Source organism: Camellia sinensis, chromosome 12 (genome assembly GCF_055761805.1).
Source record: "Camellia sinensis isolate YWXY chromosome 12, ASM5576180v1, whole genome shotgun sequence".
NCBI lineage: Eukaryota > Viridiplantae > Streptophyta > Magnoliopsida > Ericales > Theaceae > Camellia > Camellia sinensis.
Genome location: NC_138972.1, coordinates 111,000,979 through 111,145,157, shown reverse-complemented (window position 1 = coordinate 111,145,157; position 144,179 = coordinate 111,000,979). Strand labels below are relative to the sequence as shown.

The following is a 144,179-nucleotide window of genomic DNA, read 5'->3' as shown; positions in this document are numbered from 1 at the left end:
TACACTTCTATCAATGTGAATGTTAACATGTTAATGTGAATATTCACATTGTCAACGGACCGGGCCCGCCCCGGCCCGAGGGCGATCTTCGGACCGCCTACGGGCCACCAGCCAATTTTACATTCTTACCAATGTGAATGTTAAAATATGAATATTTACATCATAAAATTGCTAACTGTTCAAGAAATATTTGTAACGGTATCAAAATTAAATATAAGGGCATAAGAGTCTAAAAAAAGAGTGTAAATAAATAAAAAAAAAAAAGACTTTATGGAATAAAACTATACATACATTGGACTAAATGGGTTAATAAATTTCTTCATGGACTTTTTGGGTTAAAACACTTCTAAATGAGGTTTATCAATAAAAATCTCTTTAAGTAAGCATCCAAATTTGAAATTTTATTTTAAAAATATATAATTAATTTATAGACCAATCATATTATAACACGTATTAACAAAAAATTAAACAAAATAAAAAAAAAAAGAGAGAGAAACGAATTACAACTTCCAACCTTAATGAAATGATAATATTTTGCAATTATAATAGTATATAGATATATAAATAAATCATGGAATAGATCAGTATTTAAAACTTATATATTATGGGATAAATCATTATAATTATAAATTTAAATTAATGGAATGCTTTCCATATTTAGTGCCCCTCAAATTTGAATTTTGAAATGGATTGGTATACTTTTTATTTTTTATTTTATATATTTGATATACTTTTTATTTGAAAGTCATAAATTAAGAGATATTAATTAATTAATTTTTTTTTATTTTTTTGCTTAAATGAGAGCTATAGAGGATTTTTTTAGTTATTTAAAATCAAAAAAATTGAAATTTTAGATTGAAATATTGGAACTCCCACAAAATTTATGATTAGAAACCCCCTTTATTTATATAATATATATATATATATAGATAGAGAGATAGATAGATAGATAGATTTAATAAGAATTTATATTTGTTTTAGATATGTTTTAATATAGAATTATTTTTTTTAGATTTTTTATAAAAATAATTTAACAATTCCATTACTAACCATAGCGTATGAGAGAAGTTGAAAAGGGTATAGTAGTAAGTATGAAAGAAGTCAAAAAGACTTGTAAGTTGGGATAAATCAATAAATGCTTAATTTTTTTTTTAAATTAAAAAAATTAAGATTGAGATATTGGAACTTCCGTAAAATTTGTGAGTTAGAAATCCTTTTTTTTTTTTATATAATATATAGATGTTGATATATCTTTTTTAAAATGACTTGACTAATGAAATCAAGGACACATCTAAAATTTACTAAAAATTTTTTAGCAAATTTTTTGTTGAATTTTTTTTTTATTATTGAACTTTTTAAAAAATATCAGATTTTTTTTTAATATTTATTTAGATCATACGTAAACCCAGATTTTTTTTATGTATTTATAGTGATACAACTTAGGTTTCTAGGTCCAACAGACCGGCCCAAATTCTCCATTCCAATGTCCATGTTTGTTAGATTGGGCATTAAAGTAATCGTAGGTTTAACAGACCGGCCAAGGTCCATCTTTGTTGGTTGGATCCTTATAGGGGAATTATATTTACACCAAAAAAATGATTAAGTAAGTCTAATTTTTCAGTATACCTTATTAAATTTTTTAGAATTATAATTTATTCTCAATACATTCTATTTTTTTTTTCCTAAATTACCTTTTTGAGGTACATCCAAATAAAACAAATTAAAAAATTCAAATTATTTTTGAAAACCCTTTCTTTTATTCACATAAATACAGGAAACGACATGACGAAAGAGAAGGTAAACTTCGTGTTCGCATTCACTCACTACCATCCACCATCATTCGCCGGAGCTTGCTCACACCATAAAGTGAATCAAGTTCTTTTCGCAATCTTGAAATTGAATGAAAATAGATTATCTAAATGTGGGTTTTTCATGACTTTTCATATGTTCATGCCCATGTAAAGGAATTGAAGAAGAGAAACAAATTAACATATTTTTTAATTAAAATATTACATTGATAACGTGAACACATCAAGTCTTAATGTTACAAAAAAACAACTAAATAAAAATTCTGGAGTTAAAAACAACTAAATAAAAATTTTAAAATTGGAGAAAGAGAGCAAAAATTCTAGATTTTTTATTCATTTATTTATTTGTTTGTTTTGTTTGGTGGGGTAGTACGGTCACTGAAATCACAGAAATCAATAATAGTGAATAATTGAAACTTGGGTTTCGTGTAAAAAAATAAGGGTGACGATTGAGACCCCTCTAATCACCACCCTACTCCTCCCCTTCCTACAGATACGTGGTGGATGGTGATTAGAGGAGAAGAAATAAAAAAAAGAAAAAAGAAAAAATAACCAATCAAGTGAAGAGGGGGTCAAGAGGGTAGGAAAAAAAGGAGATCCAAGTCATTATTCAAAAAACAATTCCGAACAAAAGGAGTCATAAATTTGAGCAATCACAAAAATCAATAATAGTGAATAATTGAGTCAAAGAAACTTATTTTTTGTGTTGATGATAATGGTGAGTTTTGATGAGGTGGATTTGAGTTTTGAAGTAAGAAAGAAGAAGAAAATAAAATAATTAAAACTTAGAGAAGAAGATGCAGATATTTAAATAGAAAGAACACATATAATTTATTAGGGTGTACTATGAAAAAAATATATATTTTATTTTAAGATTTAATATGCTGTCCTTGTTAATAAATTTACATTAAGGTATAATATAAATTTAAATTTTAAAATTCAAATTGAACGCACTAAAATATTTTTTAGATTCAAATAGAATAACGCATTCTTATATTTTTCATGTGTGTGTAATTTGGACTAAATTTTAACTTAATTGAACCGAATCAAATAGGACCAAAATACAAGCAAATTGTCAACTTTGGTCCTCATCGGACTTTACGTTATTTGCTGCCTTAAAAATCACTTGTAATAAAAAATAAAAAATCCTTAAAATTTATAGACCATTAAGATTAAGTATGAAAATAGTTTGATGTTAGCATAATCCAATATACGAAGTTACAAAAATACACTTATATGCTAAAATACTCTACAAAATCAAGGCTATTCTGTCAATAAAATATTAGTTAAATAACAGTATCTAATTTTTGTCTTTAGCTGAGTATACCCAACTGCTATTTTGTCATATTTGGCCATGGAAAAAACTATTCTTGCAAATTACAATTTTGTTATAGTCATATGTATTTTTATAGTTAACAGTAGTATTTGGTGAGTTCTTCACCTCATGACCTCACCTTTTCCTGTCCCCAACAATTCCAACTCCCAGTCGTTGATACCCAATCTCTCTCTCAATAAATATATATATATATATATATAGGAAAATGCTAGAGGTCCCAAATTTTCTACCAAATAAATGACCAAATGTCTCACATGGGTGTGGGGCCCACAAAATTGCGGACCCCACACCCATGTGAGACATTTGGTCATTTGTTTGGTAGAAAATTTGGTATCCCTAGCATTACCCATATATATATATATATATAAAATAAGGCACAAAGGTTTTAAAAATCAAAAATGCTTTAGACCACTAATTAGTGGTGGCTCTAATGATGTGGCAATGGATGGGACCCACTGCCACATGTGTTTTGTGCCTTGTTTTTTGTTTTTTTGTTTTTTTTTTAATTGCCACCTCACTAGTGGTGGAGTTAGTGATGATAAATTAGTGGTCTATAGCATTGCTCAGGGACAATTGTCTTACTAGGACATTTTAATGGTCTTGATTCATTTTTATATTTAGATGGAAAGCTGAGATGAAAACCTTCTCTCTCACACTACCTGAATTTTCCGCCCAAGAGCCACAAACTTTGCAACCACCCATCCTTATCTTATCTGTCGCACCTCATCTTTCTATATTTTAAATTTCAAAACACACCCATCCACTCCCTACAAAAAAGGAATTTTGGATTAAGAGAAACAAAAAATGTCGTTTTCAAAACTCTCACCCTTTCTTGCTCTATTCATTCTTTTCTTTCTTTTCTTCCAAACGCCGGCTTTTGCAGCCAAACTGATGATTTGGCTTCCTCTAAATTTTGAAACCCAGTATGGTTGAAAAATTTTACCTCGTAATTCAATGTATATCCCATAATTATATTTTTTATTCTTTCATTTAATATCCAATTTATGGACAATTTTTTTTTTCCCATTTAATTGATGCTTATTAACATATCAAATACAGTCATATATAGTGTACATGGGAGTGCATTCACATGGACTAGAAGATGCAGAGGCTACTGTTATTAAGGTGAATGATTCATATTGTCAGTTTCTTGCATCCTTCTTGGGAAGGTATGGAATTTGGTATATTATATCTCTACTTCTGTATATGGGAACAACTATACAAGTCACATTTTTTCTTTCAAATTTAAAAATAATAAAAAAAACAATAATGACTTAGACCCCTTTTTTTTTTCCCACTCCCTTGACCCCTTTTCACTTGATTTGTCACTCTTTTTTTTTTTTTTTTTTTCTTCTCATCCAATTACCACCCGCCATGTGTATGTGCGAGTGGGGGGTGGTGATTGGAGGGGGTCTCAATCATCACCCTAAAAAAAACTTACTATTTTTTTTTTGAATTCTTTATTTTTATTTTTAATGAATTCTTAATTACGAAATTTTTTTTAAAAATATTTTTGGTCAATCTTGTGTAGATGAATTTTTAAATAAAAAAAAATGAAAATGCCAAAATAATTAACTGTATTTTCTTTTAAAAATTCAGTTAATCTCATCAAGTAAAATCTAAAAATTTAAAACTTTTTAAAAAATATGACCAAAAAAAATTCACTAAAAACAAAAATAAATAATTTTTTTTTAAAAAAAAAGCCAAAAAAAAAAAACTAAATTAAACATCCCCTTATAATGTTGGTGCAGTAGTGAGAAGGCCTAAGAGACAATAATTTACTCTTACTCTCGAGATATCAACGATTTTGCTGTAACTCTTGAGGACGAGGAAGCAGCAGCAATTGCAAGTACATACAAACATTATAAACACTTGATGATGATGACGAGGCATATGTAGTTGGGGTTTTTTTTTGATGATGATGATGGCGTTTGGTGAGAGAGAATGAGAGGCATAAGAGGCTTTTTGGACTGTGTGTTTCTAATCTTAAGACGTGTTTGTTTGTTTTTTTTTTTTTTTTTTTAAGTTCTGTTTGTTCTTTATTTATATAGATAGTTTTTTGGATTTAATTTTAAAAAAGTTTTGGATCTGAAATAATATTTGATCTTCATAAAATGGGTTTTGATTTTAGTTTGATTTATAAAATGGATTTAATTCCTTAATGGAAAATGAGTGTTGATTTTTTATGATTTTGAAATAGTTTTTGAAATGGGTGTTGAAAATATATTTGTTTGGTCTAATTTTTTAGAAATTATTTTTGGACTGGTTTTCGTTTGTTATTACTCAACTTTTTTTTTTCCTCCATATTTTAGTCTTTTTTTTTGGTACTTTTTAGATATATCAAAATTAGATGCATTTAAAAAGTAAAATACGAAAAAAAATTCATTAAAAAAAACAAAAATCCAAATAAAAATGCACAGATTTTTGTTTGAATTTTTTTTATTGTTAGAAATTTTCAACATTTTAGTTAATTTGTTTTACTTTTCAAATATATTTAGATTATGCGCATTTAAAAAGTACAAAAAAATGAGAAAAATACAAAAAAAAATCCAATAAAATAAATGAGAATACCTTTAAAACAATTTTTGAAAAATCAAACCAAACAATTTATTTTTGTCAAATTAATTTCTATTTTTTCAAAAAAATCAAAAAATAATTTAAAAAATCAAACCAAACGGCTATATCATGTATTATTTTTAATATAAATTCAATAAAATTAATAATTTTAATAAAAAATATTAACTTTGATATTAGAATAATTTGAAGACATTTCATCATAAAATACTAACATTTAATTTTTTAATTTTTTAATAAAAATTTAAATAAATTTAATGAGCTGAATTTTTAATACATATAATAGTATTATAGTAGAAATTAAAATTTACTCACAAAACTTAAGAAAATTTGAAAAAGTTTTTGAAATGGGTGTTGAACTAAGGGACTCATCGTCACCTCCGCTCTGTGACTGTCCACCACCATTGAAAAGGAAAATCTTAACATTATGTTTTAATAAATTTATTTTGATTTATATTTTAATCTCATTATTAATTGCACTGTGCCTTCAGGCACGGACATAGACTAGTATATATATATAAGACATGGGTAATAGATTAAACGGTGTTGTTCGGGCCCATAAGATTCATCACAGGTCTTGTTTAGGTCATTCGATTCATTTATTTCTTAGGTCATTTTGTGTAATTTATTCACATAAAAAATCAAGTTAATCCGATATAACTAGCTATTTATCACATTAGTCCTTGGAAAAAAAAAATGGAGAAGAATGATTTTGAAAATAGACCATACATTTTTTCAGAGACAAATGTAATAAACTTATGCAGCTAGGGATATTTGATCAATCTAATTTTTTATATGAATAATCTACACAGTAACTTAAAACATAAACTGTTAGACTTATTTATTTTGATGATTTATTTAATTATATTTTTAATTTATTTGGAAGAGAAAAATAGAATCAAAATTTATTTTGATGATTTATTTGAAAGAAAAAAATAGAATTAACATTTATTTTGATGATTTTATGTTTTAATTTATTTGAAAGAGAAACATAGAATTAAAATTTATTTTGTCCCATTATTTCTTACCTAAAACTTTTATCCTAAATGTTGTTAGAATGTATTTAAAATTTGATTAAATCAGACGTTCAAACAGCCCAAAACAAAGATTAAAACAATCCAGCACAGCAGTAGGCCAAAAGGTTCAAACAGCTCAGCACAGCAGCAGGCCAAAAGGTTCAAGTGGAAGATATTCAAATTAGTAATGATGGAGTGAAAGATATTTAAATTAGTAATGATAGAGTACAACGGCTATAAACGGTTATAAATTTAAATAAATACAACGGCTATGAACGGCTATAAACCGCTATAAGTTTCATTATATATACCAAAGTCTTTAATGTAAACAAGTTACAACAAAAAATCAGAAAATATTTTTTGATGTATAATCACTTACATCTATTCTCTGAAAAATTCTCTGAGAAGTGTTTTTCAATTTTTGTTTACATCCTCGTTCAGAAATTATACACTGAGACGTATAGCTTTAAGCCTATCTTTCTTGTGTGAGGTTTTTAGAAAAACCAGAGCTTCATTTTGTATATCCATCCGGGAGAGGTATTTATTGTAAACTTTCTTTGAAAGCAAAAATATCATTTCATCTTGTAAAAGTGTAGCAAATACTGTGTTCTTGAAATCCTGAGAGTGATTGTGAATTACCTAAGATTTGCAAGGGTTTGGGCTTGTGAAGTCTGTGTAAAATCTATGGAGGATTGCTCCATGTTTATGAGGTTGCTAGCACCCCTGTGAAGCTAGAAGATAGTGAAAAATCTCAAGTGAAGCTTGAGAAGTGGATGTAAGCTTTGTTGAAACCGAACCACTATAAATCTGTTTGTCTCCTCTTCCCTAATCTCTTTACTTTCCTACTACTGCTATAGCTATCTAATATTCACGTGTTAATCATTTGATTTTCCATGTATGTTAGTTATACTTCATTGTTATTTTTCTTGATCATTTACTGCTGAGAGGGTAATTTTTGGTAAAAATTGGGCCGAGCTATGAGATGGGCTTTGTGGCCCAAAGTGCCAAAGACTTGGTGGAAAGGCCGCAATGTTACTCCGGCCCAGGAAAGGCCGCAATGTTACTCCGGCCCAGGAAAGGCCGTAATGTTACTCCGGCCCAAGAGAGGCAAGGCTACTCCAGCCTAAGAAAGACAAAGTTACTTCGGCACAGTGACTGCAAAAGATACTTCGGTCCGAAGTGTCTTTGGAGTTATACCGGTATTGGGGCTAGACCGGCCGAAAGTCGTTGGTTCGGTCTAAGACCGTACCATGGGTTCTACATGGAAAGCTGAGATAAGAAAGGAAAAAACAAGAACCGAACTAAGGATGAGTTCGGTTTACTCAGTGGCTCTACATAGCCAAGCTTATTTCGGTCATATAGTAGTTCGGCCAAAGTAAAAACCATCCCACTTGGTTTAAGCAGTGGAGGAGGGTGTAAAAGGGTAAGCATTATCCTTAGGAGTATGAATCCTAGGAGGACTCTACATGGAGGAATAAAGTCCTACTAGGATTGTGCCACACGAAACTTATAAAAGCTCACAAGCATCACCTTGGAGGAGGTAACAGAACACAACACAATTTTGCTTTCTGAGAACATAGAGCTTTGTCTATTTGTCAAGTTTTCTGACTTAGACATCGGAGAGGTTTCCGGCACACTCCCGCCAGCTAGCTCACGTTTGTGTTTTCAAGTGACAAAGTGACGTCGTACGGAGGAGCGTGGACTTAGTCAACAGGATTATACGAGGAGAATTATTTCCTCCCCGTACAATTGGCGCCGTCTATGGGAACAAACAGACAAGAACAAAAACCTTTTGACTAAGCTTCTCCTGTTCTCAATCAATGGCACACATTGAAGAACTACCGCAGTCCGTTGTCGACGGGTTAACTCCAGACGGGGGCGCAAGGCGAGAAGGATTACCCTCTGTCCCTCCTATGGCAGATCTGGAGCCCCAACAACATAACTCCAGGAGGAGTGGCAGGGGAAGGCGGAATAACAGCCCTCGTCACTCTCAAAGTCCTGACAGGCAAAGGAGGAGGATTGATCCTCAAGCCCTGGAAAATCGCGTAAAGGAGCAAGATGAACTAATTCGGAAGATGGCGGCGGACATGGAGGCTTTGAAACGCCAGATGAAGACTAAAGATGTGGCGACAGGAGAGGGGCGCAAGCGCAAGACGCCCCCTCGCCACTCAGAGAATCGTAGTAGGAATACTACACCCTCCCAAGGAAAGAGCAGAAGCCTCAGGACAGGCGACACTCATTCCTTATCTTCCAGAACTCGTCGCTCCAGGTCTGAGAGGACGAGATCCGAAAGATCATACACTGAAGGAAGCACGTATTGGCCTTCGCACTCACACCAAACCAGATCTAGACAGACAGAGCTGCCCAGGTCATCCGACTTACGAACCGTGCTCGAAGAAAAAGCACGATGCAAGGAGGATTCCAGGGCGCGCGATCCACACAGAGTCTCTGTCTTACAACGGTTGGCTCCTCGGACGCATGGAAGCGTCGAGGTTGGAATGCCAATACCGCGCCCAGCGTATGAACCAACGGACAAAGCCTTAGCAAGACTACAGACTTCGCCGTTTGTTCCTGCAATTGAAAACGCACCCCTACCATCAGGCTTCCTTCAACCGAAATTCACTACATATGAAGGGAAGACGGACCCGTATTCACACTTGAGCCACTTTCGCCAAGTCATGGCTGTGTACAGGCGAAACGAGGCCTTAATGTGTATACTCTTCCCGTCAAGCCTTGGCGACCTAGGCTTGACTTGGTTCGAAAAACTCCCAGAGGGTAGCATAGCCTCCTGGGCCCAATTGGCAGAAGCGTTCGTAACAAGGTTCCGAACAAACACTAAAACGCCGGTGGAAATAGACCAGTTGCTCTCCATCGACATGGGTGAAAAAGAGACCCTCAGATCTTACAACAGTCGCTACTGGGAGACATTCAACCAGATTGGAGACTGCCCCACCAATTTAGCCATTGCGCAGTATAAAAGAGGCCTTCCAGTCAGAAACAGACTAAGAGACTCTATCACCATGACGCCACCCCTTACCATGGAAGCCCTGATGGAGAGAGTGCATCAGCACATCAGGGTAGAAGAGGATGGCGCACGTGCCAAAGCAAAATCAAGTGCGACCGCAATACCAGAAAAGAAAACCTCAGCGAAGGTCAACACGGTAGACCGAAGTAACAGGAACGGACGTGGCAAACGAGATAGTGGAGAGGACCCAGACAAAAGATGGTTAAGAATCCGCACCGCCATAACTACGGTGTTCAAAAAACCAATATATCGGATCCTGAGCGAAATAAGAGATGAACCTTTTGTCAAGTGGCCAGCCAAGCTGGGAGAAGCTCAGAAAGACTATGACGACAGATCACGATGCACCTTCCACAAAGAAAAGGGGCACCGAACTGAGAATCGCACACCACTAAGACAACACTTGGAAGAATTGGTGGCAGCAGGCCACTTGGACAAATACATTGAAGGAGGGACACAACCAGCCCCCCAGGATCACAATAACCCCAATGGAATGCCAATCGACGCCCCACCTCAAGGAATTATCAATGTAATACATGGAGTCTTTGAACCTGAGCGTGTATGCGAACTCAGGGGATCAATCAAGAAGGCTGAGCACTTTAGAGAGGTGCTAAGTGCCCAACCTGCCATCAAGAAGGGAAAGACAGAGGCAACAAATGTCATGTCCTTTTCAGATAAGGACTTGGATCGAATATACTGTCCTCACAATGACGCTCTGGTCATCACTCTCCGAGTCAAGGATTTTGACGTCAAGCGGATTCTGATTGACCAGGGTAGTTCATGTGAGATTATATACTACGACACATTCAAACAACTGAAGCTACAAGATAAGGACTTGGCGTCTGCAGTTTCTCCCCTAATTGGATTTAACTCCATGCTAGAGTGGCCCGTCGGCAAAATAATCCTTCCAGTCAGAGCAGGAAGCGTAACAAAACAAGTGGAGTTCTGGGTATTGAAGGTCCCCTCCACTTACAATATCATCTTGGGCAGAACATGGCTGCATGCCATCGGTGGCGTCATCTTACCACCAAGTAATAAGGTTCCCCAACGACACCGGTATAATTAAAGAGGTCTATGGAGATCAGATCATGTGAAAGCAATGTTTCGCCACGGTGAATGGCAGCCGCGCTGCCAAAGGATATGTTCATTCGGTGGAAGAACCAGAAAGTAATGAACTATTCGCAGACGTCGGTAAAGAGGCTGATCAGAAAGCGGTGGAGGACTTGGTGGAGGTAAAAATAGATGAGAAGAACCCGGATAAGTTCTTCTTGCTTGGCTTATCGTTGTCCAGCACTGAGAGATTAGAGGTCTTAGAATTCTTGACCTCTAACATCGAAGTGTTTGCCTGGACGCCTTACGACATGCCAGGTATTGATCCAAACTTCATCAGTCACCAACTCAATGTCCACCCATCCGCCAGACCAGTCATTCAACGCACACGCAGATCGGCACTCCACCACGCCGAAATAGTGGCAGAAGAAGTAGGCAACCTGCTGGAGGCAGGAGCAATAAGAGAAGTGCACTACCCAAGATGGATCTCCAACACAGTCGTAGTGCCAAAAAAGAATGGTAAATGGCGTGTCTGCGTCGACTACAAAACTGTCAACAAGGCCTGCCCAAAAGATAGCTTTCCTCTACCAAGGATAGATCAACTGGTGGACCTAACGGCAGGGCATAACCGACTTAGCTTTCTGGATGCATACAGAGGCTACCACCAGATCGCCATGCATGAACCAGACCAGGAGGTCACATCCTTCACAACACCAAGGGGATTATATTGCTACAAGGTCATGCCCTTTGGCCTAAAGAACGCAGAGGCGACATTCCAACGGATGGTCACCAAGATGTTTGAACCATTGTTAGGCAGAACAATGGAGGCTTACATCGACGACATGGTGGTCAAAAGCAAGGATGAGAAAGACCATCTTAAAGACCTAAGCGAGATGTTCCAGATCTTGAAGAAACACAAGTTGCGCCTCAATGCGTCCAAATGCGCATTCGGAGTTGGATCTGGCAAATTCTTGGGCTTCCTTGTGACCAACCAGGGTATAGAAGCAGACCCCTCTCAGATTAAAGCAATCCAGGAGTTGGAGAGACCAAACTCAGTCAAAGAAGTGCAGCATCTCACTGGTATGGCGGCTGCGCTCAACCCATTCATAAGCAGGTCATCAGACAGACTACGACCATTCTTCCAAGCTTTAAAAGCCAAGTTTGAGTGGGATGAAGAATGCGACCAAGCCCTGGAAAGCTTGAAGGAGTACATGTCTTCCCCACCACTACTTGTTACTCCGGTACCTGGTGAAGAACTCTTTTTGTACCTGGCAGTCTCTCAGCACGCAGTTAGCGCAGTGTTGGTTCGTGCAGAAGGAATACAACACTTGCCCATCTTTTATGTCAGCAAGACATTATTGGAAGCCGAAACAAGGTACTTGCCCTTGGAAAAATTAGCATTGGCCTTAATGATGGCCTCTAGGAAATTGGCACACTACCTTCATGCCCACACCATAGTCGTCCTCACAGCCTTTCCACTAAAAGCTCTGTTTGAAAGGGCGAACTTTAGTGGGAGAATTTTGAAGTGGGCAGTAGAGTTGGGACAATTCGACATCAAGTTCCAACCCAAGACCGCAATAAAAGCCCAATCTTTGGCGGACTTCGTCGCAGAGTTTACTCCTGGAAGTCATCATATCTGCCCAGTCGACCTAACTGACACAATCGAACTAGGGATGGAAGTTGACGCCGGAATAGCGCAACCCCTAGCAGAAGACACTCAGTCAGACTCCAAAACAGACCAAACTAAAAACAGCAAGGAAGAGGCAAACCAAGACTCACCAAAAGTCCAAACAGATGGCGAGGGGCAGACTGCAAGCATGGACATTGAAGAAAACACTACTCTTAACCCCACGACATCATCTGATCCTTCCACTTGCTGGAAGTTATTCGTTGGAGAGATGTGGAAGCTCTTTGTGGATGGCGCATCTAATCGGCATGGTGCAGGGCTTGGCATAGTCCTCATCTCTCCAGACGGCCTAGTTGTAGAGCAAGCAATCAACCTTGGCTTCCCAGCATCAAACAATGAAGCGGAGTATGAGGCGCTTCTCGCAGGACTCAAGTCAGCATACTACATGAAGGCCACCGAACTAATGGTATACAGTGACTCTCTGCTGGTGGTAAACCAAATTTCTGGCGAATACGAAGCAAAGGATGACAGAATGACCAAGTACCAAGAATTGGTCAGAACAAAGATCAAGAAGTTTGATGTAGTAAGGATAGAACAAATTGGCAGGGAGGAAAATAGTAGAGCGGACGAACTAGCAGGCTTTGCTTCAATGGCAGATACATCCATCCCTCATCCATTACTCATTGACTTCTTACCAAGACCAAGCATAGAAGACCCCGAAGCAGGAGAAGTATGTTGCACAGAATTAGGCCCCTCATGGATGGATCCCATCATCCAGTTCCTAAAAGACGGCATCCTACCAGAAGAGAAAAAAGAAGCCAACAGAATAAGGGCAAAGTCGCAGCGATTTTGGCTATCTCCATCTTTGGCATTATACAAGAAGTCATTCTCTGGGCCTTACCTCAAGTGCGTTCATCCCAGCAAAGTAGAAGCATTCTTGTTCGAAATACACGAAGGGGTGTGTGGAAGCCATCAAGGAGGAAGGTCACTAGCCTACAGGGCCATTTCGCAAGGATATTGGTGGCCATATATGCAAGCAGACTCAGAGAAATATGTGAAGAAGTGTGAGAAATACCAAAAATTCGCGCACCAAATACATCAACCAACTAGAGAACTCCTACCATTGACCAGCCCATAGCCTTTCGCAATGTGGGGCTTGGACATAGTAGGACCACTTCCAACAGCACCCGGCGGCAGGAAGTTCTTTCTCGCAGCAACAGACTACTTCACAAAGTGGGTGGAAGCAGAAGCATTGGCATCAATCAAAGAAAAAGACGTGAAGAAGTTTGTTTGGCAGAATATCATCACTCGGTTTGGCATACCAAAAGCACTGATCTCAGACAATGGTACTCAGTTCAACGGCAGAATCTTCAGAAGCTTTTGTAAAGAGTATAAGATAGAATTCTACAATTCTACACCGGCATATCCTCAAGCAAATGGGCAAGCAGAAGCATCAAATAAAGTCGTTTTGGATGGACTAAAGAAAAGGCTAGAAAAGGCAAAAGGCGAGTGGGCGGATGAACTTCCTCATGTTTTATGGGCTTACCGCACCACACCTCGGCGATCAACAGGAGAAACACCATTCTCCTTAGCCTACGGAATGGAAGCAGTAATCCCACTAGAAGTTGGCCTCCCAACAATTCGAAGCGAGAATTTTGATCCTGACTTGAATGGAGAAGCTATAACATTAGAGCTTGACCTTGCAGAGGAAAGAAGGGAAAAAGCACTGGTTCACATTGCCGCATACCAACGAGAGTTAATCAAAAAATACAACAAAAAGGTGCATCGAAGACAATTCAAGATAGGCGATTGGGTACTGCGCAAAGTAATGGGAAACACCTCAAACCCAGGAGATGGCAAGTTAGGCCCAAACTGGGAAGGTCCTTATAAAGTGGTTGGGTTAGCAGGCAAAGGGGCATACCACCTAGAAGACAAGGATGGCAAAGCAATCCCTAGGCCATGGAACACGGCCAATCTCAAGTTATTTTACTTTTAGCTTTTCTTTTTTCAAACATGTGTAATTTTTTCTTCCTTCAATAAAACAAGCAATTCTTTTTAGCACAAGTTGTCCTTTGTAAAAGTTAGCTTTAGTAAAGATTAGGTTTATTGCAGACATTCTATTCTGAGTTAGCTGGAAAAACTAACTTAGAGGTTGGCTGGATCAAACCAACACCCTTCCTAAGCCCAGGATAAGGATCCAGGCTGCGGGACGCTTTGGTCGGAATAACCAAACATTGTTCTAAGTTAGCTGGAAAAACTAACTTAGAGGTTGGCTGGATTAAACCAACACCCTTCCTAAGCCCAGGATAAGGATCCAGGCTGCAGGACGTTTTGGTCGGAATAACCAAACATTGTTCTAAGTTAGCTGGAAAAACTAACTTAGAGGTTGGCTGGATTAAACCAACACCCTTCCTAAGCCCAGGATAAGGATCCAGGCTGCAGGACGTTTTGGTCGGAATAACCAAACATTGTTCTAAATTAGCTGGAAAAACTAAGTTAGAGGTTGGCTGGAATAAACCAACACTTGTTACTCTTCAGCCAAAGTAAGGGTATGGCTGAAGAGTGGTTGGCTGGATTAAACCAACTCTTGTTACTCTTTAGCCGAAGTAAGGGTATGGCTGAAGAGTGGTTGGCTGGATTAAACCAACTCTTGTTACTCTTCAGCCGAAGTAAGGGTATGGCTGAAGAGTGGTTGGCTGGATTAAACCAACTCTTGTTACTATTCAGCCGAAGTAAGGGTTTGGCTGAAGAGTGGTTGGCTGGATTAAACCAACTCTTGTTACTCTTCAGCCGAAGTAAGGGTATGGCTGAAGAGTGGTTGGCTGGATTAAACCAACTCTTGTTACTCTTCAGCCGAAGTAAGGGTTTGGCTGAAGAGTGGTTGGCTGGATTAAACCAACTCTGTGTACTCCTCAGCCGAAGTAATTATGTGGGCTAAGGAGTGGTTGGCTGATAAAGCATAGTTTAACAAGTAAAAACCGAAATAGAAGTTGGAGTATTAGAAGGCATTACAAAGTACAGACATACATATTAGAACCGGAATAAGAGCCCAACAAAATTTTCATTCATTGAAGAGCAAGTACAAGAGGAACATAGCCCGGTTACACAAAAGGTAACAAAAAAGGAGAAAAAATAAGGAAAAAAGCTCTTCAATTTCGGCGTCAAAAGCCGCATCACCATCAACTTGGAGACCGGTCTCAAGAGGAAGTTCGCTCTCGGTTGCCAGGATGGTTTCGGCTAGAGCCACGATGTTACTTGGCTGATCAACAAGTGGGTCATCTACCATGGGCTCCAACCGAAGCGATGGGTCTGCACTAACAACCGGAATGTCTTCAGGAGCAGTGGAGTCATCAGAATCAGAGTCTTCCAGAAACTCTTGTTGCAAGGCATCCGCATACTCCGCAACGGACTTCGGTATAAAGTAAGCTGGAGGGTCGAAGACCTCGGTCTGTTGATCATGACCGAGCTTCTCAACAGCCGCCCTCCAGCCGCACTTGAAGAATAGCTCCTTGGCAGCGTCGCACTGTTTGACATAGGCATCTTCTGCCTTCTTGTAACCCTGCTTGTACCCCTCCTTTTCGGCTTCCTCCGCGCTCTTTTTTAGTTGAGTTATTTCGGTGTCTTTTCTCTTCTCAAGCTTCACCAACTCCCGCAGATACTTGTCTTTCATAGCGATGGCGGCTTTCTGCTTCTCCGCTTCAGCCGAATTAACCAGATCGGCAAGTCGGCCGTTCTCTGCTTGCATCTCGGCCAGTTTCTTTTCAGCTTCTTCTAGCTCGACAACCTTTGCCTCCGCTTCCGCCATTGCCTGCCTTGTGGTTTTTCTAAGCTCTTGGACCTTCTTGTACATAATGTTATTTTTTTGTAAGGCCTGACAGAACGAAGACTTTCCTTAAGCTGAAGTAAAAGTTTGAAAATTTAGACAGAAGAAACGGACAGAACTACTTACCAATATCATGGATTTCGATGTAGACCGGATGGACTTCATCTCGGTGTTCAATTGCTTGAGGTGGTGCTCCATGTCCTTGGGGAGGCACACACTTTTGGCCAAATTAAAAGCCAATAGATGATCTTTTTCAACAACAATCGAATCAGAAGTTTTGATGTCTCGGTCGTTGAAGGTTAGTTGCGGAGCCCATTTCGAAGATTCTGCTCGGTCAGTTTGCTCCGGTTGGAGGGTAGGTTGAGGACTTTGGGGGATGGATTCAACCTCATCGACAAGTTGCTGTTCGGTCGATGTAGATCGGGCGCGTTTGGAAGGGCGAGATGAAGAAGGCTGCTGAGAAGGGAGGGCCACAACGGCAGGCTACGTTTCTAAGGATGGTTGCACTTCGGCCCTGGTTGTTGCGGTCAGAAGGGCCCTCACTCTGCTTTTCTTCGCCATCTTCTCTTCCGCTGTTAGTGGGACAAGTCGTATTTCGGGCAAGTTTGGGTCCAGTTCAGGTGCTTCCTCTAGAAGGAAATCGGTCACTCGGGCTTTTCAACGATTGCTATATCTGTAGGTCGGCTCAAAGTTTAGAAGTTTAGTCCAACTTCTTTCCTTAATCCGCAGTGCGGCTCGAAGTATGTTTAGATTTGGATAGCTATAATGGGATGCAAGATGAGCTGAGTCTGCAAAAAAAATATACAACTGTTAGATCGGTCATGACGCCTGAAACCAAAGTAAAAGAAAAACATGCATAAAACCGAAGTAACTTTACCAGGTTCTCCTTTCTTCCAGTTAATACTTCGGCCTGGGATTTGGGCTTGGTGATCCTCAAAATTGCCCGATACCCAGAAGAAGTCATCGTCATTAACATCCTTATCCGGTGTATCTTTTATTATCTTTTCTCTACGTCGGCGTATCCTAAGGTAATAAACCCAGCCATCATCTTTGGAACCTATGGAGTACTGGTGGAAGATTTCGGCTAAACCGAGGTTCAGGCCTGTTTGGCGGTTTAGCTCGGCTATACCCATTATTATCCGATATGTATTGGTGGATAGCTGGGTTGGGCATAGTCTGGTTTGCCTAAGAAATTCACAAATTAAAGGCTGGACCGGGAACCTTAGTCCGGTTTCTATAATGGATAAAACAGTAAAGGGGACAAAGCCTTGGTTATTCCACGGAATGGTTTCCTTCTGGGCTAGGGTAAGGTGTACATCGTCTGGAATGCCATAATCCCTTCGGAATTCGGCCATACCACCAGGGGTCTCTACCAAGTACCTATACTTACCCATTTGTATAAATTAGAAATAAGTTATATCGGTGCAAAAATTGTGCCCAGTAGCTCGGTTGAGCGCACGCAGGAGTGCCTGGGTAACCTAAGTCTGCAAAGTAGAAAACAAAAGGGTTAAGCACAGATCATTGGACTGTGCTACAAATTAAAAGCAAGGTAAATGAGCCCTATTTCGGCTTTGTGGACTGGTTCTGTTTCGGTTCTGCACAATACTCGATAGTTCGGTTTGAACCTATTGTGCGCAAGATCGGTTTTCTTTTAAGGATTTGTTATCTCGGCTTGAACAGTGGGTTTTTTGCTTCGGTTAAGCCACTAGGGGCAGCTTTCTGTGTTTGGTTTAGAAACTAAGAAAGCTGGCTTAGCCCCAAAGGCTTAGCTCGGTTGAAAATCGTGGTTCCTAGCCTGGTTTGTTCAAACTTTGTTCGGTGATTTTATTTCGGCTACAGTGAATCAGGAGTTGGTGATTTGTTAAGACTTCTACAAGTTCTAGTTCGGTTATTGTGTAAAGTGATCTACCAATATTGGACAAACAGTTTTCTAGTTCGGTTGCTATGTGATTTTGGATCTAAGACTAATTTTCCACATAATAGTTCATACACACATGAAGTTTTACTGGTTTTTTCATAAAAATACAGAAGCAAAGCAGAAATGGAAGAGCATGTTTTGCAAAAATACAGTAAACCAAATGCGAAGAACAGATATGGAAGCAAAAACAAAAGAAACAAAATGAGTTTACTTACCAGATTGAAGAAAAGGAGACTGGAGATGGAAAAGTGGCAGCAAAAACAGTCTTCAGAAGCAACGAAAGAACAGCGAGAGCACAGAGAGAGAAGATAAGGAATAGTAAATGTGAAAGGTTCAAAAGGCAGGATGATTGTTTTGTGGAAAGAGACAGAAAGAGCGGGAACTGTTCAAAAATCGCGAAACACGAAGACGGCGTTGACAGCTGCCTTCTACGAATGGGAACGAGCCACGTGTATACGGAAAGGGAAGCGTTACAGTCGCGGCTGAAGAGACGTTTTGACCGGACAAAATGAAGCCCGAAGTAAAAGTAGCTCGGCTTAAAGGCCCAAGAGTTTTTGACTCGGCTGGAGAGGCTAAAGGGTTTTTTTTCAGCTCGGCTGGAGAGGCTAAAGGGTTTTTAGCTCGGCTGGAAAGGCTTAATAACTTCAGCTCGGTTGGACAAGTAATCCCAATCATGTTGTGCAGATGGAATTAAGGGGCAATTGAGAGGGTAATTTTTGGTAAAAATTGGGCCGAGCTATGAGATGGGCTTTGTGGCCCAAAGTGCCAAAGACTTGGTGGAAAGGCCGCAATGTTACTCCGGCCCAGGAAAGGCCGCAATGTTACTCCGGCCCAGGAAAGGCCGTAATGTTACTCCGGCCCAGGAGAGGCAAGGCTACTCCGGCCTAAGAAAGACAAAGTTACTTCGGCACAGTGACTGCAAAAGATACTTCGGTCCGAAGTGTCTTTGGAGTTATACCGGTATTGGGGCTAGACCGGCCGAAAGTCGTTGGTTCGGTCTAAGACCGTACCATGGGTTCTACATGGAAAGCTGAGATAAGAAAGGAAAAAACAAGAACCGAACTAAGGATGAGTTCGGTTTACTCAGTGGCTCTACATAGCCAAGCTTATTTCGGTCATATAGTAGTTCGGCCAAAGTAAAAACCATCCCACTTGGTTTAAGCAGTGGGGGAGGGTGTAAAAGGGTAAGCATTATCCTTAGGAGTATGAATCCTAGGAGGACTCTGCATGGAGGAATAAAAGTCCTACTAGGATTGTGCCACACGAAACTTATAAAAGCTCACAAGCATCACCTTGGAGGAGGCAACAGAACACAACACAATTTTGCTTTCTGAGAACATAGAGCTTTGTCTATTTGTCAAGTTTTCTGACTTAGGCATCGGAGAGGTTTCTGGCACACACCCGCCGGCTAGCTCACGTTTGTGTTTTCAGGTGACAAAGCGACGTCGTACGGAGGAGCGTGGACTTAGTCAACAGGATTATACGAGGAGAATTATTTCCTCCCCGTACAACTGCTAAGTTCATTATTGTACTTGTTAATAATTTGTTGTACTAGTAGTTAATTTTGTTGGAGTATTATTAATTTTAATTTATAGAAACCTAATTCACCCCTCTTAAATTGCTTTTTGAGTAACATAAATGGTTCAAATGATCGTAACAAAACTCATGGTATACTCCACGAGTCCAAACAACACGTCTACTGCAATTAATTGACAGGAGAACACCTATAAATATAATTAGAGAATTGTTATATATATCGCTGAAATATTTGATCAAAATCTTATTTTCTTATAGTGCATAAATATGCATGAGTAATAAAATAAATCTGATAATAAATAATATTTGTTGCATTATAATATGGAGACAAATTCTAAAAAATGACTTGGGTATTATTTAATATTGTCTTTTTGTAAAAAGTATTTCGAAAATGGTGAAAAGTTGAAAAAGAAAAAAAAAATGGAATTCAATGAAAAGTATTTTGGTAATAAAAAGTGTCTCGTGTTCTTTATTTATTTATTTATTTTGTCATTTTCTTATGTCTGAGACATTTGTTAGTTCTCAAAGTATGTGACTTATGTTATTTTGATCACCAATATTTCAATTTAGTCAATTTAATTCTCAATATATAAAAATATTTTGATTTTGGTCTCGACATCTAACTCTGTTTGTAGTCATAACTAATGTGAAAATTTAATTTTTTTTAAAAATATATCATTTTAGTTCTCAAAGTTTGCTCACTTTGGTTCATAATATATAAATGGGCAAATTTCACTTTATCCCCTGTGGTTTAGGTCGCGTGCAGTTTATCTTTCTGACATTTGAAAATCACCACATAACCCCCTATAGTTATTGGATTGAATTGCACAATTAGTATTTCCATCTAACATAACAGTCTGTGTATGACACACGCCTAATATGTAAATGGGCATGGAAAAATGATTTTCCCTCCGAATTAAATGACTAAAATGCCCTCATCTTCATCATCAATTTCCAAACCTACCCTCATCTTCATCATCAATATCCAGATCTATAAACCTCTACCCAGGAGAGAGAGAGAGAGAGAGAGAGAGAGAGAATGTGAAATGACTATTAGATCTATAAAAATCAGGCAAAAAAATACATAATCTTTTTAATCAAATTTTCATATAATTATATTTTATAGATACATACATCCGTGAAATCATAACACAGATCAAGGAAAATAAAATCAACATATTAGCAAACCAAACCAAACCAAACCAAACCAAACACCAAACCAGATCTGATAAAGATATACTTCTTCTTAGAGATCATGAATCCGAAGCATCTAGGAGATACAATTGGCCTTAGGCTCCAAGATCTTATTAATGTTATTTCGATTATAGAGCTCGTAATCGAGCCCTTATGGTACTTTGATCTCCTTATTCAGATCTCCATTCTGGATGATGAGATGGTAGAGATCTTCTTCTTTCAATCTCAAATATATATATATATATATAACCCCACACGTTCTTCTCTCTGATATGCTTGTACAGGTGCATCACGAATTACTTCACCGAGTCTGGCACTTGGAGTAGCCAGCAGTGCCGCCATAGTCGTACACACTGTAAACAAAGCAGCCTATTTTCTTCATTTTTCAAAGCACAAAACAATATTGCCAGAAATATATATATATATATACATATATATATGTATGTGTGTGTGTACACCACTGCATATATATACGCTACAGAAATTTCAGTTTTTTGCTACTCCTAATGCCGTCTAAAAAAACTTTTAGCGACGACAAATGACTTTTAGTGACGGCAAATGAGGGGTTACAACAAAGGGCGTTGCTAAAACCTTTTAGCGACGGCATCATGCTGTAGACACTCCATTTTTGACCGACCTTAAGACTCAGATGTCACCAACTGAGCGCTCGGTGATGTTGCATATTGTGCTCGTTTTGAGGTTGCAGAGTCTCGGCTGCAAGACTTGCCTTCGGACTCCGAGGCTCTTTTGTGCTTTGCCTCGGTTTCCGAACCAGGTCCTGTTTTCTCTGTTTTCTCTTCTCGAAGGGAGGGAGAGGTCTCGTAGACCATCTCTCAGTGGCCGTAGGCTACGTTTCGTGGTTGTAGGCCATTTTTCTCGTTTGGAGCCCAGTTTTCGATTTTCGGAGCCGTCGGCCGTGTGCCTCGGTTCGGAACCGCTTAACTACCTCCGTTTGCTCCAGTTTTTGGCACACACCTTGTTTCCTCTCTTTGGAGGGACACTGTGGCCCGGGAGACCACCTTTGTGGTCATACGCCACTTTCGGTGCTTAACAGCCTGTTTTCGGGGCCTCGAACTGCGCGTTTTGGCCCCCGAACCATCGTTTTGCATCGGTCTTGGTCTATTTTTGGTAGGGACCCTATTTTCATTGTTAGGGAGGTGGTAGTATGGTGGGAGGCCACCTTTTTCCCTTGGAAACCAGTTTTCTCTTTTTCTCTCTCCTAAAGCCGATTTTTCTGACAAAAAACTGGTTTTTCTCACTTTTGAGCCACAATTTCTGGCTTTTCATACCACCATTGTGTTGTGCTCACCTGGGAGGCCACCAATATGGGTAGGCCGACCAGTAATTCTTCTTGACCCTTTTGAACCTTGCTAAAAAGCAAGTTTTCCTCTTTCTTGGGTCACTTTTTCTGGTTTTCCACCATACAGCTGTGTTACACTCATCTGGGAGGTCACCTTTCTGGGGTGGCCGACCAGCATTTCCCCTTGAACCTTTTGACCCCTGGTCGGCCGACCAGGGGGAGTGGCCAGCCGGCCACCTTAGCTGGTCGGCCAACTTTCTGCTTTTTGCTTTTCTCAAATGCAACACAGCTGTACCAGCTGTGAAACATTTGACCCACTATTCGAGACTTTGACCATCTTTTTGATCCTTTTTAGTTGGTTTTGACCCCCTTGCTTAGCTTCTTAAAGAAGTTTGACTCTTTTGTCAAGCTTCTTGAGGAAGCTTGGCCCTTTTGGTCTAGCTTCCTCAAGAAGCTTGACCCTTTTGGTTAAGCTTCTTTGAGAAGCTTTGAACCCCTCTTAAGGCTTCTCCAAGAAGCCTTGGCTCTTCTCCTCTATAAAACCAACTCTCCATCTCCATTTGCAAGGGTTAGAAAGTTTAGCCAAGGCATATACACTCCACCCTCCATAGCCTTCTTCTTCAAAGCTCCAAACCCTAATATTCTTACACCATTTGCACTACACCTCATAGCCTACCACCTCCACCATCCATCCAAGCATCTTGGAGCTGATTTTCAGAAGTTGAAGAACTCGTTCCTTGGTCCAGAAGCTGCTGGAGTCATTGTCTACAAGGGTGAGTCTCTATTTCCCCCATTGTTGCATTATTTTGATCCATTGATTAGCCTTATTTGCAAGCATTTCTGAACTTTGTCATAAATTGAAAAGTGTCTTCTTTTGAGCTCCTCTTGGATTTTGATTAAGGACACTTTTCTGTTTGAGGCCATCTACCTCCTTGTATGCTTTATCCCTCTTTGTAGGCTTATTTTGCATCATATCTTAGCCCTACTTGTGAGCATTTTCGAGATTTTCCATAAACTAGAAAAAGTCTTGTTTTGACCTCCTCTTTAAGGTTGATTGAGGTCAATTTTCTGTTTGGAGTCATCTTCTTCCTTGCATGCTTCATTTCCTCATGCTTTGAGCTATACATTTGAGCATTTGCATTGGCCTTGTTTTGGCCTCTTAGCCACTGAAATCCAGTGGATTTTCAGTGGCTTTGATGTGTCTTTGAGCTCCAAAATCATAGAGGGGTAACCCTCTCACCCCTCATTCTCTTTACTAGCTTTGTTGGCCTTCCAAAGGAGCTCCATTTTGCATGTTGTGAAGTCACACTCCAGGACTTATTTGTGAGTTTTATGGTCTGCATTAGCTCTATCTGGAGTCCATTTTTTCATATTTTATGTCTATGATGCACGTGTAGAGCAATCCTATTCAAGGCCTTTCAAAGGGACCTTTCATTGCATTCTTCCTAGACCAATTCTAGGGCCTATTTGGTGTGTTTTAAGGTTGTCATAACTCATTTCCAGAGGTGATTTTGACCTTTTATGTGTCCATCATATAGGTGTAGAGTAACCCCTTGCATGGCCTTCCAAAGGAGCTCATCATTTTTGCATGCATTGACTGAGTTTTAGTGGTTATTTGGGCATATTTTGGCATGGCATACATCTTTTTTTGGCTGGTTTAATGAGATTTCATATGCTTCATATAGTTGTAGAACAACTCATGGTTCACTAGCTTTCTTTGCATGTTTTGTGGGCCCTTGATTTTAGCACTTTTTGGCCATGTCATAAACTGATATTGTGCTTATTTTGGACTTCCCTAGCTCTGCTTTTGGGTCTCATAATTGAATGATATTTGTTTTGCATGCTTGTAGTTCAATACCCATGCTTAACTTTGAGATTTGAGGTCCATTGCATGCATGTGCTGAGGTGTGTTCATGTTTTGATGCCATTTTACATCACATTTCAGAGCCTATATGAATGCCATATTGCCATGTTTTCATCTCTTTAAATGCGTTTGAGAGTCGGGCTTGTATGCCTCATTTACCGACCATTGAATGCGCTCCATTCCGTTGCGTTCCGAGCCATCATTTTAGGCCATTTCCCCACTGTTTCAGACCTGCCTAGGGTCTGTTTGGGGTTGGTTTTGCCTTTGGTGCATTGCTTTGGGTACCTCTAGTGTAACGCACTTCACTAGTTTCGGTACCCGGGCCCCCTAGCTTGCATTGTGTGCCATATTTGCATGTTTCGGGACCATATTTCATGCTGCTTTAGAGCTGTAATTTATGCTATTCCATGTCATGTTTCATCCTTGCTATGCTTGGGTAGAGTGGCATTCCATGCCTTAGGTTCGGTCCTTGGTATTCGTGTATGTGTGCACACATTTCGGGTGTCTCATTTTCATCTAATGGCCACTGATGTGAGTGTGGCTGAGGTCCACTCATCTTGGTGTAAGTCCATCGTGCATTGTGTATGCCATTTCAGTCCATAGCATTGCGTACGTTAGGTTGCATGTTAGAGCATTGTGTATGCCATTTCATAGCATTGCGTATGCTAGGTTGCATGTTAGTCGCATTGTGTATGCCATCTCATTTGCATTATGTTTGGGATAGGAGTTAGCCTAAGCACGGAAAACGAGGGACGTTTCGTACTCCGAGTGAAGGAACGTGTCTCAATTCCCGGTCGCCGACACTCCGGATTACCCATGATGGAGTTTAGGTCTTGTTGTGTTTATATGTGCATTCATTTTACATCGAGTCGTGCAATTAGACTCCTCGGCCATCATGCATCGAGATGCGTGATTGGTGGCACGAGAATCGAGGGCTACACTACTTGAAGAGTAGTCATGCATACATATGTGAAAATACTGTCATGCCCCTTTCTTGTTCTCTGTTGCAGCAAATCAGAAATCAACAGCCTTCCGGAGCCTCGCACAACATTCCGGGATTAAGTGTAAACAGAGGCGAATCGGGGCATCGCAATGGATTTCCACGCCAAGCAACTCAAGCATGCATCTTTCATCATTCGGAACAGAGCCGAGGCGGTCCATAGCTTGCATGCTAATTTACTTGTTTTCCTAGTTAAACTGTTAATTAATTAGGGTTTTGTACTTATTCGGACTGTAATTATTATTTGGACTGTATTATTTATTTGAACCCTCCGAGCGAGGGCACAATTGTAATAAGTGTGTGTATGTGTGATGTATGTGTTCCAACCCCACGTCTTTCTCCCTTTTATTTACCAGCTTATGATGGTTAGTTTAGGGCATGTTTCAATTAGCATACTTATGCTTGCATGTTTGCATCATTCATCTGTTTTGCATGCACCGGGCTCGGCGCATCATACTAACTACATTTGTATCTCAATTCCAAGTTGAATACATGTTAGCTGTAGTATCTCATATGTCATTCTTAGAATAGCCGAGCCTATTGTAGTTGCATTAGGCATTTCTGTATAGTTAGGATCATGCATGGATTTCTAACATAGCTTTTGTTTTGGCTTGGAGTACTAGGTAAGCTTTTACGCTTTAGCATCTTGCATGCGTGTGAATGTTGCCATGATAGCATGTTTACCATGAGGCTATATGCTTGTATGATATAACTGCCTGAATGCCTGTGGGTGAAGGTTGGATTATCTGAATTGGAATAATGCATTGATTGTGAGTTTTAAGCCAACTAGATAGTGGCAAAACCATGTTCTCTAAGCCCACCTGAGGGTGGCAAATCCACATTTTAGCCTACTTGCGAGTAGCAAACCGTTTTCAAAACAAACATGAGATGTTTCGTTCTAATTCAGGCGATCCAGTCTATACTTGTATGCTGTGCGTATCACATAGTAAATCTAGGCCAATAACCGGAATAAGAACGCATAATGTTTTCAAAACTAGATATCATGGTTAGTAGAGGCCGATCTTTGATCGGGCGAGCGGGGGTGCTCACGAAGTAACCTTCCCCAATCGTACCCAAGTTCCCGAGTCGAGGCAACTTTGGTGATGACAGACACGTGGCCTTAGGCAACGAGTCAGGGTTTTCTAAATTTCCCTAAAAATAAAATATTTAGGTGGCGACTCTATATCTGGCAAAGCAGTCCATGTTTGGCACTTCTTTCAAAAAAATCTGTTTTCAAAAATGATTTGCCGGATTTGGACTCTTTGACGATTCATCGGTCTTGCATTGTACTCTGCGAGATTAGATACAGGACCGTGACAATGAGTCTTGAATTGTAGTGAGCCCCATATGAACAAAACGGGATTCATCCTCCCGGGGTGTTCGGGGACGTCTACACATGCCATTGCCTTTTTTTTGTGACGGGAAATGTTGCCTTTTGCGACAGCGTTTTACTGTCGCTTATAATATGTAAAAAATTGACACCTTTTGCGATGGCACTGTTGTACCGTTGCTAAAAGTTTTATTTGAGACGGTAACAGATGCCGTTACGAAATGCTTTTTGTTGTGACGACATGACCTTTGTCGCCAATTTCTTTTGCGACGACATTACCTATGTTGCCAAAAAAAAATACATTTTAGTTCTAATTTTTTTGCGACAGTGTGGTGCCATCACCCAAAAAAAAAAAAAATATTAAAAATATTAAAATTACCTGTATTAAATGAAAAATAATTTAAAAAGAAACTAATAATTGCATAATAATACAAAAATTCCTTTATAGAAATAAGAATTTCTCCATAATAAAAATATTCTTGCATTCATAACTATATAAGCAAAATTGCCCCACTACATAATATTCCATAATACATATATAATATTTAAATACATAATATTGTTCACAATTCAAAATAACATAAACCAAAAACAAAAATTTTCTTCATCATTCTCCATGGGTAACAAAAACGAAAGTTAGTCGCATTCTTCATAGGTATACATTCCACAAGAAGCAAACTTCTACTCGGGAAATATTTGAAAACAAAAAATAAAAATAATTAATGACAATATAATTATGTGTTAATATGTTAATTACAAAAAAAAGATAAAAATTTAACTACTATATAATTACAAAGATAATTAAGTAAATAATTTTGCTTAGTGTAACAACCAAAAAATTTAAGTTATCACTTAAATTTTATATTAGTATTATTTAATTATAAATGAGAAAAACTTTAAATGTTTAATTAAATATTTTGTAAAAGTAAAATAAAATAAAGTATAATTTATTTACATCAGAGTCATTATAAAAAATAAAAAATAAATAAAACAAAACAATTACTTAAACTTGTCCATTGGAGGATAAGCTTGAGTTTAGGACGTAATAATGGCAGGGCGACGTGGCGTGACTATGTGTCACTCAAAACTTGCAGAGCAAGTAGTGTACCCTAGTATATAAGGAGGGGTGATGCTATGGATAGAACATGGAGAAACAAACAAAGAAGGGGGAAGAAAATGCTGGGAGTAAAGAAGGCCTTTGATAGTGGAAAGAAAGAGAGAGGTATTAAAGTTAAGGTGAGTTATATTATACCTTGAGTCACCATAATATATTTTATGTATGTTTTGAATTACCATAATTTATTTTATACAAGTTATGTTTTATAACTTATATTTAGATTTCAATTACGTTCATTATTTTCTGAACTCCAATTGCTTATATGAAACCCATGGATATATCTGTTTAAATTTTAGAAATTATTTGACAATAATTTTGTAAACAATTATTTTCTGCAAGTACCACCATGGGAGTCTCATGCATTGGGGGACTTAAATAACCATTGATATCTGTTTGGCCACTTTGTGGTCCTTTGTTTGTCATGGATTCATTGATCTTTGTTCTGATTGTCACTCCAATGACCTCTGTTCTGTTCTGTACCGTGGTTATGACTATTTTGTTTATATGATCTATGTATTATATGTTTGTTATTCAAAATGATTTTTGTATTTTATATTCTGTATTTTAATATCAAGTTCTGTTTAGCCCAATAATTATTCATGGTGAATTTTATGCCCTTGTGCTCTTAGTATAATATTTCTCATTATGTCATGTGCTTATAGCTATTTACCAATTTTCAGGAAACAATACAATTCAGAAATAGCTTTTGGAAAATCTTAGACGCGGGGCTGCGGAATCGACACACACAACACTTTTATGATATTTTTCTATGTAAATATCGGCCTTTTTGGTCAATAAATTTTGTAATAAAAATAGAAGCTCCAATGATTATTTTGATACCCTCACATAAATATTATTTCCACTCGCGTTTATTAATTTGTTCAAGAATTGGCCGGATGTAACTTCAGTTACTAGCCATCACGATACTTAACCCTTGGGTACGGGGAGCGGGTCGTGACACCTAGACCGAAATCCGGCTCTAACTCTCAAATCGGGAACCCGATTCGAGTCTCGTTTTCTCCCACAAGTCTTTCGTGCATAGGTGGTCGTGTATGCCAAGTTTCATGCTAATTTGACGCCGTTTGGTGATTTTGGGGCATCAACACCAAAATCAACAACTAGGAGCAAATTTTAGGTGGTATAACAACAAATATATATATATATATATATTGTGCTAATTTGTCCGATTTCATATATCCAGATAGGCGTGCCTTCCTATATTTTGAAACATAGTACACAAACTACTCAACAACTAGGAGCAAATTTTAGGTGGTATAACAACATATATATTTTTTTTGATAAATGGTATGACATATTAAAGAAACAGTAACTCACACCCCAGGCTATGGTTTTCCCATCATATGCAGCACTCATGGCAATCCGGGGGTTAAAAGGATGAACATCCAAAACATAAGTCCGCCAAGGGTTGAGGTTGAAACAGTAAGACACATAGAAAAATCAAAATCGAAGTTTTACTTCAAATGACAAAAAACTGGATGGAGCAGATAGCGTTGATCAAATAACCAAGCATGTCAAGAACAATAAAGTATCAAAAGCAATCACAAGTTCACGACATTCTACAATAAATAAACTTAGTCAAGGGCAACCAAATTTGAGTGTCAAGATTTTCAATAGATAATGAATCAAAAAACAATATCTACCCTAATCAACTTTTGAAAAAAATTGAAAGATCAGTTAACACATACTCTTCAAGCAACAAGAGTTGGACACGGTTAATAAGTGAAAGAGGGTATACAGACAATTGAGCTTGCCTTGCCCTTTTTTTATTCTTCTTCTTTTGGTATAATACACAGATTAGGAAGGAAGATGTCTACGAACCAAGAATTTTTAAATTTTTGTTTGTTATCCTCAGTGAAGGAATCAAGTGATGGAGTTCTTGGAGCCACTACATATAAAAGGCGCTGAAGATGATATGAAATTTTGTCAGGAGACATTTGATTTATTCACCAATACTGACTAACCAGAACTGCACATAATTGACATCATTCTCATGGCCAGCCAATAAATCAATTTCATGGTTTGGTTGCTCTGGGTCATTTGTATTGGACTTACAAGCACCCTAAACCTGCAAGCAGCTAGTTCTTAAGTGAGGTTTTATTACTTGGCTAACACCTTGGTGTATTAAGTGATTAAGATTAGAGTTGCGTGAACATTCTTTCCAAGATGAAATTCACCCTTTGTGCAAAAGCACAGTAAACATCTTTTTGAGTTAGCTATTTCAATTTGTTTAGTCACTTTGAACCCAGGCCTGGTTTTTTATAATTTGTTCATTAGAATGCAAGTGGTAAATATGTTGTGTTCCACCAGTACTCAATGTAGATAAGAAAGCTTCAGTTAGTTAACAAATTTGTATTTACTCGATTGCTACTTATGGACATGGTTATGGTGGAAGGGCTGCATTGTGGTATTGTGGCACATAAGCTTTACTAATTATAACAATTAACTCTTTGTTGCAATTTATATACAGTTAATTGCAATTAAATGGTACCTCTTACCCTTATGAGATAAGGTGTAGAGTCCAATTAGAGCTAGGCATTAGAGAAGTCTCGGAATTCTCAATCCAATCCTACATAGGAAAAGGGCCGCAAAGGTCTCATACTTTGGCTTGCAAGAAGACCGACAAATATATGATTCTACTTATAATTCATCTCGAATATTACGAACATGAGTTCACATTTAAATTTTAACATTATATGCTTCCATTTGGTTTTTGAAACCAACAGACATTTCAAAATCTGCAAAGAGAATATTATGGATAACTCCCTATGTGTAGTGTCAAGCAAGAAGTTGCTTTTTCATCAGTTGTTCAAAATTGGCTAACAAACTTCAACTTTCAACAATTATTAACTACCCAGAATGATTAACCCAAAACCCAAAGTACTTTAATTAAAAGCAAAAAAGAGAGAAAAGAGCCACATACCATAATAATCAATCTCAGTATATGGAAGACTAAGAGGTCTTTTTGACCATCTTTCAATTATACCAATGTATGTTGATCTTCTAGCATCATCTTTAGAAGGGCATGAAATAAAAACTTGAGCTCCGTCATGCACCTGCAATTGATAATAATATAGATTTCGAATTCACCTATACAAATGAGATATTCTGCAAAATTTTATACATCAAATTAATGATGAATATAAGTCTCACACTGCTCATTGCTCGTCGTCGCTCGACGCCGTCGCCTACTGCTGCTGCTCAATGTCGTCTGACGTTGTCGTTGCCATCGCTCGACGCTGTCGTCTACCGCTGCTCATTGTCGCTCGACGTCGTTGTCTGCTGCTGCTCGTTGTCGCTCAATGCCGTCGTCTGCCCTGCTCACAGTCGGGAGAGAGAGAGAGAGAGAGAGAGATGGGGATTTTTGGTTCAAAAGATTAAGGATTTGAGATTTGGGGATTTTTGGTTAAGGGGGGAAAAACAAGTGCGAATCAGATTTTTTTTTTTTTTTTGCGACGTCAAGTATAACCGTCACAAATGAAAATTTAAACAATGAATTAATGGCTCGTTTAGTAATTTTTTTATTTACGACGGGGGTATTGCCGTCGCCGATAACCTGTATTTACGACGAGGGAAGGTTACCGTAGCAAAAAAAAAAAAACTCATTTTTTTGCCAAAAACCTCCTTGTTCATTTTGTTGCGCAATAAAAGCTAGGAAGAGAGAGAAATAGAAATGAGAGAGAAACAAGAGATGATCAGCAAGAGAGAGAGAGAAAAAAAAAGAGAGAGATGAACGAGAGAGATCTAAAGAGAGACATAAAAAAAAGAAAGAGATGAGCAAGAGAGATGAGTGAAAGAGAGAGAAAAAAGATAGATGAGTGAGAGACAAAGAGAGAGAGAGAGAGAGACCCATTTCATTTTTTGACTTTTTCCTTTTTCAATAACAATGGGCTCAGAGAAAGAGATGGGTGTGATTAAGAGAAATGAACGATTGAGAGAGAAGAGAGATGAGTGTGAGAGAGACACACAAAGAGAGAGAGAGAGAGAGAGAGAGAGAGAAAGAAAAAAAGAAAGAGAAACAAGATGAGCGAGAGATAGAGAGAAAGAAAGACAGCAAAAATAGATGAACAATATATATATATAGAGAGAGAGAGAGAGAGAGAGAAAAGAAAGATGAGCAAAAGAGATAGAGAACAAAGAGAGATGGAAGAGCCAGAGAGAAGAGTGATGAGTGTGAGAGAGAAAAAGAAAGAGAGAGAAAGATATCAAAAACAGATGAACAAGAGATATAGAGAGACATAGAGAGAGAGAGAAGAAAAATGAGCAAGAGAGATAGAGAGCGGAGAGAGATGAAAGAGCCAGAGAGAAGAGTGATGAGAGAGAGAGAGAAGAACGATGAACAAGAGAGATAGAGAGCGGAGAGAGATGAAAGAGCCAAAGAGAAGAGTGATGAGTAAGAGAAAGAGAGAGAGAAAAGAGGGATGAGCGAGAGAGAGAGAGAGAGAGAGAGGCCCATTTCATTTTTTGAAATTTTTCTCTTTCAACAAGTGATTAAGAGAAATGAGAGATGAACGATTGAAAGAAGAGAGAGAGAGAGAGAAAGAAAGAGAGAGGGACAAAAAAAGATCGATAAATCGAGAGGGAGATCGGTAAATCGAGAAAAGGGGAGGTAGAGAGTGAGCAACGCAAGCACAATGTGGGAGAGAGAGAGAAAGACACAAACAGACAAACAAAGCGTGATGAGTGAGAGAGAGAAAGAGAAAGAGAAGAGAGATGAGAGAAAGAGAGACAGGAAGATGAAAAAATGGGTGAAACACTACAAAAATTTCAATGTTTTGCGACGGCAGCCGTCGCTAATACTTCTAATGCCGTCTCATCAAAATAGTCTCGCTTTTTTTTTTTTTTTTTTCAACGGCACCTATTACTGTTGCAAAAAATTCTCTTATTTGCGACTGTAGTTCATGCTGTCGCAAAAAACAACTTTATTTGTGACATCATAGGTTACCGTTGCAAAAAATGTGCATTATTTGCGACTGCAGTTGTTATCGTAGAAAAAAGTTTTTTTTTTTTTTTTGTGACAGGAAGGGGTACTGTCGCTAAAAACCCATTTATTGGCGACAGCAAGTGGTGCCGTTGTAACAACCCCTATCCGTAATTAGCCACTAATCCGTATTTAATGATGTTAATGGAAGGATTAAAATAAATTATGTATTTATTCTGTATTTTGTATGATTTTGGCTTTTTATCTGTTACTTATAGAAATATCTGTCTGAAATTCCGCTTTAATATAAAAATTGAAAGTCTTATCGGCATCCGAAACCGAAATTGACTACACCGATATGTTATTTGGAATTTTTAGAACCATATGGCAAGTTTTATTAAAAATTGATTCAGAACGATTAATTAAGTCATGTTTGGTTAGCCTAATATTCTAATTAATGTGTTTTACCACCATAAATATATATATGAGCCTTAACTCCTTTTTGAGCTCAATTATTTGCTCCTCTTAGTGCAAAAATCTGAGGTATTCTTTTAGAGAGAGAGTGTGTGCAATTCTAGAGAGAGAGATGAAGGAATTGAAGGAGAATTGAAGACCTTGGCTTAGATTCATCAAAACTAAGCTAGAGCTAGATTAATTCAAGACTATAGGTATGAATTCAACCCCTAAATTATGAATCTAAGTTATCAACATGAAGATTATGTGTTTAAGGGTGTGTATTGAGCTTAGAAGGAAGATTTGAGTGGCAATTCATGCATGCATGTACATTTTCTTACAAATTGAGCATGATTTCCATGAATCCTCTCTTGCATGTTTGAAATTCATCTTCATTTGGGGAAATCATCCAGTTTCAAGTTGTTTTGTGGTGTTTGATCATGTTTTGGGAAACTCAAGACCAAGAAAACCCATGCATGTTGTGTTTATGAACATTCATCATGTTTTAAGTTGAAATTGTGAACTTTTGGCAAACTCTTGGGCCATAATTTTATGAAATAATCCTTAATCCATCATGTTTTACAAGTTTACTATGTTATCTCAAGTTTTGGGGCCCAAGAGATGTGTTTTGAAAGTTGGAATTCGAGTTTTGAGCTTGAAGGTGCAATTTGGAAATTCCAGAATTTGCATCTACGCTCGAGCGTGAGAGTTCACGCTCGAGCGACCACTCTGAGTGCGTGCACTCTACTCGAGCGACCAAAAGTCCGCTCGAGCGTGAATTGCGAGCTCCCAGAAGTTTCATGTCTTTTATAGATCGCTCGAGCAAAGGAATGTGCGCTCGAGCGACCATTCACATTTTGCATGTCCGCTCGAGCGAGGAAAGCTACGCTCGATCATGGACCTTATTTTCAGAAATTTGCCTAAGTGTTCCAAGGCATGTTTTGGGCATCCTCATTGCATCTTAGGCATTCCTAAGCCTTAATTAAGCCATAGTAATGAGGTTATGGATTAGAAACACACTAAGAAAAGAATGTGCTAAGTTCTGAGACTGCAAGTGTGTGTGTTTTAGGCAATGTGATAAGAAAGAATAAGAACCAATGTAATGAAAGCTAAGCCTTAATGGCCACTTGAATGTGTAATGATAAGACATGCTTGTGTTATGTATTTTGTGATTGTAGGTTAAGACTCGATGATTGATTGACCATTGCTGGAACCACTGCGAGTAACGTTATTGTAAAGATACGTTCATATGAATTACGTTCCAAATGAAATATGCTAAGTTCTGATTTCTGAAATGATATCTGTTTTCGTGAACGAATATTCCAAGTTTGAAATCTATTATGGCATCCATAGATAGCCCCAAGTCATGGGGGACGGCATGAAAATGCGGGTCCATGACATACAAGTAATTACGAGATCTCGTTAGCCACTTCATTGTGGTGATATGTGTTTAATCGGTATCCGGAACCGATTACTCTAGTCGGAAGATGTTCTGTGATGTGTTCTTTGGGATGTACCATTATTATGTTTTGATATGAGAATGATTATGCTCTGGTCTATTTTCTGCTTATGATATATTCGGATTTCGTTCACTAAACCTTTTACCTTAATGTTATTCATTGGGCTTTAGCTCATTGTGTGTATATATATATATATATGTATAGGTGAGCATTCTGGAGCCCGAGCCTGAAGGCTTTTGTCTGGATCTGTGTTCTGTTGTCAACCAACCATTGTGCCTCACGTGGAGGTTCCCGAAGCGTCCTGTGTTTAAGTTATGTGGTTTCTGTTTATTTAAGACTTGATTTGATGTCGTTGACTGTACTTAAAATACTGTAATGTGTGTGGGTATAATGTATGGTTGACTACCGGTTATGTATATAAAATTTTTAAATATTCCGTTTCCTATAAGTCAGCACAGCTCATTAGACAACTATATTTATGTATTAGCTTCCGCTAGCCCTTTAATTTTTTTAATCTGTTCAGAGGCCTTCGGTAATCCAAGGATTACTGGCCGATTACAATGCTAAACCTATAGGGGCGGGTTTGGGTCGTGACAGCCGTCGGAAAAAAATCACTTTTTGCGACGGTTAGTGATACCGTCGCAAATGCTTCCCTATGATAAAGCCCCTTTTCTTGTAGTGAATAAAAAAAAAAGTGAATAATTGGTTTGAACTTTAAACTTGAAGGCAGATTGAACATTAATTAAATTATTTTTTGATAGAAATTATGTTGTTTAAATTAATTTGTTAAATCAAAACCCTAATTTCATATATCGAAACCCTAAGTTCTCTCCCCTGCTTTTCTCAAATGCACAACTGTTGAATGAGAAATGCTAAAAAAAAATTATTTATATGGGCAAAATAATCTTTTTACTTCTGATGCTAACAGTGTTAACTGTGCAATTCAATCGAGTAACCTCATGGGGGTTATGTGGTAATTTCCAAACGCCAGGGAGGTAAACCGCATAAGGCCCAAACCACAGGGGGGTAAAGTGAAGTCTACCCTATGTAAATTACATCAAATTTATCCCTAATGTATGAAAATATTTTAATTTGGTTCTCTAATCTAATTATGTTATCTCTCTATTTGAAATAAGAGTAAATCAAGAAAACTATAAATACATATTAGAAAAAATAAATAAATAAAGAAACAATTTATGGGCAACAATTTTCTTTTAATATTGCAAACAAATCGCTGTGAAAATTATATTTCTTATAGTGACAGAATTATTTCTCACAACAGATGTTGACCCTTTTTAAATTTTTTTTTTATGAGTGTATTTACGATTTCCATGTTTAAACAAATATAAAATTAGGTTAAGGGACCATATTGTAACATTTTTTATACATTAAATGTTAAATTAATACAATTAAAATATTAAGAACTAAAATGATAAAGATTACATACCTTGAGACTTAAAATGTAATTTTTAATTAAATATTTACCTTTATTGTTGCATTTAATTGTATATATAGACCGAGTTATGTTTAAAAAAATAAAAATAAAAAAACACTCAAACTAAATATTCATTTATGAAGCTATTGTGCGAATAGGCCTAAGTTTAAATATTTTTAACTAAAAAGATATTACTTGTCCAAAAAGACATACTGTATGAGGGATTTTTTTTTTTAAGGTCTCTGGTATTAAGATTTTATAGCATAAAGGTCATTCAATATTTTCATAATGTCTAAGGTTCCTCAACATCAATCCAGAAAAAATTTGACCCCAGAGAAATTCTTTCTCTCCTCTGCACTTCCCAGAGAATTTCTCTAGACCTCCCAGAGATTTTCTCTCCAAAGAAATTTTCTTTGGACTCTGTGTTTTTGACCAATTTTCTCTGACTGGACTTTTCAGATAATTTCTCTGTGTTTTTGACCAATTTTTTCTGATTTGCTCATAATTTTCTCTATGTTTTTTTTATCAAACCAGACTGTAAGCCATTTAGACTACAACAAACCAGAGAAAATTGAACAACCACTATTTTGACCAATTTTGTCTGGACTGTAAGACATTTAAATAACAGGTGCACTAATGTCGATCGAAGTGATCTTGCTTCTAGTGTACACATCAAATTTTGCACATACAAATAGAGCAAATGAAAGTTACCTCGTCAAATAAGAGAAATGTACAGAACATTGAACATCATGATCTACCAACGATGGAATTTTTTGGGGTTTTCTGAATCACATGAAATTTTGCCCAACTCCCTACATGAATTGTATGAAATATGTATGAACAATGTAAGAAACATAGTTTTCTACTGAAATTGTATAGCTTAAGTTCATAAGAGTTGATAAAATGTAGGAAACAAATGAGAGAGAAGAGAAAAAAAACAAAACAAATTAAACACCTAAATATAGAAACACTTACCATGTACCGATGAAAAGCACGTAGCAAGGGGCTAATCCAAGAGAGAAAGTTGGATAATCGGCCGAGCACAGCAGGGTCAAGGATTTGCCGTAGCAGAGAGAAAATTACATATGGCAAAGAAAATTAAACATGTCAGAGAAAATTACACACACGAGAGTGTTAAATGGCAGTTCTTCCTTCTCATCCAACTTCATTCCTCATTTTCCCAAATTCTCTGGTTTGCTTATAATTTTCTCTGTGTTTTGATCAAATCAGAGAAAATTGTGTTTTGACTCAATCAGAGAACATTAATCAAAAAGGAACCTCAAGATCAATATATACCCAATCATTATCAAACCAGAGAAAATCCATTCAAAATCACATTTTTCATTGTTTTTCTCTTCTAATATCTGAGCAAGTAAACAAATTAATAGAGAAACTGAAGCAACCAAATATCAAAAAGGAACCAACACATCCCTGAGTTTTCCAGAGAAAATTCACACGATGACTAAATCTAGAGGAAATTCACACAATAGCCAAATCCAAAGAAAATTCACACAGTGACTAAATCTAGAGAAAATTCACATATAATCTGCATAAACCCTAAAGTCTTTGAGTGAACAATCACCATCTCATCATCTCCAAACTTGAACAAAATTGTTAATTTTTGAAACTACAACTTGAACAAAATTGTTAATTTTTGAAATTAGACTTTACAAATACAAAGCAATTCATTGTTCTCCATTTCAAATCAACTCAATAATATGAGAATTAACACTCCATGTAATACAAACACAAACAAAAATGGAGAGTAAAAATCCAAATCATACCAAATTGGCGGTGATGAATAGCGAGGGAGGTACGAAGAGCAACTTCTCTCCCTTCCTAATATTCTTCAAGACAACAAGCCCTCTCTCTCCTACTTCCACTCTCTTTATTGCCATTTTCTATAGCGGAAAACCCGACTTCGACAGCCATTTCTACAACGTCGCCGCGTTCTGTCTCATCACAATAGATATCCGACGTTGCTCTCACCCATCGCTTATCTCTCTCACTCTTTGAGTGGATTCGTCTACTCCGTCTGCGTCGATACAACCTCTTCCATCTCCTCACCCCATTTCCTCAACTCTAAAGAGAGTCAGGTTGAGTTTTGCAGCCATAATGATGGTGTTGCAGGTACTTTGAAACAGTCAAAACCCTAGGCGGCGGCAGTGGCACTGGCGGTAGTAAGTCCGGCGATTACAACGCCAATGTGATCATCGACCTTGAAGATCTTCTTTTGGTGGGAAGGGAGCTCGGATTGCGCCTTGTTGACTGAAGCCAACACCACGTGAGACTTTGATCGGAGACCAATAGCTGAGATGGCAGTAGATCGGTGTAGATTTGAAGACAACGACGGTGGATCGTTGTAGATCTGGAGATGGCAGAGGCGGATTATTGTAGATTGACTTCAATATATGTGTGTAGAGAGAGAGAGAGGGAAAGAGGGGGTTTTGAAAGTTGGGTGGAAGAGAATCAAATTTCTCTGTGATATATGGGGGTCAAGGTTGAGGGATCTTACACATCACAAAAAAATATTGTGGACCTTATCCATTACTAAAAATGAGATAGGGACCTTAGACTAATTTTCTCTACTATATGTTCAAAAACTTAATTGTTTGTCTATTTATCAAATGTTACATATCTATTCAACTAATTCATGGCCACCAAACTGTTGCTGCTAGCCATCACTGATCAACGCCAAATAGTAGGCAAATTTTCTGCCGAATTTTCATTGCTTGTCTTTCTCATTAAATAAGATTAATTCTTGAACCTAATGTAACCTAGATTTATGGGTAATTTATATATATATATATATATAATTAAAAAAAAAGAAGAGGTAAGTTAGAATATTTTTATATATTTAAAATTAAATTAATACACTTTAAACATTATAAATTAAAATAATACAAATAAAAATAAAGTATATTCTGGAGTAAAAAAATAATTAAGCCCAATGTAAGTCCGACCGATTGACCGGCAAGGTAATCCAGAAAATTTGTTTTCTTTGTTTGCTTATTCATAGCCTCAAACAATGGCTTCACAAATAGCACAACCATCGACCCAAGACCCTCCATTCTCTCCCTCATCCTTCAAATACTGTGACGAAAGCGCCCCAATCGCATTGCGATACCAGTCCCTAATCCCCAAATCAGAGTCTTTGAGCCTCTTCACAATGTGGGCAATGATTTTCGTCAAATGTGTCACCATAGAATTGCCATGGGAAGCGCTGAGGACAGTGAGGAGACGGTGAGACTCTTTCTTCACCGTGGGTTTTGGGTCATTGGTGGATTTATAAAGGCAATTGAGGAGCATCAAAACGCCCTCAGAAGAGAGGTTTTGGATGATCTTTTCGAGGTCTTCAATGGCGGTCTGGTGCGTATCTCTGTCGGAGAGCTTAGAGAGAGAAGTGAGGATTCTTTGCTTCAGCTCAACCATGAAGAAGAATATGATCTTAAAGGTTGGTTCTGGGTTTTTGAAGATCTTGAAGATTTAGGTGCTTGTGAACTCATTGTTGTTTGATTTTTTTGTTAAAGAATTAGAAATGGGGGTTGAGAGAGGGGTTGTGAAGATTGAATTTGGGAATATGAGTTCATTGTTGATGAAGATTGATCTTAAAGATTTGGGTGCTTGTGAACTCATTGTTGATGAAAAAACCAAAGACCAATTCAATTTGAATTCATTTAACTACTGTGTTGCCGAAGCCTCTTTCGGAGTTAATTTCGCATTCACTCAAAAAATGGTTTGAACAACCAAATATACGAAATGAATCACCACCCGGCAAAGAACGCATTTCCAGCCGGACACACCTCAATCGGTATCCGGAGCCCATCTCAATTTAGGCTCACTACTACAAAATCATAAATAGATCACACTTTTTATGTGTAATGTATGTTATTTAATCATACGTTTTAAGTTTTGTCGAAGTGTGATCTTTGAGAGTGTGATTAAAAGGGTGATAATCACACATTTTGAGTGTCATTAAAAGATGATTTCATCACACATTTTGCGTGTGATAATAAATATTTAGATCACATCTTTTAAGTGTGATTAATAACTAATAAAACCTATGATAATAAATATTTAAATCACATCTTTTAAGTGTGATTAATAACTAATAAAACCTATGATAATAAATATTTAGATCACAACTTTTAAATGTGATTAATATCTAATAAAACCTGTGATTAATAATGAGATAAGATCATACGTTATATGCATTTCTCATCATAGTTAATGCGTGTGATAAAAAAAGGGTTCGACATATTTGAAGAATAATCAAAATTATTTTTGTACACACATTTGAATAATGCAATACACATTATATACTATCCTTTGAATCACAACCACATATTGAATGGAATAACATCATATATTTCATAAATGAAAGTTTAATGTTCAAAAGTATATACAAAGGAATTAATAAAAAGTTTTTAACTGTGATAACATATATTAAAAAATGAAAAAACTTGAACCACAAAATTCTTGAATTCTTTGACAATATTTTACGTCTCTCCAAGCAATTTCTGACCTAAAAAATGAAAATACAAATTAATTTAGAGACTGCTAGAAGCATATGAATAAACTTACTATTTGTAGAGACTATTCTAGTCTTAGAAAAGATAAAGGAAGAACCACTTTGACTGTTACTAGTACAAAATGTTTGGATTACCATATAGATATGACATATACATAGAATCAACAAATCCAAAATAAAAATCTTCAGTGCATGGCCAGATATTTTAAAGTCATAAAACTAGTGGCTGTGATGTGATCAATCTGGAAACTCAGGAATGAAGTAGTGATCAATGAAATCTTGAAGTGATTGTGTATTCCACACAAACTAAAGAAATTGTTTTTTAGCAATTTAAAGAACGAAAGTTATATCATACTTACATGTTAGATTACAACTCATATTCTTTAGGACGAAATTAATCCATTCAACTCGCACTTCATCAAGTTCAGTTTCCATGTAAGTCTTTGTTCCATTGAACTGCAAGAGGTTATTTAGAAACAATTAACTAATGAAAAAGATGTACAAGTATCATGAATAGAATATAGTAATAAAAGTTAAAATTTATCTCACACTTTGTTTTCTTAGGATGGTTTGATCTATAATGAGGTCTTTAATTTACCTCATTACATAAAACTCACATTCCATATTTGTGGGTTGTTGCGGGAACTACATGAAAGTATTTTTATTATTATTAGAAACTACATATAAAGTGTTATGATCAAGTTGAACAACCATTAGCATAAATATAAGTATGATAAAATTAGAGAAAATAATATTGATTACCTGAACAACTTTTCAAGCTGGATTGGTCCTCCTCAGCAACTTTGTGCATTAGAGTTGATGGAAAGTATGTGAAGGTTCCAATCTAATCTTTGGTTTGCTACTTGTAAGTGAAGTTTGAGTTTGGAGGGATAGGGCAATTAGTGCTCAACACTCCATCTTGCCAAGAATATTCTTCCTCTGCTTAATTCCATTCCTAGAAGTGAAAATTAGTGTCATTAGACCATGTTCTATTATAGATGTCATGTAAATTAACAGAAATTGCACAAAAGGAACATTAAATTAGGTATGTATGAAATGTTAACAACGCTCTTCTCTCAAAATTTAACACTTTTTATATAGCGGTTCTGGTTTTGACCCATTACTTGTTGTACTCCAGACTCGGGATAGTATGGTTTTGAATAGTTATTCATATATTATTTCCCTTGTCTTCTCTCTTATTTTGGTTATCGGGTTGTAATTATGCGTTTGGAACAGATTGGTTGCTTGTTTTTTCCAAACCCGTGATGTCTAGATTTTGGATCTTCCGCTCGAGCGAGCATTCTTGCGCTCGAGCGGGCTTCATAAATTTTTCTCCTCCGCTCGAGCGGCCGTTCTTGCGCTTAAGTGGGATGTGTCAACTCTCAGTATTTTTGCAGACCTGCAAATATCAGGAAAGTGCATTGGACGCTCGAGCATCCAGTCTCACGCTCAAGCGGGGTCCTTCGTTTGCAAAACTTCTAGAAGTGCGTTTCCTATGCTCGAGCGCTACTTTTCATGCTCAAGCAGAACTTTGTGTCTGATGCTCAAGCGTCACTTTCCACACTCGAGCAGACTGCTTGTATATCAGTCCGTGAAAATGACATTTTGAATCACTTTTTCATATCTCTCTCTCTCTAAAACTTTTCAAAAAGCTAGATCTTGAGTTTCTCTCTCTAAAACTCACATTCTCTCTTTGATTTCATCTAGATCTGTTGATCTCTTCACCCTAGTACCTTTGAGAAAAAGGTAGAGTGCTTCAAGGTCTACATCTTGATCCGATTGGAGTTAGATTTCGGCGTGTGTTTGTTTGGAATAATTATTTTGTATAAATAACGAAATTGGTATGAAAAATGTGAAATTGGGAAGATGTATGAATGAATGGTGTAGTCGAATTTGTTTAATCACTCACCTATGGGAATTTGATGAATTATCTGTTATAAAGATTATATATCTGTTTAGAAATATCTGTATTGAGCTATCGGTGGAGGATAGCTATGATTGTTATAGAAATTGTATAATGATTAAGTGAATTGAAACTAATCACTTAAATTGTGTCATTGAATATGACAGTATGATAAGGTATTGAGTATGCATAATTGATAGTCATTGAATATGACGATACTTTTAATACATTGTATATGTATAACATTTTGGGAGGAGAAATGGGATGTACTCCATTGTGTGGGAGGAGATGGGGGATAGAGTCTATTGAGAATTAAGTTGGTCGGAGTGTCCAGGGTGAAAGTCCCGAAATCTTATGTATACATGGGTGTCGATCTCTCGAACGAAATTTTTGTAAAATGGCAAGGTTGAAGTGCTTGTATGATAGTTATGTTGATTAAGAACCACTGAGTTGTAGTCTCAATTGGGTTATTTGGAAAATTATACACTTGGTATATGACCCAGATGAAATGAATTAACTTGAAATGAATAAATGGAAATGGATTGAGGTGTGAGCATCAGTACTGAATAGTCATGGGAAGAATGTAAATTGGCCATAAATATTGAATGCTTGTCTAACACTTATATCTTAGTTAAACCTCATATATTGTGTTAGACTATCTCTACTAGGTTTTGGCTCACCCTACTTGAGAAACCACTTTTCAGGTACCGGTGACATGCTTCCTCCAAGGACGTAGCTTGGGAGGACTTAGTAGCTGGAGGCTCTATTTTGTTGTTTAAATATTTAGATGTTTATTCAAGCCTCGAGCTTAATATGTACAAAGCATATGACTCTCTCTTTTGTTGTAGCCAAGTTATATTTTGGAAAGATGTAGGCCCATAAGGCATTTACTTTGTTGTCTTTAAATGATGTTACATGCTATTCAGGATGGACATTTATGAATGTATATTGCATGTATTATATTTTGTAATACAAACTTTGATAAATGGAAGTATGTCAATTCTATTATGCTCACTTCTCTTATGAGTTGGATTATGTGTAATATTTTGGGGGCGTTACATTTTCCATTCGAAAAAGAAAAACAATGTATATAACAACTTAATGGTATCCTCAAACCAAATCCATTTTGCCTCGAGGGAAAATATTAATGAAGGTCACATTCATTTGAAAAAATTTAGGATCATGAACCACTATAATGAACCTATTGGTATTCTTTTTTTATTTTATTGTGCATCGAATGTTGTAGCTTGGGGGAGGGGGGAAGACATGAACCCTTGACCTCCTAGTGAGGTGCAGAGGTTAATGGGCTAACCCAATTGATTAGTAGACTGTTTCTATGCTCTTATACACATTCCCAAATCATGCTAATTTTTTATCTCTCGTTAACCCTTCATTATCCATTGAATATGATACACATTAGATGAAGCATAACTTATAAGCTTGCCAAACTTGTAGGCATCGGGATAGAAATGTTTAGGTAATTTATTCAATTAGCCAAAATGTTTTCAAAAAAATATATATATATATATTTAAGGTTAAGTAAGGCATCATGTTGGCTTCCCCTGTAGTTTGAAGATCAAATATGTCTAAATTGAGGAATTTAAAATTTCAGTAATATATACACTTATGCCAAAAATAGGTCTAAAACTAAAAGATAGGCCAAGACAATGAACGAGAGGGGGAGAGAGAGAGAGACTCGCCATGTCATGAGAAAAGGGTCATCGAGCTAAAAAATTGACCTTTGATAAGGATGACCTTCAAAATCAAACATTAAAAAATTTAAGAAATCTGAAAACTAAACTGCAATTCATCATCAGTTATTGAAAAAACCAAAATGCATGCAGTATATATAACCAAACCTGTAAAGCGACACCGAGATGAGAAGTTGTTTCATCAGTGACAGTCCATGTGAAGTATCTATAAGCATCCTCTTCTTTCACAACAGAAACACTTAACAGAGCCAAAGCAACAAAAATTGAAAGGAGTAATACTGATCTCCCTATTGTAGCAGAGAAGCAAAGAAACCCATAAAGCTCTCTTGTCTACAAATCAAATGAGAGGCCACAAATCAAAACCCACAACACAAACATATATACAAACACAATGCTTATATTATACACAAACATACAAAGAAATAGATAAATAGAACGTACCAAGTGAAAAGTGAATATTCTACACACCAAAAAAAAGAAAGAAGAGAAGATGTGTCTATCTTTTGCATGCAGAGATCAAGTAGAGTCTGGAATAAAGTGGACAAACAGGGTTGTATTATATATATATATATATAGTGGTTGGCACACGCAATGCCTATGCAAGACAAATAAATAAATAAACAAACAAAACATTTGATATATGTGTTATGCAATTCAAATGATAAGAGCCTTGTTTATCAAGTTTGTGGTCTTAAATTCAAGTCACACCCTCCTTTCTATTTGTTTTTTTCTTTTTTCCTTTCTTTCCTTTTGTGAATAGAAAATTTGACACTTGGATAAAGAGAAAGAAAGTTTCAAGACACCAAAGTAGGTGCTTAATAGATCAATGACTAACAATATCCAATGATATCTACAATTGAACAAGTCACAACTGTAAGCTTAATAGAAACTTCGTACAAACAATGTATAATCCAACCTAAAAAATGTAATGTCTCATAATACTATCTTGACAGGTCATAATAAGTATATACAATTGTTTATTTCTAAACTCAGCAATTATACTCTTAGTGATACCTATGAAATCCTGCCAAATATAAATGAATTAATATGGAATGTTTTCTAATTTAGAGTACATGAATTATTTTGCTTGAGCAACCTTTTCTCAAGGATCTCAAATAAGCAACTCCCCCAAATAAAAATAAGTAGCCAAAATCCTATTTCAATCACACCCAAAAAAAATTTCAATTCCAACGTAATACATTATAATTCTATCAGTTGAATTATTCATGGTTATGTTACCTTTCTATCACGACCTAAACCCGCCCCTATAGGTTTAGCATCGTAACCAGCCAGTAATCCTGGGATTATCGAAGGCCTCTGAGACATATTAACATAATAATAGGGGCTAGTGGAAGTAAATAACAAATATATAATATCCATTGAGCTGTGCAGACTTATATGAGACAGAAAAATTTTAAACTTTTTATACTCCCTCCGTCCCATAATATTAGTCCCTTATTCCATTTTTCATAGTCCCAAAATATTAGTCCCTCTTCAAAAATCAAGTACAAAAATAATATAAATTTCCTATTTTGCCCTTCTTTTAAATTCATAAATAATATAAAAAGTACAATTATGACATTGATATTCCCAAAAAAATGTACTATCAAAGGGTAAATTTGGAAAATCAACTTTTTTAAAGTACAATAATTGTACTACCAAAAAAAGTTGGATTCCCCAAAAGGGACTATTATTTTGGGACGGAGGGAGTATACATATTTACACATCATTCTTACGTCATCATATATATACAGATTAGACAAGAAGGGACTTAGCCCTATTTACAAAATAAACAAAGACTTGTTTAACCCAACAAGAAACAAAACTTGTACTTGTGTACTTAGCCATAACCACTAGACATATCCGGAACCTCCACGGAAGGCACATAGGTTGGCTGACAAAACAGAGTCCAGGAAGAAGCTCTAGGCCTGGTCACGCGGTTGATCACCTACATACATAAATAATACAGTGACCTGGAGCCCAGTGAATAATAACAGAGTAAAGATTTTGCTGAATGATGTCCATACCGAAACAGAGTCTTGTACATAGAATAGATTCATATTCGTATTCTTATTCAATTCACATACAAAAATTAGAGTTCATGCTTAATCTTACATAGTACGTCCGTTAGCGCTACAAATCACATACAAAGCATCAAAGGTCATACTTGTCAGTTCCATAAAGGAACCTTCGGCCGGGTAAGGATAACTTGTCAGTTTCATAAAGAAACCTCCGGACTGGGAACTTGTAAACTTGTTAGTTCCACCTAGGAACCTCCAGTCGAGTACAGCTAGCTTGTCAGTTCCATGAGGAACCTGCGGACTGGGTATGGATAACTTGCCAGTTCCATAAAGGAACCTCCAGCCAAGTACAGATAACGTGCTAGTTCCATTAAGGAACCTCCGGTCCAGGTACAGATAGCATGCTTGAATCATCACATAATGTCACTTGTAACATACTTGAACCATAGCATAATGTCACTTGTAACATACTTAAACCATAGCATAATGTCACTTGTAACATACTTGAATCATAGTATATTGTCATTTGTAACATACTTGAATCATAGCATATTGTCACTTGTAACCTACTTGAATCATAGTTGGACAATCATTCATAGAATAAAGCATGGCAATTCCTTCAATAGATCTTATTTCGTATACAGAAAATACATAAAGTTGAACATAACTTTACTAAGTTATTACTCACAGTGTTCAAATGCCTGGTTCGCCCTTGTAGTTGACCCTACACAATTAATAATACACATAGAAATTGGGTGACAATACAATTTATTCCATTTTTTAACTTGTTTAACATTCTTAGGCTGATTTCATGTTTTTTAATTCATTTACAATGTTTAATGCATGCCTAAGAGTGCTTTGAAATAAAATAGAACGGAAAACGAAGGATAAAACATCTTTTCAAAATTTCTGAAACAGGGCTCTCCGCTTGAGTGTAGCTTCGGCCGCTCAAGCGGACCCCTTTGGTCTGGAAAAGTACTAGTTGCTTACAAATTATGCTCGAGCGAGACTGTAGACGTCCCCGAACGCCCCAGGAGGATGAATCCCGTTCTGTTCATCGGGCTCACTACAGCTCAGGACTCAAATATCACGGTCCTGTATCTAATCTCGCAGAGTGCAATGCAAGACTGATGAATCGTCAAAGAGTCCAAATCCGACAAATCGTTTTTGAAAACAGATTTTTTGAAAAAAGTGCCAAACATGGACTGCTTTGCCAGATACAGAGTCACCACCTAAATATTTTATTTTTGGAGAAATTTAGGAAACCCTGACTCGTTGCCTAAGGCCACGTGTCCGTCATCACCAAAGTTGCCTCGGCTTGGGAACTTGGGTACGATTGGGGAAGGTCACTTCGTGAGCATCCCCGCTCGCCCGATCAAAGATCGGCCTCTACTAACCATGATATCTAGTTTTGGAAACATTATGCGTTCTTATTCCGGTTATTAGCCTAGATTTACTATGTGATGCGCACAGCATACAAGTATAGACTGGATTGCCTGAATTGGAACGAAACATCTCATGTTTGTTTTGAAAACGGTTTGCTACTCGCAAGTAGGCTAAAATGTGGATTTGCCACCCTCAGGTGGGCTTAGAAAACATGGTTTTGCCATTATCTAGTGGGCTTAAAACTCACAGTCGATGAGTTGTCCAATCCAAATAACCCAACCTTCACCCGTAGGCATTCAGGCAGGTATATCACATAAGCACATAGCCTCATGGTAAGCATGCTATCATGGCAGCCACTCACACGTATGCAAGGATGCTAAAGCATGAACACTTACCGAGTACTCCAAGCCAAAACAGAAACTATGTTAGAAATCCATGCATGATCCAAACTATACAGAAATGCCTAATGCAACACATGCAAAAATGCAACTGCAATAGGCTCGGCTATTCTAAACATGGCATATGATGATACTACAGCTAACACGTATTCAATTTGGAATTGAAATACAAATGCAGTTAGTATGATGCGCTGAGCCCGGTGCATGCAATACAGATGAATGAATGCAAACATGCGAGCATAAGTATGCTAATTGAAACGTGCCCTAATCTAACCATCATAAGCTGGTAAATAAAAGGGAGAAAGACGTGGGGTTGGAAGACATACATCACACACACGCACACTTATTACAACATTGCCCTCGCTCGGAGGGTCTGAATAAATAATACAGTCCGAATAATAATTACAATCCGAATAAGTACAAAACCCTAATTAATTAACAGTTTAACTAGGAAAGCAAGTAAATTAGCATGCAAGCTATGGACCGCCTCGGCTCTGTTCCGAATGATGAAAGATGCATGCTTGAGTTGCTTGGCGCGAAAATCCATTGCGATGCCTTGATTCGCCTCTGTTTACACTTAATCCCGGAATGTTGTGCGAGGCTCCGGAAGGCCGTTGATTTCTGATTTGCTGCAACAGAGAGCAAGAAAGGGGCATGGCAAAGTATTTTCACATATGTATGCATAACTACTCTTCAGGGAGTGTAGTCCTCGATCCTCGTGCCACCAATCACGCATCTCGATGCATGATGGCCGAGGGGTCGAATTGCACGACTCGATGTGAAATGAATGCACATATAAACACAACAAGGCCTAGACTCCATCATGATTAATCCGAGTGTCTGCGACCGGAAATTGAGACACGTTCTGTCACTCAGAGTACGAAACATCCCTCATTTCCCGTGCTTGGGCTAACTCTTATCCCAAACACAATGTAAATGAGATGGCATACACAATGCGACTAACATGCAAACTAGCATACGCAATGCTATGAAATGGCATACACAATGTTCTATGTAACATGGCATACACAATGCTCTAACATACAACCTAGCATACGCAATGCTATGGACCGAAATGGCATACACAATGCACGATGAACTTACACCAAAATGAGTGGACCTCAGCCACACTCACATCAGTGGCCATTAGATGAAAATGAGACAACCGAAATGTGTGCACACATGCACGAATACCAAGGACCGAACTTAAGGCATGGAATGCCACTCTACCAAAGCATGGCAAGGGATGAAAGATAGCATGGAATAGCATAAATTACAGCTCTAAAATAGCATGAAATATGATCCCGAAACATGCAAATATGGCACACAATGCAAGCTAGGGGGCCCGGGTACCGAAACTAGTGAAGTGCGTTACACTAGAGGTACCCAAAGCAATACACCAAAGGCAAAACCAACCCCAAACAGACCCTAGGCAGGTCTGAAACAGTGGGCAAATGGCCTAAAATGATGGCTCGGAATGCAACGGAATGGAGCTCATTCAATGGTCGGTAAATGAGACATACGAGCCTGACTCTCAAGCACACTTAAAGAGATGAAAACATGACAATATGGCATTCATATAGGCTCTGAAATGTGATGTAAAATGGCCTCAAAACATGAACACACCTCAGCACATGCATGCAATGGACCTCAAATCTCAAAGTTAAGCATGGGTATTGAACTACAAGCATGCAAACCAAACATCATTCAATCATGAGACCCAAAAAAAGAGCTAGGGCAGTCCACAATAAGCACAATATCAGTTTATGACATGACCAAAAAGTGCTAAAATCAAGGGCCCACAAAGCATGCAAAGAAAGCTAGTGAACCATGAGTTGTTCTACAACTATATGAAGCATATGAAAGCTCACTAAACCAGCCAAAAACAGATGTATGCCATGCCAAAATATGCCCAAATAACCACTGAAATTCAGTCAATGCATGCAAAAATGATGAGCTCCTTTGGAAGGCCATGCAAGGGGTTACTCTACACCTATATGATGGACACATAAAAGGTCAAAACCACATCTGGAAATGAGTTATGACAGCCTTAAAACTCACCAAATAGGCCCTGAAATTGGTCTAGGAAGCATGCAATGAAAGGTCCCTTTGAAAGGCCTTGAATGAGATTGTTCTACACATGCATCATAGACATAAAATATGGCCAAAGGGGCTCCGGACAGAGCTAATGCAGACCATAAAACTCACAAAATAATTCCTGGAATGTGACTTCACAACATGCAAAATGGAGCTCCTTTGGAAGGCCAACAAAGCTAGTAAAGAGAATGAGGGTTGAGAGGGTCACCCTTCTATGATTTTGGAGCTCAAAAACATATCGAAACCACTGAAAATCCACTAGATTTCAGTGGCTAAGAGGCCAAAACAAGGCCAATGGAAATGCTTAAACGTATGGCTCAAAGCATGAGGAATGAAGCATGCAAGGAAGAAGATGACTCCAAACAGAAAAGTTACCTAATCAATCTTAAAGAGGAGGTCAAAACAAGACTTTTTCTAGTTTATGGAAAATCTCAAAAATGCTCACAAGTAGGGCTAATATATGATGCAAAATAAGCCTACAAAGAGGGATAAAGCATACAAGGAGGTAGATGGCCTCAAACAGAAAAGTGTCCTTAATCAAACTCCAAGAGGAGCTCAAAATAAGACACTTTTCAGTTTATGACAAAGTCCAAAAATACTTGCAAATAAGGCTAAGCTATCATGCAAAATAAGGCAAGAAAAGGGAAAACGGAGGCTTACCCTTGTAGCACAGCAAAGCAGCAGCTTCTGGACCAAGTTGGTGAACCTTCAACCCTTGAAAATCAGTCCCAAAGTGCTGGAATGGATGGTGGAGGTGGTAGGCTATGAGGTGTAGTGCAAATGGTGCAAGAAAATTAGGGTTTGGAGCTTGGAATAGTGAGTTATGGAGGGTAGAGTGTATATGCCTTAAAAAAATTTGTTGAACCCTTAAAATGGAAGAGGAGGGCCTCTCTTATAGAGAAGAGAGGCCAAAGCTTCTCTTGAAAGCTTCAAATATCCTCCATATACGTGTATGGAGGATGGTCCAAATGCCTCCCAGCTGGCACAACTATGATGCATTCAGAGAGAGCAAAATGCAAGAAGCAGGCCGACCAGTTCAAGTGGTCGGCCGGCCACTCCCCCTGGTCGGCCGACCAGGGGTAAAAAGTTTCAAGGAGGAATGCTGTCCGGCCACCCCAAAAAGGTGGCCTCCCAGATGAGTGCAACACAGGTGTATGGTGGAAAACCAGAGAAAGTGACCCAGGAGATAGAAAAATCAGCTTTTTAGCAAGGTCCAAAAGGGTCAAGAAGAATTACTAGTCGGCCTACCCATATTGGTGGCCTTCCAGATAAGCACAACACAATGGTGGTATGAGAAACCAGAAATTGTGGCTCAAAAGTGAGAAAAACCAGCTTTCTGTCAGAAAAACCGGCTTTAGGAGAGAGAAAAAGAGAAAACTGGTTTCCAAGGGGAAAAGGTGGCCTCCCACCATGCTACCACCTCCCTAACAATGAAAATAGGGTCCCTACTAAAAATGGACCAAGACGGATGCAAAACAAGGGTTCGGGGGCAAAAAAGCGCAGTCTGGGGATCCGAAAATAGGCTGTTAGGCACCGGAAGTGGCGTATGACCACGACGGTGGTCTCCCAGGCCACAGTGTCCCTCTAAAGGGAGGAAATAAGGTGTGTGCCAAAAACCGGAGCAAACGGAAGTAATTAAGAGGTCCCGAACCGAGGCACACGACCGACAGCTCCGAAAATCGGAAACTGGCCTCCAAACGGGAAAAATGGCCTACGACCACGAAACGTAGCCTACGGCCACTGAGAGATGGTCTACGAGACCTCTCCCTCCCTTTGGAAAGAGAAAACAGAGAAAACAGGACCTGGTTCGCAAACCGAGGCAAAGCACAAAAGAGCCCCGAAGTCCGGAGGCAAGGCTCGTAGCCGAGACTCTGAAACCTCAGAATGAGCACAGTATGCAACATCACCTAGCGCTCAGTTGGTGACGTTTGAGTCTTAAGGTCGGTCAAAAATAGGGTGTCTACAGAGACTTTTGACGCTCGAGCGAGGAGTCTAGTAAAACAGAGTACGCTCGAGTGGGACTCTCCACGCTCGAGCGGACAAGTTGAATTCTGGGTTTTTCCATATTATGTTTGAGCTTCAAAACTTGGTTCCAAGCAATGTAATTAATATCATATGACTCATATTTCCACCATATAACTTTTAACATGAACATAAAGGCCAATTTTACAAGATTTGAATCTCAAATTTACATAAATCCATCTCATAGACTCGAATTATATCAAACTCACTTCTTAACTTCAAAGCTTATACAAATTAATTTCCATATCATTTTGAAATACACATACATGTGAAATATAGGCTTCATTTTCAACTTAAATGGTATAATTGATGATCAACATCGTGGAATTTAACATTATCATGCTTGCATGTGCCAAATAGCCTTCAATTCATTATGAAATGCATGTTTGTACTCAAATATGCAAATTCATGACAATCTTTTACATGTATGTACACAACTTCAAATTCATCAAATTCAACTCAATTCATGTTCTTCATATCAAGCCCAATCCTAAACTCACAAATTCTAAAACTTGAATTGAGTTTTCAAAATAATTTCAAAACTTGGGTTCATACTTGGCTTGTCTAAACAAACAAACTCTTAAATGATCAAGAAAATATGATCAATTTTAAATAATTCACATCAAAACTCCCTTTAATTTATGAATTAAGCTCATTGTTCATAAACCCGTAAATTTCCAAAGCTTAATTCTTATTTCATCAAAACATGAAATCAATTATTAGAAACCCATGATGCATATACAATTAGAATATTAAAACATGTAGAATTTATCCATGCATGTAGAAATTAGACTCAATTCATGCATGATATTCCAAAATCAAACCCAAAATAATTAATTTCTTATTTAACTTCATAAACTTGATCTTGGCTCTAATTCTTCATTTTTTTTGTCAATTCTCCTAGTAAACATTGCATATATGTAATTCCACTAAAACTAACTAATTTAATATATTCAATGACATGTTTAAATTAAATGAAACTCTTAAATTACATTACATGCATGGATTAGAGATTAAAATCAAACCAATTTCCTTCCATAATTTTGAATCCAATTCAATTTCTTCATCATTTTACTAATTCCTCTTGAATCATGAAATTGAAATTATAAACTCTTTTAAGGAATGTAGACACCCCATTTTTGACCGAACTTAAGACTCAGACGTCACTGATTGAATGCTCGGTGATATTACATATTGCGCTCGTTCAGAAGTTTCAGAGTCCCGGCTGCAAGCCTTGCCTCCGGACTTCCGGACTCTTTCGTGTCGTGCCTCGGTTTGCGAACCAGGCTCTGTTTTCTCTGTTTTCTCTTCCCGAAGGGAGGGAGAGGTCTCGTAGACCATCTCTCAGTGGCCGTAGGCTACGTTTCGCGGTCGTAGGCCATTTTTCCCGTTTGGAGCCCCGTTTCTGGTTCTTCGGAGTCGATGGCCGTGTGCCTCGGTTTGGGACCACCTAACCACCTCCGTTTGCTCCGGTTTTTGGTATACACCTTATTTCCTCCCTTTTGAGGAACACTGTGGCCCGAGAGACCAACTTCGTGGTCGAACGCCACCTCCGGTGCTTAACAGCCCATTTTCGGGGCTTCGGGCCGCGCGTTTCAGTCCCCGAACCTCCTTTTTGCATCCGTTTCAGTTCATTTTTGGTGGAGGCCTTATTTTCATTGTTAGGAAGCTTGTAGAAGGGTGGGAGGCCATCAATTGTTCTGAAAATCCAGCTTTATTCCTTCATCGCTCTCCGACGCCCGTTTTCCTCACTTGAAAGCCAATGTTGACCACCCTGGGGCCACTTTCTTGAACCCTAAACCCCATATTTGTGTTATACACACTTGGGAGGCCACCAATATTTGGTGGCCGTCCGGTAATTGTGCCTGACCCTTTTGAACCCCTCTAAAAAATGAGTTTTTCTCTATCCTGGTTTACATTCTCTGGGTTTTGACTACATAGTTGTGTTGTGCACACATGGGAGGCCACCTTTTTGAGGTGGCCAACCAGCAATTGTCCTTGACCCTTTTGACCCTTGGTCGGCTGGCCATGGGAGGTGGCTGGCCGGCCCCCTGAAGCTTCTGAACCTGGCCGGCCATGACCCTCTCACCTGGTTCCTTACAGCTGCGCCCTCTGTTTCCCCCCAGATCCTGTATCCGAGGGGAGGTCTTTTGGGGGGGAAATTTGAATTTCATTTTCCCCCCTTTTCTCCACTCCTCTCCTCTATAAAACCAGCACTTCCAGCTGCATTTGAGGGGGTTACAAAATTGGTTTTGAACTCTTGCATTCAATCTCTCTCTCTCTCTCTCTACTCCAAACACCAAAACCCCTTAAGTTCTACACCATTTACCCTACACCTCATAGCACAAGGCCTCCATCCCTCATTCCAGCACTTTGGGACTGTTTTGGAGAGGTTAAAGGCTCAGAAAACTAGTCCAAGAGCTGCTGGTTCATTGGTCTACAAGGGTGAGTCCCATTTTCCCTCTTTATTGCCTTGTTTTGCTTTCTATCTAAACCATACTTGCAAGCTTTTTTGGGCTCCGACCCAAACTGTAAATAGTTATATTTTGAGCCCCTTTTCATGTTTGATCAAGGACCTCCTGCTGTTTGAGGTCTCCTACTACCACTTGCTTCTTTATCTCTCTTTTAGGCTTATTTTTTCATAGTATTTTAGGCTTATTTTTTATTTGTTTTGGTCTTGGTCATAAACTATTAAATAACTTTTTTTGAGCCCCTATTCAACATTGTTGAAGAGATCTCCTCTGTTTGAGGTCTCCTACTATCACTTGCATCTTTATCTTTCTTTTAGGCCAATTTTTGCATAGTATTTTAGGCTTATTTGCGAGCTATTTTGGACTTTGCCATAAACTGTGAAATATCTTGTTTTGAGCGCCTCTTAAACTTTGTTAAAGGGCTCTCCTCTGTTTGAGAATAGAAGATACCACTTGTCTCTTTATCTCTCTTTTAGGCCTTTTCTTGCTTGATAGTTTGGCCTTATTTGTGATTATTTTCGTGGCCTCATGTAAACTGTAAAGTGCCTTGTTTTGAGCCCCTCTTTAACTTTGTTGAGGGGCTCTTTGCCATTTGGGGCCAGCTGTTGTCCCTTTGTGTTTAATCTCTCTTTTAGGACCATTTTTGCATGATAGATTAGCTCTATTTGTGTTCATTTTTGAGACTTGTTATAAACTGGAAATATGCATGTTTTGGGACTGTCTTGCATCTGTCTTCATGCTTCATGATTAAATAATGCATGCTTTGTATAGCTGTAAGTCATTCCATGTGCCTAGTTTCGAATTTTGGGGTTCATTCCATGCATCGGGTGCCATGTTTCCATGTTTTGGGGTTGTTTTGTATCACATTTCAGCGCTGAAATTTTCATGTTTGCATACCATGTTCCATGCCTTTCCATGCATTGGGTAGAGTGGCATTTGATGCCTTAGGCTTGGTCCTCGATTTGCGTGCATGCGTGCACATATTTCGAGAGTCTCATTTTCATCTCATGGCTACTGATGTGAGTGTGGCTGAGGTCCACTCATGTTGGTGTAAGTCCATTGTGCATTGTGTATGCCATTTCGTTTCATAGCATTGCGTATGCTAGGTTGTAGTTTAGAGCATGGTGTATACCTTGTTACATCGTGCATTGTGTATGCCATCTCATAGCATTGTGCATCGTAGGTTGTATATTGGTTGCATTCATGCATGTCATGCATATTGCATTGTGTTTGGGATAGGAGTTAGCCCGAGCACGGGAAACAAGGGACGTTTCGTACTTCGAGTGACGGAACGTGTCTCAATTCCCAGTCACCGACACTCTAGATTATCCATAATGGAGTTTAGGTCTTGTTGTGTTTATATGTGCATTCATTTTATATTGAGTCGTGCAATTCGACTCCTCGGCCATCATTCATCGATATGCGTGATTGGTGGCACGAGGATCGAGGACTACACTCCCTGAAGAGTAGTCTCTGTTGCAGCAAATTAGAAATCAGCAGCTGTAACACGTCCGCGAGGGACCCCGCTACAGTTCGGACTTGATTTGTGTCACGGTTCTTAATCTGAACCAAAGAGTCCAAATCCGAAAAATCGTTTTGAGAAACAAATTTTTGAAAAGAAGTGCCAAACATGGACTGCTTTGCCAGATACAGAGTCGCCACCTAAATATTTTTTAAGGGGGAATTTAGGAAACCCTGACTCGGTGCCAAAGGCCATGCGTCCGTCATCACCAAAGTTGCCTCGGCTCGGGAGCTAGGGTATGATTGGGGAAGGTCAGCTATGAGCACCCCCTCTCGCCCGATCCGAAGATCGGCCTCTACTAATCGTGATATCCATTTTTGAAAACATTATGTGTTCTTATCCCGATTATTAGCCTAGAATTACTATGTTATGCGCACAGCACAAAAGTATAGACTAGATTGCCTAATTTGGGAATAAGCATTGCATATCCGTTTGTTTTGGAAAAATGTTTTGGAATTTGCTACTCGCAAGTAGGCTAAAACACGGATTTCAAAGAGCTATTCCAACTCAGACAATCCAACCTTCACCCACAGGCATTCAAGCAGTTATATCACATAAGCAGCTAGCCTCATGGTAATCATGCTATCATGGCAACACTCACACGCATGTAAGGATGCTAAAGCATAAATACTTACATCGTACTCTGTGCCAAAACAAAGAACTCGTTAGCAATCAATGCATGATCCAAGTCTATGTTTAAATGTCTAATGCAACGCATACGGGATGTCACTAGAGTAGGCTCGGCTAGTCTATGAATGACATGTGAAAATGCACAAGTAGCATGTATTCAAGTTAGATTTGAAATACTAATGCAGTTAGCATGATGCGCCGAGCCCGGTGCATGCAATACTGATGAATGATGCACGCATGCATAGCATAAGGTATGCTAAATTAAACAAGACCTATTACTAACCATCAAAGCAGGTAAGTAAAAGGGAGAAAGAAGTGGGGGTTGGGAGACATGCACACATTCACCCAAACTTATTACAAATTCGCCCTCACTCGGAGGGACCAAAAGAATAATACAATTCGAATAATGAATTAACTATCCTAGCTAATTAATTACTACAGACCAACTAAATTAATTAATTTAAGAAAGCAAGAAAAAGGGCCTCGGGAAGAGGGCTCAATGCACGCGTGCTCGGGTCTTGCTCGGAAGTCCACTGCCATGCACAAGCTGCCTCTGTTTTCCCTGCTCTGCTTCTCTAAAGACTGCTAAAGTCTCAGGACGTGCTCACTGGATGTTGGGGAATGCCACCGGTTGGAGGGAATCATCATCGGCTGTGATTTGGTGTCGATCGGCCAAAAATGAACCTATCGGCCACATATGGATTGCCGGTCGGCACTCTGTGCAGTCGATCGGCAAAAAGTTCCTGCAGAATCTGTTTGACAGCAGCAGAGGACAGGGCTTTGCATGGCAATGCAATTCAAGCAATGTATGCACCGACCATATCCCTTATCATGTTTATGACTCAAAGGGACATGGTCCTTGGTTCTCGGACCATCAATCGCGCATTTCAATGCGTGATGGCCCAAGAGACCAAGTTATGCATGTTGATTTCAAATGCAATGCACAAAACAAACAATGGGCCCTAACCTCCATCACAATCAATTCAAGAGGCAAGAGATGTATGCTTAATGTTATGCAACCTAGGTATGGAAGCTAAGCATGCAATATGAGCATGTGAACAAGCAATGTAAACATACAAGCATGCAAGTTATGCAAACTAACGAGCATGCAAGATGGATGAGCATACAACGACATGTGGGAATGGTCTTAAACCAAAATGGGCAGCTCTCAAATAGGCCCAAATCAGTGGCCAACAAGCTCAAGAATGGAAGCCAAAACACATACAAATAGGCATGCATGCAAGGTCCAACACTTAGGCACACAGAGACAACTTTTAAGCACACTTAAAAGAGGAACAACATGGGCATATGGCATGCAATGTAAGCTCTGAAAATCATGTTAATGATGGTGCCAAAACAAACAAACAAGACAAGCATAGCATACAACAAATGATCTAAAGCCTAAGGCTCACCAAAGAAGCATTGAACTACACTTAGTGCAACCACACATGGCATGAATTAAGTGACTGAAAATAGAGATGTGACATGCTAAAATGAGCCTCAAAACCCACCTAAATGGCATCTAAACGGCTTAAGTATGGAAGCATGCACAAGGGCCCAAACAAGGAGCATAAGACAACAACCTTTTAACATATTAAAGGGATATCAAATGCAAGCATATAGGCATGCCACAAGGACTGAAATAACATGACAAGTGGTTCCAAACCACTGAAATGATGCAAGGATGGCATGCTAGAGGGGTCAATACTCAAGGTATACAAGAGAGTTTGCATGGTAGCTATACAAAGCAAAGCATGGATGACTCAAATGACCAAAAACAGTCCCTTAGCATACTAAAACAAGCATAAAAGCTTCACAAAGCTAGGCCAAAACACATGAGCATGGTAGTCTAAATGCTAGGCACATGTTGAGGCAAATCATGGCATTACAAGGCATGTATGCTAAGCAAGCATGGTGTACCAAAACCAACTCAAAACAATGCTATTTCATGGAAAAATAAGCATAAATAACAGCTAAGGCATGGTCAACAAGAGTCTAAGCTAGGTGCTCCCTTAAGAGGCAAAAATGGTCCTTTTCAAGGACAACAAGGAGAGGGGGTGGCCCTCTCCTTCTTGGGACCTCAAGGCACCATCCTTACCACTGAAATCCCTCAAGATTTCAGTGGTGAGGAGGCCCAGACACCAAAGTCCCGGAGCTCACACAAAATAGCACAAAACAAGGGCCAAACAAGGCTTAAGAGGGGTCAAACAACCCCAAAGCTTAAAACACTCTTAACAAACTATTTAGAGGCCTTAAAAACAGAACTTTTATGTTTTATATGCAAAGCCAAAAAACAGTTGCAAGATAAGTAAAAGTAGTGTGCAAAAAATGGGGTAAAAAGGGACTAGTTTCTTACCCTTGAAGTCCTTCTTCACAAATGATGATCTTGTTGCCTCCTTGAGCTCAAATCCAGTCAAGAACACCAAGAACAACCCTCTGGTCCCTCAATAACCAAGAGAAGGTGTAACACTATGTGTTTGTGTGCAATAGTATGGACAAACACACACTAGACACACACAAGAGGGAGATATAGAGATAAGAAATATGTATCAACCCTAACCCTAATCCAGAGCTCCCTCTGAAATTTTTGTAACCCTAATGCCAAGAGAGGAGCCCTCTTCTTATAGGCAACTCCCTCTTGTAAGGCTTCCAAAACAAGCCATCCAAGAGGGAAATACCTCCATACACGTGTATGGAGGGGAACAGAGTGGGTGCCAGCTATCACAGCTGGCACAAAATATCTACTAAAAGTAGATGAACAGTGATCGGCCATTCAAAATTGCCATTTTGGCAAAATAAATGGCCGACCGGCAACAAATAGTGCCGACCGGCAATATACATTGCCGATGGCATAAAATCACTGGCCGGTGGCCTCAAGCCATGGCCGGTGATGTGTGGGGATGCCTCACAAGGCATTCCCTGCCCCTCCAAGGCAAAACACAAGTGTTTGGTGCAAAACCAGACACAACACGGTCGAGTCGAGAGATCCTGAGGCAAGGCGCGCAACCGAGACCTCCGGGAACTCAAGACGAACACAAACAAGGGTAATCACCAAGTGTTCCAATGGTGACGTCCAAGTCTTGAGGACGGTCAAAAATGGGGTGTCTACAGTTGCCCCTCTTTGACAGAGCTCGAAAGTCATAGCAATGACGGGAGTGAATGTCAAAGCCCAGAGACGACCCATTTTTGACAAGGCCGAAGACTCAGACAAACATGCAAGACAAACAAGATATGCGCCCGAAGGCAGGGGCAATGTAACAACCCTCATACTATTTACCGATTAAAGACTGATTGATTACCGATAACCATCGATTACCGTTAAACTGAATTGATTATGACCGATAATTGAACTGATTAAAGTACTGAACTGACTGACTGAAAACTGGAACTGGATTGAATGAGTACATCTGTTTGAATTGCATTTTATCTGTTGACTGTTTGTTTGATCTGTTCGTATTTTAGTGTTTAAACTGCTAATTGAAGGCCTTATCAGCGGTCGAATCTGAAATTGATTGATGTTTTATGATCGTCATAATTAATGAGATTTTATGGTATAATTATCCGAAAACTGATTAGGTATGCTTACATTAGATTAAATAAGCTAATTTAAGAGTTGGACTTAATTACCGTTTTGCCCTTGAGTGGGCCACTACCTCTACACCTTGAGCTCACTATACTTGAGCCAAAAACATTTTCCTCAGCCTTCTTCTTGTTCTTGCCGACCTTGAGGGAGAGAGGGAGAGAATAGAATTGGTCTTGGGGGTTTGGCTTAGTCAACTTGAAGAATTGCTTGAAATTGAAGTGTATCTGCCTATTTGAGCTCCCTCACTTCTAATTCTACACCTAAGGTAGATCATTCATCATCTTAATGGTGTCTTTGAGTTATTCTTGCATGATTCATGCTTCATTGTAGAACTAAGTCATGAATTGGTTCATTGTTGTTGAATTGAAACTTAATTATTGCATGCATGTACATATATTGAAGTTTTGAGGTTGTAGTCCATGTTTCCTCACATGCATGTCCATCTTTTGGTCATACTCCATGAGTTCATCTTGTTTTTGAAGGTTTGAGCTCTTTTGAAACAGCATTAAAGCTTTGAAAATGATTTGAGATCATGCATGTTGCATGTTCATATTGTTCTTGAAATTGGTTTGAAATTGGGTTTGAATAAAACACCCTTGGGCTTTGATTTCTCAAATTGAGTTTTGAATCATGTTTAACTATGAGTTTACATGTGTTTTCTGGAAATTTAGCCCAAGAGGTCGAGTTTTGATGCTTTTGAACTTGGTTTTGAGCTTGGAGGTGCAATCTGGGTTTTCCAGATTTCGCACTTCCGCTCGAGCGGGGGAAATGCCGCTCGAGCGTGGAATCCGAGCATCCAGCATCTCTCTGCACTGTTTTACAGTCCGCTCGAGCGGAGTCTTGTCTCAAGCTCGAGCGGGCGTCGAGCGGAGATTTCACCCATCCTGTACTTTTACAGTACGCTCGAGCGGGTAAGTTTACGCTCGAGCGTGTACCTTTGTTGCGTGACCGCTCGAGCGGGGAAACATGCGCTCGAGCGGGACCCTGTTTTTCTGAAAATGCTTTTAATGTACATCTTTGCATCCTCATCCCATTCTAGGCATTCTTAGGCCTAGTTTAAGGCATCTTGTTGAGGATATAGATGTAGAACACACCGAGGCATTAGGAATTAAGTTATTACCGTTCCCAATTGGGTAGCTTAGTGTGTGTTCAATCTGTTAACTGTGTAGGGTTGGCGACTGGGGAGACACGCTCTAGCATACTGTAGCCCAAACTCTGTGAGTAACAATTGTGTAAAGATATGTTCAACTGATATCTTTTGAATACTGAACTGAACTGTTTACTGAACTGGTATTACTGAATGTATGTCCTTTATTTCTGAACTGTACTGTGGCATCCTTAGTACCTACTGTTTACTGTTACTGTTACTGTTACAGAGATCTCTGTCGGTTCCCTCGTGGAACCACTACTGTTTACTGACTGATGGCCATCATTACTGTTCGGTCTTTTAAGACCTACTGTTACTGTTATGCTAATGGATGTACCACATATGACTGTTTACTGTACTGAACAACTGAAATACTGATTGAATTGAACTGTTTTCATTACTGTAAGGACATTCATTCTAAACCCCTTTACGCTTTATGTTATTCACTGGGCTTTAGCTCACTGCTCATAGATATATGTAGGTGTACAGGCACCAGATCGGAGCTAGGAGCGTCAGGATAACTCCAGTTTTGTCAAGCCAGCCTTTGTGCCTCACTGCGAGGTTCCGAGTTGCCATGCTATGGCTTGGGGGTGTTTTGTTTGTTTTCCCCCGCCTGTCTTCATACTGTCTAACTGTTCTGTATAGACTGAATGTTTACCGTACTGTTATCAAGGGATTAGGTCCCTGTACTGTGTGACTGTAAATTCTGTATAGACTGTACTATTTGTGTATGTATGAATGCATGAAAAACCTTTTTGGCATACAGACCGTCGCAGCTCATTGGACATTGTTTAATTACTGTTTTGGCTTCCGCCAGGCCCTGTACTCTGTTTTACTGTATTACTGTTCAGCAGGCCTTCGGTAATCTCGGATTACTGGCCGGTTACGGTGCTAAACCCATAGGGCCGGGTTTGGGTCGTGGCAGGCAAGATGCAAGACAATGCACAGAGCCGGACATAACTTATGATCATGCAAAGAAAGCTGTAATGAAGCACACATGCGACAGTTTTAAGCTAGCATACACCAATGCAACTACATTACAAATGCAGAAAGGATGTAAGAGAATTATGCAATTCTCGATACGTCTCACTCGGAGGATACAATACCTGTGCGGCTCGTCTGGTTGCACCTGCTTCAAACGAACCGTACATACAATATCGTGCCTGTAAAGAAAGCAAACTTAACAAGCACAATGTTATTAGCAACATGCATGACAATGCAAAAATGAATGCAAAATGATATGCAATATATACAAAACTATGTATGAACAATTCAAATGAAAATGCAATGTAATTGAAACAATGCAAACTATATGCAAAGCAATTGAATCATGATCCAATCGTGAGCTGTTCAAAACCACACCTATGTCAACTAGATTGATGGAGGTAACAAGTCCGTCTACCATAGAACGGTCAACAAAACTATGAGTAATGTAGACGAACACAAGAACAAGTATTGGGGGGAATGACAAAGGTGGGGAAACGACCCGCTGGGGAAAGGACTGCGATCCTAATGCTGGATGCAACAATTACACTACAATGTAATATATAATGAAAATGCTGGGGAAATGGCAATGGATATGGCACGCTGGCCAAACCAAATCTTGCCTAGGCAAAGCATGTACGCATACAAGCCGTGTCTAACATAGAACGGTCTACTGAACTATGTTTCGACGTGAAAAGTATGGGCACATACCAGACCAAGCTCAATCATGGAAAGGCGCGAGCCATAGATGGAAGGTGATGCAGTGAATGCATGCAAGCTACAATGCAATATCTACAAATATGCAATGGAATGGAAAAGATACAATGGATATGGCCTGCGGGCCAAACCAATCTTGCCTAGGAAAAGCATGTACACATACAAGCCGTGTCTAACATAGAACGGTCTACTGAACTATGTTTCGACGTGAAAAGTATGGGCACATACCAGACCAAGCTCAATATGGAAAGGCGCGAGCCATAGATGGAAGGTGATGCAGTGAATGCATGCAAGCTACAATGCAATATCTACAAATATGCAATGGAATGGAAAAGATACAATGGATATGGCCTGCGGGCCAAACCAAATCTTGCCTAGGAAAGGCATGTACACATACAAGCCGTGTCTAACATAGAACGGTCTACTGAACTATGTTTCGACGTGAAAAGTATGGGCACATACCAGACCAAGCTCAATATGGAAAGGCGCGAGCCATAGATGGAAGGTGATGCAGTGAATGCATGCAAACTACAATACAATGTACACTATATTACAATGATGCATGACAATGCAACTACTTACGATGGTGCATGACAATGCAACTATTTATGATGGTTCATGACAATGCAATTATATATTTTTTTGTTTGTTTTTTGAAATGCAAATGATGTATGAAATGCATGTTGCATGGAATACGCGACAACACGCGGCTTTTGAGATGCACGTGAACTTGAATATGCGACGACGCGAGTCGCTTGAAATACATATATAATGCAACTTATCAAAAGTCATTCAGGCATGACAAACACCGAAGAACTTGCACCTTCAGAGGATTTAGGGTCTCCTAGACCGTAAAAATTCTCGATATGTCTCACTCGGAGTATACCATACCTGTCCGGTTCGTCAAGTTGCACCAGCCTTAAATGAACCGTACATACAATATCGTGGCTGCAAAGAAAACAAACTTAACAGGTACAATGTGATTAACAACATGCATGTTAATTGTACTTGAAAATACGTGACAACGCGAAGCAAGTGGGAAGCATAACAATGCTGTGAAGGCACAGACATGTAAGTGGAGCACGTGGTCTACGCAGGCAACGAAATTGATCATAAGCATGCGGTCTACGCAAGCAATGGAATTGGTTTCAAACGTGCGGTCTACGCAAGTAGAACATGCGGTCTACGTAAGTAATGAATTTGAACATAAGAATGCGGTCCGTGCAAACAGAACATGCGGTCTACGCAAGTAATGAAATTGATTACAAACATGTGGTCTACGCAAGCAAAACATGCGGTCTACGCAAGTAGTGAAATTGATTATAAACATGCGGTCTACGCAAGTAACGTAATTAATTATAAACATGCGGTCTACGCAAGCAAAACATGCGGTCCACGCAAGTAATGAAATTGATTACAAACATGCGGTCTACGCAAGCAAAACATGCGGTCTACATAGGCAAAACATGCGGTCTACGCAAGCAAAACATGCGGTCTACGCAAGCAAAACATGCGATCTACGTAAGCAAAACATGCGGTCTACGCAAGTAGAACATGCGGTCTACGCAAGCAAAACATGCGGTCTACGCAAGTAATGAAATTGATTGCAAACATGCGGTCTACGCAAGTAGTGCGTATGAGAAGAGTTGAATGTACACATGTAAGTAAAAACATGTTATTCACGATGCTGGAACGTAATGTACTGTAACACAACATAATTGAAACGATTTGTGGAATCCACAAGACATGAAAAGGATACGGGAAGGGACGCTCTTCATACGTACCGAGCATCGCTCATAGAAGACACGGCTTGAGGTCAACTCGAAGGCCAGTTGACCGTCGGAGATGCACGTTTCTTGCACCGTCTTGAGCAATGAAGGCCCTGAACCACACATATAACCCAAAAAGGATGTAGGAGGCTCCCAAACCACTGTAAGAGACCACCAAATACCCACCGGCCATCAAAATGCATCACCGGCCGTCCATCGGTCTTCATACAATTTCCATCGGCACAATATTTTGCCGACCGGCAAAGAGTGTGGCCGACCGGCAAAAAGTCCCTGTATCGGGGCAGTTCAGTCATTTGGCCACGGGTCTTTTAAAATATGGCTTCTAGCCCTATTTTCTTCACTTCCGCTTGCTCGAAATTTCTCCCCCTCTCTCTCTAGATCATTTTCCTCCTTTGATTTCCTCGTTTTCTTGTGTTATAGCCTCCATTTCGTCGTCTGATTCGCGAATACCTTCGCATTTCGAACGTATTGAACCGAACGAAACTTCGTTTCGGTGTCTTGTTTTTGATTTCCGCCACTCGGGGCTTGTTTCCCTCGAGTTTTTCTCAATATCTGTGCCTTTTCCACACTTCAGCTTTTCCAGCCTTTTCCGGCCCTCTCGGGGTTGACTTTTTGTTGACTCTTCACATTCTCGCCCAGTTTTTCGTCTTCCGGCCATTTTCACATTCTCTTCGAGATGGCGGACGACCTTCCACAGGGCGGGACCCCTCCAGAGCACGAGATGGATCCCGAGGCCGAGCCCTTGCCACTTCACATCCGGCCGTTCGATCCGGAGACCTACAGGCCTGCGGTTCATGTGATGCTCCCCGATGGACTACACCAGTTCCGGAGCTTCGAGAGGGGCGTGGCACCCGAGCTTCTCCTGCGTGAGCCTACCTCCCATCTGTCCTTCGGCGCTTCCAAGGTAACATTCTTTCTTCTGTTTTATTATTTTCCGCAATGTAGAACATAACTGCCATTTGCTGGTCATATTCTGTAACTGCTTAGCCCGGATGCACCGATACGCTGTATACTGTAGTTGATTGTAAACAAACTTACAACCGATATCTGTTTGAAACTTACACGTGCACACACACTGCACTGACCCTGAATCACCCAAACACACGGCGCACACTGTATTTTACTGCATACACACTGGTACCCGGTATCTGCTTGAGTTTGAAAACATGCACACATGCTGTATTTGCCCTGAACCACTCAAACACGCTGACACATCACACGTTGTAGTTCACTGTAAGTACACCAGCACCCGATGTTTGTTCGAATTTGAAAACATGCACGCATGCTGTACACCTGTACGCTTCTTAAAACTGCGTTTTGAATATTGCCTCGCAATTGTTGTTTTTTTTATTACAGGGGGATTCCCATACCATCCGCGGGTATGGGAATGTCGTTGCTCGGGATTGGTACCTAGAGTTGCCAGACGCGGTTCGTCATATCGTCGACGAGGCCGGTTTCGGTATCTTCTGCAGGGGGCTCTCCCGGCTTACGACCTGCAGGCCCTTGCTTGCCGCTTTAGTGGAGAGGTGGTGGGATACCACCAACTCCTTCCACTTCTCCATCGCGGGGGACATGACGATGACCCCTTACGATTTCTCCATGCTCATCGGCATCGGGGTAGGGGGTGATCCGATCCCCTTCGATACTGATATGGATGAGTGGGACACCGCCCAGCTGTACCTGCTCGGCACTCAGCCACCCCTTGCCCGAGCAGGGTTTGTCAGGTACTCTTGGTTCGAGAGCCATTTTCGGATTCAGCCAGCCTTAGCGGAGGAGGCGCAGATGACCCCAGAGGAGGTGGATTAGTATGCGCGGGGCTTCATCATGTTTCTGCTCGGGACGACTCTTTTCGCCGACCGGGCGAACACCGTGCCTCTATGCCTGTTGAGCGCACTGGTGGATGTTAGGCGGATCCGCCGTTATGACTGGGGTGGCGCAGGCTTGGCCACATTGTATGGTTACATAAGCTCTCTTCCCGCCTCAGCGGATAGCTTCTCAACGGCTACTGGCGAGCTTGGGAGGTACATCTTCTTCCCATTTTATACTTCTGCTTCACGTTTTCTGTATTCTGTACACTGCACATACCACGATCTACCTCTCACTGACTATATACTGCACACGCGGCACACATATACTCTGCTTTACCTTGACTGTATACTGCACACACTGTATACTCTGTACAATACACTGCACAACACACGGCTCTGCCATTTCTGCTTTATTCTGTATTTTGCTTTATCTGATAGTCATACTTATATCTGTTCTGCAGTTATGGGTGTATGCCTACTTTTCCAGGCTTGCCCCAGTACATGATGTGGAGACCCTACTTGGCGTTCCCTTTTCTCATCGCTTTGATGTGCGATGCGTGCGGAGACCACGGGAGTCTTTTATTTTCTTCCGCCGCTACTTCGACACCATCACCGCCGCAGAGGTATGTTCAACTTTAGAATTTGCTTTGGCTTCGCTTAGCACTGTATGTTTTCAATAACAGTAGTTAACAAACTGCATTTCATTTTCAGATCACCTGGCGGCCTTGGGCACCGTTGCCAGCCGTGGTGAGGGATCACTACGAGGGCGCAGAGGAGACTGCCCGTTGCTGGATTCTGTTGGAGGGCCCGGTCTGTCGGGCTTGGTACCTGGACGAGCGTTTCTTGCGTCAGACCCGGGGTTTACCGGAGCAAATAGTTCCGGGTCCGCCTCCTACACACATGAGGCATACAGAGGGGTTCTCTTTTGAGCACATGAGGGACTACACCGTCGGCTGGGGTGCAAAGTGCCACAGAGGTGAGGGCGACTACGCAGAGTACGTCCGGACCTACATTATGCGACCCTTAAGCGGTGGTCGTCGGGCTGAGAGGGAGAGGCCAGCGGCGCCGGCAGCTAGAGCGGGAGCGGGAGCAGGAGCATCGAGGAGAGCTCGAGTCCGCTGTAGGAGCGGAGTTCAGAGAGGTCGAGGGGTTAGCTGGCCTGCTCTGCCCACCATACTGACATGCCGAGGGCAGAGTGGGGCGACGTACCAAATTCTCTTTGCTCCTCCTCCGGCTGACCATGAGTTGGTCAGGTTCTATGACTTACCTCCGGTATGTACTACTTCCTCTTGCATTTTGCATTGTCATTTTATTTCAGTTTATTTTGATATTCCGCAGAATACTGATGCCTTTGATACTATTGCAAGCGTCCTCCGAGTACACCCGGCAGTCCCTGGAGTTAAATGCCTCCATGATGGGGATGCTACAGCGGACCTTCGACCTCCTGGCTCTTTATAGTATTCCGGTATGTTCTTCTGATCACGGTCTCAAACCATACTCATAAGCTGCTTCACATAATCTGGTGCACAACACAACACTCGATAAGTTGCTCACGTCATTCATACACTGTACTCATATACTGCATTCTGCACTGATAAACTACTCACGGCATTTGCACACTGTACTCATACATTGTATTCTGCACTGGTAAACTGCTCACGGTATTTACACACTGTACTGCATACATTGCATTCTGTACTGATAAACTGCTCACGGCATTCGCACGTTACATTGCATTCTGCACTAATAAACTACTCACGGCATACTGATGCGTTTGCCTCTTATACTTTTCAGCCTCCTTTCCCGATTCCCACTGTGGGAGGTGTTCCAGCTGGGCCCTCTATTCCTGCTCGAAGAGGGCGTGGAGACGCTGTACGTCCCCGTACCAGGGCGGGGCGTGTTTATGTCGAGAGTAGCTCTCGGGCGCCGACCCCTGATGATGACGATGATGATGATGATGAGTCCGAGGCAGAGGCAGAGGCCAGGTCATCTGAGGAGGTTGGAGACGACTCAGACTCAGGCTCAGATGACGATGCTGATGACGATGCCCCTGCACCTTCGTCCAGGAAGAGGGTGAGGACAGATCCCCGGGCCTGAGACTACTGATGATGATCCAGATTGCTACTTTTCTTCTTTTTTGTACTTTTTTTTTCTTTTTCTTTTTTCTTTCTTCTCTTTGCTGGTAGTTAGATTACCTTGTACTGCCGCAGGCAGATTTTTGTTTTCAAAGCTATGTACTTGAAAAAGATAATGAAATGAACAAACTTTTGGTTTAAAAAGTGTTACATTTACATATCTCATGTATTGCATCGCATCACATCATGTTATACCTCAATGTGAATGGAATTGACCTGTTGTCTGAAAAATCGAGCATTTGTACTGTAATGATCAGATAACCAAACGGCCTCATAGCAAAACAGCCCAAGCAACACACTGCTCAAACTGAACGCACAGCTTATACTCTGTTGGGGATTAGTCTGCATACAGCCCCTAACACCACACTCGGTTCATTCTGCACACAGCAAATCCTGAACAAAAAGCCCAAATCTGACAAGACGGACCATGAAGGTTGAATCCACTGAAGTTCAAACACACTCAGATGCGATTTGAAAACCCAGAGGCTTCGAAGAGGCCCGTGTTTTCCTGTTCACACTTATCGGGGGTGGACCCTGCAGTTGGTATGAAAGAACCAAATCATGTTTTTGCACAAATGTGGAGAATGGCACAGCATTCTGAGCACAAAACGATCAATTTTTGAAATTGAAGAAGGGTTTTCCACCGGGTATTGAGCCTACAACTGAACACAGTGGGAAGGACTCAAACAAAGGGGTACACGACCTAAACACAACGAGACACGCTCGGAAAAGACCCAAAACAAAAGTTGAGGTGAACAAAACGGAAGACACGACACGCGGACATGTTCAACGAAAGACCTCAAATCTTGAGGAGCCAGTTCCTCCGGGTATATTTCCCACCCTTTCTGATTTGTGATTCTCACATCACTCGGCCCTCAAGCTCGTTTTTTTCCTCTCAAAACCCTTTTTCTTACTTTTCTCTCAACTTACACCTCTCTATTCTTTATTCTCTCATTTTTTGTCCCTCCCCAAGGTGATTGATGAATGAATAGGAAGTTGTGGGTTCATGCCCAACGCCGTTAGCTCACAGCTATTTCTTCTGGTAGGTAGAGTGCCCTCTTGGCAAGTATGTTGACGACAGGGGAAAGACAGAACGCCTGACTCAACTGTGCCCCTAGTTCATCATTTTGACCATTTTTTGTTTTGGTTTTCTACTAAAACAGTTTTGAGCAAGATGAGAGTCGGATTAACATACTTGTTCGATTTTTGATTTGAAAACCATGCAAGTCAGACTATAAGCACTAAAAATTTTCCTTTTTGGGTCCAAGAAAATGGTCCAGTTTTGGAAAATGAAATAATTTTTGAGAAAATGGTCAACCTCAGTAAAAATTCTCAAAAACTATATTTGCAAACGGCCGCCACCCAACGAGCGCGGAACTCATTCTCGAGATGCACAACCTCGAATCGGAGGCAATGGAAAATTGCCCCTTGTTTGAAGGACGCTGCACGGCAACGGAAAGTTGCCCCTGGTTTGAATGGCGACTCATGGCAACGGAAAGTTGCCCCTTGTCTGGATGATATCGTAGCATATTGTAAATAGTCTTTACCAGTGATGATCACAACCGAACTTTCTCGGATACGGAGAAGACGAAGATGGTCAAAACCAATATATGGACACAGTCACTTTGAAGGTATTGAGGGCTGGACTTCAGGACTAAGTTGCCTATGTATCCGGTTGTCACAACCGAACAATCGGATTCAGAGAAGGCAAGGATGATCGAAACCATTACATGGACTGAGGCGCTATGAAAGCGTTGGGGGCTGGACTTCAGGATGAAGTTGCCTATGTATCCGGTTGTCACAACCGAACTATCGAATTCAGAGAAGGTAAGGATGATCGAAACCATTACATGGACTGAGGGGCTATGAAAGCGTTGGGGGTTGGACTTCATGATGAAGTTGCCTACGTATCCCAAACATGGGAATCAAGCCTTACGTAGTTCCGGCTAAGGTACACTCGGGTATTTTAACCTTCACTTTTTAGGCTCTAACTTTTGCCAAGGTGCCCGATGCGGGTTTTCGACCTTGCGAGCTTCTTTTCATTTTTTTTTCTTTTTTTTTCTTGATTTTTTGTATCTTTTCATTCTCTTTTTTTTCCTTTCTTTTTTTTGATTTTATTTCTCCTCTTTTTTTTTGCATTTTTTGTATTTTTCTCTTGCTCTAACTTTTGCCCAGGTCGCCCTTCCGGGTTTTCGGCCCAGCGAGCCTCTCAAAGGGTAAAAGTGTAACAAGTCCATGCCAAATGGTTTTTGGAGTTGAAGCCTCTCTGTATCTAGGAGAACGGCTGTTGCAATGATTTGCAGAAGAATCCATCATGGCAGCATCCACGAGCTTCTTCTAGTGAGATCTAATCTTTTTTATTCGACTTTGGTGCCTCTTGTTCGAGGGCTGCTTCAAAACTGGCCACACGGGCCTCCTCTGACAGTTGTCCGTCGAACGTTCCGAATGAGTTCGAGATTCAAAACAAACAGGTCGAATCTTGAGGCTGAGAGCGATCCTAGGCTGCACAATCTCAAGAGCGATTCCACACAGGTCTTCACAGGGCCGCACAAAACATTTGTTTTTGAAAGTTTTTAAGAAAGCGACAAATCGCTCGCGCCGAAGATAGTGTGGAACCAATCTGGATCAAGCTAGGGTCCTTCTCAGTACTCACGCTAACAAGCATGGTTTCATTCATTAAAGGCTTAGCATGCCTCTCTTTCTCTCAATTTGATCAAAGTTTTGCAAAACCGGAGGAATTCCTTCCTCTTCGTTTTTATCACAATGTTTCGAAAAAAGCTTTGAAGAACTTAGGTCAATGCAATAATTCTCAAGGCATAGAAGAGCAAGTAGAATGCAGGGCCGTTCCATTCAAAACCTCTGGCACAACTAGCCCAAAACAAATAATAAGCACGGAAACATGATAGCCGCAACTGTTTCATTCAGGTTTCTCGGATGTAACTGGCTCCACAGCAGAGACAGACTCAAAAAGAAAGCAAAAAGGGTAAATACAAAAACGGTGTTCGAGGCAACAACCTCGGAATCACTCGACATCCGATACAACGGGACTGACTCAGTACCACAAGACAGACCCAAAAACAAAAAAACTAACTCAGAGCAAAGAGGCAGACTCAAAAACAAAATAGAGAACTGACTCAAAACCCAAGCCAGAAGCTACAAAACTGCATTTACAAATGCTCAAAAAGTGCGTGCCAGATGCCACATCTGAAATACACCAAGCGCCGCCTGCAGGTGGTCCAACCCCTGATCACATACCTGCAGCATCCTCAAAGTCCAACAGCTCAGTGGTAACAGACTTCGCTAAGGTGGGTGGAAGAATGACCTCATTATCGATCAGATCTTGCACTTCATGGCGAAAGCGGAAACAGTTATCGGTGGCGTGACCGGTCTGTTGGTGGTACGCGCAGTACAAAGCAGCATCATGTGTGAGAGGGAGATTCTTTGGGAGAGGCCGAGGTTCAAGGGGTTTGAGGTGCCCCCTTTCGGCAAGAATCTGAAGTGCCTTAGATAGAGGCATGTAGAGAGCATGAAAGATCTTGCGCCCTCGGGGCAGGTACTTTGAAGTCTGAGTATTCTTACTAGACGCACTAGCAAAAGGGTCGGCAGGCACTGCCTTGGTTTTCTGATCTTTCCCAGGTGCAGGGTTGAGAATAGGAGGAACTGTTCTGGCATGACGAGGCCTATCCCGATTTTCTGACTGACTTGAACTACCCTCAGGTGGAGTGGGGAAAGCATCCTTCACAGTTTTTGCCACAACTGCGGATATCTGTTGCTTGTTCATTCCTCCGGCTTTCAAAGCCTCAACTGCCCGCAGCAGTTGTTCAATGGGATCGGCATCTGCATTCATTTTGTTCTTGCCTCTAGCCTCGGCCTGATCAAGGGTTTGGGTTGCTACATCAGAGCGAAGCCCGGTTGTTGCTGACGCGTCGTTGCTGTAGCTGAAAGCAACCTCCGGTTGGCTGAGCTCTATCACAATCCGCCCCAGTAGCGGGGGCTCCTAGGGTATGAAATTCCCGGCATACGGTGCCGCTGGCGGTGAAGCCGACATTCCATAGGCCAGATCGGCCACGGATCTCTGGAGGTCACCAATCATTCCCATCAGCTCGAATGTAGTGGGCTCGCGAGCCTGATACAACTGGGGGGTCCAGACTGGGTGCGCGACAGGCGACCTGGGCAGATGCGATACATCAACATTGGTTTCATCCCGCAGGGTGATCCCTTGATCTAGCGTAGCTGTCATAACCACAATCTCTTTTGAATTCTGCGTCATCATAAGTCCTGCCTCAGCAAGGGGGAACACTAGCTATTCTGTATCAATTCTCTGGACACTCTGAACTGAAAGGAAAAACAAACAGCATTTCAGCCCAAACAGATCAATCACAGGTGTAACCAAACAACTGTACTCTACTACTGATCACTGTTCCCCAGAATCACTGTTCCCAAAACTGAACTTGATACCCGCAGATAACTGATTTCTCAACAACACTGATACTGGTGCCCTCGGGCCTGATACTCAAATTTGCAAATTGATATGTACGTTCCTGTAGAGATACACTCTAAAGCACATAGCAGATAAGTGAGAGCCAAAACACCCTTATGGAGGGGTAGGGTTTTCCTGTCCTATTTTGTCAGGAGCTAGGATTTCACAATGCACACAGCGATTTTCAAACAACCTAACATCGGGCAAGCAACCTGTCCTAATTTGGAATGGTCACTATGGATTTCGATATGCACTAGGTCGAATGGTCGAAAAGAGTGCCCTAGTAAAACCAGGGTTTGTGTTCCCATACTGTCAGAGCCCACAACCGGTCAGCCTTATGGCGTGCTTTGACAAAGTCAAGCCTCGGGAAAACTGTTCAGGAATGACAGATGGCAAACACGGTGTCCTAGGAGCACCAATGCACATGTAATGCAAAGAAACACATAAATGAAATTAAAACGGGATATCATGAGTTCGAGTCAAGCTTTCTAAAAAAAAAATCGCCAGCAGAGTCGCCAGAAACTGTAACACGTCCGCGGAGGACCCCGCTACAGTTCGGACTCGATTTGTGTCACGGTTCTTAATCTGAACCAAAGAGTCCAAATCCGACAAATCGTTTTGAGAAACAGATTTTTGAAAGAAGTGCCAAACATGGACTGCTTTGCCAGATACAGAGTCGCCACCTAAATATTTTTTGAGGGGGAATTTAGGAAACCCTGACTCGGTGCCAAAGGCCACGCGTCCGTCATCACCAAAGTTGCCTCGGCTCTGGAGCTAGGGTACGATTGGGGAAGGTCAGCTATGAGCACCCCCTCTCGCCCGATCCAAAGATCGGCCTCTACTAACCGTGATATCCATTTTTGAAAACATTATGCGTTCTTATCCCGATTATTAGCCTAGAATTACTATGTTATGCGCACAACACAAAAGTATAGACTAGATTGCCTAATTTGAGAATAAGCATTGCATATCCTTTTGTTTTGGAAAAATGTTTTGGAATTTGCTACTCGCAAGTAGGCTAAAACACGGATTTCAAAGAGCTATTCCAACTCAGACAATCCAACCTTCATCCACAGGCATTCAAGCAGTTATATCACATAAGTAGCTAGCCTCATGGTAATCATGCTATCATGGCAACACTCACACGCATGCAAGGATGCTAAAGCATAAATACTTACATCGTACTCTGTGCCAAAACAAAGAACTCGTTAGCAATCAATACATGATCCAAGTCCATGTTTCAATGTCTAATGCAACGCATACGGGATGTCACTAGAGTAGGCTCGGCTAGTCTATGAATGACATGTGAAAATGCACAAGTAGCATGTATTCAAGTTAGATTTGAAATACTAATGCAGTTAGCATGATGCGCCGAGCCCGGTGCATGCAATACTGATGAATGATGCACGCATGCATAGCATAAGGTATGCTAAATTAAACATGACCTATTACTAACCATCAAAGCAGGTAAGTAAAAGGGAGAAAGAAGTGGGGGTTAGGAGACATGCACACACTCACCCACACTTATTACAAATTTGCCCTCGCTCGGAGGGACCAAAAGAATAATACAATACGAATAATGAATTAACTATCCTAGCTAATTAATTACTACAGACCAACTAAATTAATTAAACAAATTAATTAATTTAAGAAAGCAAGAAAAAGGGCCTCGGGAAGAGGGCTCAATGCACGCGTGCTTGGGTCTTACTCGGAAGTCCACTGCCATGCACAAGCTGCCTCTGTTTTCCCTGCTCTGCTTCTCTGAAGACTGCCAAAGTCTCAGGACGTGCTCACTGGATGTTGGGGAATGCCACCGGCTGGAGGGAATCATCATCGGCTGTGATTTGGTGTCGATCGGCCAAAAATGAACCCATCGGCCACATATGGATTGCCGGTCGGCACTCTGTGCAGTCGATCGGCAAAAAGTTCCTGCAGAATCTGTTTGACAGCAGCAGAGGACAGGGCTTTGCATGGCAATGCAATTCAAGCAATGTATGCACCGACCATATCCCTTATCATGTTTATGACTCAAAGGGACATAGTCCTTGGTTCTCAGACCATCAATCGCGCATTTCAATGCATGATGGCCCAAGAGACCAAGTTATGCATGTTGATTTCAAATGCAATGCACAAAACAAACAATGGGCCCCAACCTCCATCACAATCAATTCAAGAGGCAAGAGATGTATGCTTAATGTTATGCAACCTAGGCATGGAAGCTAAGCATGCAATATGAGCATGTGAACAAGCAATGTAAACATACAAGCATGCAAGTTATGCAAACTAACGAGCATGCAAGATGGACGAGCATACAACGACATGTGGGAATGGTCTTAAACCAAAATGGGCAGCTCTCAAATAGGCCTAAATCAGTGGCCAACATGCTCAAGAATGGAAGTCAAAACACATACAAATAGGCATGCATGCAAGGTCCAACACTTAGGCACATAAAGACAACTTTTAAGCACACTTAAAAGAGGAACAACATGGGCATATAGCATGCAATGTAAGCTCTGAAAATCATGTTAATGATGGTGCCAAAACAAGCAAACAAGACAAGTATAGCATACAACAAATGATCTAAAGCCTAAGGCTCACCAAAGAAGCATTGAACTACACTTAGTGCAACCACACATGGCATGAATTAAGTGACTGAAAATAGAGATGTGACATGCTAAAATGAGCCTCAAAACCCACCTAAATGGCATCTAAACCGCTTAAGTATGGAAGCATGCACAAGGGCCCAAACAAGGAGCATAAGACAACAACCTTTTAACATATTAAAGGGATATCAAATGCAAGCATATAGGCATGCCACAAGGACTGAAATAACATGACAAGTGGTTCCAAACCACTGAAATGATGCAAGGATGGCATGCTAGAGGGGTCAATGCTCAAGGTATATAAGAGAGTTTGCATGGTAGCTATACAAAGCAAAGCATGGATGACTCAAATGACCAAAAACAGTCCCTTAGCATACTAAAACAAGCATAAAAGCTTCACAAAGCTAGGCCAAAACACATGAGCATGGTAGTCTAAATGCTAGGCACATGTTGAGGCAAATCATGGCATTACAAGGCATGTATGCTAAGCAAGCATGGTGTACCAAAACCAACTCAAAACAATGCTATTTCATGGCAAAATAAGCATAAATAACAGCTAAGGCATGGTCAACAAGAGCCTAAGCTAGGTGCTCCCTTAAGAGGCAAAAATGGTCCTTTTCAAGGACAACAAGGAGAGGGGGTGGCCCTCTCCTTCTTGGGACCTCAAGGCACCATCCTTACCACTGAAATCCCTCAAGATTTCAGTGGTAAGGAGGCCCAAACACCAAAGTCCCGGAGCTCACACAAAATAGCACAAAACAAGGGCCAAACAAGGCTTAAGAGGGGTCAAAAAACCCCAAAGCTTAAAACACTCTTAACAAGCTATTTAGAGGCCTTAAAAATAGAACTTTTATGTTTTATATGCAAAGCCAAAAAATAGTTGCAAGATAGGTAAAAGTAGTGTGCAAAAAATGGGGTAAAAAGGGACTAGTTTCTTACCCCTTGAAGTCTTTCTTCACAAATGATGATCTTGTTGCCTCCTTGAGCTCAAATCCAGTCAAGAATACCAAGAACAACCCTCTGGTCCCTCAACAACCAAGAGAAGGTGTAACACTATGTGTTTGTGTGCAATAGTATGGACAAACACACACAAGAGGGAGATATAGAGATAGGAAATATGTATCAACCCTAACCCTAATCCAGAGCTCCCTCTGAAATTTTTGTAACCCTAATGCCAAGAGAGGAGCCCTCTTCTTATAGGCAACTCCCTCTTGTAAGGCTTCCAAAACAAGCCATCCAAGAGGGAAATCCCTCCATACACGTGTATGGAGGGGAACAGAGTAGGTGCCAGCTATCACAGCTGGCACAAAATATCTACTAAAAGTAGATGAACAATGATCGGCCATTCAAAACTGCCATTTTGGCAAAATAAATGGCCGACCGGCAACAAATAGTGCCGACCGGCAATATACATTGCCGATGGCATAAAATCACTGGCCGGTGGCCTGAAGCCATGGCCGGTGATGTGTGGGGATGCCTCACAAGGCATTCCCTGCCCCTCTAAGGCAAACCACAAGTGTTTGGTGCAAAACCAGACACAACACGGTCGATTCGAGAGATCCTGAGGCAAGGCGCGCAACCGAGACCTTCGGGAACTCAAGACGAACACAAACAAGGGTAATCACCAAGTGTTCCAATGGTGACGTCCAAGTCTTAAGGATCGTCAAAAATGGGGTGTCGATATGCGTGATTGGTGGCATGAGGATCGAGGACTACACTCCCTGAAGAGTAGTCATGCATACATATGCGAAAATACTTTGCCATGCCCCTTTGTTGCTCTCTGTTGCAGCAAATCAGAAATCGGCAGCCTTCTGGGGCTTGACACGCATTCCAAGAACAATTGTAAACAGAGGCAAACCGGGGCATCGCGAGGGATTCTCCGCACAAGGCAACCCGAGCATGAATCATTCATCATCCGGAGCAGATTTGAGGCAGTCCCTGGCTTGCATACCAATTTGTTGCTTTCCTAATTTAATTTGTTAATTAATTAGGGTTTTGCACATATTTGGACTATAATTATTCATTTGCGACTGTATATTATTTATTCGGACCCTCTGCGCGAGGGCACAACTGTAATAAGTGTGCGTGTGTGTGATGTATGTCTTCCAACCCCACGTCTTTCTCCTTTTTATTTACCCGCTTATGATGATTAGATTAGGGCATGTTTCAATTAGCATACAGTATGACAACATGTTTCCATTCATTCATCTGTTTTGCATGCACCGGGCTCGGCACATCATACTAACTGCATTGTATTTTCAATTCCAAGTTGAATACATGTTAGCTGTAGCATTTCATATGTCATGTTTAGAATAGCCGAGCCTGCTATAGTTGCACTTTTGCATGTGTTGCATTAGGCATTTCTGTATAATTAGGATCATGTATGGATTTCTAATTGGCTTCTGTTTTGGCTTGGAGTACTCGGTAAGTTTTATGCTTTAGCATCCTTGCATGCGTGTGAGTGACTGCCATGATAGCATGCTTACCATGAGGCTAATTGCTTATGTGATATAACTGCCTAAATGCCTGTGGGTGAAGGTTGGGTTATTTGGATTGGAACAATTCATTCACTGTGAGTTTTAAGCCCACTAGATAGTGGCAAAATCATGTTTTTCTAAGCCCACCCGAGGGTGGCAAATCCACGTCTTAGCCTACTTACGGGTAGCACCATCAAACCATTTTCAAACAAACAAACATGAAATGTTTTGTTCCAATTCAGGCGATCCAGTCTATACTTGTATGCTGTGCGCATCACATAGTAAATTTAGGCTAATAACCGGAATAAGAACGCATAATGTTTTCAAAAATAAATATCATGGTTAGTAGAGGCCGATCTTTGATCGGGCGAGCGGGAGTGCTCACGAAATGACCTTCCCCAATCGTACCCAAGTTCCCGAGCCGAGGCAACTTTGGTGATGACGGACATGTGGCCTTAGGCAAACGAGTCAGGATTTCCTAAATTTTCCCAAAATAAAACATTTAGGTGGCGACTCTGTATCTGGCAAAGCAGTCCATGTTTGGCACTTCTTTCAAAATCTGTTTTCTCAAAACGATTTGCCGGATTTGGACTCTTTGGTTCAGATTTAGAACCGTGACAATTTGAGAGTCCTGAACTATAGTGAGCCCAATATGAACAGAACCGGGGGGGGGGACTCGCCCTCCCGGGGCGTTTGGGGACGTCTACAATTTCTGGCGACTCTGCTGTGGATTTAGAAAACTTGACTCGAACTCATGATATCTTGTTTTGATTACAGTTATGTGTTTATTTGCATTGCATTTGCATTGGTGCGCCTAGGACACCGTGTTTGCCATCTGCTATTCCTGAGCGGTTTGCCAGAGGCTGCGTGCCATAAGGCTTACCGGTTACGGGCTCTGCCAGTATGGGAACACAAACCCCGGTTTTACCGGGGCACCCTTTTGACCATTCGACCTAGTGCATATTCGGAATCCATAGTGACCATTCCAAACTAGGACAGGTTACTTACCCGATAGGTTGTTTGAAGCCGCTGCGTGCGTAGTGAAACCCTAGCTCCTAACAAAATAGGACAGGGAAACCCTACCCCAACATAGGGGTGTTTTGGCTCTCACTTATCTGTTATGTGCTTTTAGAGTGCGTCTCTACAGGAATGCATGTATCAATTTACAAGTCTGGTCATCAGGCCTGCGGGCACCAATTCAGTATTTGGGAATCAGTTTTACCTGAGGGTATCAGTTCACTGGCAGAATTTTGGGCAGAATTCAGTAGAGAGCACACTCATTCAACTATTCTCATATCTGTTCAGGTGAAGTCAGGCTGAGATGCTGCATGTTTTCTCTCTTACTAGGTAGTCTGGGAACCATAGCTTCAGAGGGCTCCAATATCCCCCGGGTACACCGAACTTGTATTGATAGACTTTGTCGGGTCAGAGATTCAGTTCAAAAGCAATCAGTGTTCCTTTACCAGAGGCAGGGTGAAAAGCTCGGTCAGGCATGGACCACCAGTATAGCAGCTACTAGCTCAATGGTCTTTGAACAGCCAGGTTGAGATTTCTGAGCCTACTACAGACACAGGTATACCAGTTGCTCAATTAGATCAGGACAATATGTCAGGGCTGGAAGAGATGGTGCGCCAACTCCAGGATAGTATGAAAGCCATGCAGCAAGATGTTGTCCGTCAAGCAGAATTCACCAAGCAACAGGCCGTGGTCATAGCCCAACAGGCAGAGACAATTGCCAGGTTAGAGCAGCAAACTAGAGTATCTACTTCACACCAGGCTCCTCTCCCACCAAGAGTTCCCATACTCGGGGAGGCAACCCACGTCCAGGATGATACGGACATTCCAAGCGGGCCAACTCTGCCCCCGGTGCTACCCCAGCTGTCTAAAACACCCACCAACCTGCCAGACTCCCCCTTTGAGTTCGAGATGGAGCCCACAGCATTGAAAGTGAGCAAGCTTGAGAAATTGTTCAAAAAGTCTCAGGGGGCCCGCTCTATTCCTGATATAGAGGATGGTTATACCGACTCAGTGGTGACCTTGCCGGAGCGGTTTAAAATGCCGCATATCGATCGATTTGATGGCTCTGAAGACCCAATGGTGCACCTCCAACTGTTTTATGATATCTTGAGGCCAATGGGTTTGACCACAGCCCAGAAATTGTCACTGTTCGGCCGAACCCTGTCTGGGATAGCCGCAATCTGGTATGCAAAATTGGAGAACTCTGTGAAACAGAACTGGGAAGGGCTGGCTGAGGCCTTTATTTCTCAATACTCCTACAACGCACAGATCGAGGTCACGACTCGTGATCTCGAAGTCACCCGCCAAGAGCCAAAGGAGGGTTTCTCAGAGTTCGTGACAAGATGGAGAGCAAAGGCCTCAATGATGACTACAAGCCCTTCCGACAAAGATCAGATCAGGATGATTGTTCGAAATCTGCATGGCAAGTTGCTGCAAAAGATGGTCGTTTTACCTCTGTTTACCTTTCCAGCCCTTCATGAAATGGGGGTTCAAATCGAGGATGCCATCAGACAAGGGATCTTTGCAGAAGATAATGAGCCTTCGAAGAGGAATGTTGCTCGCAATTCCAATGCTACTACTGATGGTAGCACAGTTGCGAAATGCTCAGAAGTAGACACTACCACCACTTCCCTCAATGACCAAAAACTAACCACTTCAACTCGGCCCCAAGCCCGAAAATTCCATCCTCTTTACATGAGTCTCTCCCAAGCTTTGAAAAAGCTGCAAGAAGAAGGGCACCTAGAACTCCTAGAACCCCAACCCCTTCCAAATCCTCTTCCACCAAGATGTGACCCAGCTAAATACTGTGTCTATCATCAACGACACGGTCATGATACGAACCGTTACATCCGCCTCCGTCATAAGATTCAGGATCTTATTGACGAAGAGACCCTAGCTTCACCAAAAGGACCTCAGGTTAGTACTGATTCGTCACCTCCCCATCTCAACCTCATTCATACACTACCATCCACCTTCAACCCCAGCATATACATCACCCCAGCCCATCTACCCAAGCCTGAGGTGTTCATTCCAGAAAGCATGGACTTATGCATGATGGATGCACCTGGACCCCAATCATCTCAAACCCGTGAGCCCACTACATCTGAGCTGAAAAGAATGATCGAAGATCTTCAGAGAACTGTGACAGATTTGGCCTCCGGGACAACGGCTCCGTCATCAACCACATCCCATACCAGGGAGTTCATGTCAAAAGGCTCCCCAGTCTTGGAACGGGCTGTATTTGAGGAATGCCAATCCCTTGGCAAAGTGGAGGCGAGTGGAAAGAACAAGATAGGGGCGGACATAGATCCCCATGAACATCTTCTGTTGGCTGTTGAGGCTTTGAAAGCCGAGGGACTGAACAAAGAGCAAGTGCTCGCAGTTGTTTCAAAAACTGTGGATAATATTTTCGCCACTCAAGTTGGGGGCAGTTTGAATCAAGGGGCAAGCCGGGAGAAGGGTCGTTGTATTAGAAACGTTCATTTCAGCTATAATCCTGCACTCGAAAAAGATCAGCAAACCAGGCCAGCACCTGCTAATCCCTCTGCTAGTGCACCCAGCAAAAATACACAAACCTTGAAGTACCAACCCCGAGGTCGGAGGGTCTTCCATGCCCTCTATATGCCTTTGTCCAAAGCTCTCCAAATCCTTATTGGACAAGGCCATCTCAAACCCCTTGAGCCTCGGCCTCTCCCGAACCCTCTTCCGGCTACACATGATGCTACCCAGTACTGCGCGTACCATCAACAAACTGGCCATACTATCGACAACTGCCTTTGTCTTCGCCACGAAGTATAGGATCTGTTTGACAACGGGGTCATCTCCCGCCGAGCTCAGCAAAGTCTATCGGCACTGGATCGGTGAACTTGGGGGATAATGTGATGTGATCAGGGGATAAACCAGTTGCGTGTGGCGCTCGATTAACTCCAGACGTGGGAATGGCACGCACTGTTCTGAGCAATATGCAAACACCAGTTTTTCTGCTTTCTAACTTGGGTATTGAGTCAGTCTCGTTGTTTTGTATAAAGTCAGTCTTTTTGTTTTGGGTCTGTCTTGGTGTATCGAGTCAGTCCTGTTTTGTTAGAGTCAGGTGATTCTGGGAGTGTTACCTCGGGCATCACTGTTTTGTTTTGTGTTCATATTTTTGCTTTCTTTTGAGTCTATTTCTGTCTTGGAGCCAGTTGTGCCAACAGATTCTAATTGAAATAGCAGTGATTTTCGCACTCTTGTGTTTGTTTCTGCCGTGTGCTAGTTGTGCCAGGATTTGAATGAAACGGCAGTGCATCCCACCTACTCTCTTGTGCCTTGAAATTATTACATTGACCTAAGTTTTTCAAAACTTTTTTTGAGCACTGCGGTGAAAACGAAGAGGAAGGAATTCCTCAGGTTTCGCAAAAATTTGATCAATTGAGAGAAAGAGAGGCATGCTAAGCCCTTAATGAATGAAATCATGCTTGTTAGTGTGAGTACTGGGAAGGATCCTGGCTTGATCCAGATTGGTTCTACATTGTCTTCAGCGCAAGCGACTAGTCGCTTTCTTAAAAGATTTCAAAAAATATTTTGCGCGGTCCTGCGAAGGCCTGTGTGGAATCGCTCTTGAGATTGTGCAGCCTAGGATCGCTCTCAGCCTCGAGACTCGACCCCTTGCTTTCAAACCTCGAACTTGGACTCAGAAAGTTCAAAGGTCAACCATAATGTGAGGCCTGCGTGGCCAGATTCGAAGCAGCCCTCGAACTAGGGGCAAGAAAAGTCAGATCAAGAAGATCAACTGTTTTCAAAGGAAGCTTGCGAAGCAAGATCAAAAGCCCTCAAACTAGGGGTAAAACTGTCAGATGTGCTCGAAGAGTCAAAAAAATTGGGATGTTTCTCAAGCTAACAAAGATCGGCAAGAATGCCAAATCCCAGAGGGGAAGAGAGAAGAAAGTATTGCTAAAGAAAAACTGAGTTCCGATCTACAACACTAGGGGCAAATTTAGCCTCCGCGGGATGGACTCCTGCATCGTCAGCGAACAGCAGCCACTCTCTTGGATTCATACGGATTCAAGATCTTAGAACCATTTGACATGGACCAAGCTACACTTTTACCCTTGAGAGGCTCGCTGGGCCGAAAACCCGGAAGGGCGACCCAGGCAAAAGTTAGAGCAAGAAAAAGAACAAAAAAAAAAGAAGAAGAAAAATGCAAAGAACAAAAAAAAGAAATGAAGAAAAAGAAATGAAAAATTCTGAAAAAGAATTAACAAAGTAGAAAAGAAATGAAAAGAATTGAAAAGAAAAGAAGAACATAGCCCGCAAGGTTGAAAACCCGGAAGGGCGGCCTTGGTAAAAGTTAGAGCACAAAAGGAGAGGTTAAATACCCGAGTGTACCTTAACCCCGAACTACGTAAAGCTTGATTCCCATCTTTGGGATACGTAGGCAACTTCATTCTGAAGTCCAGCCGTAAAACACTTCAAATTGATTGTGCCCATGTAATGGTTTTGATCATCTTCGCTTTCTCTGTATCCGAGAATTTGGTTGTGTTCGTCACTCTGAGGATTGACTACAATGCGCTGCGGGGCCATTCAGACAAGGGGCAACTTTTCGTTGCCATTCAATGCGCTGCGAGGCCATTCAGACAAGGGGCAACTTTACGTTGCCATTCAATGCGCTGCGGTGCTATTCAAATAAGGGGCAACTTTCCGTTGCCATTCAATGCGCTGCAGTGCCGTTCAAACAAAGGGCGACTGTCCGTTGCCATGCAGCTCCCCTCAAGCAAGGGGCAATTTTCCTTCGAATCTGAGGTTGTGCATCTCGAGAGTGGGTTCTATGCTTGTTGAGCAGTGGTCGTTTGAAAAAACAGTTTTTGAGAATTTTTACTAAGGTTGACTGATCTTCTCTCGAAAACTATTCCATTTTTCCAAAACTGGACCTTTTTCTTGGACCCAAAAAAGGAAAAATTTTAGTGCTCAAAACCTAACTTGTATGATTTTGAATCAGAAAATCGAACAAGCGTGTTAATCTAACTCTCATTTTGGTTAAAATTGTTTTAGTAGAAAGCCAAAAAATAAAAAATGGTCAAAATGATGAACTGGGGGCACAGTTGAGTCAGGTGTTCTGTCTTTTCTCCATTGTCAACATACATGCCAGAAAAGGCGCCATACTTGCCAAGAAGGGCACTCTACCTGCCAGAAAAGGCACAACTGAAGGCGACAGCGAAAGGGCTGAAAGCTCTCTCATCCTCCAGGCAGCGAGATATCAAGCCAAGTGCGAAGTACAAGATTGGAATGGATCAAGATACTCCATTCCCTCATCCGGCGCATCGACAGATGTCACCGGAGGAAATAGCCGTGAACTGATTATGTTGGGCAAGAGTCCGCAACTTTCTGTTTATCCATCAACCACCCAGGGGAGGGATAAAAAAATGAGAGATTGAAGAATAGAGAGGTGTGCGCTGAGAGAAAAAGTGAGGAAAGGGCTTTTTCAGAAAAACAGAGCCTGAGGGCCGAGTGATATGAGAATCACAAATGAGAAAAGGGTGGGAAATAATACCCGGAGAAACTGGCTTCTCGCGCACCAAAAGGTCTCTTGTCTTTGTAACACAGTTGAGTGTTGTGTTTGTGTGTTTTGTTTGGCTCGATTCTTGTTTTGAGTCGTTTAAGTGTCAATTGATGTGTTTAGGTTGTTCTACCTTTGTTTTCCATTGTTGAGTCGTTTTGGCTGTGGTCAGTTGTAGGCTCAATACCCGGTTGAGAACCCTTTTCTCATTTCAATTTCAAAAATCGTTTTGTGCTCAGAGTGCCGTGTCGTTCTCCACATTTGTGCAAATCAGGATTGGTTCTTTCATAAAGCTGCGGGATTCAACCCAGGTCATGTGAAAACAGTAAAACCAGGACCCATCTGAAGCTATGAAAGTTTCGGGCTACAAAGCAAAAGAAAAGAGGAAAAATGTCGGGCATCCGAGATTGTTTCAACTTCGGCAAGTTTCGTCATTGCACCCTGTATGTTCAGAATGAGCAGTGTCTTGTATGAGCTGTGTGCCGAATAAACAAAATACTGTGTTATGGGCTGTGAGTTCAGAATAAGTTGTGTTCAGAACGGACCGTGTGTTCAGAATCAGCGTGTCCTGCGTGAGCCGTATGTTCCAAAATAAGTAGAATATTGTGTTATGAGCTGTGTGTTTAGAATGAGCAGTATGCCGATACGGGATGTGTGTTCAAAGTGAACAGGATACTGTGTTGATTGTTTCACTGTTTCAAGCCAAAATGGCGATCAGAAGTGCTCTCTCTAAGTACCATTCCCCGTCAGAGTAAAGCGGTTTACCGCCACTCACTCCATGAGGTGCTTTCTAAAGTGTCGTTTTGCTTGTTTATTGCATTCCTTAAACATCACGCTCCGCATTGCTTGCAACATGTATCGTATCATCACACTTATTGTATTTATTTGCATTTTGTGTTATCTCTTATTGTTTATCCTTTTACGCTGAGCAGCGTTTGGGATCGTTGTCCCTCGGGACTCAACTTAGGTTGCGTGGAACACGCTCCTGAGTTGTTTACCTCTTCTCACAGTTTCAGCATGGTTAGAGTGTTCTTTTCCTTACACGATTTCAGCGTGTTTGGATTTTATCTCAGGTTGCGTTGTGCGCACACTTGAGCGGTTGTCTTTGGACCTCCTCTCACGATTTCAGCGTGGTTTGAGTGCCCCGTTCCTTATGCGATTTCAGCGTGTTTGGAATTTATCTCAAGTTGCGTTGAGCGCGCACCTGGGCAGTTGTTGTTTGGACCTCCTCTCACGATTTTAGCGTGGTTTGAGTGTCCCGTTCCTTACGCGATTTCAACGTGTTTGGAATTTATCTCAGGTTGCGTTGCGCGCGCACCTGGGCGGTTGTTGTTTGGACCTCCTCTCACGATTTCAGCGTGGTTTGAGTGTCCCGTTCCTTACGCGATTTCAGCGTGTTTGGAATTTATCTCAGGTTGCGTTGTGTACGCACCTGGGTGGTTGTTTTCAGGCTTCCTCACACGATTTCAGCGTGTTTGGATTTTATCTCAGGTTGCGTTGTGCGCGCACTTGAGCGGTTGTTTTTGGACCTCCTTTCACGATTTCAGCATGGTTTGAGTGTCCCGTTCCTCACACGATTTCAGCGTGTTTGGATTTTGTCTCTGGTTGTGTTGCGTGCGCACTTGAGCAATTGTTTTCGGACCTCTTCTCACGTTTTCAGCATGGTTAGAGTGTTCTCTTCCTCACATGACTTCAGCGTGTTTAGAATTTATCCCAGGTTGCGTTGTAGACGCATTGGGCGGGTTGTTTTTGGAGCCTCCCCTTCCTCACACGATTTCAGCGTGTTTGGAATTTATCTTAGGTTGCATGGAACGCGCTCCTGATTGATTTTCTTTGTTCTTCCTCCACTCACGAGTCCAGCGTGGTTGGCGTGTGTTCACCCTTTGCATCTATTGCATCACATCTATTACATCGTATCTATTTTACTGTCTGGTCTAGGAGACCTTAAATCCTCCGGTCTAAGGAGACCTTAAATCCTGCATCTTTATTCGTACTATCTTGTGCACTCCCGAGTCTAGGAGACCTTAAATCCTCTAAAGGTGCAATTCCTTTGGTGTTTGTCGTGCCCGAACGACTTCCAGTGGTCTAGTATAGCCACCTGCCTGTGTTAGCAGTGAGTTCCTAGGAGATCAACTGAAACGGTGGAAACTAGAGTTCGAATGGCTCTTACCTAGAACGCAAAGGTTCGGGATTTCCGAGACTGAAGTCTGGTTTAAATACCCAGAGGTATATCCTCGGCTTGAAATCTGTATGGCAGCCCCATAAATTGAGATAGCATGTATATGCGCCTCAATTCTGGATACTGAACCAACCTAGTCTGTCACCCTGTTGGAGAATAGGGAAAGCTGCGACCATAGTCAGGGAGAAAAGTAGTACCTGTGGCTCAATCAAGAAGAAGCGAGAGATCCCCAGCAGCGTGAGGCACGATATTGCATGTACGGTTCATTCGAGGCTGGTGCGACCAGACGAACCGCGCAGGTATTATATCTTCTCCGTGTGAGACGTGGCGAGAATTGAATAATTCTCCGCATTCTTAACTGCATGAAATGTAGTTGTTGCTTTGTATTCTTGCTTAAAACTGTTGCATCTATTGTGAATATGTGCTTCATTACAGCTTGCTGCATTCGCATGATCCTTGAGTTACCTTCGGCTTCTTGCATTGTCGGTTGCATTTTGCCCCTGCCTGCGGGCACACCTGCGGGCGCATCTCTGTTTATCTCACCTGTTTGTCTAAGTCTTCAGCCTTGTCAAAAATGGGTCGTCTCTGGGCTTTGACATTCACTCCCGTCACTTATGACTTCCGAGTTCTGTCAAAGAGGGGCAACTGTAGACACCCCATTTTTGACCAACCTTAAGACTCAAACGTCACTGATTGAACGCTCGGTAATATTACATATTGCGCTCGTTCAGAAGTTTCAGAGTCCCGGCTGTAAGCCTTGCCTCCGGACTTTCGGACTCTTTCGTGCCTTGCCTCGGTTTGCGAACCAGGCTCTGTTTTCTCTTCCCGAAGGGAGGGAGAGGTCTCGTAGACCATCTCTCAGTGGCCGTAGGCTACATTTCGCGGTCGTAGGCCATTTTTCCCGTTTGAAGCCCCGTTTTCGGTTCTTCGGAGCCGACGGCCGTGTGCCTCGGTTCGAGAGCACCTAACCACCTCCGTTTGCTCCGGTTTTTGGTATACACCTTATTTCCTCCCTTTTGAGGAACACTGTGGCCCGAGAGACCAACTTCGTGGTCGAACGCCACCTCCGGTGCTTAACAGCCCATTTTCGGGGCCTCGGGCCGCGCGTTTCGGTCCCCGAACCTCCTTTTTGCATCCGTTTCGGTTCATTTTTGGTGGAGGCCTTATTTTCATTGTTAGAAAGCTTGTAGAAGGGTGGGAGGCCAGCAATTGTTCCGAAAATCCAGCTTCATTCCTTCATCGCTCTCCGACGCCCGTTTTCCTCACTTGAAAGCCAATGTTGACCACCCTAGAGCCACTTTCTTGAACCCTGAACCCCATATTTGTGTTATATACACTTGGGAGGCCACCAATATTTGGTGGTCGACCAGTAATTGTGCCTGACCCTTTTGAACCCCTCTAAAAAATGGGTTTTTCTCTATCCTGGTTCACATTCTCTGGGTTTTGACTACATAGTTGTGTTGTGCACACATGGGAGGCCACCTTTTTGAGGTGGCCGACCAGTAATTGTCCTTGACCCTTTTGACCCTTGGCCGGCCGGCCATGGGAGGTGGCCGGCCGGTCCCCTGAAGCTTCTGAACTTGGCCGGCCATGACCCTCTCACCTGGTTCCTTACAGCTGCACCCTTTGTTTCCCCCCAGATCCTGTATCCGAGCGGGGGTCTTTTGGGGAGGAAATTTGAATTTCATTTTCCCTCCTTTTCTCCACTCCTCTCCTCTATAAAACCAGCACTTCCAGCTGCATTTGAGGGGGTTACAAAATTGGTTTTGAGCTCTTGCATTCAATCTCTCTCTCTCTCTACTCCAAGCACCAAAACCCCTTAAGTTCTACACCGTTTACCCTACACCTCATAGCACAAGGCCTCCGTCCCTCATTCCAGCACTTTGGGACTGTTTTGGAGAGGTTAAAGGCTCAGAAAATTGGTCCAAGAGCTGCTGGTTCATTGGTCTACAAGGGTGAGTCCCATTTTTCCTCTTTATTGCCTTGTTTTGCTTTCTATCTAAGCCATACTTGAAAGCTTTTTTGGGCTCCGACCCAAACTGTAAATAGTCATATTTTGAGCCCCTTTTCATGTTTGATCAAGGACCTCCTACTGTTTGAGGTCTCCTACTACCACTTGCTTCTTTATCTCTCTTTTATGCTTATTTTTGCATAGTATTTTAGGCTTATTTTTTATTTGTTTTGGACTTGGTCATAAACTTTAAAATAACTTGTTTTGAGCCCTTCTTCAATATTGTTGAAGGGCTCTCCTCTGTTTGAGGTCTCCTACTATCACTTGCCTCTTTATCTCTCTTTTAGGCCAATTTTTGCATAGTATTTTAGGCTTATTTGCGAGCTGTTTTGGACTTTTCCATAAACTGTGAAATATCTTTTTTTGAGCCCCTCTTCAACTTTGTTGAAGGGCTCTCCTCTGTTTGAGAACAGAAGCTACCACTTGTCTCTTTATCTCTCTTTTAGGCCTTTTCTTGCATGATAGTTTGGCCTTATTTGTGATTATTTTCGTGGCTTCATGTAAACTGTAAAGTGCCTTTTTTTGAGCCCCTATTCAACTTTGTTGAAGGGCTCTTTGCCATTTGGGGCCAGCTGCTGTCCCTTTGTGTTTAATCTCTGTTTTAGGACCATTTTTGCATGATAGATTAGCCCTATTTGTGTTCATTTTTTAGACTTGTTATAAACTGGAAATATGCATGTTTTGGGACTGTATTGCATCTATATTCATGCTTCATGATTAAATAATGCATGCTTTGTATAGCTGTAAGTCATTCCATGTGCCTAGTTTCGAATTTCGGGGTTCATTCCATGCATCGGGTGCCGTGTTTCCATGTTTCGGGGTTGTTTTGTATCACATTTCAGCGCTGAAATTTTCCTGTTTGCATACCATGTTCCATGCCTTGCCATGCATTGGGTAGAGTGGCATTTGATGCCTTAGGCTTGGTCCTCGGTTTGCGTGCATGCGTGCACATATTTTGAGAGTCTCATTTTCATCTCATGACTACTGATGTGAGTGTGGCTGAGGTCCACTCATGTTGGTGTAAGTCCATTGTGCATTGTGTATGCCATTTCATTTCATAGTATTGCGTATGCTAGGTTGTATGTTATAGCATTGTGTATACCTTGTTATATCGTGCATTGTGTATGCCATCTCATAGCATTGTGCATGCTAGGTTGTATACTAGTTGCATTCATACATGTCATGCATATTGCATTGTGTTTGGGATAGGAGTTAGCCCGAGCACGGAAAACGAGGGACGTTTCGTACTTCGAGTGACGGAACGTGTCTCAATTCCCAGTCACCGACACTCCGGATTATCCATGATGGAGTTTAGGTCTTGTTGTGTTTATATGTGCATTCATTTCATATTAAGTCGTGCAATTCGACTCCTCGGCCATCATGCATCGATATGCGTGATTGGTGGCACGAGGATCGAGGACTACACTCCCTGAAGAGTAGTCATGCATACATATGCAAAAATACTTTGCCACGCCCCTTTGTTGCTCTCTGTTACAGTAAATCAGAAAACGACAGCCTTCCGGGGCTTGACACGCATTCCAAGAACAATTGCAAGTAGAGGCAAACCAGGGCATCGCGAGGGATTCTCCGCACAAGGCAACCCGAGCATGCATCATTCATCATCAGGAGCAGATTTGAGGCAGTCCCTGGCTTGCATGCCAATTTGTTGCTTTCCTAATTTAATTTGTTAATTAATTAGGGTTTTGTACATATTTGGACTGTAATTATTCATTTGGGACTGTATATTATTTATTCGGACCCTCTGCGCGAGGGCACAACTGTAATAAGTGTGCGTGTGTGTGATGTATGTCTTCCAACCCCACGTCTTTCTCCCTTTTATTTACCTGCTTATGATGATTAGATTAGGGCATGTTTCAATTAGCATACAGTATGACAGCATGTTTCCATTCATTCATCTGTTTTGCATGTACCGGGCTCGGCGTATCATACTAACTGCATTGTATTTTCAATTCCAAGTTGAATACATGTTAGCTGTAGCATTTCATATGTCATGTTTAGAATAGCCGAGCCTGCTATAGTTGCACTTTTGCATGTGTTGCATTAGGCATTTCTGTATAATTAGGATCATGCATGGATTTCTAATTAGCTTCTGTTTTGGCTTGGAGTACTCGGTAAGTTTTATGCTTTAGCATCCTTGCATGCGTGTGAGTGACTGCCATGATAGCATGTTTACCATGAGGCTAATTGCTTATGTGATATAACTGCCTGAATGTCTGTGGGTGAAGGTTGAGTTATTTGGATTGGAACAATTCATTCACTGTGAGTTTTAAGCCCACTAGATAGTGGCAAAATCATGTTTTTCTAAGCCCACCCGAGGGTGGCAAATCCACGTCTTAGCCTACTTGCGGGTAGCACCATCAAACCATTTTCAAACAAACAAACATGAAATGTTTTGTTCCAATTCAGGCGATCTAGTCTATACTTGTATGCTGTGCGCATCACATAGTAAATCTAGGCTAATAACCAGAATAAGAGCGCATAATGTTTTCAAAAATAGATATCATGGTTAGTAGAGGCCGATCTTTGATCGGGCGAGCGGGGGTGCTCACGAAGTGACCTTCCCCAATCGTACCCAAGTTCCCGAGCCGAGGCAACTTTGGTAATGACGGACACGTGGCCTTAGGCAAACGAGTCAGGGTTTCCTAAATTTCCCCAAAATAAAACATTTAGATGGCAACTCTGTATCTGGCAAAGCAGTCCATGTTTGGCACTTCTTTCAAAATCTATTTTCTCAAAATGATTTGCCAGATTTGGACTCTTTGGTTCAGATTTAGAACTGTGACAATTTGAGAGTCCTGAACTGTAGTGAGCCCAATACGAACAGAACGCGGGAGGGGGGGGGGGGACTCGCCCTCCCGAGGCGTTCGGGGACATCTACAAGTAAACATATGCATATATGAAATTAGGATCAAAACCACTGATTTTATATTTTTTCCCAGCAAATCATAATTTAATTCTTGAATCACTCTAATTTAGATTTTTATTAATTTTCTTCATATCTAACCCAAATTTAAACTCATAAGTCTTTTTACACATGAATTAAATATAAAACTTTGAAATTCTAACATGCATGTAAGGATGAGTCTCAAACTTATGAAGAATAATAAAAATCAAACTCAAACTAATTTATTTTCTTAAATCATAGATGTTCCAAAATATGTTTAATTTGAATCAAACTCTTAAATTACATTACATGCACGGGTTAATAATCAAAGTCAAAACCCATATTTATTCTTTAATTCCTCCAAGTTACATGCATGTAGAAATGAGACCCAAATTCATGTAAGATATTCAACATCAAACCAAAAAATAATCAATTTCCATATTCATTTCCATAACCATGAGCCTAGCTTTAAATTCTTACTCAAAACCCAATTTCTTACAATTTACAAGAAATTGATCCCATAGTCTCCTTAATTTCAAGTATTATATATATATATATATATATATATTCTACATTATTTGAGTATAAATTCCTTACCTTAAACTTTGATTTCAGAATTTATGGTTAATTTTCTCTTAGATCTTCTTCCTCTCTTTAAATTTTCTTCAGCTTCAAGCCTTCTTCACTTTTTGACAAGGGATCTTGGCCAAATCTTTGACAAATGGAAGGTATTTGGGTCAAAATCTCTAGGGTTTTCGGACTAAGGGTGAGAGAGATGAAGAGAGAAGATGGAATTGTAAAGAATGATCTAGAAAAGTGCCTTTAAACTTGCTGAATTCGCGCAGTCCGCTCGAGCGTCACTTTTCCTGCTCGAGCGTACATGCTTCCAGCACAGATTCCAAAACTTCAAACGGGCATAACTCTCTCATCCGGATTCTGTTCTAGGTCGTTCTTGGGTCCAAATTGAAGCCCCAGAAATAAGCTTTCCAATGGTTCTATCCTTACATCCAAACTCAAAATGTGGAAAAAGAAAAGGGCAAAAGAGTGATGGCTGCTCGTAAGAAAAATTATCCGAATTAAATTCTTGGCTCACTCTTACTTTACCATCATGTTACCACTTCGATCAATGTCCCAAAATAAAACAAGGAGGTTCCAAACATTAAATTGAACTTATTATCATCAGCAATTTTTGTTTCGTAAATCACCAAGGCCCTCAATTTCAAATCAAATTCAAAATCCTTGTCAATAAATTTCATATTCAAATTGGATACCTCGTAAATAGATTTAATTCATAATCACATAATAACTCACATAATTAAACATATAAATTCATATCAAACACATAATCACATGCGTAATTAAGTATATTACAGGTTGGGTTATCACACTTCCCCGGTGTTATAAGACCCATCTGCTCAGCATCGGTTATCATACTGTGTCCAATCTTGAAACCAAAAAAGAAGTGAATACTAAAGAAACGCATCAAAGTCTTAATACAACTCTTTTTTGTTTTTTCCACAACATTCATAATCAAAATGAAACATCAAGATATGCTCTCACTATAGAAGCATTATGCAGAACCTAAAAGCAAACGCACAACAATAGGGAAAATGTACAATTCTATGATTATGTACCTCTGCCCAAGAAGAATTATGATTTTGAGACTCAGTTTATTATATGGTTTTATAATTTTCCTGTGGGTAGGATTTGAAATTGTGCTAAACTGGCAGCTATGTTAAAAACAACCATGATCATATGATAATGACCCAAATAACATAATGACTTCTCTGGTATACATAACAAATTCAAAACTAAGGTCCAAATCACCTGATTGCATGGCTATTTTCAATAAAGATCTTTTATAGAAGGATGCAAGATATGAATACAAGGTTTTAAACTTTCATAGATGTTTGGAACACAAGCCAAAAATTTGTATGTCATACCTGTCCTTAACACTGCAACATGGCTCCATGATCTTAAGCTTGGCAGCTATGTTTGCAACAAACCCTTTTACAATATTATTCAAATACACCATTGGAATTTTCCCAATAAGCTGTCATTAAGAAACCAATCGAAGAAAAATAAATCTAGACACCCTGATAGTAATTATAAACATAACATCCATAAATCTCTTGCTAAAAAAGGAGGGGAAAACTACATGCATAATCCCAATGCAAGTTGACCTTAACCAACAATGAACTTATTAATAAAAATAGTTCCTACAATCATTCAAAAAGAATGCATGTGTAGACGTCCCCGAAAACCCCGGGAGGAACGAGCTCCCATTCTGTTCATTTTGGGGTCACTACAGCTCAGGACTCTCAAATTTGTCACGGTTCTAAGTCTGAACCAAAGAGTCCAAATCCAGCAAATCGTTTTGAGAAAAAACAGATTTTTTTGAAAGAAGTGCCAAACATGGACTGCTTTGCCAGATACAGAGGCGCCACCTAAATGTTTTTTAATGGGAAATTTAGGAAACCCTGACTCGGTGCCAAAAGCCACGTGTCCGTCATCACCAAAGTTGCCTCGGCTCGGGAACTTGGGTACGATTGGGGAAGGTCACTTCGTGAGCACCCCCGCTCGCCCGATCAAAGATCGGCCTCTACTAACCGTGATATCTATTTTTTGAAAACTTTGTGTGTTCTTATTCCGGTTATTAGCCTAGGTTACTATGTGATGCACACAGCATATAAGTATAGACTGGGTCGCCCGAATTGGAACAAAACATTTCATGCTTGTTTATTTGAAAGATGGTTTGCTACTCGCAAGTAGGCTTAAAATGCAGATTTTGCCACCCGCAGGTGGGCTTAAAAAAGATGGTTTTGCCACTATCTAGTGGGCTTAAAACAAATATTTGATGAATTGTCCCAATCCAAACAACCCAACCTTCACCCACAGGCATTCAGGCAGTTATATCACATAAGCATATAGCCTCATGGTAAGCATGCTATTCATGGCAGTCACTCGCACGCATGCAAGGATGCTAAAGCATAAAACTTACCGAGTACTCCAAGCCAAAACAAGAACTGTATTAGAAATCATGCATGACCCTAAGTATACAAAAATGCCTAATGCAACACATGCAAAAATGAAAACTATAGCAGGCTCGGCTATTCAAAACATGGTATATGAGATGCTACAACTATCATGTATTCAATTTGGAATTGAAAATACAATGCAGTTAGTATGATGCGCCGAGCCCAGTGCATGCAATACAGATGAATGAATGCAAACATGCTATCATACTGTATGCTAATTGAAATATGCCCTAATCTAACCATCATAAGCGGGTAAATAAAAGGGAGAAAGACGTGGGGTTGGAAGACATACATCACACTCACGCACACTTATTACAGTTATGCCCTCGCGCAGAGGGTCCGAATAAATATACAGTCCCGAATAAAAGAATAGTACAGTCCAAATAATATAGTCTGAATAATATACAAATTCCTGATTAATTAATAAATTAACTAAGAAAACTGTAACACTGGCATGCAAGCCAAGGACTGCCTTGATTCTGATGAATGATGTATGTTTAGGTTGCCTTGCGCGGAAATCCACTGGGATGCCCCAATTAGCCTCTGTTTGGCAGTTATTCTTGGAAAGCGTGCCAGACTCCGAAAAGTTGCTGATTCTTCATTTTGCTGCAACAGAGAGCAGGAAAGGGGCATAGCAATGTATTTTCACAAATATATGCATACCTCGATCCTCGTGCCACCAATCACGCATACCGAGGCATGATGGCTGAGGAGTCGAAATGCACAATTCAATATAGGATGAATGCACATGAAAACACAACAAAACCTAACTCCATCATGGGTAATCCGGAGTGTCGGTGACTGGGAATTGAGACACGTTCCGTCACTCGGAGTACGAAACGCACCTCGTTTCCCGTGCCCGGGCTGACTCCTATCCCGAACACGATGCAATATGCATGATATGCATGAATGCAACTAAGATACAGCCTAGTATGCACAATGCTATGAAAATGAGATGCCTCGAAATGCGTGCACACGGGCACGCAAACCGAGAAAATGACATACGCAATGTAAATGACATGAAAATGTGATATGGGCTTACACTAACATGAGAGAGCCTCAGCCACACTCACATAAGAGGCCGATAGATGAAAATGAAGTGCCTCGAAACGCGTGCACACGGGCACGCAAATCGAGGCAATGGCATATGCAATGCAATATGACATGGAAATGACATATAGAATGCAACATGGACTTATACTAACATGAGAGAGCCTCAGCCGCACTCACATAAGAGGCCGATGGATGAAAATGAGGTGCCTCGAAATGCGTGCACACGGGCACGCAAACCGAGGCAATGGCATACGCAATGCAATGGCATGGAAATAGCATATAGAATGCAACATGGACTTATACTAACATGAGAGAGCCTCAGCCGCACTCACATAAGAGGCCGATGGATGAAAATGAGGTGCCTCGAAATGCGTGCACACGGGCACGCAAACCGAGGCAATGGCATACGCAATGCAATGGCATGGAAATAGCATATAGAATGCAACATGGACTTATACTAACATGAGAGAGCCTCAGCCGCACTCACATAAGAGACCGATAGATGAAAATGAGGTGCCTCGAAATGCGTGCACACGGGCACGCAAACCGAGGCAATGGCATACGCAATGCAATGGCATGGAAATAGCATATAGAATGCAACATGGACTTATACTAACATAAGAGAGCCTCAGCCGCATTCACATAAGAGGCCGATGGATGAAAATGAGGTGCCTCGAAATGCGTGCACATGGGCACGCAAATCGAGGCAATGGCATACGCAATGCAATGGCATGGAAATAGCATATAGAATGCAACATGGACTTATACTAACAAGAGAGAGCCTCAGCCGCACTCACATAAGAGGCCGATAGATGAAAATGAGGTGCCTCGAAATGCGTGCACACGGGCACGCAAACCGAGGCAATGGTATATGCAATGCAAATGCATGGAAATGGCATGCAAACATGTTAATGGATTTTCGGCAATGAAATGTGGGGGAAAACAGCCCCGAAATGAGGCGAAAACACACCCAATGCATGGAATCTCTCCCGAAATGCAAAATTAGGCATATAGAATGAACTATAGCTATACAAAGCATGCATAATTGGTACATGGAATGAAAAGACAGAAGCAAGGAAGCCTCAAAATAAGCATTTTTCCAGTACAAATCATGGCCAAACAGCAAGCAAAGATAGGGCAACAATGGCATGCAAAAATGGCCCTAAACATGAGATTAAGAAGCAACTCACAGTTGCTGTCCTCAAACAGGTTAGGGCCCTTCAACAAAGTTGAAGAGGGGCCCAAAATATGATGTTTTCCAGAACTATAAAAACCCCAAAAACAGACACAAGTATGGCTGCACTCCCATGCAAGAAAAAGGGCCAAAAGGTGGCCAAAGAGGCAAGTGGTATATGCAAAGCCCAAACTGAAAAATTCTCTTCTACAACATTGAAGAGGGACCAAAAATATGACTATTTACAGAACTGTAAAAACTCCAAAACAGTATACAAACATGCTAGAAATGCAATGCAAAATGAGGCTCAAAAGTGGCTATAACACAAAGTATGCAAAATATTCATCAAACAGCCAAAGACCCTTAATAAAACATGTTAAGAAGGTCAAAATAAGACTATTTCTAGTACTGTAAAAAGACCAAAAACAGAAGCATGATAGGCTGCCAAAGCATGCAAGAAAATGGCATTCAAGGAGGATATTGAAGCAAGTGCAATATGGAGGGCTCAAACCAGGTTGAGCCCTTAATGAAACAAGAAAATGAGCTCAAAAAAATGACCTTTTCAGTTTTGGTCGGAGCTCAAATCAATAAGCATGTATGGCTTACAAAAGGTGCAAGAAATGAACCAAAAATGGGGAAATGCTACTCACCCTTGAAGACCAATGCTTTTGTTGCTTCTTGGACCAACTTTGATGACTTTAAGCTGCTGGAATTCCTCCCCTTGCTGCTGGAATGGAGGGGTGGTGGTAGAGCTTGATGATGATGAAGAAAATGAGGTGTAGAACTTGGATATTTTTGAGAAAATGAGAGAGAGGGAGAGTTGTATGTAAAGCTTCAAAGCAATTTTGTTCCAACCCCTAAACATGTGTTGGCAGCTGGCTATATGGAACAAAAAGAGGGTGTAAAGGTGGGGGAAAAAGGAGGCAAGCTTTCCCCCACAAAATATCCCCCGGATTGGGATATTTTCTGGGGGAAACAGCTATACAGCTGTAAAGTGTGCACAGAGAGGAACATGGCCGGCCCATTATTGGACTTGGATGTGGCCGGCCGGCCACCAACCCTAGCCGGCCGGCCAAGGGTCAAAAAGGCCAAGTGGCTTTAGTGGCCGGCCACCACATATTGGTGGCCTTCCAGGTCCCCTCTTCACAACCCTGTGGTTCGAATTTGGAAACTCTAAAACAGGAGAGAGAACAAGCCATTTTGAGGAGGGGTTCAAAAGGTTCAAATGGAATTAATGGCCGGCCATAAACTTTTAGGGTCCTCCTATGTGTGTACATCACAAATATGTGGTTCAAAGTTCAAGAAAGTGGCTCAAGGGTGTTCAACATTGGCTCGGAAGGACGGGTTCAAAAGGGTCAAGAAACATTAGTGGCCGGCCATGAACTTTTAGGGTCCTCCCATGTGTGTACATCACAAATATGTGGTTTGGGTTTGAAGAAAATGCTTCCAAGGTGTTCAACATTGGCCCGGAAGTGCGAAAAACGGGTGTCGGAGGGCGAAAATGGAACATAAATGGTTGCCAAGATAATTGCTGGCCTCCCACCCTTCTACGGCCTTCCCGGTGATAAAACAGAGGCACCTGCCAAAAATGAACAAAAACCGATGCAAAACGAATGCTCGGGGGCCAAAACGCGCAGTTCGGGGTCCCGAAAATGGGCTGTTAAGCACCGAAAGTGGCATTCGGCCACGAAGTGGGTTTCTCAGACCCCAGTGTCCCTCAAAAGGGAGAAAATAAGATGTATGCCAAAATTTAGAGTAAACGGAGATGGTTAAGCGGTCCCGAACCGAGGCACACGGCCAACGGTCCCGAAAAACCAGAAACCGGACTCCGAAATGGGCAAAATGGCCTACGGCCACGAAATGTAGCCTACGGCCACTGAGAGATGGTCTACGGGACCTCTCCCTCCCCTTGGGAAAAGAAACAGAGAAAACCGAGTCTGGTTCGCAAACCGAGGCAAGGCACAGAAGAGGGTTCGGAAGTCCGGAGGCAGGGCTCGCAGCTAAGACTCTGAAACTTCTGAACGAGCACATTATGCAATATCACCAAGTGCTCAATCGGTGACGTCTGAGTCTTAAGGTCGGTCAAAAATGGGGTGTCTACAGCATGCTTTATATCAAAAAGCTTTAATATTAGCCCAATTACAATGGGATTTTGCACTATAAATGTCACGCCCCCAAACCGCCCCTAGTAGTTTGGTGCCGTGATGGCCAGTAATCCGTAATTACCGAAGGCCAACTTACAAAAATCACACACAATCAGAGTATAAAATATGGGGCTTACAAGTGCGGAAGCAATATATATACATATACAAAAATCTAAGTAGTCCATGAGAGCCGTGCATAAGTCCAATGGAATGTCATACATCAAACATCTTTACAAGTCTTACAATTTAGATACAACAAGAATGAGATACAAAACACATCCTGACCAAAAGGCTTCTCAAGCCGACATATGCCAAAACAAACAAAAGAAAACATAAGCCGAGAAGCATAATCTTCAAGACGATGCAAAACACAAATCCAAAACATGTCGGCTATGCGCCCCAAACACGTCGGCATCACGCCTAGGCCTCAATACCTTCTTGTTCGTCACCTACATATATATATAGAGAGGGTGAGCTTGGATACTCAGTGAATGATATCAGAAATAAAGGTTTTGCATGATTGATACCCAAGATTTCTTTCAAAACAATACATAGCATACTTTACAACCAAGAGGGAAAATCAAGTTCATTGCCGGCCTTTCAAGTTCTTTGGATGTTATTACATCTACTTAATACAAGAGGGTGATGACATTCCCAAGACAAGAGTGCAGTTGCATTATAGTCCCCTGCAACTAAGGACTTTCAAGACAAGCTGTGCTGCGAAAGTTTATAGTCCTCTAGCACTAAGGACTGTCAAGACAAGCTGTGCTGCGAAAGTTTATAGTCCTCTAGCACTAAGGACTGTCAAGACAAGCTGTGCTGCGAAAGTTTATAGTCCTCTAGCACTAAGGACTGTCAAGACAAGCTGTGCTGCGAAAGTTTATAGTCCTCTAGCACTAAGGACTGTCAAGACATGTCATCAAAGCAAGATAGTGTTTAATATACAAGTAGGGATAGTCATTCATGCTAAATCAAATACTTTTCAAGACAAGGCAAAACAAGATTTATCAAAACAAGTGTAACATAGCTTTATTAGAAATACCACTCACATAGTTTCTTCACACGTCGGGGTTGAGACAAGCCCAAGTCCTACAAACACAGGGCAAAGCCTATTGAATTCACCTTCAACAAGTTTCGTATGTACACAAATGTTTTCGGAAAACATGCTGGGCACCAACCAGGTCTAGGCCGAGGTTCCACGCCTCCTTGCCGAGGTGTGTTCCCGAGGGCCACATGCAAGGAAAAGAGATCGGGAAACTCTGGGTTCCCCTCTGCTGATGAACATGAAGAACATGGGTGTGAAAACATGAAAAATACGAATGTTTAATCATAATCTGTCATCACAAATCTGGGATTTTCGTGCTATGAGTTTGAAAACATGGACCTGGGTACCTGTAGTTGAAAATCATGCAAGAACAAACACAAAACTTGAGTCTAGGCGAAAAGCTTTCGGATCAAAACAAGACTTTCTTGAAGAACACATGAATGTCATTTTCTCTTTCTAGAATCGAGCTTCAAAACGATGCATGGCTTACAAATCATATCCGATCATGCAATGCAATAACATGAACATAGAGAACATCATGAGCAGATCAAGAATCTAACCTTAGAACACGGATCTAACGGTTCGATCTCTAGGAATCAAGCTTGAAGATCTACTTCCTCGCTCTAAAACTCTTTCTTCCTCCTAGAGCTTCTCTCTCTACAAGGCAAGTTTATGATACCAATAATAGTTTTCTATACCCGGTTCTGGGGTTAACCCTCTACTGAGACACGTGGCGGCGACTGGTTGGGTTCATCCTGAAAAGGTGACTGACAGGCCAGACAAAGCATGGTGGAAGGGTGTTCAACAAGCAAAGCGGTATGGGCTCTCTGACAGGCTATGACATCGGCTAACAACAAGGCATATCTAACAAGCTACACGGAGTGGCACTCCGGCAAGGGGTGACATCGGCTAACAAAAGACTTCGGCAATTAAGGTGACAATGACCTCGGCTAGGAAGGACAACACTTGACTAAGCTGTGCCACATCTTGGCCTAGATGCGCCACACCTCGGCCTAGGTCATACCGCTCCAGGACGAGATCACTTGGGTGCAAGGTAACATCTCGGCTAATGTGGTCAAGGCAAGGACTGAGGTCGACAAGGGGTTTCAAGATACTAATACTAGACTAAGGATGACCTCGGCATTGGAATAACGTCGGCTAGCATAACTCAAGCAAGGCGTAACCTAAGTTTCACATTAAGGGAGGAACAAGACAAGCATACTACACTTAGACAAATCACAAGGCTTCAAATCAAGACATGGATCGCATTAGCTCAAGCGAAACAAACCACAACATACACATGCAAGCTAAACAAGTCATAATCATACCGATGCTCATAAACATGATGAGGACATAAAGTGTGGGTTCCTACAATAAACCTATGTCATGCTTCTCATGAGTCATTCTAAACAAAAGTTGATTTTATAAAATTCTTGTAAACACAAACTTAGTACAAAATAATCACAATTCCTTGAAGCACAATAACAGGCATGAGCATAAAAGGTGACCTTATCCAGGAATGTACAAAATTCATCGAATCATTAAATTCCATTAATCTCTTTTTCCAAGAAAATAAGATATATATTTTGCTCATCGATTCAAATTTGAAACCAGTATCCTAATTCACATTTTCATTTATTAATTGAACCTCAAACATTGCCATGACAAATGAGATTACTGTTGACCTTATGAAGACAATAAAACAAAATACCCAAATTTTGTACATCAAAAGACAGTTCTTTGCTTTCTAGCAAACTATAGATTTCTAGACCATAGATTTCATTATCATTACTTTGCAGAATCATAAAACATCCATCAAATTTTTTCATCTAAGCAGTACAATTTTTCAAACCCACACTTTTAAATTAAATTTTCAAAAAAAAAATAAATAACAAAACTCCCAATTTCCATAATGCATTCTAAACAATACTAACTTTTTTTCACCTAACTAACATATCAACAGTACTGAAACCGTTCAAAACAGTCCAAAATTGATAAGATAGCCAATTCACAATTAAAATCATTTTTCCAAGTAAAAATAAAAAATAAATAAATAAATGAAAGCAAACCCCTATTCCGATTTCCATTAATTTTTCAAAAAAACTCCAAAATCTAAAGTAAAACACTATTCTAACTTCTAAGCAACAACAAAACAATTTTAAAACTAGTTCTTTCACAATCAAAATTCCAAAACATAAAATAAAAGCAACCCACTTCGTAATTTCCATTAATTCTTCAATAGCTCTACTGAATTTAAATTAACACATCATCAATTTGAAAAACTTGCCAGTTCAAAGTCAAAACTCCAAGAAATAACAAGTACCCACATCATAACTCTTGTGAATTTCAGCAAAAAAGAATTGACTAACTCACCTGAGAGTCATCATCGGCAATGTTGAGGCCTTCAATGTTAGTTTGGGGCTTCACAGACAGTTTTGTAGACAATCGAAGAAGAGACCTTCCCGAAATTGACAAGGCTCGAAGAAGTGAACCCAATGCGAAACCGACTCAGAAATCGAGTTTCGATGCACATCGCTAATTTGGAGTTGTAAATAGAAGTCAAAGACCTATTGATCAAAGAAGCCCTTGTCGTTTCGTCTTCTGTTCTCTGCCAGCAACACTTCATTTCTCTCTGTGTCCTCTCTGTTTCTTTTTCTCTCTCCAAATAGCAACACTATCGAAAACCCTAGAGGCTGAAATTAAGGGAAGAGAGACAGAATAAGGGCGAAATAGAGAGGACACACCTTGGGTAATGCTCCAACGGTGGTGCTCATGTGCGATGGCAACAATGCTCCTGTACCTGAAGGCGATGGAGACAAAATGAGAGAGATGATGTGAAATGAGGAGGGCCGAGGTAGGTGTGCGTGTGGGTGTGTGTGTGTGTGTGTGTGTGTGTGTGTGTGAGAGAGAGAGAGAGAGAGAGAGAGAGTCACAGTGAAAGACGAACAGGCGTGAGAGAGGAAGACAGTTAGATATAAAAATAAAATTTAAAAATAATATAATCACACATTAATTAGAAAGTGTGATTAAAAAAAAGATATAATCACATTTAATTGAAAAGTGACATAAAAAATAAATATTATCATACTTAATTAAATTAGGTGTGATTAAAATATTAATTTGATTTTTTTAATTACACTTTTATTAAAAGTGTCATATTTTAATTTTTTTAAGTGTGATCTTTAAGCATTTTTATACTAGTGGCTCAAAGTTAGCCAAAAGCAGGCCCCGCCCTGACCAAAGGCCCACAAGGCCATGGCTTAGGGCCCCTCAAAATAAGCCCAAAAAAGAGGCCCCCTCCTATTATAATTTAATATAATATATTATGTATGTTTTAAGTCCCAAAAAAATTTAAAAAAGACCTAAACTAACTTAAAATAAATTGAACCATTAAAAAATTAAATGGCCCAACACTGCAGCCCAACAAAGCAGCAATTTGAAAGGCCCAACAATTAATCCAATTCTTAATTCCTAACAATTAAAGGCCAACAGTTAAGGCCCACTTTGACAGCAGCTTGAAAGGCTTATTTAATTTCTAACGCTACTACCTTCTCTTTATCAAATTTTCCCTACAACTTGTTTGATAGCACACCAACAGCCCAAGCCAACCAAGCAACAACACACGAGGGAGCAGAGCAACAACACAGGTATTTTTTTTTTTCTTTCTATTCAATTAATTAAATATTTACCTTGTCTTTTGCTCAATTAATTGCTATTATAATATTGGTATTTACATCATCAAGAAGAATTTGTTTAAGTTTAATAGTTCACATCACACAATTTAAAAGTTTTGTGTTTTGTTAAGTGGTGGTGGTGCTCTTGTTTTGAATTTTGATCTAAAAAAATATTTTAATCTCAGCTCATCATGACTCTTAAAAGAAATTATTCGTCTGAATTCGCAAAAAGGAAAAAGAAGCAAAGAGTCGAAAAATTAGTCAAGTGTCAAAGAAGAGCTATTGTAATGCTAAGGGTCTGTTTGGAAACGTTTACGTTTTCAGGTTATATTTACCAAAATTTTATAAACTGATTTTTGTTTATTTTTAGAAAAACATACACTACAAACGCGTTTGGTAATTGACAAAATATTTTTAAAAATTCAAAAATAAAAAAGAGTGAGAAACGGCAAGTGACGGCAAGTGGCGGCAGAAGACGGTGGTGGAAAGTGGTGACGGTGGGTAATGGGTAGCGGGTGGTGGTGGGTAGTGGCGGGTGGGTGGTAGTAATGGGTGGGTGGATAACAGTGGCGGGTGGGTGGTGGGTGGTAACGAGTGGGTGGTGGTGGTGGTGGTAGGTGGGTGGCAGATGGCGGGTAGTGGGTGGTGGTGGCAGGTAGGTGGCGGATGGCGAGTGGTGGCGGATGGTGGCGGGTGGGTGGTGGTGACGGGTAGGTGCGGGTGGTAGTGGTGGATGGGTGGGTGACAGTGGTGGGTGGTAGCGAGTGGGTGGTGGTGGTGGTGGTGGCGAGTGGTGGTGACAGGTGGGTGGTAAATGGCGAGTGGTGGTAGGTAGTGGCGGGTAAGTGGCGGGTGGCGGTGATGGTGGTGGATGGGTAGGTGACGGTGGCGGTGGCGGGTGGTGAATGGTAGCGAGTGGGTGGTGGTGGTGGTGGTGGTGGTGGTGGCAGGTGGGTAGCGGGTGGGTGGTGGGTGAGGGTGGTGGTGGTGGTGGTGGTGGTGGTGGTGGTGGTGAGTGGTGGTGGTGGTGAGTGGTGGTGGCAGGTGGGTGGCAGGTGGCTGGTGGTGGATGGTGGTGGCAGGTGGCTGGTGAGTGGTGGTGGCAGCTAGGTGGCGGGTGGTGGTGGCGAGCGGTGGATGGCAGTGGCGGGTGGTGGGTGGTGGCGGATGGATGGCAGGTGGGTGGGTGGTGGTGGTGGCGGGTGGTGGGTGGTGGGTGGTGAGTGGTTGTGGTAGGTGGTGGTGGGTAGTGGGTGGTGGTGGGTGGTGGTGGAAAATAGTGGGGGGTGGTGGCTAGTGTTAGGTTGTAAAAAAAAAAAAACTCAAAACTCAAAACGGAAACACATTTTTGAGTTTACATTTTTTAGCCAAATTTATAAATTGAGACCACTGATTTATAAATCAAAAATTTACCAAACAAGTTTTTATTTGAATTTTTTAAATTTTTGTAAATATAAACAGAAAACTAAAAACATAAGCGTTACCAAACGGCACCTAAATATTTTTTGTGATTTTAATACAAATATTTTGTCTTTTACCTTAAATTTTTTTTTTCATTTAATGAAAAAAAAATGTGAAGGGCCCCAGAAATTTATTAGTTGATTATCAGCTTTGGGCCTCGGAAATCTCAGAACCGGGCCTGGCCAAAAGTCATGGTTGCACAAACTAATTTTTCAACACTCTGTGTTATCTATTTTTATAGAAATTGTTCAAAGAAGAGGATGGTCAGGGATGTTTGGCACGTCGTCCGATGGGTCTTAGCTCAACGATCATTCACAGTAAAATAATAAAAGGTGACCCAAATTCTTAATTTGATGAAATATTTTTTAAATTCTCAATTTAATACAGATTTAATAAAATTATTAAAATATAAAAATGGAAAATTTTTGCATTAAATTTTAATTTAGTGATAAATTCAGGTCTAGTTTGAGAAGACTAAATAAGTGTACTTTTTAACTTTTTATGAAATATGAGTTGGGTTTAGATTGGATTTGAAGTGATGTGTTAGAGAAATAATATAACTTAAATAAAATAATAATTTTTTAATTTTTTATCTTTTTTTTTTAATCATGTCAAACTTGACAAAGGTGATGCCTAACGAAGCAGAAACACACGTGATGGTGGACGCAGCACACACCAAGGATCCTCTAGAGTGAAATTTCCCTAAAGTTTCCTAGAGTGCTACATTGTGTGGTTGAGATTTACTGGCAAGTCACATCAATTTTTCTGATGTGACTTGCCAGTAAATCTCAACCACACAATGTAACATTCTATGAAACTTTAAGAAAAAATCATTCTAGAGGATCCTTGCTCCGCAGCACAACCCAACTAACAAAATCCACAGGCCCACCGACTGACAGCAAAACCAGAACTGTCTGGTAGACCAACCAGTCAAAACCCCCCACCACTCTCTCTCTCTCTCTCTCTACTACTCACCACCACCATCGTACACTTCTCAAACCCTAACTACTCTTTCTCTCTCCAAAACACTATCTCTATCTCTCTCTCTCTCTCTCTCTCTAGAATCTCACCCACCTGATCTGATACCGAAGCAGGTAACGACCCTTCTTTCCATCATTCATTCACTCTCTCTCTCTTTGCAGAATCTCTCGGAAACCTCTCATATCACATCCCCTCCCCATTCCCTTCCCTCTCCTCAAAGTCATCATCTACTCCCTTTTTTTCTTTTGACTTCTCACCTGTAACTGCCAGTCTTCACCCCTTCATCTGACCTTCTCTTCTCTCCTTCCTCCCCTCAAACTTATCTACTTTTACAGTTTACTCTCTCTCTCTCAATATAGTGAATTGATTAAAGGGTTTTGATTTTAAGCTCACATGGTTTCTTTGAGATAGTTCAATTCTTCTCATATATAATTCCCATCTAAGCCTAATATATCCCCTTTTTTCTTTTTTCCTCTTTGAAATTCTCTTGCTGGGTTTTATATATATAAAATAAAAAAATAAGAATTGTTGTGTAGATTGAAGATCTGGTGGTGAGGGTGACAGCTCAGCGGAAGAAATGGAGGCGCCGCCGAGTAGCCGCCTACAAAGTATGTTACAGACGGCGGTGCAAACTGTTCAATGGACCTACAGTCTCTTCTGGCAATTATGCCCTGATCAACAAGGGTATATTTAGTCAATTTTTCATTTCTTTCTTTGCCATCATCAATATCAACTTCCTTACACCATAATTGTTTGAAAAAATGATATACAAGTCACTTTTAAATCTATTTTTCAGACCTAATAATATATAAGTAAAATAATTAATCGATAATTAAAGAAAACGTTTTAGATATTTTAATAGATTATCATATCATTATATTTAGAAAGTTGGTCTAATTTTTTTTTTTTTTTTTTTTTTGACTAAAATAGCACTACTCAATTGTTTGAGTAATGCTACTTTAATATGAAAGTTATATTCTTTTCAAATCGAGTAACATGGCAGTCTATTAAAATATTTAGTATAATACTCTCTTTTATTTCTTCTCTAACCATCAATCAACTATCTCTTTTACATATCATTGAATTTAGAAAGTAGACTTTTATATTATTTTTTAATTATTTATTTTCTATAGGTAATATTATATATACAAATTAAAATTTATAAATTTTTATTTTTATACCAATGACAATCAACACACATTATTGTAATTTTTCTGTATGACAAAAATAAATAAATAAAAATCATTTCAAAAGAATATCAATAACACATCATTTTATATATAAATTTTTGTATAAAAATTCAGTATATTTAGCATTTTTCTCCTATTTGTCGTGAGAATCTCAGATAAATGAGAATGGGTGAAAATAATTGTAGATTAATGAAGTACAAATAGTTTCATTTTGTACCATTCTTACTTGTATCGGCCACATGTCTCCTTTGCATTTCGTTCATTTTAAAAAAAAAAGAAAAAAAAAATCCATTTTTTATTTATATGATATTACTTGTTTTGATTTTTGTACATATTTATGAATGTCTATGATTTTAAAGTTAAAACACAAATGGTATAGGATGTTAGTGTGGGGAGAAGGGTACTACAATGGAGCAATCAAAACAAGAAAGACAGTGCAGCCAATGGAGGTGAGCTCGGAGGAGGCTTCACTACAACGAAGCCAGCAGCTGATGGAGCTGTACGAGTCGCTGTCTGCGGGAGAGTCAAACCAGCAAACACGGCGGCCTTGTGCTTCTTTGTCACCGGAGGACTTGACAGAGTTGGAGTGGTTCTATCTCATGTGTGTCTCTTTCTCTTTTCCTCCTGGTGTTGGGTAAGTTAAATTTCTCTTCCCTTCTTTCTTGCTAATTTAGCTTTCTTTTGCTGTTGAATTTTAATATGCATGCTTTTACATTTTGTTGTTTATTTTTTATTGCTATCATTTGCCAGACTTATTGTCAATCTAATCTAAGTCACTTAAATTTAGTTAATATAATAGATGGGTCTCACCACTCATTACAAATTGATTTTGAATTTAACATGCTCTATGGACTTAAATTCTATTTGCAAGTAGAACTAGAAATATTTTCTACAATAAATAACAGTTTTAGGCGCTAGATTCTTTTGTGAGTCGTCACTAAAAATCTGTTCCCTCACAATAATTGAAGCAACAATCCCTGTTACTAGATAACCGGATTATACTGACGTATAAAAGGTTGTTTTAATTAGTTGATTCTTAAATAAATCATCAACTAATATGTGACAGTTTACACCATAAAAATTAATTTAGAGTTGATATTTATCAATATTAAACATTTTCTAACCGTATTAATTAGTAATGACATGTCACGAAGTTTTTTTTTTTTTTTTAACAGCCAAAAAAACTCTTATTGATGAAAATCAAACAATACAAATGCAAAGATAAACATCAATAAAGACCGAGGGTGCAAAAAGCATCACAGTTATACTAGTCAATCCCAACTAGGTTGGTACCAGCTAGATAGCCCAATCATTGGCTAGCACCACACAAAGTTGGAGAAAGTCTAACCAAAAGAGAAAAGAAAGAAAGCACAACAACAAGACTGAACAAGACTAAGAGAGTTACACACCCCTCCCTCTAAGACAACTTCTCACTTGCCTTAGATTTACTAGAAAGTCCTGCACTGAAAAATGTTGCTTAGAATAACTTGGTTTCATCCATAATGCAATTCTCACATTTATCACTTCACACAGCTCCGCCAAATTTGGAATAGATGCATTAAACACACAATCATTCATGTGTTTCCAAAGAGACTACAACACAATCAGAGGTACTCCTCTCTAAATCTTCCTCTCTTGACTCCTAAAATATTGTCCTTCCCACCATAATAGAATGTTTTCAACAGATTTAGGTAAAGCCCCTACAATATCCCACCAATTTAGCACTACAAACCACACCCTCCAAGCAAATGGGTAAGAGACCAACACATGATTCACTGTTTCGATCTCAGCCTTACAAAAAACACACAATGTTGATACATTACTTTGAAGGACACCAATTCTTTGTAAGAAGACTGAACTCTTAATTCTATTTCTCCAAGCTAGCCAAGTAATGAATTGGACTTTTGGAGGCATGTAAGTAATCCACACCAATTTACTAGATCTTAACAGAGGGCCAACTGAAACTAATAAAACTTTATAAATAGAGCATACTGAGAACACCTTTGAAGATGTCACTTTCCACACTGAACTCTCAGTTTGATCTACTATAATATTTGGTGCTACTAGAAGGAATTTTCTAAGCCTTATAACCTCACTAACCTCCCAATCATACAACCTTCTTCTGAACCGACACACCCAATTTCCTTCAAAAACCTTTTTCTCATACATTGATCTAAATGATCCATCCTTATCCACCATTGAGCCGTACAAACTAGGAAATTCCTCTCTAAGACATGTACTATTCCACCATCTGTCCACCAAGAATCTAACATTATTCCCATCTCCAATCTTTAACTGAAAGTTATTCAAATAATACTCCAAAAAGGTGTTATTTGACTTTGCAATGGTAATTATTCCTTCCAAACACTAGACATGGTACTGGTGGTACTAGTAGAAGGAATCCAATCTCTGAAGTTCACTTTATACTTACTACAAATAACTCTCCTCCACAATGCTTCTTTTTCATACCCAAATTTCTACCACCTTTTGATTAGTAAGCAAGAATTTACCATATTCACTCTTCTCAGTCCCAGACTTCTTTGTTCCAAGCTTTTAGTCAGTTCCTTCCATTTGACCATATGTCACTACAAGAAAAATCACCTTCGGCGACTAACTTTTTAGCCGCCAAAGGTCCATTTTTAGTCTCCAAAAGTCGCCTTTTTACCTTCCCCGACTAAATTTTTTAGTCGCCGATTTTATCGCGAATAAACGATCGCAGAAGGTTTTGGCGACTAAAAAGGTTTTAGTCGGCAAAAAGACAGGTCTTTAGCGACCAAAGTTTTGGTCGCCAATACTCAATTCCACTGTTTAAAATTATACATTTGGCGACTAATCTTTAGTCGCCAATAGTTGATGGAACGCCGACCAAACTGTTTAGTCGCCAAAACAAATACTTTTGGCAACCAATAGTTTAGTCGCCAAAGGTTGTTCGGTGAAAAAAAAAAAAAAAAAAAAAAAAAAAAGCTAACTTTTTTGCTTTTTTTGAGATTCGAACCACCAACCTTCTACCTTCTAAATCTTTAGCAACACACTCCTTCCACTATACCACTACAACATCACATGAATATATACGCAATATATATTATTTATATACTATATTGAACCGTATTAATATAAAACTATATATATAAATATAATTATTTTTATGCAATATAATTTATGTAAAAAATAAATTATTTACTAAAAAAAAATTGAAGCCACTAATGTAATTTTGGGCTACTAAAATATTTTTTAATCGCTAAAAAAATAAGTTCCGGCTGAAAGTAGCATTTTTGGCAACTAAACTTGTTTTTAGTCGCCAAAAAGTCCCATTTTGGCTACTAAACTGAACTTTAGTCGCCAATTGCCTATTTTTAGCTATTAAATTTTTTTTAGTAGCCAAAAAAGTTTCACTTTCAGCGACCAAACTGTTTTTAGTCGCCAAAACACGTAGAATCGGCGACCAAACTATTTTTTAGTCACCAAAACCTATACTTTTGACTACTAAATTATTTTAGTCGCCAAAAACCGTCACTTTTGGTTACTAAAAAACCTTTCGTCGCTAAAACCCATACATTTGGCGACTAAATCTGTTTTTAGTCGCCAATAACTATACATTTAGATACTAAACTCTTTTAGTCGCCAAAAGTCTTCACTTTTGGCTACTAATTCCATTTTAGTCGCCAATTGTGCTACTTGCAGCGACGAAAATTTGGTTTTTAGTCGCCAAAACTGCTTTTCCTTGTAGTGTGTACCTTTCTTCTTAGTCAGTCCCAGACTCCCTGTAACCTCTCTAACACTCTAGCTACCCCATCAGGCATTTTAAACAAAGATAGATAATAAACAGGTAAAGATGCAATGACAGATTTAATTAGAGTAAGTCCACCAGCATAGGATAAAAGCTTTCTCTTCCAGCTATCTAGTCTACTTCTCACTGTATCCAACACTGGTTTCCAAGTAGCTTTACAACTAGGATTAGCCCCTAAGGGCAGCCCTAGATACTACAAGGGCAACTTATTGATCTTGCAGTTCAGTATATATGCAAATCTGGCCAAAGGACCATCAAGAACACCACTCCACAAACTTGACTTTTATGGTAATTAGTCCTCAACCTAGACATAACTTCAAAACACCTTAAGATCCTCTTCAGGTTTCTGACCTCCTCATTTTCAACTTCACACAAAAGTAAGGGATCATCAGCAAATTGTAAATGAGACAACACCACACCTCCAACACCTATTTTCACCCCTTTAATAATACTCAACTGATATGCCCTTGTTAATAACAAATTCAAACCCTCAGCCACCAAGTTAAATAAGAATGGGGACAATGGATTTACCTGTCTAAGACCCCTTTGTGGAAAAAAACTCATTAGTAGGAGAACCATTAACAAGGATTGAAATACGAGTTGTTGCAACACACTCCATGATCCATTCTATCCATCTTGAACCAAAACCAAAATTTAGAAGCATTGAGTGTAGAAATCCTCAATTCACTTAATCATAGGCCTTCTCAAAGTCAAGTTTAATTATCACTCTCTTTTTCTTAGACTTCTTCCACTCATCCACCACTTCTCAAAGTCAAGTTGGGTAATATAAAGACAAAGAATGTCTTTGCATACATTATATTGCTAGTTATGCAATAAAAGTAAGAATAAATTACGATAGTAGTACCCTGTGCTTTTGTTTTTGTGTCATTTTAGTTTTCATAATTTCAATTGTTTTTATTTTCACTCTAAATTTATGATTTTGTTTCAATTCGGTCCAATTAATTACAACTTTTAACATTTTTGCGTGAAATATATGTATATAAGTGGCATGTGTCATAATTTTAAGAGCAATATTATAAACTTACTCAGCTCAATGCGTTAGTCTCAACCAATTCAATGATTAGTTTTCGTCAAAAATACTAACGAGATTATCAATTAGCTCAAATTGACATAAAATCTATAATTAAAGATCAAAATTAAACCAATTGAAAGTGTATGGACTAAAATGATATAAGGAACAAAATATAAAGGCCACGAGTATAATTTGCCCTAAAAGTAATTTAGATTCCTCAAATTTGATAAATCAATTTTTTGTTTAATGCACTCTTTAAAAATAAATAAAACATTTACCACTATCCTTTTCGGTAAGATTGATTAGTAGTTAGTAAGAGTAGTTGGCTAAAGAAGTCTAGACTCTTGACCAAACCTAAAACAATGATTCATAAGCAAGCCTAAAGATTAGAGTAATATTAGGAATTTTAAATAATTTATTAAATTTTTTATCAAATCTCTTATATGAGTATGTGACCCACATATATATGGGTTTGTGTGGGACCCACACACATGTGAACGGTTTAGTAGAACATTTTATAGATTATTTGAAATTCATAACATTTTCTTAAAGATTAATCTTACAGTCTTAGAAAATTCAACCAAGAATTTTTTTGGATGTTATGATTGTGTGGTAGAGATTAAGTTGGTGTTATGTGGGTCTAAGTATGAAATAAACCTGAGCTATAGATTGATATTTTTAAATAAAATTTGAGGTAAAAATTCTAGGATTGTAGTATTACTGCAAGCCTAATTGTTACATACATAGGCCTTGTTTATGGGTTGGATTGTAAATGCGTGGTCTTATAAAAATCATGTTTGGTTTAAGAAAATGTTACGAAATTATAAAACTTTCCAAGAGTAGGATTGACATTTTCATGGGGTTCGGGATTGGTAATCCAATCCAATGAGATTGGATGTGAAAGTATTTTATTATCCCACTTTACAAAATAATAAAGTTATTTTTTATACGAAAACCGTATGTAATTCATAAATTTAATATTAACTAATTAATATTGCTACACTAGTACACAAACTATCACTGAGAGGGTAATTTATATGTAAATTGGGCCGAGCTGGGTAATGGGCCATTCTGTGGACCATAGTAAGAAGAGCTATGGAAAAGGACCTAGAAGTTAGCCCAGTCCTAGAAAGATCTGCAGTTAGCTCGGTCACCACACTCAGAATGGTAACAGTTAGCTCGGTCATACCATATTGAGCCGAAATATGTTGAGCTTTCCTCAGAACTTTGCTATTGGTTAGCTCGGTCTAAGCTCGATGAGATTAGTACGGTCTCAGAAAACCCAGTTGGAATGTCAAACCGAGGTACACACAGTGAAAAGAAGAACCGAGCTAGTGGGAGCTCGGTCTAGTCTGCGGCTTTAGCATGGCCATGTTATCTCGGTCGTATTGACATCCAACCGTGATAGAACCATCTCACTTGGTTTAAGTAGTGAGGGGGGTGTTGAATGATAAGTATTATCTTTTAAGAGTGTGATTGGTCCCAAGCCTGAAATTTCCATACTCTTTATATGGTTCTCTCTCAAACTGTGAAAATGCTACTAGGAAAAGGGCACCTTGAGCTCCTAGAACCCATGAATGTATGAATTATGGGTTTATTTTAAGGACGTTACAACTTGGTATCGGAGCGTACCGGGTTCGAATACTTTGGGTACGCAGGAAGTGGTTAGTACCACAATGGGTTCATAACTATGAACAAGTATATCAATACGAGATTCCTTCACTTGGTTGGTGCCTTCATACGTTACCTCAAGTTTGTCCTAAATTTCCTTTGCTGAATCACAACTCGAAATCCTGTTATACTCCTTAGAGTCTACTCTGCATGGAGGAATAAGAGTCCTACTAGGATTGTGCCACACGGAACTTAATTATAAAAGCTCATAACGTCACGTATGGAGAGGTAACACAACATTGATTCTCGAGTATACAGAGCTTTTGTCTATTTGTCTATTTTGCTGACTTAGGCATCGGAGAGGTATCTGGCACACACCCACCGGCTAGCTCACGTTTGTGTTTTCAGGGAATAAAGCGACGACGTTTGGAGGATCGCAGATTTGATCAACAGGATTATACGAGAAGATTATTTCTTACTCGTACAATCACTATTTATAATAACCTTAATACTTGCACTATAAGAAAATGCAGAAATGGCGACTAAAAAAATTATTTTCGTTGCTTAAAGTGCCATTTTCGGCAACTAAAATGGAATTAGTAGCCAAAAGTGAAAACTTTTAGCGACTAAAACAATTTAGTAGCCAAATGTATAGTTATTAGCGACTTAAAATCAATTTAGTCGCCGATTATATGGGTTTTACCGACTAAAGGTTTTTTAGTAGCCAAAAGTGACGGTTTTTGGCGACTAAAATAATTTAGTAGCCAAAAGTATAGGTTTTGGCAACAAAAAACAGTTTGGTCGCCGATTATACGTGTTTTGGCGACTAAAAACAGTTTGGTCGCTGAAAGTGAAGCTTTTTGGCTACTAAAAAAAATTTAGTAGCTAAAAACAGGCAATTGGCGACTAAAATTCAGTTTAGTAGCCAAAAGGGAACGTTTTTAGCGACTAAAAACAGGTTTAGTTGCCAAAACTATTTATTGTTAGGCGGAACTTATTTTTTTAGCGACTAAAAAATAATTAGTAGCCCAAAATTACAGAATTGGCGACTAAATAATGGATTTAGTCGCCAAAAGTGGCCTCAATTTTTTTTTAGTAAATAATTTATTTTTTACATAAATTATATTGAATAAAAATAATTATATCTATATATATAGTTTTATATTAATACGGGTCAATATACTATATAAATAATATATATTGCATATATATTCATGTGGTGTTGTAGTGGCATAGTTAAGGGAGTGTGTTGTTAAAGGTTTAGAATGTGGGACAGTTTGGTGGTTCGAATCTCAGAAAAAGCAAAAAAGTTGGTTTTTTTTTTTTTCACGGAAGCACCTTTGGCGACTAAAATTGTTAGTCGCCAAAAGTCTTTATTGTGGCGACTAAACGGTTTAGTCGGCGATTCAGTGAGTATTGGCGACTAAAGGATTAGTCGCTAAATATATGATTTTCAAAAGTGTAAATCACTATTGGCGACTAAAACTTTGGTCGCTAAAGACTTGTTTTTTGCCGACTAAAAAAGTTTTAGTCGCCAATACCTCCGGCGACCATGTATTCGCGACAAAAGCGGCGACTAAAAATTTTAGCCGGAGAAACTAAAAAGTCGACTTTTGGCAACTAAAAATGGACTTTTAGCGACTAAAAATTTAGTCGCCAAAGATGATTTTTTATTGTAGTGTTGTCTTCTTCTCTCTAAGACATGCATAATTAGATATGTATATTTGTCTTTCTATATGAATGTATACACACACCCATATATATGTAGGCATATCTACTAGTCAAATACTTGCAGTGGCGGCTCCAGAAATTTTAATCAGGGTATTCATTAAGTAACTTAAAATCTAACAGCTGTATTAAAAAAACAAATATAAAAGAGAACTCTAATATATTAATATTAAAGTTTTGACAAAAAACAACTTGCAATTAGATAAAATATTACAATTGCCCTCGATGAGATTTCATATTTTGAAACGTTGCATAATCTCCTCATTATCAATGCTATGAAATACATCTCTTTCAATTTATGGAACCAAACAATCATTCATCCACTGATCTCCCATTCGGTTACGCAAATTACTCTTTATATACTTCATTGCTGAAAAACTTCTTTCCACTGTTGCCGTCGCGACAGGTAGAGTCAATGCTAATTTCACAAGCAAATAGACTAATGGATATATCACATATTTATCTATCTCCACCAACTTTATAGCAAGATCACCAACTCCTTTAAGTTCTAAAAAGTCTTCACTTAAGCGCATATCAACAATGTAGTTTTGAAGTTGGATGTCAAGGACCATTAAATCTGTTGCAGAAAAATCATATGGATAGAACTCTGCAAGACGAATCAACTTATGCTTATCAAAAGCAAAGAATGATTTACTAGGATTCAAGCAAGCCATACAAAGAAGTAACTCAGTATTTGCTTCTGAAAAGCGATTGTTAAGCTCTTGAAGTTGCATATCTAAGATTGTGTAGAATAGCTTAACTTGATAATGATGTAAATTTGCAATTTGTAGAGCTTTGCGTCGTGGCCGCCCACTAACTACAAATATTTCATCCATATTTGGAATAGAAATCTCATGTTTGTTACAAAATGAAGACACTTTAGTCAATAAAGATTCTCATTCATCATCTCTCATCATCTGCAATCGTTGCTTAGATACTTTAACAAGTGTCATAGCATTGACAATATCTTGATTTTTATTTTGCAATGCTAACGACAACTCATTTGTAATCCCTAAAATATTTTTCGTCAAGTGTAAAGTGAAGGCAAATTCAAAAGATAGCATTAACTTCATGATAGAACGAGCTTTAACTCTTTGCTCGGGTTGTAAGCCATCCTCTTCAATAATCTCAAGTACATCAATCGAAGAAGAGAACATCAAAATCAAGTTGATAATTGTCCCAAAATGTGATCCCCAACGTGTATCACCAGCACGTTTAAGACTAGTCTCTTGATTCAAACCTCGCCCACTTCTAAGTTCACCATTGTCTAGTGCTTCTGTTATTTTAGCAAATTGCGCATCTCTAAGAGCATCTCGTCTCTTGCAAGAGCCACCAACAACATTCACTATGTTAGCAACAGAGCAAAAAAACGTCAATGTGCTTTTTAGCAACAGCTACAAGAGTCAATTGAAGTTGATGGGCAAAGCAATGAACATAAAATGCAGATTTATTCTCCCTCAAAATTAAAGCTTTAAGACCATTGAATTCACCTTGCATATTGCTGGCTCCATCATAGCCTTGCCCTCGTAGTTTTGATATACTCAATCCATGTCGACAAAATAAGGATTCAATTGCTGCTTTAAGTGATAAAGCAATTGTATTTGATACATGTACAGTACCAAGAAACCGCTCTATAACAATGCCCTTTTTGTCCACATAACGTAGAACAACTGCCATTTGTTCTTTAACTGATATGTCACGAGACTCATCAACTAAAATTGAAAAAAACTCATTGTCCAAATCCTTTATGATAACATTGATAGTCTCACATGCAGCAGCATTCACAATGTCTTTTTGAATATCATGGTGAGTTAGCTTATTATTTTTCGGAGTATTCCCCAATACAACTTTATTGATAGATTCATTATGATCCGCCAAAAATTGTAAAAGTTCAAGGAAATTTCCTTTATCACTTGAATCATCAGATTCATCATGACCACGAAAAGCCAACCCTCGACGCAAAAGGAATCGTATGCAATCAACAGTTGCATTTAAGTGAGTCCGATATTCAATTTTTTCTTGATTTGACTGCTTAAGAAAAACAATTTGAATATGTTGCTTTTGCTTCAAAAGATCTTCACACTTCTTCACAGCTTGGTTGTGAGCACTATTAACACCTCCAACATGAATTTGTAACTTGTTTTTCATATTCCAAATTTTAAATCCCTCTGTCACAAAAGTATCACATCCCTTTCCTAAATCGGGCCTAAACAAGTAACAACATAAACAAAATGCTGCATCTTTTTCAATACTATATTCCAACCAATTCGTGTATTCTTTAAACCAAGCAGAATTAAATCGACGCATAACTCCACTAATATTTCTTTGAGGGAAATTGTGGCTAAGAGGTTGACAGGGTCCTTTTTGTAAATATGTTCTTCATATTTCATCCCTATCATTAGGATGATATGACAAAATTTTTGATCGTAATCCTGGATCAGAAGGAAGGTTTTTTAAGTCAACACGAATTCGCTTCGAAGAATCTTGAATGTGACTATCACCACAAGTTTCTTGGGATTGAGATGAATCTTGTACAATAGTTGATTTTCTTTTCAGAAATTTGTCCATAATTCGAGAACTAAACAAAAGAGTAGGATGCACCTAAAAATATCCACACAAAAAACAAAGCTATATAAATAAACCATAGAAAAAAAATAACTGCAAGAGTATAAATAAATTGATTATAAAATTTCAGCTCCTATTTAATTTTTAAAACAAATAAAGTGAAGAAACTTAAAAAAATATTATACCTGATGACAACAAAGTATAATCCCCAAATATTATATTAACATGCATAACTATAAAATTAATTATATATGGATGGAAGGTTTTGTTTATAGTATCAAGTTTAAATAAATTTTAATATTATAGAGATAAAAAAATAATACCTGATGAGATATAATTCCCATATTTCTTTTTGCCTTTTTCTTAACAATCAGTCAGCAACAGCAAAGCATGACAGCAACCACTTCATCTTCATTCAATACCAACATCTATGATCCATATTCCATGGGCAACAATGAAAGACAAAGAGGGACCACCCACAGAAAGAGAGAAGGGGGGGACCGCGAAAAGAGAGGGAGAGATTGAGAGAGACAAAACGACAGCAGCGTTGAGCCTCCCCCAAGCAGCGAATTCGTGCCCTAACTACACTTTTTGCCCTAACTAACTACACTTTTTGACTTTATTCTTCCAAGCAACAGATTCGTGTCTATATAATATATATATATATATATATCTCATTGCAATTCTTTTGGATTTTATTATTTGTTTAGGCAAATGGGCTAAGGGGCTAAGTGGGCTAGAGGGTTATTTGTTTTGGTAAATGGGCTAAGTAGCTAAGTGGGCTAGAGGTTTCATTATTTGTTTAGACAAATGGACCAAGTGGGTCAGAGGGGTATTCAACCATCTTGGATTGGGTATTCAAAACTAAACTAAACCCAAAAAAAAAAAAAAAAAAAAAAAAAAAAAAAAATTAATAAAATTTCAAATTTGAGGGTATTGAGAATATCTTGTGGATGCCGTGGAGCCGCGCCTGAATACTTGTAAGGGTCTGGCTAATAAGTATTTTTAGAGCGTCCAAAAAAAAAATTAATAATAATTAAAGAGTATGAGGTATTTTTAATAAAATTTGGTGCACTTTTTAACACTTTTACTGCATTAATGTGTAGATTACCGGGAAAAGCATATGCAAAGAGACAACACATATGGCTTACTGGGGCGAATGAAGTTGACAGCAAAGTCTTTACTAGAGCTATTCTTGCCAAGGTATGTGTTTGGTTTGAATTTTTTGGATTAAATTTTTTAAAAATTGAGTTTTTTAGATTTTGTATTTTTTTGTTTTTAGTGAATTTTTTAAAATTTTAAATATTTTTTTATTTTTTTAGATGCACCTTACTTAGATGTATCTAAAAAGTAAAAAAATTGTAAAAAAATATTTTAAAAAATTAAAAAATACATAAAAATACAAAAAATGTACTGAATCCTTGTATTTTTTTTTTATATTTTTGGTATTTAGTGAATTTTTAAAAGATTTTTTTTATAATTTTTTTTACTTTTTAGGTGTATTTATGTTAGGTGTGTCTAAAAAGTAAAAAATTTGCATAAAATATTAAAAAAATTCAGTAAAAATAAAATAATATGAAAAATAAGAAAGTAGAATTTTCTGAAAACTGTTTTTAAAAAAATGGAACCAAGCAATTATTTTTTATTATTTTTGGCCAAGTTACTGAAAAAGTTATTTTTTGTACTTCAGTAAAAGCAAAGTGAATGAAGTAATGCATGTAATTTACTATGGATAGTCAAACGTCACTACAAATAATTAAAGTTTTAGAAATTAAAATTTAAGAATAAAATTATTTTTAAAAAATCAAATATTTTTGTTACGAAAAATGTAGTTATTATATTTTTAATAACGAAAATTAGACATTAGTGATGAATTATTATGCTTTTGAGATCAAATTTTTTGTCTCAAAAAATAAATCAGTTTTAGACCAAATTATTTTATCCCTAAAAGTCTATTTATTACTAACATTTCAAAATTTTGTTGCTGAAAGCCTTATTTTTGACTTTTCGAAACGACTTTTTAGCGACAATCCTCGTGATGATAGAAATTGATCCCTAAATGTCTTTTGTAACAAAATTTTCATTTTTAAAAATCAAAATATTTTATCTCTAAAACTCTTATATGTTGTAGTGCATATTTAAAAACATGTTCACAATTTAAATTATGATAGATTTTTAAATTTATACCTTAAACCGATTTCATCCATATATTTCAAGTTTTGAATACTTTTCTGACTATGTATGTCTTAACCATCTAGTGTAACTTTTCTTTTTTTTTTTCTTTTTCTTTTTTCTTTCTTTTTCAAATCAGTGACCAAATTTACTTATATTTATACGCCAGTAAATAGATAGCATATTAAAAAAAGTAATGCAAGAATTTTACTATGGATTGCAAGAATTTTACTATGGATAGCAAAGCAGAAATGCTATGGTGACGTTTGGTAACACTTATGTTTTTAGTTTTCTATTTATATTTACAAAAATTTTAAAAATTCAAATAAAAACTTGTTGGGTAAATTTTTGATTTATAAATCAATGGTCTCAGTTTATAAATTTGGCCATAATATGTAAATGCAAAAAATGTGTTTTCGTTTTGAGTTTTAAGTTTTTTTTTTTTTCACCACCCAACACTAGCCACCACCCGTCACCATTTTCCACCACCGTCTTCCGCCACCACCACCCACCCCCCACCACCACCACCCACCACCCGCCACCACCACCCACCTACCACCCACTCGCCACCACCACCCATCTGCCATCCACCCGCCACTACCATCCACCGCCCGCCGCCACCACTCAGCACCCACCTGCCACCACCATCCACTACCCGCCACCACCAACCACCCCCCACCACCACCCGCCACCCACCTACCACCACCACAACCACCCGCTCGCTACCACCCACCACTCGCCACTGTCACCCACCCAACCGCCACCACCACCACATGTCACCTACCCGCCACCACCTGCCACTACCCACCATCCGCCACCACCCACCATCCGCCACCCACCTGCCACCACTCGCTACCATCCACCAGCCGCCACCATCCACCACCCGCCACCATCACCAACCCACCCACCATCACCACCCGCCACCACCCGCCATCCGCTACCCACGTGCCACCACCACCCACCACCCGCCACCACCACCACCACCACCACCCACTTGCTAGCACCCATCACCCGCCACCGTCACCCACCCACCCACTACCGCCACCCGCCACCACCACCCGCCATCCGCCACCCACCTGCCACCACCACCACCACCGACTTGCTACCACCTGCCACTGTCACCCACCCACCCACCACCACCATCCTCCCGCCCCCACCCACCACCACCTGCTACCCACCACCCACTGTCACTACTTTCCACCACCGTCTTCCGCTGCCACTTGCCACCACTTGCCATTTCTCACTCTTTTTTATATTTTTAAATTTTTTAAAATATTTTGTCAATTACCAAATGCGTTTGTAGTTTATGTTTTTCTAAAAATAAACAATAAATAAATAAAAACCAGTTTATAAAATTTTTGTAAATATAAACTGAAAACGTAAACGTTACCAAACAGACCCTATGTATCCAAAAATATTCATAAAAAATACTCAAATTTTAATTTATAGTATAGATTTAAACTTAATGTGTGGGGGCGTATCCTGATTAATACATTTTAAATTCTACACACTTCTTAAGTATTTTTAGGTAACATTGTTATTATTTTCTTTTCTTTTTCTTATTTTTTTTTAAGGGTGAATTGTGCAAATGGTCCATGTAGTTTACACGATATGTCAATTTGATCCCTATTGTTTCAATTTGCTCGATTTTGCCCCCTTAATTTAACAGATTGTGTCATTTTAGTCCAATAAATAACGGTTGTTAAGTTTGATGGGCGGAAAGTCTACACAATGTGTCAATTTGGTCCTTATAGTTTACACAATGTGTCAATTTAGTCCATATTGTTTTAATTTGCTCAATTTTGACAGGGACCAAATTGACACATTGTGTAAACTATAGGGACCAAATTGACATATTGTGTAAACTATAGGGACCAAATTGACACATAGTTTGACTTTTCGCCTACCAAACTTAACAATCGTTATTTATTGGACTAAAATGACACAATCCGTTAAATTAAGGGGGAAAAATCGAGCAAATTGAAAGAATAAGGAGCAAATTGACACATCGTATAAACTACACGGACTATTTGTACAATTTACCCATTTTTTAATTCATTGGCAAATGAACCTTGGTAGTTTACATTATTAAATTAAGCAAGTTGCTGTAATGGTTATGAGTTATCTTACATGCATCAATTAGTGTATTAATTAGTGTACTAACACTAGTTATCACATTATTATTAACCACACTCATTATATAAATTATAAATACCAAAAATATCTTAAATTATGCCACATCATCAATTGGTACACTAATTAGTGTACTAATTGGTGCATATAGCATTAATCAATAGTTGTTAATGATTAATTCCTCTTTCAATTAATAGTTAATTTAATGCATAATAGCTTTAACCCAGTAATCTAACTAGTTTGTTTTTCTCTTTTGTTTCCTCAACTTCCACATTGTTGCATCAGAGTGCTCATATACAGGTATAAGTTCTGTAAAAAAAATGGTATCAATCTGAATTTTTGACTCCATTTTCTAAGTACTTCTGTGAAAGTATGTGTGTTTTTATGTTATTTATTACTAATTTGAAAACCATTTTTGCAAATATTTTATGTTGCAGACTGTGGTATGTATTCCTCTACTAGATGGTGTGGTTGAACTTGGCACAACTGAAACGGTACTTATTAATTATAACTCAACCTTTCTTATTTAGTACTCTGAAGATTGATCGGTTGTTGGTCCTCTGGAGCTCATTTGGTAATCAAGGTGTTTCGGAAATATAGTTAAAAGTTATTATTTAACTTTTTTTGCGAGAGGGAGAAGTGAGTTAAAAGTTTAGAAGTGACTTTTAACTTACTTTTCAAAATTACATCAAATAAATTATTGATGTAAAAATTAAGTTAATCAAATATCAATAATTATATAATTGAATCAAACTCTATTTTTTGAAAAAAAAAATGGTAGGTCTTCTTGAAATCATACATAATGTTCCATTTTTTTTTGAGTCAGCTGTGATTCAATTATATGGCCATCTATATTTCAGATTTATTTGAGAATTGATTATTTTAATTGATTTTTTTATAAAAAGATATACAGAAAAATAAAAAAATAATAATATAACAACTTATAATAATTTTTTAAATAAAAACCATGGTCCCCAAACGGGGCATTAATCAATCTAAATTTTTGTATAATGAAACATTTAAATAGTACTAGTTCAAAAAAACGTACACTTAAATAGTACTAAAAGATGAACCATTAAGATAGTGAACCGTAGGAAAACTGATTTTTTTTTTTAAATAAATAAAAAATCATGATCACAATGCCCGAGAAAAATGTTCAGGATTTCCTTTGTTGGGAGTTTCATGATCCCCAATTTAATCTTAGCCTTTGATGTGTGTATAGGGATCTTTTGATGTGTGTGTGAACCCCCATATTATGAGTGGTTGGGATGAAAATAGGAATTGTAGGTATTATATATGTATGGAGATTTCTACCACAATTGCGGTGCCGAATTTCATATGCGAATCATTCGGTATTCCCGATACCATTACATATGGCAATTAATTATAATGCATGCATGCTACCATTGTAGGTTCAAGAGGATATTGGATTCATACAACAGGTCAAGAGCTTCTTCAGTGACCACCACCCTCCTCAACCTCCAAAGCCAGCCGTCTCCGAGCAGTCCACCTCTAACCCGGCTGCATCATCGGGGCACCCACGTTTCGACTCACCTCCGGTACCTTTACCAGCTATGTATGCACCCATGGATCCTCTACCCATTGCCAATCAAATAGACAACGAAGAAGATGATGATGAAGAGAAAGAAGAAGAAGAAGAAGAAGAAGAAGAAGAAGACGAAGAAGATCAGGATGAAGAAGACTCAGAAGCCGACTCGGGGGCTCATCAGAACCCTCATGATCTATCTCCGGGTTTAGCCGAGGCTGAGCCAGTGGCTGTGGAGCCAAGTGAGCTAATGCAGGTAGAGATGTCTGAGGATATCCGTGTCGGGTCACCGGATGATGGGTCGAATAATTTGGATTGGGAGTTTCGGGTGTTAGCCGTAAGCCAAGCTGGAAACCCAGCTGATAATCAACGGCGAGCTGAGTCGACTCGTAGGTGGCCAGTCTTACAGGACCGATTGAACAACGGTCTTCAACTACCACCACCTTCAGGTATGGTAGTAGTTAATTAGGATGTTGCTATAATCCAATGCATTATTCACCCGTTTTATTTTCCAGCTCATGTATAAATTATAATCCCCGCCTCTCGTCTTTATGTCATCTCCGCATGTTATTTCAAACTATATGCATTTAGGGGAGAACAAAATAATTTAAATTGAAAATAAATTAAAATATTAAAATTTAAATTTATAAAATTAAAAATTTATGATTTATTTTATTACAAATCTCAAATCAAGAAATAAAAATTGTAAATATTTTTCCATTGACTAAGGCCCCGTTTGGGGATTTACTTTTTTAGCCAATTAGTCAAAAAGCCAACAACTCATACCAAAAAGTCAAAGATTCTATTTTCTCTCTACTTTTTGCACATCTTTTCGTAATTAACCAAAAAGTCATCCCAAACATACAAGTTTTTTTTACCTACCTTTTTAGCCAAATAGCCAAAAAATTACTAAATTAACCTGTTCCCAAACGAGGCCTAAATATATATTTTTTTTTTTGGTATAAACCCTAAAAAAATCATTCTAGCATTCCTACGTTCACACAATTTTTTCCTCTGAATCTCTTTAAATGAAACTCTGAAATAAGAACTTTTATGGGTAAGAATTTCATTTGGGAGATTGGAAAAAAATTATGTGTGATAAATCATTAATCTATTACTATCATAGTTTCTGACATGTGTGAGGCTTCTCTCTAATTCGATATTAGGCTTGAATGTACTATTAGGTTCATAGAGATCCATCACGAGTCGTGTTTTAATAATTTAAATCGTTCAATATATAGAACTCGTCGAATATTTTATTTCATAAAAAATTACGTTAATCAAATATCGATAGATACTTAATCAGATTCGATTTCTGTCAACGATAAATATAATTTTTAAAATAAATTTAACAAAAATTTAATTTAATCTAGTAATTATAGATATTCGATGAATATAATTTTTTATAAAAATAAAATACCTAACGAGATCTATATATTGACTATTTAAATTATTGAAACAGACGTTCCAATAGACCAGCGGACCCAGCAACACTCTAATTAAAGTGGGCTGGAGAGAAGTTTGACACTTCTAACATATACTATTAAATTAAAATTGCTCAGGAGGGCCTGCATTGGAAGAATTAGCGCAAGAGGACACACACTACTCCCAAACAGTGTCTACTGTTCTTCACCACCAACCGAACCTTTGGTCCGAGACTTCATCTTCATCGATGAACCCCAGCTACCTACTCTACTCCTCCCAATCTTCATTCTCCAAATGGACGATCCACTCCTCCGACCAGCACCACCACCACACGGCGGAGGCCTCCTCCCAGTGGCTCCTCAAATACATCCTCTTCAATGTCCCCTTCCTCCACACCAAGTCCCCCGACCAAAACTCTCCAAAATCAATCAACATTGCCGACTCCACTTCTCGGCTCCCAAAGCCGACGCCGCAAGACGACCTCAGCGCCAACCACGTCCTCGCCGAGCGCCGCCGCAGAGAGAAGTTGAATGAGCGCTTCGTCATACTGAGATCGTTGGTTCCATTCGTCACCAAAATGGATAAGGCTTCGATTTTGGGGGACACGATTGAGTACGTAAAGCAATTGCGCAAGAAGATTCTGGATCTCGAAGCTAGGGCTCGTGAGATCGAGATCGATCCGGAGATCAGTGATTTAAATTTGAAGGAGCCAAGGGAAAAGAGGAAGTTGAGGATCGTTGAAGTGAACGGTGGCGGAGGGAAGGCTACTAAGGCGGTGGATTCGGAATCGCCGCCGCCGCCGCAGGCGGTGGTGGGAGTGGCGGTGCAGGTACAGGTGTCGATAATTGAGAGCGATGCGTTGGTGGAGATGCAGTGTTTGCATAGGGAAGGGTTGTTGTTGGAGGTGATGGTGGTGCTGCGAGATCTTCGACTGGAAGTCACGGCGGTGCAATCGTCGTTGGCCAATGGTGTCTTCGTTGCTGAGTTGAGGGCTAAGGTACGATCTTCAACCGTTCAAGATAAGAACATTTTGACCGAGTCGCTATTATCATTCCAGTTTGTTTCAAATATATATATATATTTTTTAATTAGAACAGGCTTTTTCCCAGTTTATTGTGAATTGGGGTGTATTATGAGATTTGTGGGGTTTATGACGTGTCTTATTTTGATAATTTAAATCGTTTAATGTGTAGAGTTCGTCGAATGTTTTATGTCTGTAAAAAATCATGTTGATCGGATAACGATAACCCCTTGATCGGAATAAATTTTTATGACGAGCTCTATGCATTGAACGGTTCAGATTATAGTAGAGTTCGTCGAATATTTTGTGTATGTTTCAGATTATCGAAATAGGACGCATGGTGTGCCCACGAGTCCAATAGTACGCTCCAATTCACACAATAACAAGACTATTTGGAATGATCTAAATAAATATATTTTTCAACTTTTTATAAAAAGATATACAGAAAAGTAGAGATGTAATATAACTCAAATAAGTATACTATCCAAATAAGTGTACTTATTAGTTTATAGCAAATACATAATTACATTAATACTTTTGAAATTTTAATTTTTTTCAAAGACTATATTTTGTGTGAAAGTATATTAATATAATTATTTATAATGAAAACAAAAAATAAAATACATTTGAAACAAAGTTGAATGGAAATAACGATTCCCTTCAAATATAAAACATATTTATTCATTGAGTGTGAATTCATTTTGACTGTTGGAATTGTTCATATTGTGAAATCTGTCTAGCAGATTATTCACATTAAAAATTGATCGAATCATATATTTGTTTAAAAATAATTAAAAATAATTAATGTGTTTGGTTTAAGTTTTTTTGAATTAAATTTTTTAAAATTTGAGTTTTTTGATTTTTATGTTTTTTTTGTTTTTAGTGAATATTTTTTAAATTTTAAACAATTTTTTTACTTTTTTTAGATGCACTTTATTTAGATGTATCTAAAAAGTAAAAAATTATGAAAAAATATTTTAAAAAATTAATAAATACAAAAAAATATAAATAATGTACTAAATTCTCGTATTTTTTTGTATTTTGGTATTTGGTGAATTTTTAAAAGTTTTTTTCACAAATTTTTTACGTTTTAGGTATATTTATGTTAGGTGTGTCTAAAAATTAAAAAAAAAATTGCTTAAAAAATTAAAAAAATTCAATAAACACAAAAAAACACAGATAACAAGAAAGTAGAATTTTTTGAAAAATATTTTTGGAAAACTCTAGCCAAGCAATATGAGTTTTGAAAAAAAAATTATTTTTTATTAGACAAATTTAATCTAATCAAGTGCCTATCAGTGTTAGATCAACTTGATTTCTGGCATGAATAATTTGTTCAGTGAACTCCACGATAAAAATGGTTCGGCAAAGTCAGTCCACACTAATGAAAGTAAAATTTTACACTTGCAAATTTAAAATTTTTTTAAAAAAATTATTAACTAAGACTATCTCTAATGACAAATGTTATAATAATATTGTCATTGTTACAATTTGACAATAAATAGTAAAAAATTGTGAAATTATAACAATGGTACTTCGATAGTCATATGTTATTTGGCAGAACCAAACACAAAAATTAGTGTGTTTGGGACAATCAACCAGACGACTTTGATTCTGTAAAAATGGTGAAAAGGAGAGAGTGGGGTTTCGCTTGACGAGTTAATAATTATGACAACTGTCAAAATTTATGTCATATTTGACACAAATTTTAACATTTGCTAAATTTGCCAGTTGTCATTTCTACTGCCAAATTATGACAATAGCAGCTCCATGGAAAACTATTGGAGATACTCTAATGTATCATATAATGTAAAAATAAAATACACCTTAATATAGTATAATAAATGTCCCATTAATAAGTAAAAAACTTATGTTTGGTTTGCATTTGGGAGATGAGTTTTAGAAAAAAATTTCTAAAAAATTATTTGGTTTAAGTTTTTCTCAAAAAAATTTCAAAATCACTTTCCCTTTCTTACACATCAATCAATCACTTTTTCTCTCTCCTCTCTCTTTCTAAATCACTTTTTCTCTCACACACATCTACTCAAATTCTCCCAAAATATCAAATCATCCCAAACTCCCAAAAAAATAACTCTCCCAAAATATACAACCAAACAACCAAAAAAAATTTCTAAACTCTCTCCCCAAAATTTTTTTCAAAAACAACTCTCCCAAAAACAAACCAAACAAGCTCATAATATGTATTGATTTGTATTATATTACTCTTGATTAACTGTTTCTACATATCCCAAATGTGGTAATTGTTTTTCTGTTGAATTTCATCTTCAGGTGAAGCAAAATGTTAGTGGCAAGAAACCAAGTATTGTGGAAGTAAAAAGGGCAATACACCAAATAATACCCCAGAACTGACTCGATATATTTATTTTTTTTGTTAAGTAGTAGACTTGATTTAACAGATGATTCACCAATTACTCAACGATTAATAATGCAGAATAATGTAACATTTTTGTTTTTTTTTTTTTTCCTTTCAAACTAAAAAATCAAAAATAAAAAGTCTCGGGTAAAACGGGTTTTTGATAAAACAAGATGTACACAATTTTAAAAATATCACTAATGAGTCACCTGGAAAATGTTGTTGAGGAGATAGACTACGCATCCGTCAAATGTAATCTTGTATTGGATTTATAACATCTAGCACAAATATCTGCCAACAAAGCTAGAAGTCCAAAAACAAACTGGAAATCTTTGGTTTGACAAGTTGTGAATCCTAAAACCTAGTAATGGTTATGGATTATTATGCTCAGCCCATGATTTGAATTCAAATAAATTGCCATAAGCGAGTGGTTTGCATTGTGCCCATGGAAATGCCATAAAAGGCAGAAGCAATTGGAGACAAGCTCTCTATTTTTGGTCAAATTCACAATTCATTAGAGTTGTAGGATAGAGTAGGACCATAGGAGTAGAAACAGTTTATGGTAGTTATAGTATTCTCTCTTGTAACTTGGGAAGTTTTTATTAATACAATTTTGCTTTCTTCATTCCATTTTCATCATCTTATCTTGTTGTTCCAAAGAAGTGCTTGACTCTTTCAAGGCAGCGACTCCTATTTGAATTAGTGAAATTTGTGTTGAGGCTTGTTGGTTTGTCACTCTTGATTTTTGCCTAACGCATCGGAATTTTACCAACACAAGGACATAGTAAAACTTCACATGATAATAAGGGTAGAGATCAGTTGGGCTTAGAGTACCAGAAGTAATCACAATCAACTGAAACCGTTAAAAACACAGGCTTTATGGCAAACGAAGTGTCATGGCAGTAAACCACAAACCACAACATTTGCCAATTACACCATATGACCGTGCTAAAAAGTACAAACACCACCCTTTCTCCCTCCCAAATGCCCTAAAATCCTTCAAGTGTTGGAACAAAATCTTGATTCAAGAGTGTTTTGGGATTTAAGAGTTGTTCAGGAAAATATCAGAAACAACTCAGCATTGCAATTTCTCCAGTAAAGCAAAAGCAAAAGCAAAAGCAATGCAAAGAAAATGAGGAATGTAAACTGTTGATCCATAAATTTTCAGAATTATCCAATAAAAAATCTCTTTACTAAAAGTGAGTTATAGCAGTTCATCAACTTTTTCATCAAATTCAAATTTAATAAAAAAAAAAATGACAAAATGTGCTCCACCCATTACATCAAAACTGTATCAAATCTAGGGATAGAAATTTTTTTTTACCGAATCTAGGATGACCCAAATCCATCACTAAATTTTCTAGCAACTTTTTTATTCAAATTTGATGAAATTTTAAAAAAGATTAACAATTGGAGTTGGCTTTCATTCATCAAAAATGATTAAAACAGATTTTTAAGATAATTTTGAAATTTTTTAAAAAGATAAATGAAAAAATAAAAGAGAGAGAGAATGATCTGACAATTGTTAAATTTAGAAACATAAAAATGTATAACTTTTAATGACGATTATTTTAACCAATTACAAAATATATTTTTTTGACATATAGTTTTCCACTTGCATGAGCATTGGCAATCTCTTGAGATGTACACATACAAAAATAAATAAACAAATTAATTAATTAATAAAAATTCAAATAGAATGACTAAATTAAAATTACACTTATGCTGTGTTTGGTTGAGGGATTTGGAGAGAGATTTAGAAAGGAAAAAAGGTGTGTAAAACTATATGAAATATAAGTATATTTTTTTCACATTTCACCTACCTTTTCTATTTCCCTTTCCAAATCCCTCCTCAAATCCCTCAACCAAGCAAGGCATTAAAGTATAAGAATTAAATTGTTCAAATTCAAAATAGAGACGAAAGTAAAATTTGTATCAGACTAGAGATCAAAAGTGTAATTTACCCTACATACTGAAAGTATAGGAACTTAGTCTAGTACTCGTAAGCTAATTCCAAATACCTACATATCAAAACAAAAAACAGTGAGAAGGAATGTAATACAACCACCAGCTCCTGAGCTGGCAACTGATGTACCCCAGTGCTATGCTTAATGATATCTAGTTCATGTTCGTCCTCAAAAACAAAAACAAAAACAAAAAACAAAAAAAGAAAGTGTAATATACTCTCTCGTTAATCTCCCAATCTCTCCCATTTTGGAGAGACTCAAAAAGTGGATTGTAAAAATAAATCAATGTCTTCATTTTTTCTATATTTCCCCACTTCCCTCATCTTTAATAATCAAAACAAGTGCCTGCAAAGAGAAACCGATTTATTTTCATATCTCTCCAAATCATTCAATCCAAACAGACTGTTCATTTCATGCTCAAATGCTTGTTACAGATGACTCCAAAGAGCAGACTCTGGGCCTTCTTGCTGGAGATACAAATGGCCTAACCCCAAGTCAGCCATGTCGCTAGTGTCAATCCAGCATTAGCAGACAGTTTCAGTAAGGAGATAAAATTACATCATTTACTCATGACAAATCCCTTAACCCTAGAAACATTACTTTACAGTTTCTGCCATGTACAATCCGCACCCTACTATATAATTAACTAGAATTACAAACTAATTTCTTCTTTCCACAACTCATTCATTTGATATTTCAGAACATTTAACAATGTTTTTTTCAACTAAAATAACACAGAAGCCAGCATCCAATACAAAAGGCTTCAAGAGTCCTGCTACGGACACCAACTTTTCTATTGCATTTTTCACCGTCCCATTCATGATGTGTGTGGGGCTCACACAGTTGCAATAGTAGCTACTCTTCTAAACCTTAATTTAGAAAAATTTAGTAACAATCACCGCTCAAAAAATGCCTGAAAATCCAAATAAACAAAAGTTATGTTGAACTAGCAAGCAATAATTTATAAGCAGAATGTTAGAGCATCATTATCAAGCTCATTAGAGCCTTCTCTTGGCTATTTTATAACATAAAACCATATAAACACGCTCCATCAAACTCAATTATTGGCTAGCTACTTTAGTTAAATATCAAACCATTAGTTACATGTAGTTAGGGAAAGAAGACTCAACAAATAAAATAAAGAATAGAGAGTTTGTTGGAGAATATATTTGAAAAGATGGTTAGCTAAAATAGAAAAATAAACTTTTAGTTAAAATTTAACTAAAAATTTGACTATTTTGATGGAGATGCTCACTCTTGTATCTTCATAGTAGAAGCAAATATTATTTACCTCTGAATATTAAATGAAGGTTTCTTCATAAGTCATACGCCATAACGCCGTAAAGCTTTGCTTAAACTCGGCATTACATTATATGCCTGATAGGATCTTCTCAATTCTATTATCGAACCCACCTGGACCAGAAAAGTAAGGAACATCAGATAAATTAGACAGCAGCCAAGCAAGAGGTTCTCACTTCATTCTAATTCCTCAAACATTTTATTTATTTTCCACCAATTTGTTGTTGATCCATAAGAGAGAAATTACAAATATCATGAGAATTACATCAAACAGGGACATTCAACTAGAAAAGAAAGTCCAACAAATAGTCATAAGCATACAACAAATGTAACTTCATAATTCAAATCATGCAGTAATTCAATGTTATCTCCCAAGGAGTTGTCCTTGATACTTGGCTTCATTATTGCAAAACAATCAGAAAAACTGGGGTTTAAGAGACACAAGAAGACTTGGAAGAAACTAAAAATTTGAAAGAGCACTAGTATTTACCAATACTAAGATGAGAATTGCTGCATAAAAACAAGGTGGAAGAACAGGATGCGAACAGGATTCTACACCCTTTGGTTCCTATAGTTTGCTTCATATTTGTGATCACATTTTATTTGTTGACAGTCAGATGGACTGACTCGTTAAGTTTTGTGATTTGAAGTATTTTGTGTATACGTTCATTGGATAATCTTCATTACGATTCCTTTACTCTAAGAAGCACCGACGAGACCCGAGACACGACATTGACTGGCCAACATGCAAATTTTCAAAATATATAGGATATGACACGTAGGGAGAAACGTACAAAATATATAATTTTATATATTTATTATATTTCATTTATAAGGATAAATGAGTATTATATGTCATATATACGAATATTTAAGTTAAAGATAATAAACTTTAAAATTTATTGGAGCAAAATATATATAAATTTATATTGTTTTTGTTTTATCATTGAATTTTAAGTTATTTTATTCAATCTTGTAATGTGTTTTGTGTGTGTCAAAGTGCCTAACAAGGTGTTGGATACAACACGTTACCTTCTTGTAAGTGTCCGTGCTTCTTAGCTTTTACTCTTTCTTTTTTTAAGAAGGTCCATGCTTCTTTGCTTTTACTCTTTTTTTTTCCCACATCCATTGCACATGCACATCACTTTGTTTTAATACAAGTACAAGTAGTACATCTCTTGCCTTTCTCTTCATCTTTAACTCTTGTACTTGATAGATCCTAAATGCTAAGACTGACCCAATGGTGTGGCATAACCCAAAGCGCAACATGGATAGTGCAATTTCGTACTTAGGAAAAATTAAATCCAAGATACACATATTTACTAAGTAGATAAATTATCACCTTCTTTTTTTTCTTTTCATGTAGTCTTTGATGTAATTTCATATTTTAAAAAAAGGAATCTAACAAACATCTATAATGGACCAACATAGAAAGCAGCACCACTGTAGTGCATAGCTGAAGTAAATACAAGGACAGAAGGCAGCCCTGAAATTAATTGACTCACAATGATAAGAACTGAAGTAAACCCTATCGCAAATCCCTCATTTATACGGCGTAAGTAATGATCAAGAATAGTTGATGTAGTTGCCAAAAAACTTAGCAACAGGCCACCTGCACAATTTCCACAAGGAGAGAGAGAACCAAAGCAAACAAAAAATCGTGTTAATGGCAGAAAAAATATTAGAATAACTTCTATAAGAACATTTGGGCAGGCATATACCCCAAAAACGTGTAGAAGCTTGGATCTTTGTTAAGTATTCAATGGTGGCTTTTCCAGGCTTTATATTTGGTATTCTGGCACCCATCTTATTTAAGTAATCAGCAATTTCCTTGGGCATGTTGGCCTGGATACGTGTGCCCCAGTCATTAAAGATAAGAATAAAAATTAAATACATCAGCAATCACTATGTAAACACAACAATATAAACTTCGCCCAAAAAATAGCAGTGCAGTTGGTTCAGAAATGTTTCATTAGTCTGGCAATATCTGAGATCTCTCTATATAGTCTACTGTGCACCATAAATCAAGAAAAGAAGCGGCGTGTGGGGATAGTTCTTCAGCAAACCTGGGTGCCATTAAGGAATCAACATTGCAAGAAGAATGATAGAATTGGTTTATTTGATTATTTGCTCCATTTTAAAGGTGGGGGGAACAGATTTCAATCCACTGATATGGAAAGGCAGGTCGACCAAAACATTGCATTATACAAAATTTATTTTTGAATTTTCAACTCCCTCTTCTCCAAAACATTTAGCATCTAAAAGGACCAGTGCTCACCTCCAACTTAATTATAAACCCTGAATGCAAAATATCAAGAACAATTCAAGCAAGCACATGATAAATCATCTTGCTTTACAGAGGAATATTGACAAAGTGATAGCCAAAAGAAAAGGTTTAAATTGAACAAGCTAAACCAAATAACATACATTATTAAAGAAAAAGAAAAAATTAGATTGAGCCAATACTTACAATGTCAAATATGTTGAAAAGGAAAACAAAAAATGCATAAATTGAATAGTAAACCCATGGAGCTGCACCAAGAGAACTCTCAGGATTCAGTATCTCTTTGACATGTTCCCAGAAAGATGAACCAAGGAGACTGCCAAGAAATCATTGTTTTAGAAAGTTATAGCAGTAAATTCACCATAGATTTTATTAAGAACGCCTATATTAAGCAGAAAAGGAAACCATGACACATCTTGAGGGCAGGAGCACAAAAGTTTCAATGACTTCCGCCTTGTCTTCATTATCAAAACAATTATTACATGGTCATTTATTTTTCAAATGACATCCAAAATGAGAACCATCGAACACAGAAAATAACCCATAATCACTAGATGAAAGTGAGAGTGTGGTGGCAGTGGGGTGTGTGGATAAAAGGTTCTGATAATGGGTGGGTAGGTGGGTGGGTGAACCCATAATCACTTTTATGTCACCATTTGGTGATGTATTAGAAACTGTATAATGTTATAATGTGAATTAAAGGTTCTGATTATCCCAAAATATTAGAAACTGTGCCCTTCCTCAAGATGCAAATACATTAAAGAAGAGCTTTTGATTGAAAAAATAGCTCAAAATGAACAATTACACCAATTGCAGATCAAATCACCTTGCAAGGATGCTGGGAAATGCCAACAGATAGGTAGTTGTGAGAACGGGTTGCATTCCTGATGGATTAATATTGAATGGAATGTACGGCTCAACTTCAGTAACTGGGGATTCTTCTCTGTCCAAATTATTGGAACACAAAAGTTAATGTCAAAAGTACATTAGAGCAAATTAAATCTCAATATACAATATAAGTGACATCAAGTAGACTTTTCAAGTGTGTGCCAACTTTTAGTAAATGGTCAAGCTATTCCATTCAAAAGTAATTCATGTCAATAATATCCTCTAGCCTCTACAGATATCAAAGAGCAACAGAAACATATTTATTTTATCTATTGTTTGTTATTTGCGATAAGTATAACTGACTTCAAAATCAATAATGGCATTTTACATTATGAAGAGAATATATTACAACTAAATTTATGCAACTTGAGTTTCTTTCAAGACCCAAAAAAAATACACGTAAGTATCTCTGCAAAGCAAAGATGAGATCACCTTGTAGCAGAAGCAAGTTTGAAACCATAGTATTGCAGTTTAATTTTCCTGCAACCCTCAGTTACAACAACTGCCCACATAGTGACTACAGTGAAGATACCTAATACTGCAAGTATATAAGGCCACCAGTAGACAGCACTCCCTGCAATATCAAATATGGTAAAAGCTTGAAAGGTTAAAACAACACTATAAAGAAAAAAATATAACTAAGCATACATTACTCTCTTCTACTTAATAAATTGTTGAATCCCTATGGACAGGTTGCTTTTAGTTTGACAATGTTATTTATATTCACTCATGAAGGAAATTAAACGCCACACTGTATGCCTCAGTTAACGCAAAACATAAATTAGATAGTTTTGATTTATACGCTTTTTAAACTGTTCTCTTCGTCCATCACCTTTCTAGTATAATGGTCTGACAGCTCAACTTAAGCAAATCAAACCTAACAAGTAATTGTACATAACAGGAATTATATTAATTGCACACATTTTTGGTGTGTTGTCTTGCACAGAAGCATGAAATAGGGAAAATAAATAGATATCCATGCTTAGAACAACAAAAGAAAATAGCTATGGTATTCTACTGTTTATATTCTGCACTTAAGATCCATAAGGCTGAATGGATATCAGATTTATAGTTTTCATAAATACCCAATTCAACAGCAATTTAATGAGGTGTGTATGATTAGAATAGTAAATAAATCCTTCAAAGAGTCAGCTAACATGTTGCCCTAGGACTCAAAGCTCAGTTGTTCTTACAAATGAAATCAAATTACCTAGATAGATAGAATACAGACACTAGAATAATTTCCTATTTAAGCATCTACCTGTGAGCTGAGATAACATCTTGTATAATGTATCTGTGTAGCCAGTCAATATTCCCACACATATAATCAAAGATGATCCTTGACCTGAAGCACACATTACAAGTCAGAAACATGAAAAATGATGCACCTTATATGACTAACATAATGAATATACAAATTCTTTTGGCTGACTTGTATGCCTTGAGAAAGTTAGGCATGTCAATCACAATTTAATTGAATCTTGCATTGGACTCCTTACATTCTAATCTTTCCTAGAATCACTTAATCCTGATAGTGCATAGAAATCATAGAGCAACTAGATTGTAGCATGATCTGAAGGTCGTGCACTGGATACCTAGCATTCATATTGATTTTCTAGGTTGTGCACGAAACTTCAAGCAGTTACATTGTTTTTGAAAACTATTCTCTAATTTAGGAAAATAAAGATAACATGAAAAAGCATCTGGTGATATGGTCCAAAGGTTCTTTTAGAGAGAAAAAGTGGTAAGGGTATTTTTAGAGTTTTGATGAATAGTTATTCACATTTCAGGAACTTGCTGATATATTGGAAGCAACACAAATAGAAAAGTGCTAAAGGTTTTTGCTTTTTCATTTTCTTACATTCTTAGAAATGAAGAAGATTATGTCCTCAAGCCATCAAAAGAGAGAAGTTTCTTTACCCTCCAGAAAATTACCTTTCAGCGGCTAATAATTAGTTCACCCAGACGAATACAAAAGAGGGTAAGTCCATCAAAACTATTTCCTATTTATTAACCACAATAGGAGATCAAGAAAAATAAAATAAAAAAAATAGTGATGAGAGGAAGCAAAAAGCATGTAGCCGACCCCATTTGATGGGACTTAAGGCTTGGTTTGGTTTGGTAAGGAAGCAGAAAGCATGGTTTTCAAGATGTATAGAACCTCTAGTTGAAAGTGCATGGGATACATTCAAATGGAAATTCACCATAATAACCACATAACATTTCATATATTAATCTTTTCACAACAGATCTTTTTTATTTTTTTTGATAAATTATTTTCACAACAGAACTTAGAATTACAGTCCTTAAGAAAACTCCGATCCATTTTTCCACAATCTATATTCCTACCTAGGTTTCGTCTTCCTTTCCCCTTTTAGTAGAGGTATTCACGAATAAAACAAGCAGCAATCCATTTTAGGTTTATTCGTTGGTAATCCATGATCAACTTCCTTCCACAGCACCCTACACCCAGGGGAAGTCAAATTCCCACTGCCTCTATTGCGGGAAAGGGATAATGCCTAAGTTCAAGTTGTTAATTATATTCTTTATGGAAATTGAAGGAGCCAACCCCCCACCAGCACAATATTGTCCGCTTGGGACCTCACAGTTTTTTTCTTCCCTTTGTGCTAGTTAGAAGGAGTTAGTCAGCTTATAAGATGGAATGTGATACTCTCACAGAGCGATGCGGGATGCACTCACAGAAACAATAAACCAATTCAAGGAATTTCTAACACATGTATTCAATTAGTTCATAAAGATAAATTCCAATGGTGTCACATAAGAAAAACTGACAAAACCAGACATACCGACTCAATTGGTCACCAAACAAAACATATACTATGATCAGAAAGGCACAAAAAACTGTCAAAAATAAGTAAACCACAGAAAATAAGAAATCAAGCCAAAAAAGTTGTATCCAAATGCTAAGAATACTACCAAATCCAGATTCCGATATTTTGTCACATATCCATGTTATAGTCATTGCACCACACACCAAAAGAAAACTTGTCACCATTACATGCTTCACCCTGCAAATAGCATATAACGTAACAAAACACATGCCCTTTTAAGAGACCAATCAGAAACAAGCTAATAATTTTGTCAAATCATTCACTAATTTACTTAAACAAATTAAACATGAGATTCTACTTACAAAATTACCTGTGACTAGCTGCATAGATGGAATATGGAAGAGAATAACAAGCAAGAATCAGAGCCTCCAGAATAGCAAAGCCAAGTGACAGCCACCATCTGGAGAGATAAATTACCACACACACACAAAAAAAGAAGTCAATATGGCTTGCAACCTTCATTGTAATGACCAATAACAGAATTGGCTATAAATAGCAAGGACTCGTATCACTGCTTGAAATGAATAACTAAACACACATATAACTCTTTATCTTTTCGTGACCATCCAAGCCTTCTTTCCGCAGCTTCACCAAGGTGGGAACAACGTGACAAAGTACCTAGAAACATGATTGGTCATATAGTATTAGTATTGAATGACAAGTTCAATAGTGAAAAGGTGAAAGACCAAATGACGACAACAATCAAGTTAAGACATAATGAACATGATGGGAGAAACTTCGGCAGAAAGCATGTAATCAGTAGCATTCTTATTTCAAGTAGGAGAGCAGATATCGCACTGTCAGTAAGAAAACTACAAAAATTGAAGATGAGCATGTTGAATTGAGCTGCATAAGTCGTACATCATCCAGTTGATAAGCATTAAAAGTAATGTTGATTTGAACAATAGCAACATATAACATGGTTTTCATGGTAGTAGAAGAATAGAGCTCCATAGAACAAAAGTATTTGACAAACAGCTTCTCTCAATTGGACATTTTCTCCCCTTTGGATGATGACTACTTCCTACTGATGCATGCAATCACCCATAAAAAGACGTGCATCACGTGAGCCTAGCTGAGAGAGAAGTAACATTAATCTACGTAAAACAAGGTATACCTTTTATAAAGGAATAGCTTATCTCAAGTTGCCTACAAAGCTTTCTCCATACCAATGATGTGAAGCTAAAATTTGAAACGTCTGTAGATTATAGTACATATTATTGCCTAATTTTTTATGAAGAAACAACTTATCTCAAGTTGCGTACAAAGCTTCTCCGAACCAATGATATGAAGCTAAAATTTGAAGCATCTGTAGATTTCAGTACATATTATTGCCTAAATTTTGCATGAAGAAACAAATTCTGCAGAAAATAAGAGTAGCTTTAAAGCAAGTTGCAAAACATATATTACCACACAGAATCTATTAATTTCGTGACATTTCATCTAATGTAACACGAAGAACCTTCAGCATCCAAATTATTGTGCTAATGTTCAACACCAGAATGGAGTGAGGAAATAAAACAAATAACAAAAACACAGAATCAATCAGGACATCACAATAGAGTCTTAATTAATGGACAAGAAATGTAAACCTGGGGATAAAAGAACAGCAGACCTGCATGAGAATTGATGCAGCAATCTGAGGACTGATTCCAAGTTGGAAAAGGGAAAGCTTAAGTTCAGCTGTGAAATCTCCGAGTTCATCTAAAAAAAAGGATGCATAAATAATCTTTTTCAAGAACAAAATGAGAAAAAGAAACAAGAGTTCTTTCGTTAAAGAATCCAGCTTTCAACCAGAACAGCAATGGTACATTACAACGGCTACCAGTTTACTTTTAAACAAAAAATAAGCATTCCCAATTTAGACATCACCGTTCAGACCATTAGGAAAAATATTTTGAATAAAGCAACTAAAACTTGTAATTTTGGATTACTTACCAACAGATCCTGAGACAAAGCTAAGGTAGTCCTCCGGTATCAACCTTCTATCAAATCCTGGCAAAGGAATAAAATAACCAACACGACTGATCACAATTAACACAGCTGTCACAAATAACCTCCGCCGTATTTCACTCTTGAAAAAAGATTCAGCAGCATTATTGAGGACTGAACCAAGGCGTACAAAGTCCAAAAAGCGATTTTTAAACATTTTGGGCTTGGACTGCAAGGTTCCAAAGTCATCTGTATCATGTGAACTGGTTAGATAAGCCCCATCATCATTTTGTTGCAAAACAATTTCAGGACTTTGGAGTTGATTCGAAACACATGCACAAGATCTTTTGATTTCTTTTGGTAAAAAGGGTTCATTGAACAATACAAAACGCCTCCGGTTGAAACCTGAAGAATTTGTCTTCAGGGAAATGTGTGTTGGAGCATAAAATGGTAATCGATGATACAACTGCAGATTGTGTACAGCCTGCCCACCTGTATGCCACATACAAGTTCCAAATTTAGCCCAAATGCATACCAGTCCAGGGTGAAAAAATTTTAGTAAATTAGTAATTAGATCATGGCATTAAGCCAGGCTATTTGCTGTAAGGCAAATAATGGAATGGAATGGAATGCGAATCTCATGGATTAATAATCCCAGTACTACGCTATAATCCGCCCAATCAAACAAACCCTTAAGAAGACACATACACATCCATATACCTTCTTTTACATTGCAACCGATTGTTGCCCCTGCTCCATCACAAGCTACTGCTTGTCTTTGGTCCAAGTGAAAACTTTTACCACTCCAAAATCCCTCACTTTCACATCACCATAAATTGTTTACTTTAAACTGAGTCCCATAGTCACGATACTCACTTCTTTTTTTTATCAGCTAAAGCCAATTGTTCGTCACAATATTCACCTTGTTAAAAATTTAAACTTTCTAATAAATTTAAGCAACAAAAAGCCAAGAAAAAAAAAAAAAAAATGAAGCATACATAGTCGAATATATTTTCTTTTTCTTTCCTTCGCATTCGATTTCTCTCGAACCAAACAGAGAATAAACAAGTAACAGAAGAGTAGCAGTTACCTCCACTATTGAGGCGTTTGGTTCTGAAGAATAGGGGATTGAAATGGTGAGACAATGCCAGAGTCGCCTCCATTGGCGAAACTCGCTCGCAGACTCAGGCACAGGCAAAGTATAAAAACACTATACTACTGGCTAAATAAATACCTAGGGTTTCAAAAAATTTCACTGGTTAATTTTCGAACTCGTCTTCTTTCCGAGTAGATTTCCAGGCTCCAAGAGATACGTAGACTTCAAATTTGATTTCCGGAAATCGCTCCCTTTTCCGGCGAGTTTTTTCAACTTTTCTTCGATTTTTAGCTTCAATCGTTTCCTTATGGGCTCACAGTAGTTGAATTGAAGGCTGGTGGTGGGATTGGGGGAGGCTTCTTTTTCCGGCGAGATTTTCAGTTTTCCGGTGGTGGTTTCCTTATTGGCTCACGCAGTTGAAGGCATAGTGGTAGTAGGGTGGGGAGTGGGGTGGCGTTGGTGAAGGATTTTTCTACGATACATGAAGGTGGATACATAAATAATTTTGGATCATTAGATGTAAAGGTAAACTAAATCTAATTGATTGATAATAATAAAATTAGGTTAAGAAATTTAGATAATTTCGTAAAAAATAAGGTAATTTTTAATGGTTTTGAAATAAAAAAGTGATTTTTAACTTACCACAATGACTAAATATACTTACTATTTGATGTGATTATACTTACTATTATTAATAATTATACTTACCATTTAATTATTGATAAAATACACTTAACCTGCTATTCAGATAACAGGTAAATTTAAAAAATTAAGTTATAATAAATTTTCAAAATCTCTAAAATAAATATAAAATTTATAAAATAGAATTTAAGAAAAAAATAAACAAAATAAATTTGAATTCTAAACATTTTATTATAATTTATTACATTTTATGAAATATGATTTTTTATTTATTTATCTACTTAATAGCAATAAATGAAACCTAATTTCCTTTTCGTTTATCACACTTGAAAATAATAAATGCAATTAATAAGAAATATAAGTAATAAAATATAGAAAAAATTATCATTTATTTGAGGGTTCCATGAACAAAATTTTATGTTTATTTTTAAATTTTTTGAATATTTGAAGATTTAAAGATAAGATTGTTGTTGATTTGGAATTCCTTAGGTAAAAATCTATGTCTCTATCGTCTCTATCTCTTTTTTTACATTAACTTTCTATGATATTTTGAATTTATAAATTTTAATATTCTGTTGGAACAACATTTCACCTAGTTAAAAGAAAAATTATGAGATTTAAGTAGTAAAAAAAAAAAATCAAGTTTGATGAAATAGTAAGTGCAATCTTAAGTTTAGTTTAAATAATTAATTAATCAAGTCTACTAAAATAGTAAGTAGAGTCCTATTGAGTAGTAAGTATTGTTTAAATGATGAGTCAAGTTTGATAAAGTAGTAAGTAGAGTCTAATTGAGTAGTAAGTGTTATTTAAGTGATGAGTCAAGTTTAATAAAGTAGTAAGTAGAGTCTCATTGAGTAGTAAGTGTTATTTAAATGAGTAGTAAGTCAAGTCTGATAAAATAATAAATAGAGTCTCATTGAGTAATAAATGTGGTTTAAATGAGTGGTAAGTAAGTCTGATAAAATAGTAAGTATGGTTTAAATGAGTGTTTTTCAATTTATTACAACAACAAAACACATTTACTACTTGATATAGTTGTAATTATTCCACATAACTACACTTACCATTCAAACATTAATAAAATGCACCTAACCTCTAAAATAAATATAAAATTTATAAACTAGAATGTAAACAATATATATATATATATATATATATACAAAATAAATATGAAATTTATAAATTTTATTATAATTTTTTACATTTTATGGAATATGATTTTTTTTTATTTATGTACTTAATGGCAATGAATGGCAATAAATGAAACCTAGTATCTTTTTCATCTACCACAATAAATGCAATTAATGAGAAATATGATTAACAAAATATAGAAAAATTTCAAATTCATTTGAGGATTCCATAAACAAAATTTGATGTTCATTTCTAACATTTTCGAAGATTTTAAGATAAAATTGTTGTTGATTTGGAACTCCTTAGGTAAGTCTCTCTCTTTTTACTTTCACTTCCATTATTTTTTGAATTTATAAATTTTTATGTTTTGTTGGAACAACATTTCACCTAATTAAAAGAAAAATTATGAGATTCAAGTAGTAAGGGAAAAAAAAAATCAAGTTTGATGAAGTAGTAAATGTAGTCTTAAGTTTAGTTTAAATGATTGATAAGTCAAGGATGTTCATTTCTAAAACTTTCGGAGATTTTAAGATAAAATTGTTGTTGATTTAGAACTTCTTAGGTAAGTTTCTCTCTTTTTACTTTCACTTCCATTATATTTTGAATTTATAAATTTTTATGTTTTGTTGGAATAATATTTTAGTTAGTTAAAAGAAAAATTTTGAGATTCAAGTGGTAAGAAAAAAAAAATCAAATTTGATGAAATAGTAAATGTAGTCTTAAATTTAGTTTAAATGATTGATAAGTCAAGTCTAATAAAGCAGTAAGTAGAGTCTCATTGAGTAAGTATTGTTTAAATGAGTGATAAGTCAAGTTTGATAAAGTAGTAAGTATAATCTTATTGAGTAGTAAGTGTGGCTTAAATGAGTAGTAAATCAAGTCTGATAAAGTAGTAAGGATAGTCTCATTGAGTAGTAAGTGTAATTCAAATGAGTGGTAAGTCAAGTCTGATAAAGTAGTAAGTATGGTTTAAATGAGTTATAAGCCAAATGTTGAGTAGTAGGTATGGTTTAAATAAGTGGTAAGTCAAGTCTGATAAAATAGTAAGTACAGTCTCATTGACAAGTAA

At 38.7% G+C, this 144,179-nt stretch overlaps 2 protein-coding genes, 2 long non-coding RNA genes and 1 pseudogene across 7 annotated transcripts; 1 reads left to right on the top strand and 4 right to left on the bottom strand.

The window, feature by feature from the left end:
- Positions 1 to 36,468: 36,468 nt before the first annotated feature.
- On the bottom strand, positions 36,469 to 41,283 carry LOC145804247 (uncharacterized). The gene is made up of 5 exons (XR_014345876.1): positions 41,096 to 41,283; positions 40,883 to 40,978; positions 40,693 to 40,789; positions 36,778 to 36,808; positions 36,469 to 36,614 (listed from the first exon to the last, which is right to left on the bottom strand). It is a non-coding gene; the product is annotated as an uncharacterized LOC145804247 (long non-coding RNA).
- Positions 41,284 to 43,935: 2,652 nt separating this feature from the next.
- On the bottom strand, positions 43,936 to 103,237 carry LOC145804714 (uncharacterized). Of its 2 annotated transcripts, XR_014347026.1 has the most exons (5): positions 102,692 to 103,237; positions 93,808 to 93,917; positions 45,781 to 45,896; positions 44,096 to 44,278; positions 43,936 to 43,991 (listed from the first exon to the last, which is right to left on the bottom strand). It is a non-coding gene; the product is annotated as an uncharacterized LOC145804714 (long non-coding RNA). The 2 variants fall into 2 exon arrangements; XR_014347027.1 differs by lacking the exon at positions 45,781 to 45,896.
- Positions 103,238 to 106,354: 3,117 nt separating this feature from the next.
- On the top strand, positions 106,355 to 129,116 carry LOC114284887 (transcription factor BHLH42). Of its 3 annotated transcripts, none has more exons than XM_028227836.2 (9): positions 106,355 to 106,547; positions 106,971 to 107,118; positions 108,004 to 108,258; positions 119,455 to 119,551; positions 122,939 to 122,953; positions 123,091 to 123,147; positions 124,066 to 124,648; positions 125,762 to 126,621; positions 128,935 to 129,116. In XM_028227836.2, exons 2-9 carry the CDS (start codon positions 107,012 to 107,014, stop codon positions 129,013 to 129,015), a joined length of 2,055 nt encoding a protein of 684 aa, XP_028083637.2. In that variant the 5' UTR covers positions 106,355 to 106,547; positions 106,971 to 107,011; the 3' UTR covers positions 129,016 to 129,116. The 3 variants fall into 3 exon arrangements, with proteins under 3 accessions (XP_028083637.2, XP_082755701.1, XP_028083636.2); XM_082899575.1 differs by having other exon boundaries at positions 106,455 to 106,547; positions 118,723 to 119,551; XM_028227835.2 differs by lacking the exon at positions 106,355 to 106,547 and having other exon boundaries at positions 106,564 to 107,118.
- On the bottom strand, positions 116,080 to 118,090 carry LOC145804347 (uncharacterized; annotated as a pseudogene).
- Positions 129,117 to 131,373: 2,257 nt separating the features above from the next.
- On the bottom strand, positions 131,374 to 141,869 carry SCY2 (SecY protein transport family protein). The gene is made up of 14 exons (XM_028227837.2): positions 141,332 to 141,869; positions 140,248 to 140,733; positions 139,925 to 140,013; positions 138,848 to 138,927; positions 138,620 to 138,709; positions 138,395 to 138,486; positions 136,719 to 136,802; positions 135,890 to 136,031; positions 135,396 to 135,512; positions 134,756 to 134,885; positions 134,007 to 134,130; positions 133,791 to 133,897; positions 132,278 to 132,399; positions 131,374 to 131,899 (listed from the first exon to the last, which is right to left on the bottom strand). The coding sequence occupies exons 1-13, from the start codon at positions 141,402 to 141,404 to the stop codon at positions 132,310 to 132,312; spliced, it is 1,704 nt and encodes a 567-aa protein (XP_028083638.1). The 5' UTR covers positions 141,405 to 141,869; the 3' UTR covers positions 131,374 to 131,899; positions 132,278 to 132,309.
- Positions 141,870 to 144,179: the final 2,310 nt, after the last annotated feature.

Excerpts from the sequence above, each read along its gene's own strand:
- LOC114284887 (XM_028227836.2), top strand. The coding sequence starts at position 107,012 with ATGGAGGCGCCGCCGAGTAGCCGCCTACAAAGTATGTTACAGACGGCG. Across the intron at positions 108,259-119,454 it reads TCTTTTCCTCCTGGTGTTGG|ATTACCGGGAAAAGCATATG; the intron begins GTAAGTTAAATT and ends ATTAATGTGTAG. Across the intron at positions 126,622-128,934 it reads TTGCTGAGTTGAGGGCTAAG|GTGAAGCAAAATGTTAGTGG; the intron begins GTACGATCTTCA and ends TTTCATCTTCAG.
- SCY2 (XM_028227837.2), bottom strand. The coding sequence starts at position 141,404 with ATGGAGGCGACTCTGGCATTGTCTCACCATTTCAATCCCCTATTCTTC. Across the intron at positions 138,710-138,847 it reads GAAAAGATAAAGAGTTATAT|ATGGTGGCTGTCACTTGGCT; the intron begins GTGTGTTTAGTT and ends TTATCTCTCCAG. Across the intron at positions 133,898-134,006 it reads AGCTTCTACACGTTTTTGGG|GTGGCCTGTTGCTAAGTTTT; the intron begins GTATATGCCTGC and ends GAAATTGTGCAG.